Consider the following 144,179-nt stretch of genomic DNA (forward strand, 5'->3'; position numbering starts at 1 on the left):
ATCCCCCAAGTGCTTCACGAAAGTTTATAACGCCCGGGCGTGAAAAAAAAAATTCCTATTTTTTCCACAAACATGATCGTTTAGTATCCAATTTTTTATTTTCTCAAGGGTAAAAGGAGAAATTGGACCCCAAAAGTTGTTGTCCAATTTGTCCTGAGTACGCTGATACCCCATATGTGGGGGGGGACCACTGTTTGGGCGCATGGCAGGGCTCAGAAGGAAAGGAGCGCCGTTTGACTTTTTCAAGCTAAATTTGGCTGGAATTGAGATTGGACGCCATGTCGCGTTTGGCGACCCCCTGATGTGCCTAAACAGTGGAAACCCCCCACAAGTGACCCCATTTTGGAAACTAGACCCCCTAAGGAACTTATCTAGATGTGTCATGAGCACTTTTATCCCCCAAGTGCTTCACGAAAGTTTATAACGCCCGGGCGTGAAAAAAAAATTCCTATTTTTTCCACAAACATGATCGTTTAGTCCCCAATTTTTTTATTTTCTCAATGGTAAAAGGAGAAATTGGACCCCAAAAGTTGTTGTCCAATTTGTCCTGAGTACGCTGATACCCCATATGTGGGGAGGAACTACTGTTTGGGCACACGTTGGGGCTCGAAAGGGAAGTAGTGACGTTTTGGAATGCAGACTTTGATGGAATGTTCTGCTGGCATCATGTTCCATTTGCAGAGCCCCTGATGTGACTAAACAGTAGAAATCCCCCACAAGTGACCCCATTTTGGAAACTGTACCCCCTAAGGAACTTATCTAGGTGTGTGGTGAGAATTTTGAACCCCCATGTGCTTCACTAAAGTTTATAATGCCCAGGCGTGAAAATAAAAAATCCAATTTTTTTCCACAAAAATTATATTTTAGTCCCCAATTTTTAATTTTCCCAAAGGTAACAGGAGAAATTGGACATCAAAAGTTGTTGTCCAAATTGTCCTGATTACGCTGGTACGCCATATGTGGGGAAAAAACTGTTTAGGCACACGTTGGGGCTCGAAAGGGAAGTAGTGACGTTTTGGAATGCAGACTTTGATGAAATGGTCTGCGGTCGTCATGTTCCGTTTGCAGAGCCCCTGATGTGCCTAAACAGTAAAAAAACCCCACAAGTGACATCATTTTGGTACCTAGACCCCCCCCCCCAAGGAACTTATCTAGATGTGCCCCCTTTTTGGAACTAATGTATGCTTTCTTGTAAAGTAAATTAGTAGTGCATGGAGGTGTGGTACAATCTGAAGCAATCCTTCATACACAGGCCAGGTTTTTCGGGGCAGGTGTCGCATTGATAAATGGTGTCCTTGCGTATTCCCCTTTTGTAACACACTCGGCACCTTTTTTGCGGCTTACCTTTTCTGCCGGTTGGCGGGACCACCCCCGGAAAATGCTGGCCTGGTACGATACGAGCACCTTCAGTTCCAGAAGTACTGGGGCCCTCTCCTTCCGGAGTACCAAATATCAGGGCCTTAACCACTACCTCCTGGAACTGAAGGTACGACGTATCGGTGTGGCGTGCACATCGTAACAGCAGGAAAGCGTTGAGCATTGCCATTTGTACAATGTGCACGGCCAGCTTTTTGTACCACACCTTGGCCTTTCTCAAAGCACTGTATGGTTGGAGGAGTTGATCAGAGAGATCAACCCCCCTCATGCTTTTGTTGTAGCCCAGTACACAGTCCGGTTTGCAGACCTGTGTAGAGGTACCCCGTACAATGCTGAGGGCTCTGCCATCACCATGTATGGTGGTCAAGAGAAGGACATCCCTCTTGTCCTTGTACTTGACCACCAGCAGGTGGTCGCTACATTGGGCCTTGCTCTCACCTTTTCTGAGCATCTGCCCAAGTAGCGTCTTTGGGAGGCCTCTCTGATTTTTGCGGACAGTACCGCAGGCTGCGGTACCTCGCGCAGAGAGGGATTTGTAGAGTGGGATGCTGGTATAAAAGTTATCAGTATAGAGGGGATAACCTTTATCCAGCAGTGGGTGCACCAAATCCCACACGATCTTCCCACTCACTCCCAGGTCAGGAGGACACTCAGGGGGTTCAATCCTGGTGTCCTTCCCTTCATACACTCTAAACCTGTGGATGTACCCTGAGGCACTCTCACACAGCTTGTAGAGTTTGATTCCATACCTTGCCCTTTTGTTGGGCAGGTATTGACGGAATCCGAGCCACCCCTTAAAATGGACCAAGGACTCATCCACGCAGATGTCCCTTTTGGGCACGTACACTTCAGAAAACTTTTTGTTGAAGTGTTTGATGACCGGCCGAACTTTGAACAGACGGTCAAAGTTGGGGTCATCTCGTGCGGGACACTGTGCATTATCGGAATAATGTAGGAGTTTATGGATGGCCTCAAAACGTCTCCGAACCAAGGTTAATAAAATCCTCAGAGAAAAAGACTTTGAAAAAGTCTGTTTCTGTGAGGCCCGTGGTGTCAAACTTGATTCCTGATTCTGCCACAAAATCAGGAATCAGTGGCTCGTAATTTTCGGGGGGTGAGGTCCATGTGGGTTCCGCAGTGGGGAGCGCTGGTTCAGGAGTGGTGGGGGCTGCCTCATCTTCTGTCCTGGGGCGTCTGCGTGGCGGTTCCGCAGGGCCCGAGGAGGAAGATGAGGAGGAAGAGGAAGAGGAGGAGGAGGAGGAAGAAGAGGATGAAGAATCAGAAAAGTAAAGAAAAGTGGGATCCTCTCCCTCGCTATCAGTGTCGGAGGCAAGGAAAGCATATGCCTCCTCCAATGAATAGCGCTGTTGGGACGAACGGGACGAGCGGGACATTTTTGTGTGAATATGGTGATTGGGTGCACTTTATTGATAACTGTATGTGTATGTGTGGGGGGATAGTGAATTGTGCAAACTTATCTGAAAAGAAAATGCTAAAAGGAGAAGAAAAACCTGTAAAAAGAAAAGTCTAAAACAGCAGGCCCAGCTCTGATCAGTGAACTGTTTCACTTATCAAAATTTGGCCGCTGCTTGATGTGCGCACGAGGGTCGGGCAAGGGGAAAAAAAAAAACAAAACGGCAGGCACAAACTCTGATAAGAGAACTGCGTCACTTATCAAACTTTGGCGGCTGCGTGATGTGTGTACAGAGTTGGCGCAACGGGGGTGAGGGAAAAAAAGCGAGCGCGAGCGTTGATCGGTGAACTGCGTCACCAATCAACGCTCGGCGGCTGTTAAATGGGCGCACGGAAGGAGGTGCAAAGGGGGGTAAAAAGAGGGGGAAGGGAGATGGGGGTGGAAGTGAGGATTGGGCAGGGATAAGTGATCAAAATGTACGGTTGTAGTCAGGTGGCACAAAGGGGGGGTGAAAAAAAAAAAAAAAAAAGGAAAACGGCAGGCACAAACTCTGATAAGTGAACTGCGTCACTTATCAAACTTTGGCGGCTGCGGGATGTGTGTACGGAGTTGGCGCAACGGGGGTGAGGGAAAAAAAGCGAGCGCGAGCGTTGATCGATGAACTGCGTCACCAATCAACGCTCGGCGGCTACTAAATGTGCGCACGGAGGCGGCACAAATGGGGGTGGAGGGGGTAAAAAGAGGGGGAAGGGGAGATTGGGGTGGATGAACAGGGATTGGGCACGGATGAACGGGGATTGGGCACGGATGAACGGGGATTGGGCACGGATGAATGGGGATTGGGCACGGATGAATGGGGATTGGGCACGGATAAAACTTACGTTTAGTTGTCTTCTTCTTTAGCAGGGATTGTGGTGCTACAGGCTGCTGTGGCACCACAATACCCAGCACGGCAGGGAGATCCAGGCACAAAATCCAGCAGGGAGATCCAGCAGTATGACCGCTCTGTAGGAATCCTCAGCTAGAATGAGGACCCTGCAGAGTGGTCATACACAGGTCAGGCAGGTGACACAGACAGGTCACAGAGCGGTCATGCTGCTGCTGTGATCTGTCACCAGGAAAGCTCTGATTGGTGGGATCGATGTTATGGTCGATCCCACCAATCAGAGCTTTCCTGGTGACCTGGCTGTGACCTGCCTAGGATCGAGCTGTTCGCGCCGTTCCTAGGCAGGTCACAGCCAGGTCACCTGCAGGGCACAGAGCGGTCACAGCGTGATCGCCGCTGCGCCCTGTGATTGGCGCGATCGACGATGACATCGATCGCGCCAATCGGCTCCTGCAGGCCCTGCTGGGCCTGCACTGTGTCCTATCCTAGGATCTGTGCTATTAGAGCACCGATCCACGCAGGTTCCGGCAGGGCACAGCGCGGTAATACCGCGCGGTGCCCTGCGATTGGCGCGATCGATGCGATCGCGCCAATCCGGGGTGTTCTTGCCGGTGCCTGGTGTTGCCAGGCACCGGACCTAGGATCGAGTACATCGGTACTCGATCCTAGCCTGTCACCTCATTGTTTCAGCCGCTCCGATTGGCTGAAACAATGAGAATGGCTGTGATTGGCTGTTCAGAATTGAACAGCCAATCACAGCGATCGAGAGGGCGGGTGGGCGGCGACAATGCCCTGGATGCCGAGGCCATCTTCCCCCAGGTAAGATGGCGTCGGAATTTTAATGCGATCACCGCGACTTAAGTCGCGGTATCGCATTAAAGGGCATGACGTACTATCCCGTCGAGGGTCAGATAGGCCCAGGGCACCTCGACGGGATAGTGCGTCGAAGGTCAGAGAGGGGTTAAATTATTACCCTCGAAATCTGTGCTTCGAAAAAAAAAAATTCTAACATTTTTAGAAATGTGTGTAACACAGAAACAGAATTAGCAATAAACATTTACTCCAAAATAACAATATTTGTAGCACAATTTACAGTCATACATCCATATTATTAGTAATTTTGAGCATTATTACCATTAAAAGGTTTGCATTGATGACATAACTTTCCTATTATTTGAAGAAAAAGGATGTTTTTTTTTCTCCATGGGGATAGTATTATTGCTCACCCTCCTTCAATTAAATGAAGCTGAAAAGCAAACGTAGCCCATGAAATAGAATGGCGCTGTATGTGTGATAAAAAACCCTTTATAATCTTGTGCAATATCTTCAATGAAGATACTGAAAGTTTTAAAGGGAATCTGCCAGCAGATGTTTGCTATGTAATCCGAGAGCAGCAAGATGTATGACCATAGACCCTGATTTCAGGGATGTGTCACTTGTTCGGCAGCTTTCTGTGTTTTTTTAATAGGAGATTATCACTGCTGGACTAGATCTACTGGTACTCCTGAACCAGACACTATGCAGTACCATTGTGTGAACAACGCCCTATGTGGGCCTTTATCGTGCAATTGTATACTGGGCAGTCACCCCCTCCGGCAGTGGGTATGTGGAGAGTGGCTGTTGATCTGGTATTTTGCACCTGTGTTGCTAACATCTTGCTTTATGAGCTGGCTGCACCCTTTGTTCCAAGATCTGGGCAGGTAAGTGTTGCTGCCTTTTTTTCTGCTGTTGAAAATTGGACTAGATCTCACATGCAAGCCAGTCCAGCTAATCTGTTTAACCCAGCTCCCACCATTGACTATGAACAGTTTTACACAGCTCAAAATTCATAGCACTGCTACCTCTACGGCAGAGAAAACAGGGATTTTATGAAAATTGCACCAAGCAGTCCAGTAAGTGTTATATCACTAGAATCAGGTTCTCTGCCCCTACATCATGCAGTTCTCAGATGCAATAGGAAAAAAACCTGCTAATTGATTCCTTTAAGGCCCCCAAACACATTAGATAGCGGTCAGCCAAACAACCACTTGTTTGAAAGGCATCTTCTCCGACTCCCTTATACAGAAATGGTCGGCTGGGCTGATCACGCTTCTCCCAGACTCATCTGTCAAAGGCTTATCACCACAGAGGCCAAAACAATTCCCATTGGCAATCCAATAGGCCAGCTCCTTCTCTTGCCGACATCTGGGGTAAGAGTCAGGAAGCCGCCATACACATTAGATTGTCAGCTGATCACACCCTATCGGTGGGTTCATCCGACTTTAGACAAATTTGTACAGTGACTTTAAGATAATGTCACATTCTTTAAGTAACTGGTGATCATATATGTAAACACATCGTGGTCTTTTCATTCTTCAGTAAGGCTTTTCACATTTCCGTCAGTACGCGGCCGTCGCTAAGCGTCGGCGCGACATACCGACGGACATTGTGCAAATTCTGCACAACGTGGGCAGCGGATGCAGTGTTTCAACGAGTAAAGTCCCAGGGAGGAGGGGGTGGAGTTCCGGCCGCGCCTGCGCACTTAAAATTGCAGGACCCGACGTATGAAAAAACGTTCCATTGAACGTTTTTTCGCTACGACGGCCCGCCAAAAACCCACGCATCCAGTGCACGACGTATGGAACGTGTGTCCATACTTCGCGAAGTGTCGGTAATACAAGTCTATGGGGAAAAAACGCATCCTGCGGGCAACTTTGCAGAATGCGTTTTTTCAACAGAACGACACATTGCAACACTTGGCAACACTTGGCAATTCATAGAGTTATACAAAAATAGTCATTTGTTTACAAAGAGTGTTTGAAGAAGTCCAGATGTTGCTTAGTCAATGAGATCTGAATTCAAGGCTGGGATTCCTGATCATGTTCCCTCCGGCGCTTGCGTGGGTTTATTTCAGACTTTGATGAACTTGTCTCTGGCTCAACAGTTTGTACATCTCGAAAACCTTTGTGCTATAAAAGGCAAAAAAAAAAATCATGAAAAGATTAAATTTAACTAAAGGGTACTTTCCCATAGGGCAAACATGCAGATTTTTCAATGCGGATTCTCTATTGTTTATGGAAAATTCTCTATGTATCAGAGTAGCAGCTTATATAAGCGACTTCATGAAAATTGTAATTCTGGACTATATGAATTTATAATGCAACAGATTTCACAATGGCATTTCTGCAACGAGATTTATTGCAAATTATGGAACGTACCCTAAGAGAAACTTGTTTTTGGTTACACCATTAAACATTTCGACTTTAAAGGACATATAAGCAAGTGAAATGAAAATAAATAAAAAGACAGATTTCTATTTGATGCAAATATTACCATAATACTAATAAAAATGCACAGTGTATGTCTAAAGAAAACAACACTATCTGGCTATGGCAGGAAGAATGAAAGAAAAGTTCGCGTTGGGACTGCCAAACCTTTTTGGCACCTGTGTGTTCCCAAACAGACTTGTTGCTAGGGGTGCACTTCCTTTCAACCCCATATAAAAGGCTGTAGCTAATTGGCAGTGCATTGATAGCAACCAGCCTCAAATGGTGCAAAACGAGATCTGCACTATGGCGACAGGGTGGGAGGCAGAAAGCGTCTCAGGGCATTCCCGGCTCTTTCACTACCTCTTGATGTTCAATTTGTCTGAACATTCTGACATAGTAATCTAAAAATACACTCAGGAGGAGAAGCGATTTTATTATCTGAAATGGCCGGAAGCTTTCATTCTGGACCCCTCTACTAGACCTGAATGAAGGCCATGTGAGGGCGCTGCCATGTACTCGGAGATGGATTCTTCATTGCATTTTTGCAAGATTTTGTGCTTGAACATCTCTCAATTAGTGACTTTCTGATTTCCAACAAATTCATCCAAGGATTTAAAGTTGTCTTTTGTTATTCATCTCATTTTCCTGATGTTTTAGACTAATACATCAAGTGCGACTTTTTAAAAGATCGCAACATTTTTGAACAAATGTTCTCCAGCCCCCCGTCACCCAGAATTATTATTTTTTTTCTCAAGTTTTACGACTTTCTGCTTAACAAGCACATTTTTGTGCTGAAAAGGGGTACAAACTAAAACAAATGCCAGTTTTTTGTCAAAAATTCTTGAGTCGAGTGTATCTTTTTGAATAATCTGGCTCAAAAAATCGAAATAAATATTACAAAAAAAAGGATCTTGAAATATACAAATGATGAATATAGCACTTTGAATGTAATGTAATGTACTATGAGCTCATATATTAAAGAGAATACAGGGCATGCAGCTCTGGCCGGCAGGACACGGCATCAGCAGCCAGGAAAGCACACAAACAGGCTTCGCATGCTGATAATGACGCGTCCCTGCAGCCGAACATGCATGGTCCTCATTGATGGTCTGAGGAGATGATGTACCGTATATAGTCTCATGGGATTTTGCACACATCACGTGATATCGTGATAGAGCATGAAAATATCACATCCAGTTGACACTCATGGCCAATTTACCCGTATATACTCGAGTATAAGCCGACCCGAGTATAAGCCGACCCCCCTAATTTTGCCACAAAAAACTGGGAAAACTTATTGACTCGAGTATAAGCCTAGGGTGGAAAATGCAGCAGCTACCGGTGAATTTCAAAAATAAAAAAAGATGCTCCATACCGTTCATTATGGCCCCAAAGCTGTGCCATATAGTGCTCTGCACCATTCATTATTGCCCCATAGCTGTGCCATATAGTGCTCTGCACCGTTCATTATTGCCCTATAGCTGTGCCATATAGTGCTCTGCACCGTTCATTATTGCCCCATAGATGTACCATAGAAAGCTGTGCCATATAGTGCTCTGCACAGTTCATTATTGCCCCATAGCTGTGCCATATAGTGCTCTGCACCGTTCATTATTGCCCCATAGCTGTGCCATATAGTACTCTGCGCCGTTCGCCGTTCATTATTGCCCCATACCTGTGCCATATAGTGCTCTGCACCGTTCATTATTGCCCCATAGCTGTGCCATATAGTGCTCTGCACCGTTCATTATTGCCCCATAGCTGTGCCATATAGTGCTCTGCACCGTTCATTATTGCCCCATAGATGTACCACAGAAAGCTGTGCCATTGCTGCTGCTGTAATAATAAAAAAAAAAAAAAAAGCCATACTCACCTCTCTTGCTTGCAGCTCCTCAGCGTCCCGTCCCGGCGTCTCTCCGCACTGACTGTTCAGGCAGAGGGCGCCGCGCACACTATACGTCATCGCGCCCTCTGACCTGAACAGTCACTGCAAGAGGACGCGAAGACAGAGCGGCGCCTGGCGGGTGGAACGCGGACAGGTGTATATGAAATACTTACCTGCTCCCGGCGTCCCGCTCCTTCCCCCGGACAGCTGGTCTTCGGTGGCACAGCCTCTTCCTCTATCAGCGGTCACCGTTACTGCTCATTAGAGAAATTAATATGCAGCTCCACCCCTATGGGAGTGGAGTCCATATTTATTTCTCTAATGAGCGGTCCCACGTGACCGCTGAACAGGGGAAGAGCTGCGGCACCCGGAGACCATGGGACTGCAAGGACAGCGCCAGGAGCCCCGTAAGCAGGTAAGTATGCCTCAGCGCCCTCTCCCCCCCACCCGCCGACCCTGCCGCCGACCGTGACTCGAGTATAAGCCGAGAGGGGCACTTTCAGCCCAAAAATTTGGGCTGAAAATCTCGGCTTATACTCAAGTATATACGGTACTTATTATTAATTAGTATAGGCGCAGCCTGTTTTTATATACACGGCACCAAAATTAAAGGGAACCTGGCATGTGAAAACCACTATTAACCCCTTACTGACATCGGACGTATTAGTATGCCGATGTCAGTATCCATCCTTTGATGTGGGCTCCGGCGGTGAGCCCACATCTTTTCTGGGACATGTCAGCTATTTTGACAGCTGACATGTGCCCGCAATACGCGTGGGTGGAATCGCGATCCACCCGCGGCTATTAATTTGGTACGGGTGGAATTGTGATCCACCCGCAGCTATTAACTAGGTAAATACCACTGTCAAACTCTGACAGCGCCATTTAACAAGCGCTTCCGGCCATGAGGCCAGAAATACACACACCGGTGACCACCGTCACATGATCGGGGATCATCGGTATGATAACCAGAGAGCTCCTTGAGACCTCTATAGTTGTCAGTGCCGGACTGCTATGAGCGCCACCCAGTACTTCAGTTACATAGAGGCAATCTGAACATCGCGTCTACGTAGCAGAGTCGATCGAGTTGTGCCAGCTTCAAGTCTGCTATGGAGGCTATTGAAGCATGGCAAAAGTAAAAAAAATATTTGTAAAAATATAAAAAATATATAAAAGATTAAATCACCCCCCTTTTGCCCCATTCAAGATTAAAAAAATAAAAAACCCAAACCTACACATATTTGGTATTACCACGTTCAGAATCGCCCGATCTATCAATAAAAAAAGGTTTAACCTGATCGCTAAACAGCGTAGCGATAAAAAAAAAGTCAAAACCCCAGAATTACGCTTTTTTGGTCGCCGCAACATTGCATTAAAATGCAATAGCGGGCGATTATAAGAACGTATCTGCACCAAAATGGTATCATTAAAAAGGTCAGCTCGGCACGCAAAAAATAAGCCCTCACCTGACCCAATAAATGGAGATGCTACAGGTATCGGAAAATTGCGCATTTTTTTTTTCTTTTTAGCAAAGTTTGGAATTTGTTTTCACCACCACTAAAAGGGAGTACCTTTGGTAAATGTCACTTTTTTGGGGTCTTACCAGGGGCGGTGTCATGTTTCTAACACCGCTTATTCTCTGCGGTGCTTGACCTGCTCCTTCAAGGTATTATCCACCTGTGGTTCCTAGGTGGGTGTCGATTTGGTACTGTAGCCAGGTCATTTTTCACCTCTTTGTGATGTGTTGCCATTAGCCTGGCGGCTACAGCCAGTCTATTTAGGCTGTTGTCATAGTCCCATTAGCCAGGGGGTAGGTTTATATTTTTGTGCAGGCATATAATGTAAATGTTATATGTTATTATATGTACATGGACCAAAGTTTTCTTATGGTGTATTGTTTTAATTATGTTTTAAAAATCTTGTTTGTGGTGTGCCAATAAATTTCTTGTTTTCATATGTGACTCACTTTTTGTCTTATATGCCCGTGGTGTGCATGCATATGGTGGCTCTCTTTTGCACCCCGGGTGGGATATATTTATACAGTATAGTAGTGCGCTCGGTGTGTTTTTTGTTTTCTGCACCCGAGCGTGCTCGGGAAAACCCGAGCAACGAGTACACTCACTCATCACTACAAGAAGAGTCAATTCTTTAGACAACAGTTTATGATTCAGGGCCTACTCAATTTACGTCTGGCATTATTAAGAAGAAATGCTGTGTCATCACACCATAGACTTCCCTGCAGATTTCCTGCTGGCTTGAAAATGCCATTCAGTACAATTTAAAATTTGCATAATACAGTATGCTTTAATGCTTTATTTTATTAATGGAGTCAAATAGTTACATGTAAAATTCAGCACTTCTATCTCTGCTTCTATCTTTTGATTTAAATGAAACTTATGACATAATTTTCAGGTAATATGATTTATAGAGAGTACCTTACCGTTATTTCAAATTGTACAGTGCTAGCTTTCTGATTTGGAGACTTGCATAATGCTGCAAACCTGAAATCACAAAAAAGGTTCAATTTTAAAATATAAAAAGCTATTGTAGAGTATTTGACTTTAGAAGTTGTACCATTAGGCCCTGCTATAAATGATTCGTCGGCAAAGGCAAAAAATACACTTTGCAAGCATTTGCTTCTATCAATTCAGTTTAAAAAAAATACATTTTGATAAGTTATCCCATGGGTGTTCATTATGGCAGCTTTCCTATCTAAGGCTACTTTCACACATCAGGTTTTCGCTGTCAGGCTCAATCCGGCTAAATTAAAAAAAAAACGGATCTGGCGAATGTTGCCGCCGGATCCCGTTTTATTCTCACAGACTTGTATTAGTGCCAGATTGCACCGGATGACATTGAGTTTCGTTTGTTTTTCGCCGGATCCGGAAAATCTGCCGTTTCCGGTTTCTGGAAAAAACGTCCATAGCAACGTTTTTTGTCTCTGGCTGTTTGCTAGAATGGAAGCCTATGGGAGCCGGAAGGTGCCGGATCCAGAAAATGACGTATTCCGGCGCCGGATTCCGTTTTTTTAAACTGAGCATGCTCCAAATTTTTTTTTTTATCCTATAATCTAGATATGCTAGCCAGAGCCATCGAAAAAATGGATCCATCGCAACAGTTTTTCACAATCTGCGCCGGATCCGGTTTTTCCAACATTCCCCGGATTGTGCATGATGCAAAAAACCTGATGTGTGAAAGTAGCCTAAGTCGATAGTAGTTAAAGGGGTTCTCTGGTCCAAAATGATAAGTCTGCAGACGTTCTGTGACTGTAGACTTAGGAATCCCCCAGGGTTCGCATTGTGCGCAGTGGGGATTCACCGGTTTCTGAGCCGGGATAATCGGTGATATATGTGTTTTGCATACTCCCGGCCAGAACCGGACAAGTGGACGCGGCCTCACTTCATACACTAGTATTGAGCGAGGCCATGCCCACTAGTCGACCACGCCCACTGGACAGCCGCATCACTAGACGCCGCATGGCCTTGCTCCATACAAGTGTATGGAGCACAATGCGTGCGTTGATGGAATTCATAAGTCTGCAGTCACACAGAGTGACTGCAGACTTATTGACTTTGACGAACAACCCTTTTAAGAAAACACTGCATGTTTGTGTGGCCAGCTTTCCACTTAGTCTCCTTTAGCATATGGCTATCAAAGGCTTGTAGAACAGGAGTCAATGTACAATAATCTTCTAGCGCAGGGGTCCCCAACTCCAGTCCTCAAGGCCCACCAACATGTCATGTTTTCAGGATTTCCTTAGTCTTGCCCAGGTAATAATTGCATCACCTGTGCAATGCAAAGGAAATCCTGAAAACATGACCTGTTGGTGGGCCTTGAGGACTGGAGTTGGGGACCCCTGTTCTAGCGGGCTGAAGACGCAGATGTCGGACCCCCACCTATTAAACATTTATGGCATTTACCTTCTCACTTCTTTGAAGTCATTACAGCACATTTTATAAAATGAAACAAAACATAAAAGACTAATATATATACACTATTTCTTTTTAACTACAGCGATTAATAAGGTGGGTATTCATGACTACAGCAAATTACATAAAAGATAGTTATGTACTGCAGATTTTATTAATGAGAATTTAGAAACATTTTTTACAAGCATTTCAGATTCAGATACTCCCAGGACCTACACTATGAAAGCTTTGGAGTCTGTAGAAATGCTTCCCAAGATAATAAATACACAAATTACCAACCAGAGTCAATTTTTCACTAATTGTCCCCAAGTGTGAAAAGTTGGTAGTGAATAATAAGATCATGCAGCAATTTTTAAGATTGGTATAGATCATCTAAATAACACCTCTCATCAAGATTGCTGAGCCAGTATTTATCCAATTAGCTTATGCATAAGGGGCATTTATCCCTGAAATCCCACAGTGGAGTTAAACATAGGAAAATAAAATGTACACCGATGGTGGTCTGAACTTCTAAGTATGAAAGGAAATATCTGTATAAAGATTTCCCATATTAGCTCATTTCTATAAATGGCAGCAAAGAACAACAATACATCTCTTTCTTCATACAGGGAAATCATTAGCCTTGATGCTCTTGTGCCCAGGACCCTGAGCATCGCTATGTGATGTAAATCAGTTAGAGGGACCACGCATGGGGAGAACACATTACAGTTTTGTGTAGCAGAGCTGCATAATCTGCTTTAAGGGTATGTGCACATGTCAGGATTTCTTGCAGAAATTTCCTGAAGAAAACCAGAAATTTTCTGCAAGAAATCCGCATTTTTTTTTTTGCGTTTTTTTCCCGTTTTTTTCGCGTTTTTTTTTTTTAGCATTTTGCAAGTGAAATTAGCTTGCAGAATGCTAATGTTTTCCAAGCGATCTGTAGCATCGCTTGGAAAACTGACTGACAGGTTGGTCACACTTGTCAAACATAGTGTTTGACAAGTGTGACCAACTTTTTACTATAGATGCAGCATATGCAACATCAATAGTAAAAGATAGAATGTTTAAAAATAATAAAAAAAATTAAAAAAATGGTTATACTCACCTGCAGACAGCCGATCTCCTCAGCGGCGTCCGTTCCTATAGATGGTATGTGTGTGCAGGACCTTCGATGACGTCGCGGTCACGCGACCAATCACAAGACGGCAACGTCATCGCAGGTCCTTCACACAGAGCATCTATAGGAATGGAAGAGAGAGCATGCACCCATGAGAGGCGGGAGGACTCCGAGGCCATCAGAGGGTGAGTATATGACTATTTTTTATTTTAATTCTTTTTTTTTTTTTACCAATTATATGGTGCCCAGTCCGTGGAGGAGAGTCTCCTCTCCTCCACCCTGGGTACCAACCGCACATAATCTGCTTACTTCCCACATGGTGTGCACAGCCCCATGCGGAAAGTAAGCAGATCAATGCATTCCTAGGTGTGCGGAATCCCCGCAATTCCACAAATTTAATGAACATGTTGATTTTTTTTCCGCAATGCAATTTTTTCGCGGAAAAAAAAAGCAACATTTGCACAAGAAATGCGGAATACACTTTAAATAATAGGATGCATATGTAAGCGTTTTTTTCGCGTTTTTATAGCGAAAAAAACTCGAAAAATGCTGAACGTGTGCACATGGCCTAAGAACCTGTCAGTTGAGTCATGCTGCCCAAACCACAGGCAGCATGAATCATAGCCAGGCTGCACGTTGCGGATGGGTATGTTTTCTATGAATCGTTAAGAATTTCAGAGAAAACTTAGTTTAAAAGAAGTCTATAATCCTAAAAATGCAAATTAAACAGTTATATTAAAGGACGTAGCCCTTATAACAATCGTATAAGCAGCATACATTGGGGAAAAAAAATATTTAGTCAGCCACCAATTGTGCAAGTTCTCATACTTAAAAAGATGAGAGAGGCCTGTAATTAATAACATAGGTAGACCACAACTATGAGAGTCAGGCCGGGATCACACAAGCGAGAAACACGTCCGTGTCTCGCATGTGAAATCCAAGCTCTGGCGCAGAGACTTGGGAGCGGAGCGTGCGGCTCCATGTATTGCTATGCGGCCGCACGCTCCGCTCCCAAGTGCCGGCGCCAGAGCTTGGATTTCACATGCGAGACACGGACGTGTTTCTCGCATGTGTGATCCCGGCCTCAAAATGAGAAAACAAATCCAGAAATTCACCTTGTTGTATTTGGCAAGATTTATTTTGCAAATTATGGTGGAAAATAAGTATTTGGTCACCTAAAAACATTGAATAAAACAACCAACCCAAAACCAATGGATCAATCAGTGGAGTCCAAACAAGGATCAGGTGAAAAAATTATATAACTCTTTATTAGTTAGTGACAGACATAAATGACATTAGAGTAAAATATAAAGTATACATATTATAAAACCTTTGTGCACATGTGCAGGACCAGATTAGATTTATAATCCCTAAACTGTAATATGGTACATAAAATAGCCCAGAAAAATAAATAATAAAAATAATAAATCCTAGTGACAAAAAATAGTGACAATAGCGTGTGAAAAAAATCATCAATAACAATAATTTTTGAAGGATATTTATTAAAAAACCTCATATAGTGCATAATAGCTATATAGTGAATCCATAGTGTAACCAGTGCCAAATAGTAACCATAGAACACATAGAGACGATTGCAGCTCTCAATGTGTATAAAAAGAAATAAAGTGAGTAAAAAATATATATAATTGGCCAGACAAAAATTGTTATCCATAATAGACCAAAAATCTAAATGCCTCAGAGAAAGACTCAAGAGCCGCTTTTACCAGCTAGGCAATAAAAGTGGTAGACTCTTGGCCAGAGCCCTTAATCAACGTAATCCCAATACCTACATTCCTTTTATTAAAAACAAAGAGGGGAAGAAAGTGTTTAATACCAGAGATATTCTTTCCAACTTCAGTGAATATTACAAATCTCTATACAACATAACGGGACACTATAAAGAGGCTCCACTACATTTTCTTCGTAATAAAATCAAATCATATTTACAGGAACATAAACTACCCACTCTGCCTGAAGGGGATCTACTTGATCTTGAAAAGGAATTCTCAGTGGAGGAGGTGTCTGAAACCATTAGCGCTTTGAAACAGGGCAAGAGCCCGGGCCCTGATGGGTTCTCGGCAGGCTTCTACAAGTCGTTCAACACATTGCTTAGTCCAATACTTCTGAAGGCCTGTAATTTTGTCTCTCTTGGGGGTTCATTCCCTACACAGGCACTCATCGCTCACATAACAGTTCTCCCTAAGCCTGGCAAGGACCCTTCTACGTGTGATAATTACCGCCCGATCTCTTTAATAAATCTGGATATTAAAATATATGCAAAAATGTTAGCCAATAGACTATGCCCCCTTTTACCAAAACTAATAAACCAGGACCAGGTGGGCTTTGTTCCAGGGCGAGAGGCGAGGGACAACACAATCCGAACTATTTCTCTAATTGACAGAGCGGGCAGAGAGGGGGACCCCCTGTGTATCATGTCAATAGATGCTGAAAAGGCTTTTGACCGGGTCCATTGGGAATTTATTTCCCAGACTTTAGAGGAAATTGGCCTAAAAGAGAACATGCTGCGTAGGATCTCCGCCCTGTATTCTTCTCCTAGTGCTCAGGTCAAGGTAAACGGCTCACTATCGGAAATGTTCCCGATCAGAAATGGTACAAGGCAGGGGTGCCCTCTCTCTCCCCTCTTATATATCCTAACAATGGAGCATCTAGCCGTGGCCCTGAGAAATAACCCATCAATTAATGGTATAAAATTACGTTCTGAAGAACATAAGCTAGCACTTTTTGCAGATGACATCCTGCTATATATTACGTCCCCCTCTACGAGCCTACCAAACATTATTTCAGAGCTACATAAATTTGGCCACCTAAGTAACTTCAAAATGAATTCCCATAAATCCGAAATCCTAAACATATCACTCCAACTTCCCCTGGTGGATCAATTAAGGAGGGCTTTCCCATTTAAATGGAGCTTTGATTCCCTTACATATTTAGGTATCAAAATTACAAACAAAACGTCTAAACTGTTTGAAACCAACCTTGCGCCAATCCTACAGAAAACAAACTCAGACTTGGAGAAGTGGCACAGGCTACAATTGTCCTGGCTGGGTAGGATCAATGCAGTGAAGATGGACCTCCTGCCTCGCCTCTTATATTTTTTTCAAACAATTCCCCTATACCTACCAGCTTCCTTCTTTTCCCGCCTCAAACAAATAATTACTCGTTTTATTTGGTCTCATAATCGGGCACGAATTTCATATACAACATTGAGTAGATCTAAATCGACAGGTGGACTGGGTCTCCCGGACCTCGCGATTTATAGTTATGCATCAATGGGAACTTGTATCCTAGACCTTTATCATAGTAAAAACAACAAAAAGTGGGTTAACTTAGAAAATGATCTTAATGGACGCGACTCCCAAATTGTACTTTGGAAAGGAGGCAAGGGGCTAGGGCCGGACATCTACATGCCCTTCCTTACGAGAAACCTATTGCTTCTTATCAAAAATCGAAATAAAGACTTTCAGATCACAACCCTCCCGGGCCCCTTAATTCCAATTTACGATAATTCTGCTTTTCCGGCAGGGCAGAATAGAGAGACATTTCTAAATAAGAGAAAAGAGTCAAAACCCATCATCCACGACTATTTAAATGAGACAGGGATGAAGTCCCTCAGGGAACTATTCCCAGAGGAGGAATCATGCTCTGTTGACTGGTTCTTCTATGAACAACTTAAAAGTTATATCCACTCAATCTCTAAACAAGCCAACATCAACAGGCCGCTAACTCCCTTTGAGAAGCTTTGCATATCAGCAAACCCCCCAGATCATACTGTCTCGCTGCTTTCTAGGTTCAAGAGGGGCATCCTAAGACACTTTCTTACCGCAGTCAGAAATTTGATCCCTCGGTTTTGGAAACAAGAAAAATTTCCTTCCCGTACAGATTTTGTGGCAGAACTTAATAACATCTATAGAATGGAGCAGTTGATAAATCAGTCACCAGGTAACACAGAGAAAACTTACAACATATGGGCCCCTTGGATCGCTTTTAGGGAAACTCCTGAACTAGATCTCTGGGTTTCCAGAACCCGACACACTACATAGCTTATTCTCGTATGCTTCCGAGCCGTTCCTCGGCATGCGTTCTGTCCGCTGGGATATGGGGGCAGCCACACTCCTTCCCTGAACCCCCCACACCTTCATCCATCCTTCTTTTCTTCTTCCCACCCTCTTTTCTTTCCCCTTCCTTACTTTCTATGTTTGTCCTCCTCATAACTAGTTCAATTATACATATCGTATTTTGAATATTCACAAAGAAATCTAACAATTGGTACCAATTATCCCGGCTGTTTTTATTGTTTTTATTGTTATCAGCTCATGATTTCGTGATAGCCAGGAGCATTGTTGATCAGAAAAGTCAAATCATAAGACATAAATGCTGTAACTATGCTCCCCTTGTTCGACTTAAAATTACTGCCTATCATTGCACAGATTTACCAGTTTGTAACGTTTGCCTTTGTTCTTTATTGCTGTGACCAATAAAAATGATTTATACAAAAAAAATATATATAATTAATGGGCTCAAATAAGAGTAATGTACCTTTAGGGGTTAACAGGTCCTGGATCACCGTGCACCCCAACGCGCGTTTCGGAAATAAATTCCTTTGTCAGGGTAACGAAGGAGTGGCTTCGTAAGAAGCATATGAAGGTTCTGGAGTGGCCTAGCCAGTCTCCAGATCTTAACCCCATGGAAAACCTTTGGAGGGAGTTGAAAGTTTGTGTTGCCCAGAGACAGGCCAAAAACATCACTGTTCAAGAGGAGATTTGCATGGAGGAATGGGCCAACATACCACCAACAGTGTGTGCCAACCTTGTGAAGACTTAAAGAAAACGTTTGACCTCTGTCATTGCCAACAAAGGATATATAACAAAATATTGAGATGAACTTTTGTTAATGACCAAATACTTATTTTCCACCATAGTTTGCAAAATAAATTTTGCCAAATCAAACAAGGTGATTTTCTGGATTTGTTTTCTAATTTTTACTCTCACAGTTGTGGGCTACCTATGATGTCAATTACATGCCTCTCTCATCTTTTTAAGTGGGAGAACTTGCACAATTGGTGGCTGACTAAATACTTTCTTTCCCCGCTGTATATTTCATTGCTGTAATGACTTATAACTCATTTTACTCCATATGCAAATGAGGCTTCGGTGCACCCTTAGCATGGCCAAAGGCTTGAAGCTTAGTGCACCTGCCACCTCAATTTGCATACTAAGCAGTTCCCAGATTCTGATGGACAGCATATGCCTGGGTAGACTCAGCGCTGCCTGAACCGTAACTGCGTATGCACACGGACTATGAAGGAGTCAACGACACGCACACAGCATGAGTGCAGGTTCCTCTCTACATCCAGAAGTGTAGCTAGGGGCTTTAGATAGGAGATGATCAGTTACGTGTGCCTCCGGTCTTCAGGGCATCACAGAATGGATCAATATCACTGTCAGGACCCGTTGAAGCAATCAGCGGGAAACGGCCATTGTCCACAGAAACTTTTCACTATTCTCATGCTGTAACCATTTTTACAAGATTGAATAAAGGATTCTTTTAATTTGGAGGGTGAGTGCCACCTTTTTTTCTTTATGGATATTGGATACACATTTTTTTTTGGTGTGCACCTGTACTCCGCAATTTGACCGATGCATGCACACAGGCTCTAGAGGTACAACCCAGCTGCACATCATCAAGGATTTGGTGCCGGTAATTCATCTATATTTTTTGCAGATCAATATCACCGCTGGCCATTTCTGTCATGCATGGAAGACAGTAGGAGCACTGCTCCTCTCTTCTTCTTTGAAGCTGCTCATTACATTTCTGGTAACAGAAGGCAAGATGTGCTCCTGAAAATTAGAATAATGGTTTAACCCTTGCTCACACAAGTGTATAACTCGAAAGAGTGCTATCCGATTGCACTGAGCTCAATGTTATACTATGGGGCAGTACAGATTTGCGTTATTCAGCTGCGGTGATGAAAACTAAATCTCCGAACACTAAAAAATACTCGGAGGACCCCCGAGCATGCTCGGGAAATCTCGAGTAACGAGTATATTCGCTCATCACTAATGTTAATCCATATTATTCCAGACTATCCATGGATAGTCTGGAACAATTTATTTTAGACAGTTTCATATTCTCCAAAGTATATTACTTGAAACTATGGTTTCCAGTCAAAACACGCTGTTTCTACACATGTCCCACAGTACATTTCTCCATTTTTTAGTACAAGTTCTGCACAACGTCTTTCCTTGTCCTGTTTATGGTTATCCATCCATATATTCATGCTTTTTCAATGTTATTTTTCCCCTAAATTCACCTCTGATAAACAAATGGCGCTGCAGTTCCATAAATAATCCTACGTTTCTGAATATTTTAGACATGCTGACACAATTTTACAGCATGACAGTATGCATTGTGAAAAGTGCAAAGAAAAAATCTCAGCTAAGAGAATCGTGTTAAGAATGCAAAGCATTCCTGTAAATTCAATCTCGGACAGCGGCATTCTACTCTTCTGCACAAATTATGTATTGTAAAAGCATTTTCACGGCTTTCCTCTTCTACGGACTCCAAGGCAACTTATTGCAGACAAAGACGTACTAATCCAGAACCAAGTCAGGATGAAAGATGTTTTGTACATTTCAAAGCTGATGCATTAGAAACAAACAAATAAAGGGCCAATTGTTAGGCTGCCAGTGTAGCAATATAGAATCGCTGGATTTCTTAATCGTGGCCTCCAAGGAGCACGAATGTGGTTAGTAAATCTAGTTCAAAGGTTCAGATTTTAGAGTTTTCTGTCTATATCTTATATACAGGTCCTTCTCAAAAAATTAGCATATAGTGTTAAATTTCATTATTTACCATAATGTAATGATTACAATTAAACTTTCATATATTATAGATTCATTATCCACCAACTGAAATTTGTCAGGTCTTTTATTGTTTTAATACTGATGATTTTGGCATACAACTCCTGATAACCCAAAAAACCTGTCTCAATAAATTAGCATATCAAGAAAAGGTTCTCTAAACCAGAGGTCCCCAACTCCAGTCCTCAAGGCCCACCAACAGGTCATGTTTTCAGGATTTCCTTTGCATTGCACAGGTGATGCAATTATTACCTGGGCAAGACTAAGGAAATCCTGAAAACATGACATGTTGGTGGGCCTTGAGGACTGGAGTTGGGGACCTCTGCTCTAAACGACCTATTATCCTAATCTTCTGAATCAACTAATTAACTCTAAACACATGCAAAAGATACCTGAGGCTTTTATAAACTCCCTGCCTGGTTCATTACTCAAAACCCCCATCATGGGTAAGACTGGCGACCTGACAGATGTCAAGAAGGCCATCATTGACACCCTCAAGCAAGAGGGTAAGACCCAGAAAGAAATTTCTCAACAAATAGGCTGTTCCCAGAGTGCTGTATCAAGGCACCTCAATGGTAAAGGTACCGTCACACTTAGCGACGCTGCAGCGATACCGACAACGATCCGGATCGCTGCAGCGTCGCTGTTTGGTCGCTGGAGAGCTGTCACACAGACAGCTCTCCAGCGACCAACGATCCCGAGGTCCCCGGTAACCAGGGTAAACATCGGGTAACTAAGCGCAGGGCCGCGCTTAGTAACCCGATGTTTACCCTGGTTACCAGCGTAAAAAAACAAACACTACATACTTACATTCAGCTGTCTGTCCCTTGCCGTCTGGTTCCTGCACTGACTGCTGGCCGTAAGGTGAAAGTGAAAGCACAGCACAGCGGTGAGTCACACAGCGGTGACTCACCGCTGTGGCTGTGCTCTGCTTTCACTTTACGGCCAGCAGTCAGTGCAGGAACCAGACGGCAAGGGACAGACAGCTGAATGTAAGTATGTACTGTTTGTTTTTTTACGCTGGTAACCAGGGTAAACAGCGGGTTACTAAGCGCGGCCCTGCGCTTAGTTACCCGATGTTTACCCTGGTTACCAGTGAAGACATCGCTGAATCGGTGTCACACACGCCGATTCAGCGATGTCTACGGGGAGTCCAGCGACGAAATAAAGTTCTGGACTTTCTTCCCCGACCAGCGATCTCCCAGCAGGGGCCTGATCGCTGCTGCCTGTCACACTGGACGATATCGCTAGCGAGGACGCTGCAACGTCACGGATCGCTAGCGATATCGTCTAGTGTGACAGTACCTTAAGTCTGTTGGAAGGAAACAATGTGGCAGAAAACGCTGTACAACGAGAAGAGGAGACCGGACCCTGAGGAAGATTGTGGAGAAGGACCGATTCCAGACCTTGGGGAACCTGAGGAAGCAGTGGACTGAGTCTGGTGTGGAAACATCCAGAGCCACCGTGCACAGGCGTGTGCAGGAAATGGGCTACAGGTGCCGCATTCCCCAGGTAAAGCCACTTTTGAACCATAAACAGCGGCAGAGGCGCCTGACCTGGGCTACAGAGAAGCAGCACTGGACTGTTGCTAAGTGGTCCCAAGTACTTTTTTCTGATGAAAGCAAATTTTGCATGTCATTCGGAAATCAAGGTGCCAGAGTCTGGAGGAAGACTGGGGAGAAGGAAATGCCAAAATGCCTGAAGTCCAGTGTCAAGTACCCACAGTCAGTGATGGTGTGGGGTGCCATGTCAGCTGCTGGTGTTGGTCCACTGTGTTTCATCAAGGGCAGGGTCAATGCAGCTAGCTATCAGGAGATTTTGGAGCACTTCATGCTTCCATCGGCTGAAATGCTTTATGGAGATGAAGATTTCATTTTTCAGCACGACCTGGCACCTGCTCACAGTGCCAAAACCACTGGTAAATGGTTTACTGACCATGGTATTACTGTGCTCAATTGGCCTGCCAACTCTTCTGACCTGAACCCCATAGAGAATCTGTGGGATATTGTGAAGAGAAAGTTGAGAGACGCAAGACCCAACACTCTGGATGAGCTTACGGCCGCTATTGAAGCATCCTGGGCCTCCATAACATCTCAGCAGTGTCACAGGCTGATTGCCTCCATGCCACGCCGCATTGAAGCAGTCATTTCTGCCAAAGGATTCCCGACCAAGTATTGAGTGCATAACTGAACATTATTATTTGTAGTTTTTTTTGTTTGTTATTAAAAAACACTTTTATTTGATTGGATGGGTGAAATATGCTAATTTATTGAGACAGGTTTTTTGGGTTATCAGGAGTTGTATGCCAAAATCATCAGTATTAAAACAATAAAAGACCTGACAAATTTCAGTTGGTGGATAATTAATCTATAATATATGAAAGTTTAATTGTAATCATTACATTATGGTAAATAATGAAATTTAACACTATATGCTAATTTTTTGAGAAGGACCTGTACTGCCATTTTTGTTTTGCAAAAAGTGACAGAATTAAAGGTAGTAGTAAAAACGTTGTGTTTGAATTAAAGATAGCAAACAGGACACACTTTTCGGCCACACCGTTGATGTAGGCTGTAGTAATAAACTTAAGCAACTGTAAAGGTATTTTCCTGAATGGAATAATATTGCTAAAAAAATCTGAATTTCTGAGAGTACCTTGTTCCCATTGACTATATATATACCAGGTGTTCCTGTGTATTCCCTGGCTAATCAAGTAGTAGTCCTTGATTATGTGCTTAGTCAACTATTTTCACATGACATAATTACAAAGGCAGTGAAGTTATGCCAAGCTGGCTATAAATATAGGATTAAATTCTTCCAATTCTCTAATGTGTATGGGGCGTCCAACCTTTCAACAATGATAGTTGCTGGGGGGGAAGATAAATTATATAGAACTGAAAAATAGAGCTGGAATTTAAAAAAAATATATAGAAAGAATAATAGACAGTTATGTCTAGAAATTCGTTTTGTCATTTTAGCTGTTTAGTTTACCAAAACATATGCAAGATATAGTTATATAACCAATATAGGATTAAAGTGCAGCTTTAATTTGAGGTTATTCGCATACTCTGGGAAGTAAGGGGTTAGGGATTACAGCTCGTAAATAAGTAGCTGCCTCTTTATAAAGGGACCAAAAGTAATTAAAGGGAACCTGTCAGCAGGATTGTGCACAGTAACCTACACACAGTGTCAGGTCGGCGCTGTTATACTGAATCAAATGATACCTTGGTTGATGAAATCCGTCTTGTTGTTGTTGTTTAATCTATATTTTCAGTTTTGTGTTAATGAGATTCTCGTGCCCTAAGGCGGGGATGGGGTATGTGGTGCTCTGATTATATATTCATTATGCAGACTGCTGACAGGTCACTGATCCCTCACTGACCTGCCCCTAGTTTACATAATGAATACCATCACATACCTAATCAGAGCACCACATACCCCATCCCTGCCTTAGGGCACGAGAATCTCATTAACACAAAACTGAAAATAAAGATTAAGAAACAACCACAAGACGGATTTCATCAACCAAGGTATCAGTTTATTCATTACTAGATGGTGCCCCGATTCTAACGCATCGGGTATTCTAGAATATGCATGTCCACGTAGTATATTGCACAGCCCACATAGTATATTGCCCAGCCACGTAGTATATTGCCCAGCCACGTAGTATATAGCAGACACGTAGTATATTGCACAGACACGTAGTATATTGCCCAGACACGTAGTGTATTGCCCAGTTACGTAGTATATTGCCCAGTGACGTAGTATATTGCCCAGCCACGTAGTATATTGCCCAGTGACGTAGTATATTGCCCAGCCACGTAATATATTGTCCAGCCACGTAGTATATTGCCCAGCCACGTAGTATATTGCCCAGCGACGTAGTATATTGCCCAGCAACGTAGTATATTGCCCAGCGACGTAGTATATTGCCCAGTCACGTAGTATATTGCCCAGTTACGTAGTATATTGCCTAGTGACGTAGTATATTGCCTAGTGATGTAGTATATTGCGCAGCGATGTAATATATTGCGCAGCCACGTAGTATATTGCCCAGTCACGTAGTATATTGCCTAGTGACGTAGTATATTGCCTAGTGACGTAGTATATTGCGCAGCCACGTAGTATATTGCCCAGTTACGTAGTATATTGCTCAGTGACGTAGTATATTGCGCAGCCACGTAGTATATTGCCCAGTTACGTAGTATATTGCCCAGCGACGTAATATATTGCCCACCACGTAGTATATTGCCCAGTGACGTAGTATATTGCCCAGCGACGTAATATATTGCCCAGCCATGTAGTATATTGCCCAGTGACGTAGTATATTGCCCAGCCACGTAGTATATTGCCCAGCGACGTAGTATATTGTCCAGCCATGTAGTATATTGCCTAGTGACGTAGTATATTGCCTAGTGACGTAGTATATTGCCCAGTCACGTAGTATATTGCCTAGTGATGTAGTATATTGCCTAGTGACATAGTATATTGCCTAGTGACGTAGTATATTGCCTAGTGACGTAGTATATTGCACAGCCACGTAGTATATTGCCCAGTTACATACTATATTGCCCAGTGACATAGTATATTGCGCAGCCACGTAGTAAATTGCCCAGTTACGTAGTATATTGCCCAGTGATGTAATATATTGCCCAGCCACGTAGTATAGTGCCCAGTGACGTAGTATATTGCCCAGCCACGTAGTATATTGCCTAGTGATGTAGTATATTGCCCAGCGACGTAATATATTGCCCAGCCACGTAGTATATTGCCCAGCTACGTAGTATATTGCCCAGTGACGTAGTATACAGCACAGAGCCACATAGTATATTGCACAGCAAAGTAGTATACAGCACAGAGTCACGTAGTATATTGGCCAGTCACGTAGTATATTGCCCAGCCAGGTTTGTCACAGGTGGAAAAATAAAAATAAACATATACTCACCTTTCCGAGGGAGCCCTTGTAGTCCATGGCAGCTTCCGGTCCCAGGGTTGGTATTAGCGCAGGACCTGTGATGACGTTGCAGTCACATGACCGTGACGTCATGGCAGGTCTTTGTAGCGCAGGCGCGCAGGGCCTGTGATGACGTCGCGGTCACATGACCGGGACGTCATGGCAGGTCCTTGTCGCGCAGGGCCTGTGATGACATCGCGGTCACATGACCACATGAGTATATTGCCCAGCGACGTAATATATTGCCCAGCCATGTAGTATATTGCCCAGTAACGTAGTATATTGCCCAGTGACGTAGTATATTGCCTAGTGACGTAGTATATTGCCTAGTGACGTAGTATATTGCCTAGTGACGTAGTATATTGCGCAGCTACGTAGTATATTGCCCAGTTACATAGTATATTGCCCAGTGACGTAGTATATTGCGCAGCCACGTAGTAAATTGCCCAGTTACGTAGTATATTGCCCAGTGATGTAATATATTGCCCAGCCACGTAGTATAGTGCCCAGTGACGTAGTATATTGCCCAGCCACGTAGTATATTGCCTAGTGATGTAGTATATTGCCCAGCGACGTAATATATTGCCCAGCCACGTAGTATATTGCCCAGCTACGTAGTATATTGCCCAGTGACGTAGTATACAGCACATAGCCATATAGCATATTGCTCAGTGATGTAGTATATTGCACAGCAAAGTAGTATATAGCACAGAGTCACGTAGTATATTGGCCAGTCACGTAGTATATTGCCCAGTCACGTAGTATATTGCCCAGCTACGTATGGTATATTGGCCAGTCACGTAGTATATTGCCCACCTACGTAGTATATTGCCCAGCCAGGTTTGTCACAGGTGGAAAAATAAAAATAAACATATACTCACCTTTCCGAGGGAGCCCTTGTAGTCCACGGCAGCTTCCGGTCCCAGGGTTGGTATTAGCGCAGGACCTGTGATGACGTTGCGGTCACATGACCGTGACGTCATGGCAGGTCTTTGTAGCGCAGGCGCGCAGGGCCTGTGATGACGTCGCGGTCACATGACCGGGACGTCATGGCAGGTCCTTGTCGCGCAGGGCCTGTGATGCCGTCGCGGTCACATGACCATGACGTCATGGCAGGTCCTTCTGCTACCGGAACCTGCAACGGAAGATGGCGGCTGGCGCGAGCTGCTACGGAGGGTGAGTATAGCAGGTTTTATTTTAATTATTTTTAACATTACATTTTTCACTATTGATGCCGCATAGGCAGCGTCAATAGTAAAAAGTTGGGGACACACAGGGTTAATAGCGGCGGTAACGGAGTGCGTTACCCGCGGCATAACGCGGTCCATTACCTCCAGCATTAACCCTGTGTTAGCGGTGACCAGAGGGGAGTATGCGGGCGACAGGCACTGACTGCGGGGTGTAAGGAGCGGCCATTTTCTTCCGGACTGTGCCTGTCGCTGATTAGTCGCGGCAGCCATGACAGGCAGATGGCGAGACCAATCAGCGAATGAATAACCGTGACAGACAGAAGGACAGACGGAAGTGACCCTTAGACAATTATATAGTAGATAACGGCGCCGACCTGACACTATGTGTAGGTTACTATGCACAATCCTGCTGACAGGTTCCCTTAAAACAATTATTTCAAAAGTTCTTTAATGGGCTACTTTGGGATATTCCTGCATTAATCCCTCATCAGTTAAGCATGTGGAATGTTTGCACCTGATTCCAGGTGTGACATTTGCATTTGAAAAGGTACCGTTACACTAAACGACTTACCAACGATCACGACCAGCGATACGACCTGGCCGTGATCGTTGTTAAGTCGTTGTGTGGTCGCTGGGGAGCTGTCACACAGACAGCTCTCTCCAGCGACCAACGATCAGGGGAACGACTTCGGCATCGTTGAAACTGTCTTCAACGATGCCGAAGTCCCCGGGTAACCAGGGTAAACATCGGGTTACTAAGTGCAGGGCCAAGCTTAGTAACCCGATATTTATCCTGGTTACCATTGTAAAAGTTAAAAAAAAAAAAACCCAGTACATACTCACATTCCGATGTCTGTCACGTCCCCCGGCGTCCACAGGGTTAAAACTGCTTTCGGCAGGAGCGCTGCTAATGCACGCGCTGCTGCCGAGAGCTTTCCTGCACTGACTGTCAGCGCCGGCCGTAAAGCAGAGCACAGTGGTGATGTCACCGCTGTGCTCTGCTTTACGGCCGGCGCTGACAGTCAGTGTAGGGAAGCTGACGGCGGGGGACGTGACAGACATCAGAATGTGAGTATGTACTGTTTTTTTTTTTTTTTTACTTTTACAATGGCAACCAGGGTAAATATCGGGTTACTAAGCGCGGCCCTGCGGGAAGGGCAGCATGCAATAAAGGAAAACATCCAATAAAGGAAAACCACCTATGCCAAGCATGGTATCCATCCACAGACAGCTGTTTCGGGGTTTTTGCCCCTCATCAGCGTTGAGTAGGAAACTGGCTATTAGGAGCAGTGCCTAGTAAAAGGCTGTGAAGGTACAGATGAATAACCCCATGGTTGTTCCTTCCCAGGGAAAGGCCTGGCTATTCATTGCTTGCGTTGAGAAACACGTGATGGTGTCTCCGCAGCTTACTTTACATGCATTTGCATATTTCCTATAAGGGATGGGGGCAGTGTTCTGGATCACTGCGTTGAGAAACACGTGATGGTGTCTCCGCGGTGTTGGATGTTTTGGTCTCCCCGAGGTCATTCATCTGTACCTTCACAGCCTTTTACTAGGCACTGCTCCTAATAGCCAGTTTCCTACTCCACACTGATGAGGGGCAAAAACCCCGAAACAGCTGTCTGTGAATGGATACCATGCTTGGCATAGGTGGTTTTCCTTTATTGGATGTTTTCCTTTATTGGATGCTGCCCTTCCCGTGGTTGTTCCTTCCCGGGGAAAGGCCTGGCTATTCATTGCTTGCGTTGAGAAACACGTGATGGTGTCTCCGCAGCTTACTTTACATGTCACGTGATCCTGACATCACTGCAGGTCCTCAAACACCTGAACTTCCCGCAGGAAAAAAGGGTACCGTGAGCATCCTCACCCAGTGGTGAGGTATGTGGGTAGCCAGACCCTCCCATCTCTCATAGCTACCCGCAACCCGGACCCAGATGCACTAAACAACATCTTAGTGCTCATGTGCACCAAAGACAAAATACTCTGGGTTGCATTGCAGGGAGAAGCTCCCCATATCTAGGAAGGCTTACAGCACAGTAGACCTCCTCCTCTGCGACACATACCGGCCATTCACCACAATGCCGGACACTGTTTCACTATCCCTATTACGCCTCCATGCGTGTCCTGGGGAGCACATACAGCGCCCCCTAGCTGTAACAGGGGTCACTGCATCCTATGTGATAGAAGACAGAAACAGACAGATTAATTCTGAAGTGTACAGAGCTATACTTTCTGTTCAGATTCATCCAAATGCACCAAGGTTGATTGGACGGCGCGTCACAGGACAGATGGACAATGACCCAAAATATACTGAGAAAGCAAACCAAGAGTTTAAGGCAAAGAAGTGGAATAGTCTGTAATGGCAGAGTCAATCACCAGATCTCAACCCCATCGAGCATGCATTTGACATGCTGAAGACAAAACTTAAAGCATAAAAACCCACAAACAAGCAGCAACTGAAATCAGCCGTAGTAAAAGAGGCAAAGCTTCACAAAGGAGGAAACCCAGTGTTTGGCGATGTCCATGGCTTCCAGACTTCAGACTTAATTTGTTCAAATACTTTTGAGGAGGCTTTGTAGAGAAATGGTTGCAATTCCTAAACGTTTCACAGGATATTTTTGTTCAACCCCTTTAATTAAACCTGGAAGTCTACACTTCAATTACAGCTCAGTTGTTTCATTGTAAATAACAAAAATAGTGTCACGCAGACCCCAAATCACAAAGATTCTGTCACTGTCCAAGTATTTCTGGACCTAACTGTAAATACTGAATGAAGCGACATGAGAGGAGTATGAAATACCAATGTTCTAGATCATGTTACAAAAAAGCAGTGAAAAACTTGCTTTCTATGGCCCAGAATTCTTTTCGTTTTTTTTTTTTAGGAACAAGCAAATGGAATTTATGTCCAAAAAAGAGCAGCTGCATAACGGATGAAAACGGAAGCAGATGGGCCCCCACAGACTAATATGTAGTTCATCTGTGTCTGTTATGGGTCAGGTTTTTGGTACAGAACAAAAATCATGCAGAACATTTTGTTCTAAAAACTGACACAAAGAAAAGAGTCTCCATAATAATCAAGAGGATCCATCTGCTTCTGGTTGCAACTGATTCGTTTTGGACATAAATTCTATTTGTCTTTTAATGTACAGGAACAAACTAAAGAAATTCCCAAATGCAGACGTGTACCCTGCCTTAGGCTGGGTTCACACTGCGTTAGTGTGACCCGTTTAACGGACTACGTTACACCGCGGCATGACGCGGTGTAATGTAGTCCGTTAACGCCGCCATTACTTTCAATGGCGGACGCATCGCTAGCGCACGCCCACAATGGGCGTGCGCTAGCGATGTGCCGTCATTGAGTGACGGACTCGAGACATGGGCTGCAGCGTTTCCGGGTCCGTCACTGTTAGCGCAGATGGAGCTAGCAGATGCTCCATCTGCGCTAGCGCTGTGCAAACGTCGGCATTTGCGTTAGTGCAGTCCGTTTAACGGATGTGTTGAACGGACTGCACAACGCAAGTGTGAACTTAGCCTTACCTTACTCTCGCACTATGTATAGCAGTGTTCCCCAACTCCGGTCCTCAAGAGCCACCAACAGGTCATGTTTTCAGGATTTCCTTAGTATTGCACAGGTGATGGAATTATTGCCTGTGCAGGTGATGCAATTATCACCTGTGCAATACTAAGGAAATCCTGAAAACATGACCTGTTGGTGGCTCTTGAGGACCGGAGTTGGGGAACACTGATGTATAGAATCATGTGCACCAGCCTATTATTATAATATTTCTTCAGTTCTGTGTTTTCATTTACTAATCACTACGGATCTTTGTATATATACAGTCATGGACCTATGTAAAATCTTGTATTTGCTCTTTGTACAAACAGTTCACAACCAACCATCTCTCCGTTGCTGTGGACTGGGTGTTGCAACCATCATCTGGTCCATCACCCGATAAGGATAGTGTTCTTACTATGAATATCCTTGTCAGAATGGCTCTATAATCCTTTTTGAAAGGTTTCCCTACTTGATATGAACTGATTTATGGCAAGTGACATACATGTACATCCCATGTTAGGTACGTATGTAGGGTAGGGGCTCAGGAGCTGATTTTGCTCCATACATGGCAGGTTCAAAGATGTGTTCCACAGCCAAAACCTGCCTCTAAGGCTACTTTCACACAAGCGTTGGTTTCAATACGTCGCAATGCGTCGTTTAGGGGAAAAAACGCATCCTGCAAAGTTGTTTGCAGGATGCGTTTTTGCCCCATAGAGTAACATTACCGACGCACTGCGACGTATTGACACACGTCGCAACCGTCGTGCGACGGTTGAGCCGTGTTGTGGCGGACCGCCAGGAGCAAAAAACGTTAAATGTAACGTTTTTTGCTGCCGACGGACTGCTTTTTCCGACCGCGCAAGCGCGGCCGGAACTCCGCCCCCGCCTCCCCGCACCTCACAATGGGGCAGCGGATGCGCTGGTGAAATGCATCCGCTGCACCCGTTGTGCGGAGCTACAAACGATAGCGTCGGAATCTTGGCCTGACGCAATGCGACAGGCCGAATCCGACGCTAGTGTGAAAGTAGCCTAACAGCAGCGATTGGCACCAGCTCTGGTTGCAGCTGTTGAGCCACTTAGATGCCACTGTCAAAATTTGACAGAGACATTTAATTATTTAAACGATTCATTGCTGAGGTGGGGCTCTCTTAAAATGAACCTTTCAGCATGATTGTGCCGACAAAACTACAGACTGTATCAGATCGGCACCGTTATTAAAATGATACCTGGGGTGATCTGTCTTGTGGTTGTTGCTTAATCTTCATTTGTAGTTTTCAGTTAATAAGATTCTTGTGCCACGGGGCGGCTTTATGTGGTGCTCTACTTATATATTCATCTGTATGGCTTATGACATATCACTGATCCCTCAGTGACCTGCCCCTATTTTAAATACTGAATATAATATGGTTTGAAAAAAAAAAAAAAATGGAAGCGACAGCACCTGCGCTAAAGCAAGATACGGGGGATAATATGCATATTTTCATTTTATTCAGACATAGTTTTGTTCAAGAACTTTTTTTTTCAAACAAAATAGAGCCTGCACAGTAGCATCTATAGCATTCCGATGGATACTACTGCGCAAGCGCCATTTTTGCAGAGAAAGAAAAAAAAAACATTTTCTTTAACAAAACTATATGGGTAAGCTCACACTAGGCGTTTTTTTTTCTGCAGCAAAACCTGAACTCTTGGCAAGAAGAAGCTGCAGAGAAAAAAACAGGTTTTCCTTGATTTTCTTGCAATTTTTGCTGCATTTTTTGTGTGGTTTTGGCATGCTGTTCTAAAGAATCAGGTTTTGGCACAAAAACCGCAGCATTTTTGGTGCGTTTTTTCAGTGTTTTTTCACCACCAATTCATTTCAATGGGTGAAAAATGCTGAAAAAACGCTGAAAGAAGTGACATGCTCCATTGTGCAAAAAAACAAGCAAAGCACAAAATACTGATGAGAAAAAAAAACCAAGCTGCATGAGATTTCTGAAAGCACAAGAGCACGGAGCACAAGAATCTCATTAACTGAAAACTACAAGTACAGAGTAAACAACAACCACAAGACGGATTTCATCACCAGGTATCATTGTAATCAGCATAACAGCGCCAACCTGACACTGTCTGTAGGTTACTGAGCACAATCCTACTGACAGGTTCCCTTAAAAGATACCCATTGGCACCTCAAGGTGTAATTGCAAATCTCTGAAATGTTTCCATGACAGACAGGGGCCTGCGGGAGGGCCCTTGTCAACGCCATTTTGCTACTAGTATGAAGACCAGTCAATGACTGGGCATCAAAGGAGATGGCTAATTTCACTATATGCAAGAATGCTTTTGTTCTGCATGAGAATCCACACAGAATGGGGTAAGTACTTACAGTAAGTCTACACAATAGTGTTTGCACCCTTTTATATCCGACACAGTGTTGGCCATTTCCATACTGCTGCATTTTAGTCCCATTCAGTAAAGACATTATGTCTTCACTATATACTGCAAAATCCCTATAAAATACGTAATTTATGAAAAAAATACACTGTATGACTAATACCTCAAAAACCTAGTAGATATATACACCAGGCTACAGAATGTTTATGTTCAAAAGTAGAAAATTTTATTAACATAAATAAAATATGCATACACAATAATAAAAACAGGATGCCTCCAATCCAAAACACCGGCACCATGGGTGCTTGACAGGTATGTAGCCCATAAAGATATCACTTTGGAACAAAATATACAAGGATCATTTCCATTATAATCATTATGACTGATATTTTGTGGCTACATAACGATATGTCTATGATCTAGTAGAGTGCTGGGGGGGGGAGATTACTATACTCCGGTACTGTAGCTGTATAGAATTGCTAAATAAGCCTATAAAATGTGTATATGTTGTATGAAAATAATACTAACAATAATGCCTTGTATATATATATATTGCCAGAGCATATACACCTCACAACCAGGTTATAAATATATATAGATACATAAAGTGCAACATCATGAAAATAGATAGTCAAAATACCATAACCAAAGTGGTCTCAATATCTAACCCTGGTATGTGAAGGCAATATGCACTCCAAAGCCCCAGCAGCAACCTAATCAAAAGACATAGTTACCTCCAAACACTCACTGGGCCGGGAAATACCCCTACGCGCGTTTCGATAAGCTTCTTCTTCCGGGGGCGTGTGTAAATAGGAGGAGAATGAGGGCCAATTTAAATACGATCCCGGCCAATCACCATAGATGAATCAAACCATGTGAGCCATCCCTATAAGTGCGGCACCCAGCGTAATATCCTGTGCGCCCACAGTAGGTCATAATAAAGCACCAAGTTGCTAGGCAACCCCACGCCACAAAGCTGCACTGTGCGCAGGAGCGGAAATGGAAGAGCACTATGCTCAGAGTGCGCAGCTGCCAACCGCGACATTGGCCGGCAATCACAGCGTCAGGTTGCTAGGTAACCCTAAGCTCATAGGCTGCACAGTGCGCAAAAGCGGCAGTGAGAGAGCACTATGATCCAAATGCGCAACTGCCAACCGCAATCTTAACCGGCAATCATAGCGCCAGGTTGCTAAGCAACCAACACTATACTAATATACTGTGCGCAGGAGCGGAAGTGAGAGACTCCAATGCGCAACCACCAACCATAATGCTGCCCAGTAATCAAAGCGCCAGGTTGCTGGGCAACCAAACACATCAGCACACCGCACAGATATGCTACCAAAAGCGCAACTATTACCCAGCAATGATAGCGCCAGGCCTCAAGGACGCCTAACGCACCTATATGGAGGGGGAATCATGACAACTAAAAAGGTCACATCTATATAACAGTGTATGGCAAACCGCCACACTCACTACTTACATGTATTGAGGAATACATGGGATAAAATACACTACCATAAATAACTATATAAAATATTAACCTCAGAGGCTCTGGGGAAAAAACCTAACATACTGTGACTAAACAGGACAATATAAGCCTCAAAAACTCTGAGGGAAGTCCTAACATACTGTGACTTAATATAGTGAAATAATGACTCAAAACCGAGCCTAAACAAAAGTGTAAGAGCAGAAGAAAGTGGGTAAGTGGCGCATGGAAGCACAGTAAGGCCACAGCTATATGGAACCACACATCACCGGAGGTGGACGCAGCCACACCCCAACCCTAAAGAGGGTGGGATGCAGCGACAGTCCTGTGCCAGGGATAGGAGGGTCCAGCATGTGGTCCTGTGCCGCCATGCGCACACACACCTCCCTCTGCGGTGTACTACTAACAAAATACTACTGAATGAATCAAAGCATTGTAATAAACAATTATACTTAAGTGAACAACAATATGCATGAGATGAATGGTACTCAAGTGTGATAAGTGTGAACCTAATACACAACAAAAGATCCCATGAAGTAAACCTCTAACAAATAATGAATAAATATCGATAAGACCTATGAATGATCAGAGATATATTATAAAAATATATTATAAAAATATACTGTATTATAACAATAAGAGAGAAAGTCCCAGATCATCAGCCATGTTGTTCTTCAGATGTAGAATTCAGAGACGCAGCATAAGTATCTTCAGCCGAATCAGGAAATAGTGCCGCACAGATAAGAAGTCCATTATCTCGTATTGTACCAGGGATACATCACAGGTCAGAATATGGAAGGGCCGGAATACAATCGATAATCATGCCACAACTTGTGAATAAATGAGAAAAAAATAAATTAAAACCAATGCAACAATGCAACAACATAAACCCACAAATCCCCTAAAAAGTATCAGACAAGAGAAAGGACCACAGGAAAACAAGACTATAAAAATGCTCCGAACCCTAGAGTCTCATTGAGGCCCTGCGGGGCCATAGCACCTAGTCGGTAGATCCACCGACTCTCAATTTGAGCCAAAGTCCTACCAATGTCGCCTCCACGTATACCCATGTTGACAGAATCTATGCCTCTCACCACTAAACCCACCGAGCTACATGCATGATGTTGCCTAAAATGCCTAGGCAGGGTTTTCAGACTAGTTTCATCCGTTATTGTCCTTGCTTTTTCTATGTCCCTGCAATGCTCTCTTATCCGGATTTTCAGTTCTCGGGTGGTGAGGCCGATGTAGATCCTGCCACACGGGCAGGTGGCATGATAAATAACTCCTCGGGATGAACAGGATATATATTTCCTGATATCATATGTTTTTGTTCCATCGAAATTAACGAAACTTTTGGCCTTTACCGTATTGGCACAGGCCTTGCATAGTCCACATGGATAAAATCCGGCATTAGCACTCTTAGATCCTTTATTTGGTCTTATTGGATCATAGAAACTATGAACCAGGGTGTCTGCAAGGTTCTTGGATCTCCTAGCCGTAATTTGTGGTTTCGTTGGTAGGACTCTTTTGAGAATAGGGTCAGTGAACAGGACATTCCAATGTTTCCCTATGATTTCACGAAAATGATGCCATTTATTGTGATATGCGGTAATTAGTCTAACCTGATCTAAATCTGTTTTGGTGGTCTCTTTTGCAGCCAGTTTATTCGACCCATATAACAGTTCAGCCCTAGTGTTTTTATTGGCCCTAATATACCCTCTCCTAATGACTCTTTTGCTGTACCCTCTTTGTTGAAAACGGTCAGCAAGGTCCCGTGATTGTTCCAGGAAGTCTTCCGAGTTAGTGCATATTCTTTTTGCCCTCAGGAACTGCCCTACTGGAATGCCACGAATCGTGGCTTGCGGGTGAGAAGATGTTGCATGCAAAAGCGAATTCGTAGCCGTAGGCTTCCTATACAAACTAGTGTACAGATAACCGTTAGGGTCAGTCCCAACCATAAGGTCCAAAAATTCAACTTGGCGGCCAAATTTAAACGTAAGCTTAACATTAATCTCATTACTGTTCAAATTATCAATAAATGCAGTGAGATCACCTAAGGGGCCGTCCCATATAAACCAAATATCATCTATATACCTCATCCAGCCAGAAACCTGGCTGGATAGAGGTATTGGTTCGCTGACAAAGATCTCTCGCTCCCAGGCGCCTAGAAATAAATTGGCGTAGGAGGGGGCACAACTGGCCCCCATTGCCGTACCCTGCAATTGTAAGTACGTATTGTTCTTAAAAACAAAGATGTTGTGTGTTAATGCGTACTCAAGCAGTTGCATAAGAAGTTGGATCATGTCTCTATCCATGTTGCTGGACTCCAAAAACCAGCGGACTGCTCGAAGACCATCTTTATGCCGGATGGAGGTGTAGAGCGCCTCTACATCTGCAATTACCATTACCGCACCCTCATTTAAATAAATACCATCAATCCTGCGGAGCGCCGAGTTTGTATCTTGTATGTAAGACGGTAATTCACTTACCAACGGTTTTAAATAGTGGTCGATAATTTTAGTAACCATCTCACACAAACTCCCGTTGCCGGAAATTATCGGTCTCCCAGGCGGGTCTATGGGATCCTTGTGGATCTTCGGAGTCAGATATAGAGTCGGGAGCCGTGGATGCATATCTCTAATGACTTCAACGAATTTTTTTGGGATGATTCCACTAATAAAAGCATCTTCCAATATCTGAACTAGTTCTTGCTGAAAAAAGTGCATGGGGTTAGTAGACAATTTCCGGTAACAATCTTTCTCATTTAGTAGTTTCATAGCCTGTCTTTCATACATGGCATTGGGCCAGATTACTATATTGCCGCCCTTGTCCGAGGGTTTAAACACCACATCGGTAAGATTAGCCAAACTATCAATGGCCTCTCTCTCAGCCTTGGTACAATTTGACTGTCCATAGCCAGATTGACTTAAGTTCTCAATTTCAGTAGTCACTAATTTGGTGAAAACTTCTACCGCTGGACAGAGGCTGAGAGAGGGAAATTTTTTAGATTTGCCCAGAAGAGATACTGGAAATCTTCTGGGCAAATCTAAAAAATTTCCCTCTCTCAGCCTCTGTCCAGCGGTAGAAGTTTTCACCAAATTAGTGACTACTGAAATTGAGAACTTAAGTCAATCTGGCTATGGACAGTCAAATTGTACCAAGGCTGAGAGAGAGGCCATTGATAGTTTGGCTAATCTTACCGATGTGGTGTTTAAACCCTCGGACAAGGGCGGCAATATAGTAATCTGGCCCAATGCCATGTATGAAAGACAGGCTATGAAACTACTAAATGAGAAAGATTGTTACCGGAAATTGTCTACTAACCCCATGCACTTTTTTCAGCAAGAACTAGTTCAGATATTGGAAGATGCTTTTATTAGTGGAATCATCCCAAAAAAATTCGTTGAAGTCATTAGAGATATGCATCCACGGCTCCCGACTCTATATCTGACTCCGAAGATCCACAAGGATCCCATAGACCCGCCTGGGAGACCGATAATTTCCGGCAACGGGAGTTTGTGTGAGATGGTTACTAAAATTATCGACCACTATTTAAAACCGTTGGTAAGTGAATTACCGTCTTACATACAAGATACAAACTCGGCGCTCCGCAGGATTGATGGTATTTATTTAAATGAGGGTGCGGTAATGGTAATTGCAGATGTAGAGGCGCTCTACACCTCCATCCGGCATAAAGATGGTCTTCGAGCAGTCCGCTGGTTTTTGGAGTCCAGCAACATGGATAGAGACATGATCCAACTTCTTATGCAACTGCTTGAGTACGCATTAACACACAACATCTTTGTTTTTAAGAACAATACGTACTTACAATTGCAGGGTACGGCAATGGGGGCCAGTTGTGCCCCCTCCTACGCCAATTTATTTCTAGGCGCCTGGGAGCGAGAGATCTTTGTCAGCGAACCAATACCTCTATCCAGCCAGGTTTCTGGCTGGATGAGGTATATAGATGATATTTGGTTTATATGGGACGGCCCCTTAGGTGATCTCACTGCATTTATTGATAATTTGAACAGTAATGAGATTAATGTTAAGCTTACGTTTAAATTTGGCCGCCAAGTTGAATTTTTGGACCTTATGGTTGGGACTGACCCTAACGGTTATCTGTACACTAGTTTGTATAGGAAGCCTACGGCTACGAATTCGCTTTTGCATGCAACATCTTCTCACCCGCAAGCCACGATTCGTGGCATTCCAGTAGGGCAGTTCCTGAGGGCAAAAAGAATATGCACTAACTCGGAAGACTTCCTGGAACAATCACGGGACCTTGCTGACCGTTTTCAACAAAGAGGGTACAGCAAAAGAGTCATTAGGAGAGGGTATATTAGGGCCAATAAAAACACTAGGGCTGAACTGTTATATGGGTCGAATAAACTGGCTGCAAAAGAGACCACCAAAACAGATTTAGATCAGGTTAGACTAATTACCGCATATCACAATAAATGGCATCATTTTCGTGAAATCATAGGGAAACATTGGAATGTCCTGTTCACTGACCCTATTCTCAAAAGAGTCCTACCAACGAAACCACAAATTACGGCTAGGAGATCCAAGAACCTTGCAGACACCCTGGTTCATAGTTTCTATGATCCAATAAGACCAAATAAAGGATCTAAGAGTGCTAATGCCGGATTTTATCCATGTGGACTATGCAAGGCCTGTGCCAATACGGTAAAGGCCAAAAGTTTCGTTAATTTCGATGGAACAAAAACATATGATATCAGGAAATATATATCCTGTTCATCCCGAGGAGTTATTTATCATGCCACCTGCCCGTGTGGCAGGATCTACATCGGCCTCACCACCCGAGAACTGAAAATCCGGATAAGAGAGCATTGCAGGGACATAGAAAAAGCAAGGACAATAACGGATGAAACTAGTCTGAAAACCCTGCCTAGGCATTTTAGGCAACATCATGCATGTAGCTCGGTGGGTTTAGTGGTGAGAGGCATAGATTCTGTCAACATGGGTATACGTGGAGGCGACATTGGTAGGACTTTGGCTCAAATTGAGAGTCGGTGGATCTACCGACTAGGTGCTATGGCCCCGCAGGGCCTCAATGAGACTCTAGGGTTCGGAGCATTTTTATAGTCTTGTTTTCCTGTGGTCCTTTCTCTTGTCTGATACTTTTTAGGGGATTTGTGGGTTTATGTTGTTGCATTGTTGCATTGGTTTTAATTTATTTTTTTCTCATTTATTCACAAGTTGTGGCATGATTATCGATTGTATTCCGGCCCTTCCATATTCTGACCTGTGATGTATCCCTGGTACAATACGAGATAATGGACTTCTTATCTGTGCGGCACTATTTCCTGATTCGGCTGAAGATACTTATGCTGCGTCTCTGAATTCTACATCTGAAGAACAACATGGCTGATGATCTGGGACTTTCTCTCTTATTGTTATAATACAGTATATTTTTATAATATATTTTTATAATATATCTCTGATCATTCATAGGTCTTATCGATATTTATTCATTATTTGTTAGAGGTTTACTTCATGGGATCTTTTGTTGTGTATTAGGTTCACACTTATCACACTTGAGTACCATTCATCTCATGCATATTGTTGTTCACTTAAGTATAATTGTTTATTACAATGCTTTGATTCATTCAGTAGTATTTTGTTAGTAGTACACCGCAGAGGGAGGTGTGTGTGCGCATGGCGGCACAGGACCACATGCTGGACCCTCCTATCCCTGGCACAGGACTGTCGCTGCATCCCACCCTCTTTAGGGTTGGGGTGTGGCTGCGTCCACCTCCGGTGATGTGTGGTTCCATATAGCTGTGGCCTTACTGTGCTTCCATGCGCCACTTACCCACTTTCTTCTGCTCTTACACTTTTGTTTAGGCTCGGTTTTGAGTCATTATTTCACTATATTAAGTCACCGTATGTTAGGACTTCCCTCAGAGTTTTTGAGGCTTATATTGTCCTGTTTAGTCACAGTATGTTAGGTTTTTTCCCCAGAGCCTCTGAGGTTAATATTTTATATAGTTATTTATGGTAGTGTATTTTATCCCATGTATTCCTCAATACATGTAAGTAGTGAGTGTGGCGGTTTGCCATACACTGTTATATAGATGTGACCTTTTTAGTTGTCATGATTCCCCCTCCATATAGGTGCGTTAGGCGTCCTTGAGGCCTGGCGCTATCATTGCTGGGTAATAGTTGCGCTTTTGGTAGCATATCTGTGCGGTGTGCTGATGTGTTTGGTTGCCCAGCAACCTGGCGCTTTGATTACTGGGCAGCATTATGGTTGGTGGTTGCGCATTGGAGTCTCTCACTTCCGCTCCTGCGCACAGTATATTAGTATAGTGTTGGTTGCTTAGCAACCTGGCGCTATGATTGCCGGTTAAGATTGCGGTTGGCAGTTGCGCATTTGGATCATAGTGCTCTCTCACTGCCGCTTTTGCGCACTGTGCAGCCTATGAGCTTAGGGTTACCTAGCAACCTGACGCTGTGATTGCCGGCCAATGTCGCGGTTGGCAGCTGCGCACTCTGAGCATAGTGCTCTTCCATTTCCGCTCCTGCGCACAGTGCAGCTTTGTGGCGTGGGGTTGCCTAGCAACTTGGTGCTTTATTATGACCTACTGTGGGCGCACAGGATATTACGCTGGGTGCCGCACTTATAGGGATGGCTCACATGGTTTGATTCATCTATGGTGATTGGCCGGGATCGTATTTAAATTGGCCCTCATTCTCCTCCTATTTACACACGCCCCCGGAAGAAGAAGCTTATCGAAACGCGCGTAGGGGTATTTCCCGGCCCAGTGAGTGTTTGGAGGTAACTATGTCTTTTGATTAGGTTGCTGCTGGGGCTTTGGAGTGCATATTGCCTTCACATACCAGGGTTAGATATTGAGACCACTTTGGTTATGGTATTTTGACTATCTATTTTCATGATGTTGCACTTTATGTATCTATATATATTTATAACCTGGTTGTGAGGTGTATATGCTCTGGCAATATATATATATACAAGGCATTATTGTTAGTATTATTTTCATACAACATATACACATTTTATAGGCTTATTTAGCAATTCTATACAGCTACAGTACCGGAGTATAGTAATCTCCCCCCCCCAGCACTCTACTAGATCATAGACATATCGTTATGTAGCCACAAAATATCAGTCATAATGATTATAATGGAAATGATCCTTGTATATTTTGTTCCAAAGTGATATCTTTATGGGCTACATACCTGTCAAGCACCCATGGTGCCGGTGTTTTGGATTGGAGGCATCCTGTTTTTATTATTGTGTATGCATATTTTATTTATGTTAATAAAATTTTCTACTTTTGAACATAAACATTCTGTAGCCTGGTGTATATATCTACTAGGTTTTTGAGGTATTGCTACTGTGAATGTGTTCTATATTCACTTCTTTGGACTAATATGTATAACTGTATGACTAATGCAGCCTGAACCTTAGCTCCATAAATCTGATCTCCACTGAGGAGTAATGGTTAGCACATATAATGTACGTCAAAGTCTAACCTCTGCAATCTCTCCCAGTGAAGAATGATACGGTTGTTAGCTGCATGACCCCAGCTCTCACCTGTAAAAGAAGCATATTGCAAAAGAAAAACATCATAAAAAAGACTGATCAAAAGTTGCCATGAATGTTAGTTATTTAATGGTTGTTATAAAGGAAAGTACAGTAATCCCCCTTTCTTCTGGACTACAAGATGCACGGTACTTTTTAGAAAGTATAGCGAATTGGTGAGACCGAACCTTTAGGGTATGTGCACACGTCAGAATTTCTGGCAGAAATTTTCCTGACAAAAACCTGACATTTCTGCCAGAAATCTGCATGTGATTTTTTTTCATGGTTTTGATGCGTTTTTTGCGTGTTTTTGATGCGTTTTTTCCAAATGCATAGAATAGCGGGAAAAACGCAGAAAATCCGCAAAATTAATGAACATGCTGCTTTTTTTTACCGCAATGCGTTTTTTTTGCGGAAAAAAATGCATCATGTGCACAAAAATTGCAGAATGCATTCTAAATGATAGGATGCATACAGTCATGGCCAAAATTATTGAGACCCATGCAATTCTGTCAGATAATACTCAGTTTCTTCCTGAAAATGATTGCAAACACAAATTCTTTGGTATTATTATCTTCTTTTTTTAATTCAAATAAATTTTTATTAAGAATAACAAGATAAATGATATGTTACATTCTCATTTTCAATACAAAGCTTCCCCCCCCCCCCCCTTCAAACATTCCCCTTCAATCTGGTATTATCTTCATTTAATTTGTCTTAAATAAAAAAACACAAAAAGAATTGTTCTAAAGCCAAATAGGATATAATTCCACACCAAACATAAAAAAGGGGGTGGACAAAAGTATTGACACTGTTCGAAAAATCATATGATGCTTCTCTAATTTGTGTAATTAACAGCACCTGTAACTTACCTGTGGCACCTAACAGGTGTTGGCAATAACTAAATCACACTTGCAGCCAGTTGACATGGATTAAAGTTCACTCAACCTCTGTCCTGTGTCCTTGTGTGTACCACATTGAGCATGGAGAAAAGAAAGAAGGCCAAAGAACTGTCTGAGGATTTGAGAAACCAAATTGTGAGGAAGCATGAGCTTCAAGGCTACAAGTCCATCTCCAAAGACCTGAATGTTCCTGTGTCTACCGTACACAGTGTCATCAAGTAGTTTAAAATCCATGGCACTGTGGCTAACCTCCCTAGATGTGGACGGAAAAGTGAAATTGACAAGAGATTTCAACGCAAGATTGTGCGGATGTTGGATAAAGAACCTCGACTAACATCCAAACAAGTTCAAGCTGTCCTGCAGTCCGAGGGTACAACAGTGTCAACCTGTACTATCCGTCGGCATCTGAATGAAAAGGGACTGTATGGTAGGAGACCCAGGAAGACCCCACTTCTTACCCCGAGACATAAAAAAGCCAGGCTGGAGTTTGCCAAAACTTACCTGAAAAAGCCTAAAATGTTTTGGAAGAATGTTCTCTGGTCAGATGAGACAAAAGTAGAGCTTTTTGGGCAAAGGCATCAACATAGAGTTTACAGGAGAAAAAAAGAGGCATTCAAAGAAAAGAACACGGTCCCTACAGTCAAACATGGCGGAGGTTCCCTGATGTTTTGGGGTTGCTTTGCTGCCTCTGGCACTGGACTGCTTGACCGTGTCCATGGCATTATGAAGTCTGAAGAGTACCAACAAATTTTACAGCATAATGTAGGACCCAGTGTGAGAAAGCTGGGTCTCCCTCAGAGGTCATGGGTCTTCCAGCAGGACAATGACCCAATACACACTTCAAAAAGCACTAGAAAATGGTTTGAGAGAAAGCACTGGAGACTTGTAAGGTGGCCAGCAATGAGTCCAGACCTGAATCCCATAGAACACCTGTGGAGAGATCTAAAAATGGCAGTTTGGAGAAGGCACCCTTCAAATATCAGGGACCTGGAGCAGTTTGCCAAAGAAGAATGGTCTAAAATTCCAGCAGAGCATTGTAAGAAACTCATTGATGGTTACCGGAAGCGGTTGGTCGCAGTTATTTTGGCTAAAGGTTCTGCAACCAAGTATTAGGCTGAGGGTGCCAATACTTTTGTCTGGCCCATTTTTGGAGTTTTGTGTGAAATGATCAAAGTTTTGCTTTTTGCTTCATTCTCTTTTGTGTTTTTTCATTTAAGACAAATTAAATGAAGATTAGAATACCAAAGAATTTGTGTTTGCAATCACTTTCAGGAAGAAACTGAGTATTATCTGACAGAACTGCAGGGGTGTCAATACTTTTGGCCATGACTGTATGTAGGCGTTTTCTAATGTGTTTTTATCGCGAAAAAAACTGAATGTGTGCACATACCCTTAGTATCCTGCACTGCCACCCTACTGCACCCTATCAGCATATATGGTCCCATTTTAATAACAGTCATTTATGCATTTGTGTAGGTTTGCCTTTGTCTGAGCAAAGCTCTTTTACTCTGATTATTGTTAAAAGTTAGGTGCTCTAGCATTGGTATAGCACTTAACAAGCCTCTGCCTCCTAAATTGTTTCCCAAACCAGTACCAGTGTCTTTAGCTTGATTGATAGCTCACGGTTTGGGTAATGGTAGGTGCCAGGCAAAGAAATCAGACAGTGAGCTGTCAATAAAACTAAAGAGGCACAGAAACAAGAAGGGATGACAATGGCTCCATAAATGCTCTGTCACTCCCATAGCACTTAGCATTTTCATTTGCATGCAAATTAGGTGCTAAGTAGTCAGGAAGGCAGCAACAGATAGAAGATATAAAGGTGTCAAGGGATTTACATTTCAAAGATGGCTGATAATCATTTGCATAAGAAAAGCACTAAGACAAAGAAAAAAATGTCACCAGTCCTGGAGTGGTCTGAGTCCTTTATTGAAACATATAAAACATCTTCACGGCTCGGGGGGGGGGGGGGGGGGGGGGTGTAGATGAAAAGGAGGTGTGCAGGGGGTAGACGATGGCCGTTTCGCGCTAATGGTGGCTTCCACGGGTCAAACTGTTTGACCCGTGGAAGCGCTGCCGTTAGAGCGAAACGGCCGTCGTCTACCCCTGCACACCTCCTTTTTATCTACACACCCCGGAGCCGTGAAGATGTTTTATATGTTTCAATAAAGGACTCAGACCACTCCAGGACTGGTGAGTGCTGCCGCATTTTTTTCTTTGTCTTAGTGCTGGTCTCATCTTATTTTTCATGCGAGCACCTCTGTCATGCTATCAGGTTATCCATTGCACCGCATATGGGCTACGGCCGGCTTACAGCTGTGCGGCTCTACTTTTTTCTTTGTTGGTTCATTTGCATAAGAAAGACATACACATAAAAAGAAGTGGAAATCAGTCAAAATTAGTTTAGAAGAGTAATATTCTATTTTTCTTATTGCATATTGGTGTAGTCAGCTCAAGGCAACCAGTGCTTTTATAATTAAAGGATTTCCACTCTTGGCAAGTTAAATAAGAGACTCAAGATTAATGGTTCCTGTGGGGATTGTGCCTTCTACCTAGTCAATAAAGTGTCATTCAGTGAGTAAGTAAGGAAACCCCTGAGGCCAACGCGACTGTGAATGTACTGTGAATAACTATGTTCTGCAGAGACTTGCCTATCTGTCGAAAATATATTGGCAAATGTAAGCACTTTACAAAGAAGGTCACATGCAGGACAATGTCAGTATCTACTATATAATTGTCTAAGGGTCACTTCCGTCTTTCTGTCTGTCCTTCTGTCTGTCTGTCACGGATATTCATTGGTCGCGGCCTCTGTCTGTCATGGAAATCCAAGTCGCTGATTGGTCGTGGCAAAACAGCCACGACCAATCAGCGAAGGGCACAGTCCGGCGGCAACATGGCCGCTCCTTCCTCCCCGCAGTCAGTGCTCGCTCTGTACTCCCTTCCAGTCAGCGCTCACACAGGGTTAATGGCAGCGTTGACCGTGGTGTAACGCACTCGGTTAACGCTGCTATTAACCCTGTGTGACCAACTTTTTACTATTCATGCTGCCTATGCAGCATCAATAGTAAAAAGATCTAATGTTAAAAATAATAAAAAAAATTAAAAATAGTTATATACTCACCGTCCGTAGGCCCCCCTTATCAGGAACAGGCCTTTCCCGCTCCTCGCGACGTCCCGATGACCGCTCCATGCATTGCGGTCTCGCGAGATGATGACGTAGCGGTCTTGGGAGACCGCAACGTCATCATCTTGCGAGACCGCAATACACTCTTCAGGCCGGAGCACACAAGGAGCGTTGGTAACCGCTTCAATCCGGGAGCCAACGGAGGGTGAGTATATCACTATTTTTTATTTTAATTCTTTTTTTTAAAACAGGGATATGGTGCCCACATTGCTATATACTGCGTGGGCTGTGCAATATATTACGTGGGCTGGGCAATATACTACGTGGGCTGTGCAATATACTACGCGGGCTGTGCAATATACTACGCGGGCTGTGCTATATACTCCGTGGCCTGTGCTATATACTCTGTGGGCTGTGCTATATACTACATGGCTGTGCAATATACTACGTGGCTGTGCTATTTACTACGTGGGCTGTTATATACTACGTGGCTGTGCTATATACTACGTGGCTGGGCGCGAACAATCAGCGATAGGCGCAGTCCGGCCGCGAATTGGCGCGGGATTTGAACAACGCTTCGCTAATAGGTCGCATCCGGCCGAATCCTGTGTATTCAATGTATTATTCTAAAATCTTCATAAATAAACTACATACATATTCTAGAATACCCGATGTGTTAGAATTGGGCCACCATCTAGTCATGAATAAGCAAGCTTTATGAAAGGTGGTTTAGATGGATGTACTTACAGTCAGTGTGCTGCTGTGTGCGCAAGACACAGCATATGGATCCAATAATAACTGGAGCATATGCACACACTAGTATACTGATGGGCCATGTGAAAATACACGGAGAGCATGGGCCAGGCTAGTGCATGTAAATGCAGACCGCTCCTAGAACCTGCACTATGCGGACAAACACACAGAACTGCACACAGAGCCAGCCATAGCTGCAATTTGCAGTTTTTCTTTATTATTTTTTGTCTGTATTATTTTAAACAAGACTATGGATTCTACATTATTGCTCTGAAAAAGAGGTAATTAGCAATCATGCATTAAACAACACCTGTCACCGGGTCAAAACTGGCCAGTTTTAGCTCTTATTTTATTCCTGCTGCTCCGCTGAGCATTCCGGATGTTTTTCTTTCCTAAGGGGGTGTTACTCAAAGGATTCTCTGTGGGATGGTGTTTACGCTTTACACTGGTAAAGACCATAAAAATTAGTACTAAATAAAAATGCCCATATCTCTAGGTTTAAAAAACAAACACAAAATAGAACAAGAGTATAAAATAAGAGTAAAAACTGGCAACTTTTGACCTGGTGACAGGTCCACTTTAAAGGGAACCCGTCAGCAGGATTGTGCAGAGTAACCTACAGACAGTGTCAGGTCGGCACCGTTATACTGATTACAATGATACCTGGTGATGAAATCCGTCGTGTGGTTGCTGTTTAATGTTTATTTTCAGTTTTGAATTAGTGATATGCTCGTGCCCCGGGGCGGCCTGTGGGGTCTTCACGTGGAGCTCTAATTAGGCATTCATCAGTATGGGCTTCTGACAGGTCACTGACCCCTCACTGACCTGCCCCCTAGTTTATTGACAGCCAGCTTCCAGCAGTTATATAGCGGGGAGCCAGCTGTCAATCAGCACTACATTGGCATTAATTCCCTGTCCACAGAGCAGCCTGGAAGAGGAAGAGCTGCTCTGTTGATGTGAAGCAGCAGAACAGAGGGCAGGAGCTTACTTTCACCGCTTTGAGCCAGCGCTGCTGAGGGTAGGCAGGCAGTTAGTAATTACCTATCTGTTAGATCTTAGGTCAATAGTGAAAAAGAATAAAATAATCCCCCTTTAAAGTCTGATTTTTGGGATTCAATTGACAAGGCTCTGGAAACCAGGAACCGGATTCTGCAGGGCCCGGACTTGAAAGGTATGTAGGTGAGCATTCTCGACCTGTTCATAGGACTATTCGAGGAAGATGAAAATAAGGCATTGCTAATTTGCTGCTAGTAAATTAAACCGTACCAGGGTTCTGATAAATGGAACTGCAGTGGTTTTCTGTTGCTGCTATGCTCCATGTCTAAAATGATCCCCACTTTTGAAAGCATTGCTCTTAGTAATAAATATATATAACCTGTGTTTTCATTATTTACACCTCTACTTTCTGGGAATTTCAGCTCAGTGGGCGGTCCGATCAGTGACCGACAGTTGTCTTTGTATAAGCGTGCACACAGAGTCAATCGCTAACGGACTAATCCAGTGGGCAAAAAAAATCCCAGAAAAAGGAGAGGGTTAAATTACTAAAACATAAGTTATATCGAATCTGTTCTCACAAAACTATACCTCAATCTACCCTGCTCTATAACATGATGCCTGCCGACTGGACTGAATTTTCATGGTGAAAAGTTCCCTTTAAGAAGGTTCATGACAGATCAACGGTTTATTTCTCTTTTTACAAGGAAATACAAAATGGTGTTATAATTTTGTAGGATGTCAAACAAGGGTGAAGTGTGTTTACGATGAGAAAGCATGATTGATATTGATGTTCCAAAAATCCGGCCATGTTCTGTGTTGAGGACAATGTGAAATACTGCAGGAGAGAAGTGATTCTCACGCCTACACAGTGTCCTTGGCTTCCTCTTAAAGAATTCGGATTTGAGTGCCATTCTATCTGTCCTTTACCAGGTCTATGAGAGGCTCTGTGGCTTATGATAGGCAAGTGTCCAGGTACGTCACCATGCACCACTATGACTATGTCATATGTACATACAGATACATACAGATATATAGTTGTGGAAAAAATTAAGTAACACTTTGGAATTACCTAAGCACAAATAACACTGCCCTTCCCAATCTGTCTCGTGGATTCAGATCTCAGCTATCAAAAAGCTAACTCTTTACCGGCCATACGCTTAAGGATACATTGGATTGATGCATACCCTCAGAGAGGAACATTGGGTTTATATTGTGCCGTCTTCCAAGTATCTTTATTGTTGCATATGAATAATAATGCATGTAAATAGTTTATATAGAGACAAATAGGCAACGTGTTGCCCTTGTGGCATTTAGTAATCTAATTGGAAACGTTGCCTAATATCCACATTAGATTACAATTTTGAACATAGGCATTACAGAACCTTAAAGAGGACTTGTCACTGGATCATGTCACTATGCTGCTCTTTTTTTATCCTGGTTCCAAAGATATAAGCCTTTTTATCTAGTGCTAATTTTGATGGTGTTACGAGGACTGATCTGCATTATTACCCTGCGAGCAATGCCCCCTTCATAAAAAAACAACATAAAAACTAGCACCAAATTGAAAGGCACAACATATCAGGAACTGTTTGGGAGTCTTTAAAAAAAAAAAAAAAAAAAGGGAATCGATGAGCACTCTGTAATCTGACAGCAGCACTATGTAAGAGCTGAGACCCGGATTTCAATGATATATCACTTAGTTTATTAGGTGCAGCAATGTATATCGACAGAGAGCTGATAATGAGTGGTGGGGGCATGGTTGGACTTGCAAGCACAAGGCAGCAAGCGATAATCTCCTGTTGATTAAACAGTGAATTTATTGAAATGGGAACACACAGCCTGGTAAGTAACACATCACTGGAATCAGGGTCTCAGCTCCTACACCTTGCTACTCTCAGAACACAAAGCAAAACCCTGCTGATATTCTCTTTACAGTATTAAGAAGAACAGTAGGAATAATATCACTGTCTCCTTCTGATCTAATGTATGAACCATTCTCTTCCACAAGCTGTTTCTAGGGAAGAATGCCTGGCCTCACAGAGGGGCCATATGGACCTGGTGCTGCGGGCTAGGCCCTGTACACACACCATTATGTGTCAGTCCTTAAGCTGAGCATACGCAAATCTATTTGGCTTTGATTGGTTAAGAACAATATTCTGTGCTATCGGGACACCAATATTACTATATACTACTAATAAGTTATGCTGTAAAATAGAGCTGCAGATGAAAATGCTATCATACCCAAGGCTGGTACCAGCAGAGATTCACTCGATCCAATTCTTGTGGTCATTTGATTTGTCAAGACTACCTAGAAAAGTAAAGCAAACTACATTTTAGCAGTCAAAATGTCTGTCATATGGTTCACGGATGCAGACTTGGGTTCTTACACTAGTACACTGTGAATTCAGACATGCACTTCATCATCATAAATCACAGTCAGATATCACTATACCAAATTGTGCGCCATAACACCACTCAATAGACTCTACCGAACGAATGGTATAAGTAACAAAAACAGCAATATAATGAAGCAATATTAAGCTCTTCAAGACAGGACCTAAGGAATGCAGAAATGGCTTTACTCTTCATGGCAATGTAGCTGAATAATGATCAAATTTGCAGAAATTGGTCGTTTTCATAAATGTAGCCACTTTGGGATCAATATACGGTAAATTATTGATTACCGTAATTTATTTTTTTGGGAGGGTGGAGTTAGTAGGTGGAATGGGCATCATCATATACTGCAAAAATGCAGCAAAGTATAAATGCTTTCAAAACTAGAAGTACGGTATTTTAATCAATGAAAAATAGAAATTGAATGAACAAAAGAGAAATCTAAATCAAATCGATATTTGGTGTGATCACTCTTTGGCTTCCAAACAGCATCAATTCTTCTACAGTATGTGCAGATCAGATAAATACTATATCTGCCATGATAAATTTAGTATAAACCAACAAGCTGAGATTTTCAATTATTTTGTTTGGGCTTGTCCCACTTGTGCTGCACCGGTGTCTAGTAGCCTTTAGGATGGACATTGAGAGGCCGCTCACACCAGTGATAATTCTCTCTTCCAAGAGAATAGGATTGATTATGGTAATGACACTCGGCTCAATCACTGATCAAAGTTTGAGATGAGTATGAGTTTACCGTGATCCGATTCTCCCGCATGAGCGAATTGTATCACAGGTGCGGAGAAGACGGAATACTGAATTTCTCCATTGTCTGAGTCTGCGTGAACCGGACTGCACTCGGATAATATCTGAGTGCAGTCCAATGTTTTCCAAGCACCCAAAGACTTCAATGCTGAATCGGCATGAGAAAAAAAACAGATCTGCACTGCCCCATGGTATAACATTGGACCGAGTTATACGTTCGTGTGAGAGAGCCTCAAAACTGATAGCAACACACGCTATTGCTGCATCAGTGCAGTTTATTCTTTTGATGTGTTGGTACCCATCATTGCACTGTTTTAACAGAATATTATATAGTATTGGCATTTTTTCAGGCTGATTATGCAAATGACACTCTGATCAGAGTTTGACGACAGTGTAACCGGATTCTCTCACCTGAGAAGATGGAGAAAAAAAATGTCTCCATTGTGTCAGACCGTGGAAATTGGACTGCACTCAGATGTCATCCGTGTGCAGTCTGAAGGTTTCCATGGACTCACTGATTTGCATGACCATGTGTGAACCGAATATCGAATCCTAAATTGGCCATGCAGCATTTTTTTTTTCTGCAGACAGACTCTGTCAGAGTAAAAACATTAGAAGTGTGAGTGACCCCTTAGAATAACATTGGTCCAAGTGCAATCTGATGTTTTGTCGGATCAAACTCGGACCAATAACACGTTTGTCTGCACCAGCCGTAAGTTCAAAGGCATATTCAGCGCCTATGAACCTCAGCGTACACACCTCATTTTCATACTATTTTCTATCATGTAGATAGTATTTGTGTGACAGTTGATACTTATTAAATGGATATCAAGATGACCTGGTGATGGATAGGGCAGGTGACAGGTAACATCTCTATGTTTATGTCCCCGAATTCTGTTTTTTTATGTACCGTATTTATTTGGTAGGCGGGGTGGAACTAGATTCAATGATGTACATAAAAGGTCACTTGACTTTACCATCTTACTTGACGAAGCTTTTTGGCATGGCGAAACACGTGAGATAGCATTCCTCACTTGGTATTATATACATACAGACACCATACTTTGCTTTCTCCAGCTAGCTTCATTATGGATTTGTAACCTGCTGATATCGTAATGCTTCTTTTTAACTTTTGGTGTTATTCATAGATGTAGGTATAGTACAACTAGGGTAATAACCATTAAATATGTTATTTATGGCTTTTTTCTTGCATGTATGTGCGCCCATTCTTGTGCAATTTGGGTCCGGGACCAGGACACTTTTTACCTTTGGACAGTTTTTTTTTTTTATTTAGTTGGTCATATAATCAAAGTACTAATTGGCTTATATTGGACATACAGTGATTTGTGTGTTTTTGTGGAATTTTTCACCGTGTGTTCATACATCTGCTGGCACTCAGATTTATCAATTGAGCAGTGCCCATTTACTCTTCTACAGGTTCCCGATAAATATTCTTGTCTTTTGTAGCCTTAGCAAAGTGTCCGATGACAATGGTATGTATGACAATAAATCTCCACAGTTCCATGCAGACATTTATCAAGATGTATCATAGGCACCAAGCAGAGGGTACACAGACCCCGATACGAAGCCATTAGCCGTGCTTTCTTACAGTGATCATACTGATGATTTAATGCTAACACTGTGTGAGTAAGTGTCTCCAAGCATCATGTCAATCACACAAACCTTTTCTTATGTGCACCTAACGCACCGCTTCAACCTCTCACTCACAATAGGTGTCTTCCCCTCATCCTTCAAGCATGCCAAGATCACACCCATCCTCAAAAAGCCCTCCCTCGACCCATCCTCTGTGTCTAGCTATCGCCCGATATCTCTTCTCCCTTATGCCTCCAAATTGCTGGAGCAACACGTCCATCTTGAACTGTCCTCCCACCTCTCCTCCTGCTCCCTCTTTGATCGGTTACAATCTCCTGCTCCCTCTTTGATCGGTTACAATCTGGCTTCCGTTCCCATCACTCAACTGGAACTGCCCTAACTAAAGCCACCAATGACCTACTAACTGCCAGGAGCAAGCGACACTTCTCTGTCCTCCTTCTCCTGGACCTGTCTTCTGCCTTCGACACTGTGGACCACTCCCTTCTGATACAGATCCTCTCATCTCTTGGCATTACAGACTTGGCCCTTTCCTGGAGCTTGTCATATCAGACAGATCGAACATTCAGTGTCTCCCTCCCCCACACCACCTCCTCACTTCGCCCCTTGTCAGTCGGTGTTCCTCAAGGCTCTGTTCTAGGACCCCTACTCTTCTCCATCTACACTTTCGGCCTGGGACAGCTCATAGAATCCCACGGTATGCAGTACCATCTCTACGCTGAGGACACGCAGATCTACCTATCCGGACCTGACCTCACCTCCTTACTTACCAAAATCCCACACTGTCTGTCTGCTATTTCAGCCTTCTTTTCTGCTCGCTTTCTACAACCGAACATGGACAAAACAGAATTCATCATCTTTCCCCCATCTCACTCTACCCCTCCACCAGCGCTATCCATCAATGTCAATGGCTACTCACTTTCCCCAGTCCCACACGCCCGGTGCCTCGGGGTGATCCTTGACTCTGCCCTCTCTTTCAAGCCACATATCCAAGCCCTTGCCTCCTCCTGCCGTCTCAAACTCAAAAATATTTCCCGGATCCGTGCTTTCCTTGACCGCGACATCGCAAAAACGCTAGTGCATGCCCTTATCATCTCCCGCCTCGACTACTGCAACCTCCTACTCTCTGGACTCCCCTCTAGCACTTTGGCACCACTCCAATCCATCCTACACTCTGCTGCCCGACTAATCTACCTGTCTCCCCGCTATTCCCCAGCCTCTCCCCTATGTCAAGCCCTTCATTGGCTTCCTATCGCCCAGAGACTCCAGTTCAAAACCCTCACAATGACATACAAAGCCATCCACAACCTGTCTCCTCCATACATCTGTGACATGGTCTCCCAGTACCTACCTACACGCAACCTCTGATCATCTCAAGACCTCCTTCTCTACTCCCCTCTCATCTCTTCTTCCCACAACCGCATCCAAGACTTCTCCCGTGCTTCCCCCATACTCTGGAACTCTCTACCCCAACACATCAGACTCTCGCCTACCACAGAAACCTTGAAGACTCACCTCTTCCAACAAGCCTGCAGTGATCCTGAACTTACTGAACCACCGCACAACCAGCTCTACCCTCTCCTAGTGTTTCATCACCCATCCCCTGCAGACTGTGAGCCCTCGCGGGCAGGGTCCTCTCTCCTTATGTACCTGTGTGCCTTGTTATTTGCTCATGTTTAATTTATTTGTCTATATTTGCCCCGTATTTACATGTAAAGCGCCATGGAATAAATGGATCTATAATAATAATAATGTGCAAATAACATGCACGATATTGAGGCAATTGGGTGTGCGGTTTCTTTCAGCAGACGGCATTATGAGGATGCAATTTTGCATTATTTCTACGAGTTGCAGCTAAAACAGCTAAGACCTCAGCACTATTCAATTGAAAACCTGCCAGGTTATTATCTTTGGAACAATAAATATAATATACAAATAAAATAGAATCTGAGCGTCGAAGAGTAATGGAATAAAGCAGGCATCTGCTGAATCCAAAAAGCCCAATCAGCCGAGGCGACTTGCGTGTTGTTCCCAGCTAAAATGTATTTGAACTGGCGCAATGACAGAAGCTATGCATAAGCATGGCCCTTTTTATATCTTCCACATTAGCTAGCTAATCAGGCGTATCATGCTGTTAACTCCTCCAGCTCTGAAGCCATTACGCTGCCTGCTGGTATAGCTTGGCTATATTTAGGAGCTGTTAGAACAGCAATTCAGAGTGGAAGAGCTTAGGAGGCTCTGACGAGGGCAGAAAGTACATTTATTTATACTGCTACAATGCTGCAACGGGGACACACAGGAGAGCTTTATTTTATGCAATGTGCTTCAAAGAAGGGATTCCTAATTTCATGGTACAAACCCCACACTATTTTATTAGGTCAAATCCACTTGCTAATTTTAAAGTGGTTCCAAGAGAAAAGTAGAAACGTTCTTCCATCAGAAAATGCTCAGCGTGAAAAATAAAGGCATGAGATCGTGATATTTCAGAACTCATCCTGTAGAACCTGTACCAGCACCAGCTGTATCCTTGGTTCCCCAACCTCCGCTTATGTAACCCAGCAATAAAAAGTGCTTCAGTTATGTAATATATTTATGCTGGGAAATCAAATTTCAGGAACAGTGGTTTTATAGGGGTGCTGTGTCTATTTAATAAGAGGTCCACGGATGGATGTGTACGGATGTGAGTGTATGAGCAAACATATGGGGCGGATTTACTGAGCAACATGTATTGGAACTTTGCCTTAAATTGAGCCCAAGAAATTATCTTACATGCCTTGTCCCAAATGTACTATGTGCTTTATACAAGGTTTTCCAGTTGTGGAAGTGATGAAGAAAGGGGAATACCGGTAGTCTAAATTGCCTTCCTTTGCCCCAACATTGCACCACGATTTAGCATACTAGTGGACTAACATACCATAACCCAATTCATAGATGTGCAATATTTATCTAATAGAATGAGCCAATTTAATAACCTTTTCACATTTTAAGATTGTATAGTATAATTTTGCACCCTCTAAAAGATAGACAGCTTTAGGAAATCAGTCCTATTATGCTCATACAACTGAGGTCTCAAGAATTTAGCTCATAGACGGAACAGCAATAAAGTTCTAAACATCTGCAATAATTTGTAACAGAGAACCTATGGGACAGAAACACAAAGGTGTGATCCAAAACTGACATTTTAATCCTAAATGTCTGTCACAATCAGTGACATCTGTTTCATGGGACAGGCTGGTCCCTATCTGCTGAGCATGCATCGGTTGTAAATTCTGATGTATGCACAGTACGATCCTGTCACTGAACAAAATTATTTTTATGCACAGTGACAGTTCACTCACTTGCTGGCTCTGATCAGAAGTGACGAGCCAGCAACAAGAGAGCGCACTGTCAGTGTGCATTGTAAGGAGGAAACCCAGCAGAGAACAGCATGACCCCAGCTCATCACTTCTCATCAGGGCCAGTGAGGGAGCGAACTGTAACTGCACACTAAGAAGAATATTGCACAGTTACAGGATAAAAGAAGAGAATGTCCAGCTTCACCGAATCCGTAAAAAAGAGTTTTCTTTATTCACAAACTTTAAGCATAGAGGATACAGACTTCAGCACGAACCATATGGTTAAGAATCTCAACACGTTTCTGGAGACTGAGCTCCCTTAATCATGACAAGGGATTGGACTTTATACGCCTGGACACAGCGGGTCCGTGCTCCTGAAGTTTGGTTTATGCATCACGGGTGAGATGGCTTATATTTTTCTTCTTTCACAGTTACAGGATCCCATTGATCATCTGTCGGAATTGACAACTAATGCATGCTCAGTAGAGCAGGGACTAGCCCAGCCCACGAAACGGACATCACTGACGACGCTATATTTTAGGGTGGGGGCAGAAGCTGCGGCAATGACGACTCATTAAAGCATTCCAGCATCATCAAACAGGAAAAAGGTTAAAAAACAAAACAAAATAAAACAGTACTGAGGGAACGATAGGGAATTTTATATTAAAGTATATTAGAAAAGAGATTAGATTATGACTTTAAATAGACATTTTGGATTAAAATAAATGTATATTTCGGACCACCCCTTTAATGGTTATCATATAGAATACTTTATAATATTTAGTACTGGCCTATATAATCAGGGTACAAAGTTTTTCCATACAATTAGCATACATTAAGAACTGTGCACATTTTGTAACTATGCAACAAAAAAACCTCTCGAGTTAGGCTTCTTTCACATTTACGTCAGTATGGGGCCGTCACAAAGCGTCGGCGCGATGTACCGACGTACGTTTGTGAGATTGTGCATAACGTGAGCAGCAGACGCAGTATTTCAAGGCGTCTGCTGCCCATTCTAAAGTCCCGGGGAGGAGAGAGAGATCACCGCCTGGGCATGCGCAGTTAAAAATGCAGGATGCAACGCACGAAAAAATGGTACCTTTATTGTTTTTTCAAAACGACGGGCCGCCAAAACCCGCCGCATCCAGTGGACGACGCATGCAATGTATGGCCATACGTCGCTAATGCAAGTCTATGGTGCAAAAAGGCATCCTGCGGGCAACTTTGCAGGATGCGTTTTTTTCTCCAAAACGACGCATTGTGACGGTTCCAAAACAACAGAAATGTGAAAGAAGCCTTACCCAATGCAATTTCCACAGCGTAGGCCCTGGCGTCCTTGTAATATGTGTTGTGGGCAGTTCTTTACTAGTAAATCCACAATAATGTATTGGGATACCTTCGCGGTGCAATATGAAGAGGGAGGAGGGGAGACAATCCTATACATACACAAATCTATATATGCTACTGGCATAAAAAAATGTTTTTTATATCAAACATTTTTAAACGGCCACTGTCAATTGATTAAAGTTTGAGATATCAAGTGTTGGTGGGGTAGCAGGCGCTAAAATTCTCCCCCCAATTACTCTTGATTTTCATCCCTATTCTAATTGACGAAATGATGTCACCGCTGTGCTCTGCTTTACGGCCGGCGCTGACACAGTCAGTGCGGGAAGCTGACGGCGGGTGACGTAACAGACATCGGAATGTGAGTATGTACTGTTTTGTTTTTTTTTTACTTTTACGCTGGTAACCAGGGTAAATATCGGGTTACTAAGCGTGGCCCTGCACTTAGTAACCCGATGTTCACCCTGGTTACCCGGGGACTTCGGCATCGTTGAAGACAGTTTCAACGATGCCGAAGTCTTTCCCCTGATCGTTGGTCGCTGGAGAGAGCTGTCTGTGTGACAGCTCCCCAGCGACCACACAACGACTTACCAACGATCACAGCCAGGTCGTATCACTGGTCGTGATCGTTGGTAAGTCGTTTAGTGTAACGGTACCTTAAGGCTAAGGCCAGAGGGAGTGGCAAGCAGCTGCTGCATTTTTTAAAAAATTTGATTATACATGTGGGTGGTTATTCATAAACTGTCTTCATATAACAGAACAGTCCCCTCTTTTTTTTTTTCTTTTACAATTTGAGCCTGTAAGTCCTGATTTTCCTCAGCCCATTTCCTGATGATTGAAGAAACCACTGTATTTTCGGCAAATGCCATGCCTTCTCTACCTTTAAGTTGGAGATCTAATGATGACAAACTGCATATTCTGTGCCTGGCCCACCAATATTAACTCAGAGAGCGAAAAATAAGAATAAGCTCACCACTGCCATTCCAATATATTCCCTCACTATATGAAGTTTAAATCCACAGGTGATTTGTCAGCTTCGGCAAGTAGTTCTAAGTGAAGGAGGTACTGCTGGATTTTCTTAAAATCATTGCAATTGTGGCACCCCTAGGGGTATTTGCCACAAAAATAGTTACTGACAGTAAGTACAAATACTAAAATAGCAAGACTGCACTACCACCTCCGGCCAGAAGGGGGAGCTCCAGAGACTCCCCTTGATCCATTCTGGTCTGAGAAGAAATGGCAGTTGGGCCAAGGAGCTGATGGTGAGAGGTCATACAGTTGAATCTCTAACAGCCCTGTGACTGTTACCAGGCCTAAATCACCGGCCTGAGGAGAAGAGGGATAGAGAAAAAGGACATTGTGAGAACCGGGTAGCATTAATCACTACCCAGAACAGGCGCAAAGACGGATACCGGATCCGTGGCTGTATTCATTATATAGAATACAGCAACCGGAAAAACGTGAGGTGATATCAGCTTCACTAGGGTCGGATGCAGCAACAGACACAGAGTTCAGCGGTACTCCCAGAGGGGGTAAACCGATAAAAGGACTCGGGTTGCCCGTCGAACCAGAACCCGGAGGGGACAGATTGGGCCGGCAGCCAGTTCACATACAGCAGCAGGGCCACACAGAAATTGCGCACAATAAGAGGCGAAGACCCCGGCAGGGTCAAAGTAACTCAGAGTTCCCATACAGACTCCGGTGACAGGACTGGTTGTAAATCCTTTTATGTTAAAGTAAACTGGTTAAACGTTTCAGTGCCTCAGTCTTTCATTTGGACAATAGCCATCTATCCAGGATCAGGATCGTCACCGCTGGGAGAACCTGCTGCTGATCAAGTAAGTGCCTGTCCCCTCATGATACCCCTTACACTGTGCATTGCCTGAGGCCACAGCACCGGGTCAAGCCACCCGTGACATCCCCCTCAAGAGACAGACTCCATTGGTCCGGTGCTGGGTATCCCGGTCTCCTGGGCGTCACAATTGGCGTCACGAACAGGATCTAGCCAGCCCGTATACCGGGTATTGTGTGCCGTGATTGGAGCCCAAAACTGTGAAAACTGGGATGAAAAATCTTGAAAATTGACTTTATTAAAGAAAAATCCATTCCCCATTGAAAACTATTGAAAGTGACTTTTCCCCATTGGTTATAATGGAGTAAAGATGGCCGCCATCCCCTGAGGTAATCACTTCATAACCGTTAGGCACGAGACTGTTAATTGAGCTACGCCATCACCTGAGCCCCAGTCTAACTGAAAAACTTCAGAATCTGCCATTACAGAGCGCGGTGGGTGGGAGCAGCAGGGGGCGTGTCATTGTGGGCGGCACCAAGCTGAGCGCTCTGACATCAGAGCAAGGGGAAAATCGATCCTGCTGCACAGCGGAACGAATCTACACTATCCCGACGGAAGCGGAGGACCGGAAGGGTCCGGATTAACTAAGGGGGCACAGTATGTCGCAGCACGGAGACGCCGCAGCACTCGGCAACGCTAATGCAGCTGAAAGACAGAGTGTCAATAGAGAGTCCGGCAGCGCAGCGGTGCAAGGAGTGGCGCCCATCATGCCGGTGCTGATGCCATATACCCCGGGTGGCCCATGGCTTCCAATGTATGAAGGTGAGCCTAATACCCTTGACGATTTCAGAGAAAAGATGCTGGCCCATTTTGACATGTTCCCTGTGGGTGAAGTTCAGCGTGTTAGTCTCCTGATGATGCAGTTAAGTGGCCATGCTAAGCGAGAAGTCACAGCATGGGCAGCTGATCTAAAAGGCACTGTTGAACGCATATTTGCTGGATTAAAAGCTACATTTGAAACCACGGCCAGCAGCAAAGCTAAAATACGATTCTTTAGTTGCAAACAAAAAGCTAATGAGGGCGTGAGAGACTTTGCCTTAAACCTGCAGGAAGCCCTTAAATCACTTACACTGGCTGAACCCATTTTTAACACCGGAGCGGATAAACTGCTAAGAGATCAATTTATTGAGGGACTCTACACCCCTTCTCACCGGGGGCATGTGAGCATGCTTGTTTTTAAGAACCCTGAATTGACATTTGCCCAATTAAAGGAGAGCGCTATACGTCTCCAGCTGGCAGAGGCACCTCGGGATCAGGATCCTGCGCAACCCATGGCAGAGGCACCTCAACAACAGGGAGTGCCAGTGACATCAGCTATGTCTGGGGCCATTGCTAAGCCCCTGGGGCCCAGTACTAATGAGGCTCTTCAACAAAAGCTTGACTCTTTAGCTGATGTTGTTGCTTCAATGGCTAAAACCATGCAGGAGATGAGAGGACACAAGATGGAGTTGGCAAACTGTAGAGAGGATGTTCCATGGATGAGACCCCGGAGATACCCGACATGGAGAGGACGACCCCGCGACCGCTACCAACCGGATGGACAGCCCATTTGCCGCCGTTGCCAGCAGCCGGGCCACTTTGCACGAGATTGTGATTTAAACGGGAATCCCCTGGGAATGCGGGCCGCTTCGCAGGAATGAACTTTCAAGGCCCAACACCCTGGCACGACAGGTACATCGGAGGACGACCCATTATCCCTATCGTGCTGGACGGAATTCCCCTCAACGCTTTGCTGGACACAGGTTCCCAGATTTCATCTATACCGTATATCCTTTATAAGAGGTACTGGGCTGATGCAGATATTGATAAAGGGCCCTCTGATGTTGAACTAGATATATGGGCCAGTAATGGTAAGTTGGTACCGAAACTAGGATTCAGGGAGATGACCATAAAGATTGGTAAAGTAGAACTGAAGAAACAGGGTATAATTGTTGTTGATGTTGACCGGCGGAACTGTGAACCAACTGTATTGATAGGAATGAATGTGTTAGAGAACTGCTTTTCCGAAGTCATTTCTGTCTTACAGCAAATTGCTGAAACTGCCCAATCCTGCCAGCAGAGAGTTCTCCGGAGGGAAATAAAAGTATTGATGTTAAGGCAACAGGTAGAAGTTGCAGGTGGAGAAATCGGCAGTGTGAGGGTAAGTGATCCAACGTCTATTGTAATCCCACCAAAAACAGAAATGCTGGTATGGTGTAGAGCAGCCATTGGTACTAAGGGACGAGATTATCAAGCCTTAATAGAACCAGTGTACACCAACAGCAGGCCCACTATACTCACAGCACGAGGGATAGTCGAGGTACACCGGGGACGAGTGCCGGTACGACTTTTGAACTGTGGAGAGGAAGAGGTCACTTTGCCAAGGTATGCTACAATGGCAAAGCTATATACTGTTGACAACAATGCCATCACAACCATTGAGCCCTTAGAACCAACCTGTCAGGTGGAAGGCAATGGCTCAGATGGAGAAATGGAGGATTGGTGCCAACAGCTACACGTGGGCATAAATTCAACACCTACCCATCAAAAACAAGGGGTGTATAGGCTAGTGACGGAATATGAACAAGTCTTCAGTAAACACCCATTGGACTTCGGACAGATAGAAGGGGTAGAACACACAATCCCCACTGGTGACCATCCCCCAATAAAAGAAAGATATAGACCCATACCGCCCGCTCACTATCAATGTGCAAAAGATATGCTGAGGGAAATGAAACAGGCCGGGGTAATAAGAGACAGCTGTAGCCCCTGGGCGGCCCCTCTAGTGATTGTCAAAAAAAAGGACGGAACCATGAGAATGTGCGTAGACTACCGGAAGATTAATAACATCACCCATAAAGACGCCTACCCCTTGCCTAGGATAGAAGAGTCCTTAACTGCTTTGAAATCTGCTAATTATTTTTCCACCTTAGACTTAACAAGCGGGTATTGGCAAGTCCCTGTGGCTGAGAGAGATAAGGAAAAGACGGCATTCACCACACCAATGGGTCTATGTGAATTTAATCGCATGCCGTTCGGACTCTGCAACGCATCCGGTACCTTCCAGCGGCTGATGGAATGCTGCCTCGGACACAAGAACTTCGAGACCGTCCTCCTGTACCTAGATGATGTGATCGTCTACTCAAAGACTTACGAACAACACTTAATAGACCTGGCAGAAGTGTTCGAAGCCTTATCCAGGTATGGCATGAAAGTCAAGCCATCCAAATGTCACCTTCTCAAGCCAAAGGTACAGTACCTGGGACACATCGTGAGTTCGGAGGGTGTAGCACCAGATCCCGAGAAAATAAGCGCCATAAGGGATTGGCCAAGACCTACCAGCGCAAAAGAAGTGAGACAATTCCTGGGATTGGTGGGTTACTATCGCAGATTTATAAAAGGATTTACCAAGTTGGCAGCACCCTTGCAAGACACCTTGGTAGGGCAGACGAAGAAACCTTCAAACCGAAACCCTCCTTTTCAGTGGAACGACGAAAGGGAAGACTCCTTTGAACAACTAAAGAAGGCACTAACCGGAGAAGAGGTTCTGGCATACCCAGATTACCATAAACCTTTCATCCTCTACACCGATGCCAGTAATGTGGGACTAGGAGCGGTGCTGTCACAAAAGCAAGAAGGTCGGGAGAAAGTCATCGCCTTTGCAAGTAGAAAGCTCCGGCCTACTGAAAGAAATTCAGAAAATTACAGCTCCTTCAAATTGGAACTACTGGCAGTAGTTTGGGCTGTGACGGAGCGTTTCAAACACTATCTGGCCGCTGCAGAATTTATTGTCTATACTGACAACAATCCGTTGACCCACCTGGACACAGCCAAATTAGGTGCGTTAGAACAGCGATGGATAGCCCGGTTATCTAATTACAACTTCATAATCAAGTATCGAGCAGGTCGCAAGAATGGAAATGCCGATGCCCTATCCCGGATGCCACACTTGAGAGATGTAGAAGAGGAAACGGGGGAGCTTGAAGAAATTGAACTACCAGCCTTCCATCGTCCCAAGGCAAAACATCATCAGTCAAGTACCTATCAGAAACAACAAGAGGTGAATTTTAATCCGTTAGCACACCATAGATAGGCTGACACCCAAGACAGCAATCCGGCTGTGAAGTTGGTGAAGGAACTGTTGACTGAGCAAAGTGCATATCCCTATGAGGATGCCCCAGAAGAGACGCATCAACTCTGGAAAGAGAGAGGCAAAATGTTCCTGTATCAAGGGAAGCTCTGTAAAAGATACACCAATCCGAAAACACATGAATTGGTTTGGCAGATTATTGTGCCTAAACAAGATGTGAAGATGGTCCTCGAAGCTTACCATAATGGTGCTGGTCACTTCGGTTGGAAAAAGTTAGAAGTACTTCTAAGAGAAAGATTTTATTGGGTCGGGATGAGAAAATCAATCGAACAGTGGTGCAGAAATTGTGGCCCGTGTAACCTCAGAAGAAACGATCAAAAGAACCAAAGAGCACCACTGCAGCCCATAATCACCAAACAACCACTTGAACTTGTAGCCATGGACCACGTGAAGTTGACACCAAGCCGGTCCGGCTATGTCTATGCCTTGACCATCGTGGACCATTATTCACGTTTCTTGGTAGTAGTACCCGTAAAAGATCTGACAGCAAAAACAGCAGCCAAAGCATTCCAAACGTACTTTTGTAGACCCCATGGATATCCGGAACAGGTTCTCACCGACCAAGGTACAGCCTTTGAATCAGAGATCTTCAGAGAATTCTGTAATATGTATGGTTGCAAAAAGATCCGGACGACGGCCTATCATCCACAAACAAACGGCTTATGCGAGAAGATGAACCATATTGTAATAGACCTACTAAAGACTTTACCTGAGACAGAAAGGAATCAATGGCCAGAGAAATTGCCTGACTTGGTGGATCTGTATAATCATGTCCCGGTGAGCTCCACCAACTGCACTCCAGCTTACCTTATGCGTGCAAGACCCGGCCAATTACCAATCGATCTAGAAATGGGAATTCTGAAACCAGACGCAGAAGTTCAAGACTCCAATTGGGATATCATACGGCAAAAGCAGTATCGCCAAGTGCAAGAGAGTGTGGAAAGAAGCCTTCAGCAAACTAGAGAAAGACAAGAGCGAACTTTCAACCAGAATGCTCTAGCGACCCCATTAAGACCGGGTGACCAAGTGCTCAAGAGAAATCGTCGAACCAATAAACTGGACAATCAGTGGGAAGCCGTACCCTACACAGTTTTACCAACAAGAGTGGATAATCCTAAAATGTGTCTCATTAGCAAAAACGGAGGCTTAACATCTGTACTAGTGTCACGAGACAATCTTAAATTATGTCCGGAAGCATTGAAAGAGCCAGACGTTGTCCAGCCAGAACCAGAAGTTATTCAACCCATACAGGTTCAACCAGTAAAGGAAAAAGAAGAGGAAGTGTATCACACCTGTATAGGAGACTTTCCCAAAACCCTACTAACATACCATGGTGCAGTAGTGGTTCCCATGGTGGCCTTTTACCCAACACCGAACCCAATACCAGAAGTCCCAAGACAGGAAGAGGCTGACCCCGTACTACAGGAGGTTCCAGGCCAGGAAGAACAGATTCCTGGTCAGAGTAATCCCATTCACGGTGGACTTGCCAACTCCATAGTCGTGGAATTATCTTTAGCAGAGCGGGCAGATACTACATCCGCAGTAGACAGTAGTACACCACATGAAGAGACACCGCTATTACGTAGATCACATCGTAGTACCCAGGGTCAATTACCGGCCAGGTATGCAGATTACCAACTATAAAGCTCATAATGTGAATTGTATATATGTTATGCCGTATATAGTTAAACAGAAAATGTAGTATAGTCATTGTTATCAGTCTGCAACGTTTAAGCCCAGTGCCTACAGAGACTTGTCTGTATGAACTTCTTGCATATTCTTGAACTTGTTATCAGCCCGGAGGCACTAAATCAAAGCTCCGTAAAGACTGCTTTTTGAACTTTGCTTTTTGCTCTTTTTGAACTTTCTTTAGACTTTATATTGATAACTCCGTTGGAAAAATGGAACTAAATTCCTGGACACAAAGTGCAGTGCCTTTCCTAGTACCTTCAAGGATAGGACTGTATTAATAGACGCTATTTGAAGTGACTTTTTACAGAACTCTATTTTTGTTTCCTTGAGTGGTTTTTGTAACTTTTCATTTTTAAGACTCTGTACATATTAATTGTTATTTCAAAATGTTATTGTCCCACAGTCCCGGAGTACTGTTCTTAACTAAGGGGGAATGTGGCACCCCTAGGGGTATTTGCCACAAAAATAGTTACTGACAGTAAGTACAAATACTAAAATAGCAAGACTGCACTACCACCTCCGGCCAGAAGGGGGAGCTCCAGAGACTCCCCTTGATCCATTCTGGTCTGAGAGAAGAAATGGCAGTTGGGCCAAGGAGCTGATGGTGAGAGGTCATACAGTTGAATCTCTAACAGCCCTGTGACTGTTACCAGGCCTAAATCACTGGCCTGAGGAGAAGAGGGATAGAGAAAAAGGACATTGTGAGAACCGGGTAGCATTAATCACTACCCAGAACAGGCGCAAAGACGGATACCGGATCCGTGGCTGTATTCATTATATATAATACAGCAACCGGAAAAACGTGAGGTGATATCAGCTTCACTAGGGTCAGATGCAGCAACAGACACAGAGTTCAGCGGTACTCCCAGAGGGGGTAAACCGATAAAAGGACTCGGGTTGCCCGTCGAACCAGGACCCGGAGGGGACAGATTGGGCCGGCAGCCAGTTCACATACAGCAGCAGGGCCACACAGAAATTGCGCACAATAAGAGGCGAAGACCCCGGCAGGGTCAAAGTAACTCAGAGTTCCCATACAGACTCCGGTGACAGGACTGGTTGTAAATCCTTTTATGTTAAAGTAAACTGGTTAAACGTTTCAGTGCCTCAGTCTTTCATTTGGACAATAGCCATCTATCCAGGATCAGGATCGTCACCGCTGGGAGAACCTGCTGCTGATCAAGTAAGTGCCTGTCCCCTCATGATACCCCTTACACTGTGCATTGCCTGAGGCCACAGCACCGGGTCAAGCCACCCGTGACATCCCCCTCAAGAGACAGACTCCATTGGTCCGGTGCTGGGTATCCCGGTCTCCTGGGCGTCACAATCCTCAGTTAAATCTTCAATACAATTCCATGTACATATCAAAGAGACATAGTAGCATAATGTTGACGCGTTTCGACCGCTCTTCAATGTTTGTATCATTCATGTTTTGACTAACAGGAAATTCAATATACGAGCATAAACCATTACCTCCTGAAGTGATGTAAGAAATATTTACAGATAAACAAAAAATAATTCTATATACATTAATAAGTATAAGTAAAATTATACATTTAAAATAATACCGTAATTAGTGTAAATATATCTCAGGCTGTTTCCACAAATGTATCCATAATAAATATGCGGAAAAAGCCAGAGATAATTTGAACTAATAAATCTATAACAAATTGCCGCAGAAATTCAGTCCGTTAGGAGAACGGATATTGAGTTGCAAAACCCAAAATACTTCTCTATTGTGAAGGGCCTTACACCAGTTTCCGCCACATCTGATGTTGTTGACCCATAGTTAACCTTAACCTGATAATCCGCAAAATACCTGCTTTTCTCAAAGATAGTTGAGATGTCTTAGGCTAGGTTCACATTGCTTTAGTGGGTGTCCGCTGACTGAATCCGTTACATAGCGCCACTAACGCAATGTAACGGATCCGTTCGCGCACCCATTGACCGAAATGTATCTAACGCATCGCTAACGTATGCCATTTTTGGCATGCGTTAGCGATGTCCCGTTATTTTCTGACGGACCTCGAACGCTGCTTGCAGCGTTTTTGGGTCCGTTCTGGCTAGCGCAGATCGGGCATCTGCGCTAGCGGGATCGCTAAACGCAATCCCTTTTTGTACATTGCGTTAGCGCATTCCGTTAGCATATGCGCTAAACGGATTGCACTAACGCAATGTGAACCTAGCCTTACTGGCTTTAAATGATTTCACATGGATAAAAGAACTCATCATATCTTTTGTGTGCTATTGTTTATTTATATTCTTGCGTCCCCCATGAGCTTGCTCTTACGTCAGTTGAGCACCATTTTGCCACCTGTAGGATGTACAGCTTAAAACACAACAGTATCTTCTAATTGCAGTTGAATTCTTACTTCATGATAATTATTTTGATGACACATATTTACAGATCAAGGGCACCATAATGGGGTCAAAATTTTCTTTTTCTCAGTGCTGCACGTGGCATGGTGGGAACATTTTTTTTTTTTCTCCTGATAATCCATTTTACGATTGTATACTCTGGTACAGTCGTTTCATTGATGATATCCTTCTGGTGTGGACCGGCGAAGAAGCAGTCATACCAAATTTTTGTAAATACGTGAATAGAAAAAACAACAAAAAAAAACAGCTGAAAAAGGGGCAGCACCACTTACCTGCCCAGGTCTCTGAACAAATGCTCTACAGGATGCATCCAACCCATATAGCAAAGATGGCAACACAGGTGAAAAATACCAAATAGACAGCCACTCACAGCCTACCAGTTCATGGAGGGGGAGACTGCTTAGTATACGTGTACACAATAGAGGCCTGTATAGGGAATGCATAGTGTCTGGTTCTCAGCCTATTAGTCACGCCCATACTATTCGATTAGGCGGGCTGTCCAGCACTCGCTCAATGCATCCCATGTGAACATCCCTGTATACAAGACCAAACCTGCTGGGCTGGCTGCATCCTGAAAAATAAAGTGCACAAAATACATATAAAGTATGTGGGGTATTGGTCGATATTTTGGCCAAAATATGCAAGCTCGCAACCCAATGTCAAGGGTCCTCACGCTTGCGAGTCCTATCACTAAACTAGTAGCAAAACCACAAAATAGGTCTAAAAACCCTCCAAAAATTAAAAAGTGCCTTAGTGCATTTGTTCGGAGACCTGGGCAGGTAAGCAGTGCTGCTCCTTTTTTAGCTGTTTTTTTTTTTAATTTTTGGAGGATTTAAAAAACAAAACAAAAAACAAACTCGTGTTTTTTTTAAGGTTCGCTTACACAAGCGTATAACATGGCCGATTCGGCATAAGAAAACAATTGCAGCATGCTGCGGGCGCATCCGATGATCGGATCATGCGCACCCATACATGTCTATGGATGCGTGTGAAACATCGGACTGCACTCAGGTGTCATCCGAGTGCAGTCCAACATCCGCAGACACAGAGAATGGAGAAGATGGAGAAACTAAGTTCGAGCGAGAGAATCGGATAACTCACATGACAGTCAGATCAAACTCTGGCATAATCAGCCCAATTCTCACACATGAGAGAATCTACGTCAGTGTGAGTGAACCCTAAAAGGGTGGGTTCCATAGGTGATGCATTGTCTCAAAACTATTTTGTTCCCAATACAACAATACTTGGCTTACATTACGTGTTATTTTTTAGATCAATAGTCATATATCCAGCTTTAGAAATCTGGTCCCCGGGTTGGGGAGATGATAGGCAGATGCGTTTCAGACCCTCAGGTCTCAGGTCTTTTTTCGACTATTGATTGATCTTCCAAGTTCTGGTCTCCGCTATGGGTGAGCTGACATAATCCATTATCTTGTCTTTATATTTTAGATGAGGTGGCAATAAACATAACACTTGCCAATATGCTAACAAAACAAATATATTTTCTGCTAATAAAGGCATTACAAATGGAATCTGCTCCTTTATTGTGACACCACACACACGTGTTCATATCCTGGAATGCATTTGTTGCAGACTGCAATGTTGGCTGTACAATACGAAAAACTAATGCTGACTATATAGCTGATGTACATAAAATGAAAGCTGAACATCTCAGGTGCCGCTAAACATTTTTTAGATAAACATACTGGCAATTTCCAATTTTTGGGGGGTATTTTTTGGAATTGAAAGGGTTGACAAACCCAGACAGGGTGACAATTGGCGTAAACCCCTGCTCAATGGAGAAGCACTTTGGATTTTGCAACTCAATACCTACTCTCCTAAAAGGTCGAAAAACGTCAACATTATCCTACTATCTTCCTTCCTTTCATATGCACATGAAATTTTAATGAAAATTTAATAAAGGATTCCAATGATTTTCAGAAAATCCAACAGTACTTTCTTCACTTTGAACAATTAACTTAGAGACCCACAGATAATAGCGACTGAAGCTCACTGACTCCTATAGATGAAAACTTGAAATATTTCATACATTTAAAAAATAAATAAAAAAAATTAGAGGTCCTCTTAAAAAAAGATCCAAATATTTTTTTACTTTATAGCACGAATGCTGTTATGGATGCACTTACTGCTAGTTTGTGTTGATTAGCAATGTTTAGTAACTGCTGTGCCAACATATTTAGGAGTCGCGTCCGTAAGGAGAGGTCATCAAAGGAATGTCGAAAAGGAAATGCAATGCTATCAATGATAACCAGTTTGATCTGTACAAAAGAAAAAAAAGGTATAAAACAGTTACATAGAATAACAACTTTATTCTATTATGGATAGTAAAACAACGGTATGTATTAGAGGATAGGCAGGATGCCCCTTAAACAATAAATCGTCAGACACACAATCTTGTCGGTATTGGCGTATTTGACAAATTTTGTATAAAAACCTTTTGAAAATATGCGTTTTGCAGTTTTCAGACTGGTTCCAAAGCATAAATATTATATTTTCTAGAAAAAAAAACACCAAAAAAACACTGCCCCATTCACTACCATTCGCTCATGTGAACCTAGCCAAAAATGGACAGCACTAGAATGTCATCAGCGTGCTGTCCCGTTTACTTGTATTGGTGAGATGTGCCTGCTAAAGAGCCCAAAGTAAGATATGTCTCCTTTTTCTGTTCTGGGTTATGATTTGTAAGCAATAGTAATGAGCGGATATACTCGTTACTCGAGATTTCTCGAGCACGCTTGGGGTCCTCCAAGTATTTTTTAGTGATCGGAGATTTAGCTTTTTTTGCCGCAGCTGAATGATTTACATCTGATAGCCAGCATAAGTACATGTGGGGGTTGCCTGGTTGCTAGGGAATCCCCACATGTACTTATGCTGGCTAACAGATGTAAATCATTCAGCTGCGGCAATAAAAGCTAAATCTCCGATCACTAAAAAATACTCGGAGGACACCCGAGCATGCTCGAGAAATCTCGAGTAACGAGTATATTCGCTCATCACTAGTAAGCAAAATAAAAAAAGAATACGTAATGACCGATACATTATTTTCCATCAGCTAGCTCTCTTTGAAAGACACTGACACATGTACGACAAACAATGGCCAACGAAAAAAGTCTAAAAAGAAGGGGGTAGATGAGAGGAGGGTTGAATGTAGAATCAGACTACGCAGGGTTTGTTTGTAGTCTATTGCCATGGAGACACACAAGTTTGTCTTGAAGCTGTGAACACAAAACAATAGGGGCTTAACGGGGTTCGCCAGTCTTAAACACAAGTCTGCAGTCACTCTGAGTCTGCAGATTTGTGAATCATCACACTGTGTACACTGCATGCTGTGAGGCTTCTCCAGTGACAGGAGGAGGCAGTCATGTGACCACAAATATGTGATATGCATACTCTAGGCCACATTCCAACTAGATGGGCACAGCCTTGATCAATGCAAGTGTATTGAGCAAGGCTGGAAAGTTTAGTCAGGATGTGACCGGGAGTATGTATATTGTATACTTGTGGTCACATGACTGCCTCCTCCAGTCACTGGAGAAGCCTCACAGAATGACTGCAGGCTTACAGTTTATCACCAGACAACCCCTTTAATAATTTGGGACTTTAGCCAGGCTGCTTCATTCTTTCATTCTAAATACAGTGCAATAATAAAATGTCTACAAAATTGTACTTAAGGTAGCCATTATGGTTTATTATAAGACTGTCAGCAGTCACCAAATTCACATTTGCAGAATACCCTAGGCTAATCTATATGTTAATATATTTCTTAGTCCTGTACTGCTTAATCCAAATCTGGGAACTACTGGACCCAACTTGACATAAGGACATAACCCCTAAAAACACATGTCATTGCTGTGCTGGTTGAAGTCACCGGCCTACTTTTATTGTCCCATGGTGCAGAATTTGGGCAACCACCGTTTAATCACAATATGGCTTGAGGACGTATGCTAGCGCTTTGAAAATCAGCCTTCTGAGAGTGAATTTCCAGCTGTTTGCTGCCGTCACTGACAGTGCTGAAGACTGCAGATTTGGAGGCAGCGATTCGGAATTACAGTGCACAATAAGAAATCATGAATTACATTACGTAAACTGTAAGAAGATCTCCAGAAATGTGGCTGCAACACGGAATAGAAGAGGCTTTCTCAGCATATGTGTATGGCTACTTACCGACAGTTACACGTCTCTACCAACACCTAGGAATTAGCGAGCATTAGTACATATTAGAACCAGTTAGGAGGGGTGTCAACATTTATGAGAATAAGGGTCACATGAGTTTCTACTAAACTTTGTTTATCAATTATTCCCGATTTTCAATATCTGTGCTTGTAGTCTCTGAACTGGAGCCTTCACTTTCTACTGGTCATGTGAAGATCCCACAAATGAAGCGTATGGCAGAGTCGGAATAGGTCTTATACATATGAGAGCTGCATACGTTTCATAATCAATACACTATATGCAGAAACCAGAATCATTGTGTAACAGTGATAGCAGGCATGTAAAGGGTTTGTCTAGGACAGGGGTCTCACGCTCAGCCAGCTAAACTGACAGCACATAGAAACAATTTCAATACGAAGGGCCGCGTTCTTTGCGAGAGAACATTACTTTTTCAGTGATACCTTTATTTTTCAATATGACTTTATGATCGGTCTTTTTTTACTTCAGTTTTGACATAGAACAGCATTTTTAGTGGCCAAATATTTTCCATACTTTATTTTTAATATTTTTTAAAAAGAGGTTTTCATTTTTTTGTCCCACAATTGGCCCCATACAGTTTTATTGTTTTACAATTAGTCCCTTACAGCAATAACGTCCTCAATCCTATAACAAATGTCCCCAATCTTGTAACAATGTCCCTTGTCCTGTAATAATGTCCTCAATCTTGTAACAATGTCCCTTGTCCTGTAATAATGTCCTCAATCTTGTAACAATGTCCCCTGCCCTGTAATAATGTCCCCAATCATGTAACAATGTCCCCTGCCCTGTAATAATGTCCCCAATCATGTAACAATGTCCCCTGCCCTGTAATAATGTCCCCAATCATGTAACAATGCCCCCAATCATGTAACAATGTCTGTTGTGAGTTCTGTTTTTGGGCTCCCTCTGGTGGTTACTGGTGGTACTGGGTGACTTGTGTTCTCTGCGGTCTCTGGTGTCCACCTGTTCCATCAGGATATGGGAGTTTCCTATTTAGCCTGGCTTTCTTGTCATTTCCTCGCCGGCTATCAATGTAATCAGTGTGTCTTTTTACCTCTGCTACCCGCTTCTGTAATCTTCAGGACAAGCTAAGTTTTGATTTTCCTGTTCCACGTTTTGCTTTATTTTTGTCTTGTCCAGCTTGCAGATATGTGATTTCTTGTTGCTGGTTGCTCTTGTGGGCTGAAATTACTCCTCATGTTCCATGAGTTGGCACATGAGTTCAAGTAATTTCAGGATGGTTTTTTGAAGGGTTTTTCGCTGACCGCGCAGTTCACTTTTGTATCCTCTGCTATCTAGCTTTAGCGGGCCTCATTTTGCTGAATCTGTTTTCAGAACTACGTATGTACTTTCCTCTCATTTCACTTGTGTATATACTGTCATGAACCCAATGGCAGGGGATCACAAAAGGACAAGCACAAAAGCAGAACAAGCTCTAGGGTGATGGAACCTGAGCTGACCGCGATACTGAACCTAACACACAACTAGCTGTAGCCGGGGAACGTGCCTACGATGATTCTAGACGTCTCGCGCCAGCCGAAGAACTAACTTTCCCTATTAGAAGAAACACAGACCTCTCTTGCCTCCAGAGAAACACCCCACAGAAATAGCAGCCCCCCACAGGTAATAACGGTGAAATGAGAGGAAAGTACATACGTAGTTCTGAAAACAGATTCAGCAAAATGAGGCCCGCTAAAGCTAGATAGCAGAGGATACAAAAGTGAACTGCGCGGTCAGCGAAAAACCCTTCAAAAAACCATCCTGAAATTACTTGAACTCATGTGCCAACTCATGGAACATGAGGAGTAATTTCAGCCCACAAGAGCAACCAGCAACAAGAAATCACATATCTGCAAGCTGGACAAGACAAAAATAAAGCAAAACGTGGAACAGGAAAATCAAAACTTAGCTTGTCCTGAAGATTACAGAAGCGGGTAGCAGAGGTAAAAAGACACACTGATTACATTGATAGCCGGCGAGGAAATGACAAGAAAGCCAGGCTAAATAGGAAACTCCCATATCCTGATGGAACAGGTGGACACCAGAGACCGCAGAGAACACAAGTCACCCAGTACCACCAGTAACCACCAGAGGGAGCCCAAAAACAGAACTCACAACAAATGTCCCCTGCCCTGTAATAATGTCCCCAATCATGTAACAACATCCTCTGTCCTGTAATAATGTCCCCAATCATGTAACAATGTCCCCTGCCCTGTAATAATGTCCCCAATCATGTAACAATGTCCCCTGCCCTGTAATAATGTCCCCAATCATGTAACAATGCCCCCTGTCCTGTAATAATATTCCAAATCATGTAACAATGTCCCCAGTCCTTTAACAATGTCCCCAATCATGTAACAATGCCCCCTGTCCTGTGATAATGTCCCAAATCATGTAAAAATGTCCCCTGTCCTGTAATAATGGCCCTAATCTTGTAACAATGTTCTCTGTCCTGTAATAATGTTCCCAAGCCTGTAATAATGTCCCCAGTCCTTTGACAATGCCCTCAATCATGTAACAACATCCTCTGTCATGTAATAATGTCCCCAATCATGTAACAATGCCCCGTCCTGTAATAATGTTCCCAAGCATGTAATAATGTCCCCAATCATGTAACAATGCCCCCTGTCCTGTAATAATGTTCCCAAGCATGTAATAATGTCTCCAATCATGTAATAATGTCCCCTGTCCTGTAATAATGTCCCAAATCATGTAATAATGTCCCCTGTCCTGTAATAATGTCCCAAATCATGTAACAATGCCCCCTGTCCTGTAATAATGTTCCCAAGCATGTAATAATGTCCCCAATCATGTAATAATGTCCCCTGTCCTGTAATAATGTCCCAAGGCATGTAACAATGTCCCCTGTCCTGTAATAATGTCCACAATCATTTAACAATGTCCCCTGTCCTGTAATAATGTCCCAAATCATGTAACAATGTCCCCTGTCCTGTAATAATGTCCCCAATCATGTAACAATGCCCCCTGTCCTGTAATAATGTCCCAAATCATGTAACAATGTCCCCTGTCCTGTAATAATGTCCCAAATCATGTAACAATGTCCCCTGTCCTGTAATAATGTCCCCAATCATGTAAATGCCCCCTGTCCTGTAATAATGTCCCAGATCATGTAACAATGTCCCCTGTCCTGTAATAATGTCCCCAATCATGTAACAATGTCCCCTGTCCTGTAATAATGTCCCCAATCATGTAACAATGCCCCCTGTCCTGTAATAATGTCCCAAATCATGTAACAATGTCCCCTGTCCTGTAATAATGTCCACAATCATGTAACAATGTCCCCTGACCTGTAATAATGTCCCAAATCATGTAACAATGTCCCCTGTCCTGTAATAATGTCCACAATCATGTAACAATGTCCCCTGTCCTGTAATAATGTCCCAAATCATGTAACAATGCCCCCTGTCCTGTAATAATGTCCCAAGGCATGTAACAATGTCCCCTGTCCTGTAATAATGTCCCCAATCATGTAACAATGCCCCATGTCCTGTAATAATGTCCCAAATCATGTAACAATGTCCCCTGTCCTGTAATAATGTCCCCAATCATGTAACAATGTCCCCTGTCCTGTAATAATGTCCCCAATCATGTAACAATGCCCCCTGTCCTGTAATAATGTCCCAAATCATGTAACAATGTCCCCTGTCCTGTAATAATGTCCCAAATCATGTAACAATGTCCCCTGTCCTGTAATAATGTCCCCAATCATGTAACAATGCCCCCTGTCCTGTAATAATGTCCCAAATCATGTAACAATGTCCCCTGTCCTGTAATAATGTCCCCAATCATGTAACAATGCCCCCTGTCCTGTAATAATGTCCCAAATCATGTAACAATGTCCCCTGTCCTGTAATAATGTCCCAAATCATGTAACAATGTCCCCTGTCCTGTAATAATGTCCCCAATCATGTAACAATGCCCCCTGTCCTGTAATAATGTCCCAAATCATGTAACAATGTCCCCTGACCTGTAATAATGTCCCAAATCATGTAACAATGTCCCCTGTCCTGTAATAATGTCCCCAATCATGTAACAATGCCCCCTGTCCTGTAATAATGTCCCAAATCATGTAACAATGTCCCCTGTCCTGTAATAATGTCCCCAATCATGTAACAATGTCCCCTGTCCTGTAATAATGTCCCCAATCATGTAACAAGGCCCCCTGTCCTGTAATAATGTCCCAAATCATGTAACAATGTCCCCTGTCCTGTAATAATGTCCCAAATCATGTAACAATGTCCCCTGTCCTGTAATAATGTCCCCAATCATGTAACAATGCCCCCTGTCCTGTAATAATGTCCCAAATCATGTAACAATGTCCCCTGTCCTGTAATAATGTCCCCAATCATGTAACAATGCCCCCTGTCCTGTAATAATGTCCACAATCATGTAACAATGTCCCCTGTCCTGTAATAATGTCCCAAATCATGTAACAATGTCCCCTGTCCTGTAATAATGTCCCCAATCATGTAACAATGCCCCCTGTCCTGCAATAATGTCCCAAATCATGTAACAATGTCCCCTGTCCTGTAATAATGTCCACAATCATGTAACAATGTCCCCTGTCCTGTAATAATGTCCCCAATCATGTAACAATGCCCCCTGTCCTGTAATATTGTCCCAAATCATGTAACAATGTCCCCTGTCCTGTAATAATGTCCCAAATCATGTAACAATGTCCCCTGACCTGTAATGTCAATGTGTTCTATCTGTGAATAATATGTATCTACCTCACCGATGTTCGAATGCGGCTTTACCTAAAGGTTGGAGTATCCCTCTGTTTTGCAGACCTGCCCATGAACTGTATTGCGTCTCCAATAACAGCAGATCGCCAGGTATTAACCCCTTAATGACCGCCGATATGTCTTTTTTACTGACCAGACATCCAAGAGAATAGTATCCCCATACAGGTGACAATCCAGCAGCTGGCGGCTGTCCACTAAAGCTGACAATTTGCTGTATCAGCCACCATCAGTGTTTGCACTGTCCATATCTGTTTAACCCCTTAGATGCTGCTGTCAATAGTGACTACATCATATAAATGGTTAACAGAATGCGGGGGCTTCCTCTTTAACCATATTGGCACCCTGAGATCATGATCGCATGGTCCTGATATTTGTCATGGCAATCCACTGCCAAATAGCGGCCTTAGGCCATGTGCACACGTTGCGGATTTCCTGCGGATCTGCAGCGTTTTTTACCATGCAGAAACGCTGCAGATCCGCAAGTGATGTACAGTACAATGTAAAACAATGGAAAAATTAATGCTGTGCTAGTGGTGCAGAAAACTTTGCACTGAAAACGCTGCGGGTTAAAAGAAGGAGCATGTCATTTATTTGTGCGGATCTGCAGCGTTTCTGCACCCATTGACTTGCATTAAGTCGGGCACATCCGCAGCAAAACCGCAGATCTAAAAAAGATCTACAGTTTTGCTGTGAAAAACGCTGCAGATCGGGAGGGGGGAAGAGTGTATGGGCGGAGACTGTTTGTGGGCGGAGAATGTGTGTGTGCGGGGAAGATGTGTGTGTCTGTGTGCGGCGATCTCGAGGGTCTGCGGGGATCGCAGGGCTGTCGGGCGTCTGTGCGGGGCTGCTGGGGGTCTGCGGCGGGCTGTCGGGGGGTCTGCGGCGGGCTTTATTTTTTTTTTAACGCTTTCACAACTCTAGTATTAATAATGGATAGGCATCTTATTGACGCCTCTCTATTATTAACCCGGCTTAATGTCACCTTACAATAGCAAGGTGACATTAACCCCTTATTACCCCATATCCCACCGCTACTCGGGAGTGGGAAGAGAGGGGCTAAGTGCCGGAATTGGCGCATCTTACAGATGCTCCATTTCTGGGGCGGCTGCTGGCTGGTATTTGTAGCCGGGGGGGCCAATATCCATGGTCCCTCTCTAGGCTATGAATATGAGCCCGCAGCTGTCTGCGTAGCCTTTCCGGCTATAAACTATAGGGGGACCCCACGTCATTTTTTGGGGGGGTCCCCCTATTTTAATAGCCAGTAAAGGCTACACAGACAGCTGCGGGCTGATATTCATAGCCCAGGAGGGGCCATGGGTATTATCCCCTTCCCAGGCTACAAATATTGGCCGTCAGCTTTCCCCCTCTGGCGCAGAAAATTGCGCGAGAGCCCACACCATTTTTTTTCCCGTTTTTTTTTTTTATGTTCATTAACCCCTAAGCCCTGAGGGTGGTTTGCACGTTAATGACCGGGCCAATTTTTACAATTCTGACCACTGTCCCTTTATGAGGTTATAACTCTGGAACGCTTCAACGGATCCCAGTGATTCTGACATTGTTTTCTCGTGACATATTGTACTTCATGATAGTGGTAAAATTTCTTTGATATTACCTGCGTTTATTTGTGAAAAAAATGGAAATTTGGTGAAAATTTTGAAAATATCGCAATTTTCCAACTTTGAATTTTTATGCAATTAAATCACAGAGATATGTCACACAAAATACTTAATAAGTAACATTTCCCACATGTCTACTTTACATCAGCACAATTTTGGAACCAACATTTTCATTTTTTTTGTTAGGGAGTTATAAGGGTTAAAAGTTGACCAGCAATTTCTCATTTTTACAACACCATTTTTTTTAGGGACCACATCTCATTTGAAGTCATTTTGAGGGGTCTATATGATAGAAAATAATGAAGTGTGACACCATTCTAAGAACTGCACCCCTCAACGTGCTCAAAACCACATTCAAGAAGTTTATTAACCCTTCAGGTGATTCACAGGAATTTTTGGAATGTTTACCGTATATACTCGAGTATAAGCCGAGATTTTCAGCCCAAATTTTTGGGCTGAAAGTGCCCCTCTCGGCTTATACTCGAGTCAAGGTGGGTGGCAGGGTCGGTGGGTGAGGGCGCTGAGGCATACTTACCTGCTTCCAGCGATCCTGGCGCTCCCCGCCTGTCCCATGGTCTTCGGTGCTGCAGCTCTTCCCCTCTTCAGCGGTCACGTGGGACCGCTCATTAGAGAAATGAATAAGCGGCTCCACCTCCCATAGGGGTGGAGCCGCCTATTCATTTCTCTAATCAGTGGTGACAGTGACCGCTGATAGAGGAAGAAGCTGCGGCACCGAAGACAGCTGTACGGGGGAAGGAGCCGGACGCCGGGACCAGGTAAGTATCGCATATTTACCTGTCCACGTTCCAGCCGCCGGGCACCGCTCCATCTTCCCGGCGTCTCTCCGCTCTGACTGTGCAGGTCAGAGGGCGCAATGACGCATATAGTGTGCGCGGCGCCCTCTGCCTGATCAGTCAGTGCAGAGAGACGCCGGGACCGGACGCTGGGAGCTGCAAGCAAGAAAGGTGAGTATGGCATTTTTTTTTTATTGCAGCAGCAGCAGCAATGGCACAGATATATGTGGAGCATCTATGGGGAAATATGAACGGTGCAGAGCACTATATGGGGCACAGCTATGGGGAAATATGAACGTGCAGAGCACTATATGGCACAGCTATGGGGAAATATCAACGGTGCAGAGCACTATATGGGGCACAGCTATGGGGAAATATCAACGGTGCAGAGCACTATATGGGGCACAGCTATGGGGAAATATGAACGGTGCAGAGCACTATATGGCACAGCTATGGGGAAATATGAACGGTGCAGAGCACTATATGGCACAGCTATGGGGAAATATGAACGGTGCAGAGCACTATATGGCACAGCTATGGGGAAATATGAACGGTGCAGAGCACTATATGGCAGAGCTATGGGGAAATATGAACGGTGCAGAGCACTATATGGCAGAGCTATGGGGAAATATGAACGGTGCAGAGCACTATATTGCAGAGCTATGGGGAAATATGAACGGTGCAGAGCACTATATGGCACAGCTATGGGGCAAGAATGAACGGTGCAGAGCACTATATGGCACAGCTATGGGGCAATAATGAACGGTGCAGAGCACTATATGGCACAGCTATGGGGCAAGAATGATCTATTTTTATTTTTGAAATTCACCGGTAAATGCTGCATTTCCACCCTAGGCTTATACTCGAGTCAATAAGTTTTCCCAGATTTTTGTGGCAAAATTAGGGGGGTCGGCTTATACTCGGGTCGGCTTATACTCGAGTATATACGGTATTTAAAAATGAACATTTAACTTTTTTTTCACAAAAAATTTACTTCAGCTCCAAATTGTTTTATTTTACCAAGGGTAACAGGAGAAAATGGACCCCAAAAGTTGTTTGTACAATTTGTCCTGAGTACAGAACCGTTAAAATAAAAAATCATATTTTTTCACAAAAAAATATCTTTTCGCCCTCAATTTTTTATTTTCCCAAGGGTAAGAGAAGGAATTTCACCCCAAAAGTTGTTGTGCAATTTGTCCTGAGTACGCTGATACCCGATATGTGGGGGTAAACGACTGTTTGGGCGCATGGCAGAGCTCGGAAGGGAAGGAGCGCCATTTGACTTTTCAATGCAAAATTGACTGGAATTGAGATGGGACACCATGTCGCGTTTGGAGAGCCCCTGATGTGCCTAAACATTAAAAATCCCCACAAGTGACACCATTTTGGAAAGTAGGCCCCCTAAGGAACTTATCTAGATGTGTTTTGAGAGCTTTGAACCTCCAAGTGTTTCACTACAGTTTATAACGCAGAGCCGTGAAAATATATGTTGCGTTTGGAGAGCCCCTGATGTACCTAAACAGTGGAAACCCCCAATTCTAACTGAAACCCAAATCCAAACATACCCCTAACCCTAATCCCAACAGTAACCCTAACCACACCCCTAACCCTGACACACCCCTAACTCTAATCCAAACCGTAAATGTAATCCAAACCCTAACTTTAGCCCCAACCCTAACTTTAGCCCCAACTCTAACCCTAACTTTAGTTCCAACCCTAGCCCCAACCCTAACCCTAGCCCTAACCTTAACCCTAGCCCTAACCCTAACGGGAAAATGGAAATAAATACATTTTTTTAATTTTATTATGTTTCCCTAACTAAGGGGGTGATGAAGGGGGGTTTGATTTACTTTTATAACATTTTTTATAGCGGATTTTTATGATTGGCAGCTGTCACACACTAAAAGACGCTTTTTATAGCAAATTTTTCCATATTTTGGTCCACAGAGTCATGTGAGGGCTTGTTTTTTTGCAGGACGAGTTGACGTTTTTATTGGTATCATTTTCGGGCATGTGACATTTTTTGATCGCTTTTTATTCTGATTTTTGTGAGGCAGAATGATCAAAAACTAGCTATTCATGAATTTCTTTTGGGGAGGCGTTTATACCGTTCCGCGTTTGGTAAAATTGATAAAGCAGTTTTATTCTTTGGGTCAGTACGATTACAGCGACACCTCATTTATATCATTTTTTTTATGTTTTGGCGCTTTTATACGATAAAAACTATTTTATAGAAAAAATAATTATTTTGGCATCGCTTTATTCTCAGGACTATAACTTTTTTATTTTTTTGCTGATGATGCTGTATGGCAGCTCATTTTTTGCGGGACAAGATGACGTTTTCAGCGGTACCATGGTTATTTATTCCATTTTTTGTTCGGCGGTATGATAATAAAGCGTTGTTTTTTGCCTCGTTTTTTTTTTTTTTTTCTTACGGTGTTTACTGAAGGGGTTAACTAGTGGGACAGTTTTATAGGTTGGGTCGTTACAGACGCGGCGATACTAAATATGTGTACTTTTATTTTTATTTTTTTTTATTTAGATAAAGAAACTTATTTATGGGAATAATATATATATATATATATTTTCTTTATTTAGGATTTTTTTTTTTTTTACATATGTGGAAATTTTTTTAAAAACTTTTTTACTTTGTCCCGGGGGGGACATCACAGATCGCTGATCTGACAGTTTGCACAGCACTCTTTCAGATCAGGGATCTTACTTACAGGGCTGCAGGCTTACCAAGTTTCCAAGTTCATGTTTGGTCGCGGTGTGCCGGTGGTTAATGTGCCGGGAGCAGTCCGTGACCGCTCCTGGCACATGCTGCCGGATGTCAGCAGCGATAGGCAGCTGACACCCGGCCGCGATCCCCCCGTGAGCACGGCTGATCGCGTATGATGTACTATCCCGTCACTGGGAATTAAGTCCCAGGTCACCTTGACGGGATAGTACGTCATATGGGATTAAGGGGTTAATCAACATCGGCCTATCTATGGATATATCTATCTATAGATATATCTATAGATACATAGATGTTTCTATCCATATATCTATCTTGCTAATTTCACACATCAGGTTTTTGCCGTTTTTTGAAAAAAACTGATCCGTTTTTTTTTCTGCTGGATCCATTTTGTCTCATAGAGTTGTATTAGCGCCGGATTGCGCCTGATGACCACATGTTTCATCCGTTTTTTGCCGGATCCGTCAAAAAGCTGTTTCTGTCGGAAGGAAAACACATACAGAGGAACGGTTTTTCTGCTCGGCGAAAAAACGCACAGCAACGGATCCAGCAGAAAAAATGTATGAAACTGAGATGTTAAATGATGAATCCGGCCTCCGAATCCTTTTTTTCATGCATTTTTCCATTCAAATCAAGCACATTTTCCGTTCGCTCTGTCTTTTTAAAAAAAAATAAAATCATCAGTTTTTCACTATTTGCAACGGATCCGTTTTTTCAAAAATTCACCGGATCCTGCCTGACGGAAACAAACTGATGTGTGAAAAAAGCCTAAATATCCATATATCTATCTAACATAGTAACATAGTAACATAGTTAGTAAGGCCGAAAAAAGACATTTGTCCATCCAGTTCAGCCTATATTCCATCATAATAAATCCCCAGATCTACGTCCTTCTACAGAACCTAATAATTGTATGATACAATATTGTTCTGCTCCAGGAAGACATCCAGGCCTCTCTTGAACCCCTCGACTGAGTTCGCCATCACCACCTCCTCAGGCAAGCAATTCCAGATTCTCACTGCCCTAACAGTAAAGAATCCTCTTCTATGTTGGTGGAAAAACCTTCTCTCCTCCAGACGCAAAGAATGCCCCCTTGTGCCCGTCACCTTCCTTGGTATAAACAGATCCTCAGCGAGATATTTGTATTGTCCCCTTATATACTTATACATGGTTATTAGATCGCCCCTCAGTCGTCTTTTTTCTAGACTAAATAATCCTAATTTCGCTAATCTATCTGGGTATTGTAGTTCTCCCATCCCCTTTATTAATTTTGTTGCCCTCCTTTGTACTCTCTCTAGTTCCATTATATCCTTCCTGAGCACCGGTGCCCAAAACTGGACACAGTACTCCATGTGCGGTCTAACTAGGGATTTGTACAGAGGCAGTATAATGCTCTCATCATGTGTATCTACATCTATGCATTTCATTCCTTCTATCTATCTATCTATCTATCTATCTATCTATCTATCTCATGCTAGCGTCACACTTGGCGTAGGAAAATACGGTCCGTTTTTTACATGCAGTGTTCTGTATGTAATCCGTTGGCAAGACTTTCATTGGTGGAATTTTTGCGCAATACGCTGACAAACGCAGCATGCTGCGATTTTCTACGCCTGTAAAATGCGGCTGCGAAATATACGGTAGATAGGAGCTGCCCCATAGAGAATCATTGGTCCGTGTGCAATGCGTAGTTTTTGCGCCTCTCATACGTCCGTAAAACTCTAGTGTGACGCCGGCCTCATTCCTCCTATCTATCTCATTCTTTCTTTCTATCTATCTGTCTGTCTACCTGTGTGTAATGGAGTGTGGGTTGGACAAGAAATGACATTACAAATCTTTTTTTTTGTTTTTGTCAGTAATAGATCTTTATTTAGCTTTCAAAAACGCATACAAATCTGCATGGAAAAAACGCATCAAAAAACGCATCAAAAACGCAACAAAAACGCACCTGCGTTTTCTGGGAAGAGAGGAAAGAATCTGTAGCAGAAATTCCTAAAGGCCCCTTCACATTAAGCGACGCTGCAGCGATACAGACAACGATCCGGATCGCTGCAGCATCGCTGTTTGGTCGCTGGAGAGCTGTCACACAGACCGCTCTCCAGTGACCAACGATGCCGGTAACCAGGGTAAACATCGGGTAACTAAGCGCAGGGCCGCGCTTAGTAACCCGATGTTTACCCTGGTTACCATGCTAAAAGTTAAAAAAAACAAACACTAGATACTTACCTACCGCTGTCTGTCCTCCAGCGCTGCGCTCTGCTTCTCTGCTCTCCTCCTGTACTGTCTGGGAGCCGGAAAGCAGAGCGGTGACGTCACCGCTCTGCTTTCCGGCTCACAGCCAGTGCAGGAGGAGAGCAGAGCACAGCGCTGGAGGACAGACGGCTGTAGGTAAGTATCTAGTGTTTGTTTTTTTTTACTTTTAGCATGGTAACCAGGGTAAACATCGGGTTACTAAGCGCGGCCCTGCGCTTAGTTACCCGATGTTTACCCTGGTTACCAGTGAAGACATCGCTGGATCGGTGTCACACACGCCGATCCAGCGATGTCTCCAGGGAGTCCAGCGACGAAATAAAGTTCTGGACTTTGTTCAGCGACCAACGAACTCCCAGCAGGGGCCTGATCGTTGGTCGCTGTCACACAGAACGATTTCATTAACGATATCGTTGCTACGTCACAAATAGCAACGATATCGTTAACAATATCGTTATGTGTGAAGGTACCTTTAGGCTAATCCGCAACGTGTGCACATACCCTTAGGCTATGTGCCCACATATATGTGAGTCCTGCAGATTTTTCCGCAGCGGCTTTGATAAATCTGCAGTGCAAAACGCGCTATGGTTTTTACTGCGGATTTATCGCGGTTACTTTTGCGGTTTCCGCTGCGGGTTTACACCTGCAGTTTCCTATTGGAGCAGGTGTAAAACCGCTGCGGATTCCGCACAAGGAAGTGACATGCTGCGGAATGTAAACCGCTGCGTTTCTGCACGTTTTTTTCCGCAGCATGTGCACAGCGTTGTTTCCCATAGGTTTACATTGAACTGTAAACGCATGGGAAACTGCTGCGGATCCGCAGCAAAATCCGCATCGTGTGCACATAGCTTTAGAGTCTGACGGCTGTTGTAACCTGTTCACAAGTTAGCGACGTTTAGGTGGTAAAAATCAATTTTTTCATTCCCATTATGCCACTTTACATTAATTCCTGAAAATCAACTGAAGTGTAAATAAACTACCTGACAGCAGTTTTCAATATGTCAGCAGGTGCTGTTTTTAAAATGTTAGCACTTTTGGGGTTTTTCCAATATATATAGGACCGAAAGTCACTTCAAACCTGGATAGGTCCCTAAAAAAATAATTTTGTAAATTTCCTTGGAAAAACTAAAAATTACTGCTACATTTTTAAACCTCCTGAAATGCTAACAAAATAAAATAACATTTTACTAATGGTGCTGATGTAAAGCAGACATGAGGAAAATGTTATGGATTAACATTTTCTATAGTATATCTGGATTAAAGGGATAATCATTCAAAGTTTGAAAATTGCAAATATTTTTAAATTTTAAAAATTTGGCCCAGTCACTAAAGGGTTAAAGAAGCCAGACCCAAAGTGATCTGCTGATCTGTGAGTCAGATTCTCTATATTAAAAAGGATTGTCTTCCTTTAGAATCCTCAAAGTTATTATTATTTACATATCCACTAAAGAATACATCCACATTAGCTTACAGAGGACCTATCACCGTTTTAAATATTAATCTAAATATTAATGACTAGGAAAAATGAAATATTTCCGCTCTAAATTTGGTGAGTAGATTAGAGTCGACAGAAGTTGGGCTCTCCACTGTCTCACTATTTTGACAGTTTTGGGAGGCTTCCAGTTTGTGAGCTAGCAGATATCACTCTGCAAGCTTGTAAACATTGCGAACATGTGTGCTGCTGCCGTCATGATGGATGTATTGATAAGTGAAGCAATGTAAGAATACCTCCTATATATTATTGAGCAGCAGGAGTAAACTAGAGGAAACAGCTATAGAAGTAAATCCCATCAGTTTACTCTTCATTATAGCTTTTGAGAGCTGTGTGCTTGTGTATGTAGTCAGATGAACCCTTATCAAGCAGCTATTTCCTCTTTGAGTAGATTAACCCCTTACAAGCAGTATCTGCCTCATTTATTTGAGCAATATAATACAAATGGACACCTTATTACATGGCTGATAACTAACAGAATAGTATTTATTTTCAGAAACGTTCTAGCTCCTGGCTAGGGGTGAACAAAACTATTGTCCGATTTGGCTACTTAATGGGGATTCATTGATGATTTAAAGGGAATCTGTCAGCAGGCTTTTGCTATGTAATCTGAAGACACAGGAGATAGAGGCTGAGACACAGAATTCAGGGATGTGTCACTTGTCCAAGTGTGTACTGTGTACTAACTGTGAAGGATTTATCACTAACAGATTAACATTACCGAGTAGACCGGCAACACCCCCTCCCCCTGTAATAAGCAGCTCACTGTCTATGGACTTTGTACACAGGGAGCTTGATGTTGGCGGGGTTAGCTTTCTCAGCTCTGCTTCATTGCTAAATCTAAAAGTTCTGATTGTGCCAGAACCATTGCACCCAGTAATCTTAGTGATACATCCTTGGATTCAGATTCCCTTTGCCCACATCAGGCTGCTCTCAGATGAGGTAGCAAAAACCTGCTGACAGATTTTTATACGAACAAGTGAATAAGTTGTCACATTTATTGTCTAAGGACTAGCAACTCTACAAAACATCAAAACAAACAAATTGGTAAGTCCACCTTGAATCCTGACCAGATCAGAACACAAAAACCTTTCTAGAATTCAGATGCTTTAGGAAGTCATCCTCTACCCTCACGGTTGGTATCTTCCAGCAAACAGAATCTCACCAAACTGTGAGATTACTTGGTAAATATAAGTACAATCTATATTCCTCTAATATTGAGGAAAAAACTGGTAAGGATACGTATTTGGTAAACATCTTATACATTTCATTTACTGGTGGTTTTTCAGAAATGATAGGTACTCTAGAATTACTGTAAGTGTCACATTTTTAGATGACGCATTACATTTGTGAATACAATGGCCAGAAAAGTCAGAAAAATAGTGGAAAATGCCTGTTGCATTAGCGCCCTCTGCTGGCGAATATAAAAAGTTCAGTAGAAGAATAGGGGAATCCTATATACCTGCCCATCATAGTGAACTCATTACTGTTGTAAGTAAAATATTAGCCTGCTTTGTGTGTATAAGTTGGGCAAGAGAGCATGCTTAAGGAGATGACACTACTATAAAACGACATTAACATACTATGTAGAAATCGAACAGTACAATATGTGATTTTAAGAAATCCCCATCGACTCAATGATTGACTATGAATGACAGTACTGTATACACTTGGACACCTTACCTTGGAATGCTGGGCTATAAAGTCTGGCAGGACAAGTATCTGTGCAAGAAGCTCAGTACAGTTGTGGCAGCTGAAGTAATGTATGTTGGACAGTATGTTGCTGAGAGTGAACGTCTGCATAGCTATTTTCTGATCTAACAAAACAGAAATAAAAAAAATAAATTGTTCATTATAGGCATGCTGAGTGTCTTCATGGAGCAGAATAGGATGCACTTCTATCTGTAAAGGCTCAAATTAGGTGAAGATCCGATGGGTTACTGAAGGGAGTTTTTACATGCAAGGAAATAAGCTTTATTAGCTCAAGCAGCTTAATGCTATTTTTCATGTTGCTGAGATTTTTCTTTTTTTGTGACATCTTGTTTCGTTTTTCCATGCACTTATTATTTTTTCTATAGTACACCTTATGGAAAAAAAATGCCTTAAAATGACTATCTGTCCTATTATAAGAGGTATTTGGACCCTACTAGAGAACATTGAAAGAAGTTCTGGTCTGCACATTGTGTGCTCGATTCAGTCCTTTGAAGTAGCAACTCCACGTGTACCACTTGTGAGTGTATAAAAATACAGCAGTTATGAAATTAAAAGTATTTTATAATTACCATGCCACAAACATTCCATGCAATATTCATTTTTTAATGGGAATCTGTGGCCAGGTTTTTTCCAAGTAGGGGCAGAGACCCTGATTCCAGTGCTGTATTACATACTACCGTGATACTTTCTATATTAAAAAACAAAAAAACAAAACACACTATTTTATCTGCTGCAGATCTACCAGCAGTTCTCTGAATTCTGAGCTCTGAACAATCCAATCCACACCAGTGATTGGAAGATTTCTGTGTACACTGTGCATATGTAAGGGGGTGGGGATCTGAATATGTGGTTCATCAATGCTTCTATGGCACATGTGACCAAATGTCACCATCTCCTCAGCGAACCAAATAAGGTAGAACCAGGAGGTGAAGGAAGCGTTTCTGGAGGGATGAGCCTGAAGAGAGCACGGGGTCAAGTGGTAGCTGTGGCACAGGTATCAAATATGAAAGGCCGAAATACCAAGGCGGGAAGCCAGTTGGCGCCAACCAGTGACACTGGGAGGGCTTATGAACGTAGAGGTAGAGCGACCGAAGAATGGTTGAAGACCAAGGCAAGCGGAACATCAGGGGCCAAGCACCGAAGCCCACACTGCGCTGGTCAAGACCCAAAGTCCAGTCTTCGCAAGTCAAGAACTGATACCTGGACGCTGCAGGTCAAACACTGAAGGCCAAACACTGATCATCACCAGGGGTCGGAGGTCTGTCATGGTGACCAGTGGACGTGAGTGAGCCGGGCAGTTAGTTCCAGAGTAGACGTATGGTACAGAGCGCAGGCTGGGTTGCAGGAGGGACTGGGGACGGCCTGATTAAGCAACACTCATAGGGCATGGAGTGACTTGTTACTAAGGAATTGCGGCCTAGCGAGAAATATCGGAGACCTCTGTTAGTGCCAGTATAATAACTAGAAGCGCCTGAAGGACTCATTGCACTGATGGAACCAATGTTGCGAGAGACGTTCGTGTAGTTACAGCAGAAGAACATAAAACGCTGTCCACACTAAGATAGCAAGATAGAAGATAGTATGGATACTGAAATCGTTGCATTGTTGTTATCTCCGTTATTGTGTGCTTTCTTACCCTGTACTCAAACAACTGACTGATTCCATAATGAACACTTTCATTTCTGTGGTAGAAAAATAAATAGCTTTAGTTGGTCATTTCTGCGTCATCCTTATCCGCGTGCTGCATCTCAGTAACCTGTTCACACATAGGCAGGAACTGACAATCAGTGGTGGGCGAAGTTATAAAGAGCTCATGAATAAGCTTGATCTCCCGGCTTCAGGTTTAGGCTACGTTCACATTTGTGTTCTGCCGGGCTGCGTCGGGCGCAGCCGCGGTGACGCATGCGCCATGCGCCCCTATATTTAACATGGAGGCGCATGGACATGCGTTTGCATGCGTTTTGCGATGCATGCGTCTTTTGTGCCGCAAGCATTAGGGCGCAGAGGACGCAGCTTTTTTTTTTTGCGTCCAAAATCCGGCAAAAAAAGGACGCATGCGTCGCAAAACTATGCATTTTGCATGCGTTCTTGTTTGCGTTGTGCGTTGCGTCGTTGACGCAGCCCCGCACAACGCAAATGTGAACGTAGCCTTACTGGTCCTTCAGAGATAAAACAGCACAGGCTAAAGCACTATCTACCTGCAGATTATCACTATATCTGGAAGTGACAGGCTTCCTTCAATGAGAAACTAGTTATTTGTACGACTATTCTGTGCAAAGCTAGTTTTTATTCCAATGGTATACATAACTACTGTATAATTACCCAGAGATCCTAGAAGTTCTAGTGTAGCACTGACGTTATTGTGTATCTCTATGTCACCACGTTTCAAATAGAACAGGCCTTAAAAATAAAACAACTATACTACAATAAAGAAAAAAAAATATTAAAATGTGTGAGTAAACCATTCACTTCTTACTAGCATAGTGCTGCACAAGTAACAAAAAAAGAATTCATAGAACGTTCTTCCTTGATTTGCCCTTCCATGTTTTGTTTCTTCCACACCTACCATCTTGCTGATGAGCCTGTGTAATAAGGCTGCAGTGCAGAACACAAGCATTGGCGATGTCCACCATCCTCTCCACCACGAAGCAGCCCTCTGTGTCAATGTACACCGTTTCACCATCAACCCCTCCAAAGCACTCGGGGATCTGTACATCCACGGCAAGCTGCATGCTGAAAAAGACCAGTGATTAGGACAGGAAGAGAAACTCCAAGTGGCACAAACAATATACATTTTTTCATTTTTCTGTCTATGGAGCCTTTTTGTACAGGACGAGTTGTAGTTTTGAATGATGCCATTCATTTTACTATTCAATGGATTTTATTTTTCCCATTTTTCAGACCAATTGTGGTGAAATTAGAAAGAAAATGCAATTCCACCATGGTTTCCTGTTTTTTTGTTCTTCTTGGCTAAATTTGGTGGTTAACAGTTACGGTACTTTGAATCACGATTCTCCAAATAAGTACAATACCAAATTTCTATAGATTTTTTTTTCATTTAACTGGAGAGAAAAACCTAGAAATTTGTAAAAAAATAAAAAAAAAAACGGTCTGTGACATCATATTTTGAGATTCCCGGTCATTTTTGTTCTTCCATCAATTGAACTGAGGGCTTGTTGGTTTTTTTTTTTGCGTGGCGCGCTAATGGTTTTATAGATATAGCTATGTAGAGAAGAAGCGGGCACCGCATTAAAAACATCTAAAATCACATAAAATGTGAAACATAGTGAAGACTCACAGTAAGGCATGATAGTAAATACGTAACAATAAGAAAAACCCTCTGGGCCTAAGTTGGCAATGCTGCAATGAACCAAGTGTATCAGCTGGAAAAATATGATAGAGTATAACTGACAAAGCATATGCCAACAATGGGATGATTTCAAGCGCTTAGGTATAATTTCTCAGCAAGTATATAGAATGGCTTAAACATTGCCTCAGGGTATGTGCACACATTGCAAATTTGCCTGTGGATTTTTCTGCACTAAATCCGCACCTTTTGGCAGAAAACGCAGGTGCGTTTTTTGCACGGTTTTGATGCGGTTTTTTTATGCAGATTTGTATGAGTTTTTGAAAGCTTAATAAAGATCTCTTATTGAATAAAAAAAAAAAAGATTTGTGATGTTATTTCTGTCCAACCTCCTCTTTTACATTTGTCCAACCCACACTCCATTACACACAGACAGACAGATAGATAGACAGACGGGTAGATAGATAGAAGGAATGAGATAGATACAGTAGATACATAGATAGAAGGAATTAGATATAGATAGATAGAATAGATAGAAGAAATGAGAGATAGATACATAGAAGGAGTATGATAGAATAGATAGAAGGAATGAGATAGATAGATAGATAGATAGATAGATAGATAGATAGATAGATAGATCTATGGATAGATGTAGATAGATATATGGATAGATATATCTATAGATAGATAGACGGATAGATATATCTAAAGATAGATATATGCATATCTATCTCTATATATCCATAGATATATAATAGTAAGGCTGATGTTTATTAATGAACAATATGTTTAATTTTTGGAAAAAAATGGCGTGGGCTCCCGCGCAATTTTCTGCACCAGAGGGGGAAAGCCGACAGCCAGGGGCATTATATTTGTAGCCTGGGAATGGGGTAATACCCATGGCCCCTTCCCAGGCTATGAATATCAGCCCGCAGCTGTCTGCGTAGCCTTTATTGGCTACTAAAATAAGGGGACCCACCCAAAAAAAATTACGTGGGGTCCCTCTATATTTTATAGCCAGAAGGCCAGACAGCTGCGGGCTGATATTCATAGCCTAGAGAGGGGCCATGGATATTGCCCCACCCGCCGGCTACAAATACCAGCACCCAGCCGCCCCTGAAATGGTGCATCTGTAAGATGCGCCAATTCCGGCACTTAGCCTGTCTCTTCCCACTGCCGTGTAGCGGTGAGATATGCTGTAATAAGGGGTTAATGTCACCTTTGTATTGTAAGGTGACATTAAGCCCGGTTAATAATGGAGAGGCGTCAATACGACACCTATCCATTATTAATCCTATAGTAGTGAAAGATTAAAAAAAAAAAGACACAGCCAGAATAAAGTATTTTAATATTCTTAATTTCACCACACTTACCATACTCGATCGCCTGCAAAAAATAAAAAATAATAAACTAACCGTGTACTCCCTGTCCGACACAGTCCAATTAATAACGAGTGTCCCACGACGATCTCCCCTATAGAACAGTGACATCGGGTGATGTCACTGCTCTATAGGGCCTCCAGTGACACACTGACCGGAGACAATGGCTCCTGCAATGCATCACTGAAGAGGTTACTGTAGTTCAGGCTCTCACTTTATAACAAAGCTGTGTGGGAATTTTCCCACACAGCACTGCCACAAGTGAGAGTAGGAACTATTTCTCACAGCGGCGGAGGGATACAATGTGGAAGGATACCTTCCGTCATTGTATCCCGGAGCCCCTGGAGAGCGGTCGCATCATCTGATGTGGCAGGTCTCCAAGAGAGATCGTCATGGGACACTCGTATTAATTGGATTTCTGAGGATCAGGGAGTATATTGTTTGTTTATTATTTTTAATATTTTTTTTTTTTTTACAGGTGATCAATGGCTTCGGGGATCAAGGTGATGGTGAGTATGTACTCTATGTTGTATGTACTGTATGTATGTTGTATGTTCTGTATGTTGTATGTACTGTATGTTGTATGCACTGTATGTATTGTATGTTGTATGTTCTGTATGTTCTATGTTCTGTATATGTGTGTATTTGTTATTTTTTCTAAACTTGAACACCATAGCCAGATGAAGGGACTATACTGTCACATCATCTGGCTATCTGTCACTGTAGCAGGCATAGCCGGATGGGACTAGTACATACAGCCCCGCACACACCCACGCACAGACACACACAGCCCCGCGATCCCCGCAGACCCCCACGATCGCCGCACAGCCCGCGATCACCGCACAGCCCTGCGATCCCCGCACAGCCCCGCGATACCTGCAGACCCCCGCACAGCCCTGCGATCCCTGCAGACCCCCGCACACAGACACACACATCCCGCAGACCACTGCAGACACATACAAACACCGGCACACAGACCCGAACATCTTCTCCGCACACAGTCTCCGCCCACACTCCATCCACACACTCTTCCCCCTCCCGATCTGCAGCGTTTCTCGCACCCAACTCCGCAGCAAAACTGCAGATCTTTTTTAAACCTGCAGTTTTGCTGCGGATTTGCCTGACACAATAGAAGTCAATGGGTGCAGAAACGCTGCAGATCCGCACAAAGAATTGACATGATGCGGAAAATACAAGGCTACGTTTCTGCGCGTTTTTTCCGCAGCATGTGCACAGCGGATTTGGTTTTCCATAGGTTTACATGGTACTGTAAATCGCATGGAAAACTGCTGCAGATCCGCAGCGTCAAAAACCCTGCGGATCCGCGACAAAATCCGCAAAAGTGTGAAATTGGCCTCAGGGTATATGAAATAAGCAATTATATGAACACATGCATAAACAATGCTATTTAATCATGCCAGGTATCATTTACCAGGATGAAAGTGAAGACCCTAAAAATATATCCGTCTTATAATGCTAATTAGTAAAGGTAATGCCTGTCAAATTTCTTAAGGACTAAAGAAATACCATGTTTCTACAATAAGACCATGATAACCTATATGTCCTAAAAGTGATAACATATACATCAAAACAAACTACGGTATATTTGCCCATGCCTGTAAAGGGTAGAAAATATGCCACGTCACTGTAATAGGTCATTAAATAGTCACATGCATAGAAAAAAAATATATTTAATCATCCCAGATGACAGTTTGCCAAGATAAGGATAAAAGCAGTAAAAGTATAGCGGTCTTATAATGCTAATTGGTAGAAATAATGCATATTTAAATTCTGAGGACTAAAGAGATACCATGTTTCTATAATAAGAACTTGATGCCCTGTATGTCCTAAGACAGATAATAGTAGCCGATATATCAAAGCAAGTTATACTTACTCAGGCCAATGGGGAATAGAAAATATGCCAAAAATATGGTCTTATTTATAACATTTTTATATGTTTTTATTGCATTTTTTAGGGAGAAGTAGTGGCTAGTGATGAGTGAACGTGCTCGGATAAGGTGTTATCTGAGCATGCTTGGGTGCTAACTGAGTGTCTTCGGTGTGCTCAAAAAAATATGTTCGAGTCCCCGCAGCTGCATGTCTTGCAGCTGTTAGATAGACGCTACACATGTAGGGATTACCTGTTTGTCAAGCAGGGGTGTGATTTAACCCCTTAGTGATGGAGCCAAACTTTTGAAATCTGACCAGTGTCACTTTATGTGGTAATGACTCTGCTACGCTTCAACAAATTCCAGTGATTTTGAGATTATTTTTTCGTGACACATTATACTTTATGACAATAGTAAATTTAGGTCAATATGTCGGCTTTAGATCAGGACCATTTGTAAAATGTTCTTTTATTTTTTTAGCATTTTAGGAGGTTTAAAAATGTAGCAGCAATTTTTCATTTTTTCCAAGGAAATGTACAACATTAATTTTTTTAGGGAACTATCCATGTTTGAAGTGACTTTAGGGGTCCCATATATTGGGAAACCCCCAAACGTGATACCATTATAAAAAAAGCACCCCCAGACATATTGAAAACTGCTTTCAGGTAGTTTATTAACTATTCAGGTGCTTTACAGGAATTAATGCAAAGTGGTATGACAGAAATTAAAATGTGTATTTTTACCACCTAAATGCCGGTAACTTCTGAACAGGTTACAACAGCCGTCAGACTAAGGCCGCCATTTGGTCGTGAACTACCATCGCAAACATCAGGACCACACAATCATGATCTGAGGGCACCAATTGGGATGAAGAGGGAGCCCCCACACTGTTAACCATTTATAATGATGTAGTCACTATTGACAGCAGCATCTAATGGGTTAAACAGATATGGACGGTGCCAACATTGATCGTGGCTGATACAGCAAGTTGTCAGTATAGTGAACAGCTGACAGCTGCTGGATTGTCACCTGTATGGGGACACTATTCTCTTATATCTCAAGTCAGTTAAAAGACGTATTGGCTGTCATTAATGGGTTAAACTTCTACTGTATAATTTTTTCCTTCGGGTTTACAAACCTTTTTTTTTCTTCTTTTAGTCTCCTCATGGGACCTACAATCTACAGGGTGGGCCATATTTGCCTCATCACTGAACATAATATTCTGTGTAAACTGAGGGTCCTGTTCAAATTTTTGTTTTGCCCATTCTGCAAATTCAGAGCGCCGATCTGGCATCAGTTGAACATCCCTTCGGTGGATATTAGCTACTCACAAATGGCACCCTTACAAAATCCAGCTGCTGCAGCATCTCAACGAGGATGACCCAGATCGGTGCGCTGAATTTGCAGAATGGGCAAAACAAAAATTGGAACAGGACCCTCAGTTTACACAGAACATTATGTTCAGTGATGAGGCAAACCTTTTTGGGTGGGTCATTTATATGGATACACCTAAATAACATGGGTGTATCCATGCATGTCTCTGGAGAACGAGTCCTACTCACCAGCTTTTACTACTGCCTTTGTGAGAGCATCCCGTGCAGCCGAGCTAGATGATCGTTGTACTTATAGACTCTCATCCACAATGAAATTGCAGCACCAAGAAGGGGAAATTGTGGAATTTTGGAAGTCACAGGATCCATAGATATTGCCATATGTGAGAAGAAAGAGAAGGCACTCACCGATCTAAAATTCCCAACTTTATTTCATCTTCATATTAAAAATTCCATGGCCGGGGTGTAAGAAAACGGAGCCCTTGTGAGCAGGGATAGACGATGGCCGTTTCGCGCTGTGCTTGCGCTTCCATGGGTCAGCATATGTGAGGATGTGACGAAGGAAGAGATATGCCGGCCACAACACACTCCCCTCTGCCAAACTCCTCCCACTTACCACGAAATACAAAACATTAAAAAGCACAAATTAAAACAAATTACACATAATCCTGAATACTCAAAATGAAAGATGCCATCTTTTGTGAATATCAAAGCTCATTAGTAGTTCCAACATTTCAAATTGATTCCTACATTCTATTACCAAGATGTATTTACCCAAGCATAAACCGAGATCATCTCTTACAAAAATACCGACATATCCACCCTGTCATTGAAGCCCAACGGACCCATAGCGCCAGTGCGCATGATCCATTCCGCTTCACATCTGAGTAACAGAATAACCAAATTACCTCCTTGCACTGATAAGCTGACCTTTTCAACCCCTGCAAACGTTAGTACCCCAAGGTTCCCGTCATGTTTATCATTAATATGGGAAATTAATCTAGGACTCCCTTTCCAGATGAAATAGATTTAAAATGGTCCCGAAACCTAACGTACAGGGGGCGTATCGTTTTCCCTATATAAAAATACTTACACGGGCAGAAGATGACATACACTACATGATCCGTCTTACATGTTATAAACCCAGTAACCAAATGATCTGTTGCTCCCATACGCAAAAGATCATTTGGTTACTGGGTTTATAACATGCAAGACGGATCATGTAGTGTATGTCATCTTCTGGCCGTGTAAGTATTTTTATATAGGGAAAACGATACGCCCCCTGTACGTTAGGTTTCGGGAACATAGAATGTAGGAATCAATTTGAAATGTTGGAACTACTAATGAGCTTTGATATTTACAAAAGATGACATCTTTCATTTTGAGTATTTAGGTGTGTACGCAATGCTCTCGCTGGAAAGGTATCTTAGATATTCAGGATTGTGTGTAATTTGTGCTTTTTAATGTTTTCCCCTGAGAGAATGCAGCCCCACCACAGAATATAATGCAGCCCCCCCATAGACACTATCACAATAGTCCACTTCAATCAATAATTTATGGCACTTCCAAGACTATTACTACCAAGTTGCGGACTTACATACCACTGCCGCATGAAGAGATCCATACATTTGTATTAAAATCAAGTTATACTTTATTAACATTCATTTAAAATTATCCACAGAAAAATGAAACATAAATAAACAAAAAGTGTCCAACGGAATGGAACAGAATGGAGCTCTAATTATATATATTGTATATCCTAATGTTAATAGTCAGCCTACTTAGCTGTCACAGTCCCATAGGGGTTGAAATGCAGTGCATAGAATCACCTAATGGAAATCCTGATGGTGAAAATTCACCTGCCCTGGTTAATCGTGCATTATAAACAGCCTATGTCAATGCAAATAGCCTATATAGCAACATTATTCCCAGACCATAATAGTCCTACATACAGATCGCTAACATGTAGAGAATCTTATATGGCACTTACTCAGGACACCGATATTCCCAGGAGACCGTGATAGGAAATCAGAGCCCACCGAACCCTCCAGGTGCGCCCCGACGCGCGTTTCGCCCACAAGCTTACGCCCCCGGAAGAAGCTTGTGGGCGAAACGCGCGTCGGGGCGCACCTGGAGGGTTCGGTGGGCTCTGATTTCCTATCACGGTCTCCTGGGAATATCGGTGTCCTGAGTAAGTGCCATATAAGATTCTCTACATGTTAGCGATCTGTATGTAGGACTATTATGGTCTGGGAATAATGTTGCTATATAGGCTATTTGCATTGACATAGGCTGTTTATAATGCACGATTAACCAGGGCAGGTGAATTTTCACCATCAGGATTTCCATTAGGTGATTCTATGCACTGCATTTCAACCCCTATGGGACTGTGACAGCTAAGTAGGCTGACTATTAACATTAGGATATACAATATATATAATTAGAGCTCCATTCTGTTCCATTCCGTTGGACACTTTTTGTTTATTTATGTTTCATTTTTCTGTGGATAATTTTAAATGAATGTTAATAAAGTATAACTTGATTTTAATACAAATGTATGGATCTCTTCATGCGGCAGTGGTATGTAAGTCCGCAACTTGGTAGTAATAGCCCCCCCATAGAGTATACTGTAGCCCCCCTCACATAGTATGATGTAGCCCCCCATAATATAATGTAGTCCTCTGAGAATAATGCAGTCCCCTGTTATGACCTGGTGGTTAGGAGCACCCGACCTGATAGTTAAACTCATACAGGACGAGCTCTGGGATGTGGGAGCTCTGCTGACCGCAAGCCCTAATCCTATCGCACACACTAAAAATAGCCGTGGAGCGCTCCTGACGCTCCCTAGGCGCCTCGTCACAGCCTCAGAGCTAGCTAGCCCTAGAGATAGAAAATAAAGCCTACCTTGCCTCAGAGAAATTCCCCAAAGGAATAGGCAGCCCCCCACATATAATGACTGTGAGAAAAGATGAAAGTCACAAACGCAGAAATGAAATAGGTTTCAGCAAAGAGAGGCCAGACTTACTAAATAGACAGAGGATAGGAAAGGAATCTTTGCGGTCAGCACAAAAACCTACAAAAGACCACGCAGAGTGTGCAAAAGGGTCCTCCGCACCAACTCACGGTGCGGGGTGCCACTCTGCATCCCAGAGCTTCCAGCTAGCAAGACAAAATCAGGATAACCAGCTGGACAAAGAAACAATGAGCAAAAATAACAATAAGGAACTTAGCTTCTGCAGGAGAAGACAGGTCACCAGGCAGATCCAGGAGCGAACTGAACCAATGCTAAAACATTGACAGCTGGCATGGAGTAACGATCTGAGTGGAGTTAAATAGAGAAGCCAACCAAAGGATAAATCACGTCACCTGTGTAAGGAACCTCAGAAGCAGCAGCTTCACTCATAGCCACCAGAGGGAGCCCATAGACAGAACTCGCCGAAGTACCATTCACGACCACAGGAGGGAGTTCGACAACAGAATTCACAACAGTCCCCCCACAAAGTATAATGCAGCCCCTCTCCACCCCCATCATTGCCCTCATCTCCACCCCCATCATTGCCCTCATCACCACCTCCATCATTGCCTTCTTCCCACGACCCCTATCATTCTCCCCCACCACCTCCATCACTGCCCATCCCACCCATCCTACATCATTGCCTCCTTCTCCACCATCATTGTCCATTTCATCACCTCCATCATTGCCTCCCACCTCCATCATTGCCTCCCATACCATCATTACCTATCACCCCCCACCATCATTGCCCATCACTTCCATCATTGCCCATCACTTCCATCATTGCCTCCCCTCACCCTCATTGCCCATCACCTCCATCATTGCCTCCCCTCACCATGATTGCCCATCACCTCCATCATTGTCTCCCCCACCATCATTGCCCATCACTTCCATCATTGCCTCTCCTCACCTCCAGCATTGCCTCCCCACCATCATTGCCCATCACCTTCATCATTGTCTTCCCCCCACTATCATTGCCCATCACCTCCATCATTGTCTCCCCCCACCACCTTCATTGCCCATCACCTCCATCATTGTCTCCCCCCACCAATTTCATTGTCCTTCACCACACACACACACACAGCTCACCGCAGCAGCAGCTCATCATCAAACACACACCCACACACACACGCAGGCACACACACAGGCAGGCACACACACGCAGTCACACAGCAAGGCTCACCTCCTTGCAGCAGCTCATCCCAGCAGCCTCTTCCTCGCTGGATTCCTGGAAGCTTTCTGACTGAGACAGCAGCATGCTGGATGATGACGTCATCCAGCTGGGCTGTCTCAGACAGGAAGCAGGACTCCGGGAGTTGAGCTGCTCTGTGAGTCTGTGTGCCTGCGTGTGTGCATGTGTGCGGCACGGTGCTGTGTGTGTGTGGGTGTGTGTGTGTGTGTGTGTGTGTGTGTGGTGGGGCTTTACATGCGGGCAGTGTTAGCTGCATCCTGCGGCTAACACTGCCCGCTATTAAAGAAAAATGGTATTCACGCCTCTCCACGCCCATAGGGGCATGGGGAAGCGTGCATATTAATTTTGCTTTAGAAGCGGGGACAGGATCCTGTCTCCAGCTGCTGCTACTGGCACAGGGCGGGCCCCCTTGAGTCAGGGGCCCCATAGCCACTGGCTGGGGGCCCCTGGAGCAGTGGGGGCCCTAGGCAGCTGCTGGCCAGTATGCCAGCAGGTTTCAGTGCCAGGGCCCACCGGAGAATCCTCCGGTTCTCCAGTGGGCCAGTCCGAGCCTGTCACAAGGGCTCCGCTTTCTTACTCCCCCGGCCATGGAATTTTTAGTATGAAGATGAAATAAAGTTGGGAATTTTAGATTGGCGAGTGCCTTCTCTTTCTTTTCACATATGGCAATGGATTTTCGTGTATTTTCAGAAGAGCACCCGTGATCATGATGTGTGGCTGATACCAAGATGATTATTGATTAACACCTGGGCCCTATTTCAGGACTACCTCGATTTCACAGACAGTGCAGTTTGTCTTTTTGGTCTCTGACTTTTTTCAGGATCCATAGATATGTTAATGATTTGCAAATGATGAAAAAAATAGAAAATTTTTTTAAAACAACTCAATTTATTTAGTATCAAGTATAAGTGCCATTTGCAGACAGTCACTTATGTGGTCTACAGACTGATTCGTATGTCCAAGTGCATTCAGCAAGGCAGAACATCCCTTAGACAACCATTAATAATGTCATTCACTGCATGCTGAGGTGTGTAACGTGGCGTGCTCAGTATGGAATACATTGAGATGTTTTGTACATTTTGTTTACAATTTGTCATCATTTGCAGATTAACATGTCTATTGATCCGGTGATTTCCATAATTCTTTTCCTTCTTGGGGGTTGCAAATTCAATGTTGCGGAGCGTATTTACACACATACAGTAAACTCGCTGTACAGTAATTTCATTGGGAAAGATATGCTAACAAAAAAGTCTCAAATTGAGACAGAATTCTGATTTACACATCAGATGCCACATTTATTAAAGGCTTTACACATTTTAGCACCTCACTAGTCACTTTTAAAAAGTGTATATTAAATAAAGGCATGCAAGGAAGCTGCAGTAAACTTAAACTAGGCTGGCTAAAAATGCACTAGATGTAAAAACTATTATGAAACCCTTTGATACATTCTAGTCTAGGCTTACACTATCTACCTACTAGACAGGATTAGTAAATCTGCCCTATTGATCTATTGGGTGATTTCAGATATTCTCACCACATTTCAACAGACAGAAGCAATGTTATCAGTATCACTAGGTAGTGCGGCCCAATGCTGTGGGCTGCAAACTTCAGATAATCCTAGCTTATTATGGAACATTTTAAGATAAAAAGTTGAATGTTTTATTTTTATTACATTTTGCTGTAAGGTCACTTTTAAAGAGGACGCAGTTTTATTGCCATTTGATTACTGCTGCTCACCTGAATATATTCTTTATTTTAATCCACCGTGTGGTCATAGAAATATGGGTCATTTTATTTATTACTGATTTTGTGGTCTTTTTCAAGAGGGTATTGGTCACAAATTAATAATGCAGAACAGCCTAAAGATGCATCCCCGGAGAATTATGTGCACAACACGCCTTTGGAAAATACAATAAAAAGTTGCACTAAATAAAGGGCCCATCTCTCTGGATTTACGGTATGTGGCAGAGTTAAAATATATACATATAAGTAGACAATACTGATTTATACAATTTCCTCTCAACTCACCATAATTGTGTTTTTCCTATACCAGGAGGCCCACAAATTTCGGTGACTTTAGTCAATGGCACACCGCCTCCGAGAAGGTCATCCAATGCTGAGCAGAATGTTATAATGGACGCTTGCGCTTGTTCCTGTTCCAGTAGCGCCAAAGCTGTATGTTTCAGGGATGTGGATGTGTCTTTTTGGTTCTCTCTCCGCAGAATCTGCAGGACTTTCACAGCATTGTCCTCAGATAATCCAGCCTCTGCAGCAATGGAAAAGTACATATCAAACATCCGCCTGCAGTTTCTAAAAACTGATATGGAGCAGAGAACAGCACAAGTATGTAAACCATGTTCATTAAAGAGGATGGCCACTGCTTTTCTTTTTGATGGTCTACTCTTAGGATAGAAGTGGGGGTGCGACACCTGGCACCCCACCGGTCAGTTGCCAGCCAGAAGTTCTCAAACTCTGAACTCTGCCGAAACACAACAGCTACTAAAAAACTATAGTGGCTGCAGACAGGTACTACAGATCCATCCCCTATTCATTTTAATGGGGGTAGATCTGTAGTACCCGGACCAGGCACTATGGAAATGACAGAGCTGCTGTGTTCTGGCAGAATCCAAGAGTTTCCTTATGGACCTCTCTAAAATTAGGAAACACATGGGCTCTGATTCATCAGAAAACTGCTGCAAAACACTTTGAAAAATGTTGTGACGTTTGGGGTTTACATACCAGTTTGGGGCAGCATTACCCCACATTGAGCAGTAGTTGCGGTGTTTCTTATGCTAGAAATGCTACGCCAGTCCATGACTGGAGTAACTCGTCTGGTGATGGGCACATCACTTATAAGATGTGCCTCTTAATGAGTTTGATGCATCTTAATCCTACACGCCCAACAGGAGTATGAAATGCATGTCTTAATGAATTGGTGTCAGGATGACTATAGAAAAGAATCACACACCCACAATGATGAACACGTTTTAAGGGTGGCATGGGAAAATGGTCTTGGCTGATTTGCCATACCACAGAATATAACTGGAGAATCGTTTGCCCATTTCGGAATATTAACAAGGGAGCTTTGTAACAAAAAGTTCTGAGGCTGAAAATCCATCCATATGGCATAATAGGGTTTTCTTCAGCAATAGCAGGAATTTGATGTGAAAAAAGGAAATCTCAAACCTGGGGTCTGACATGGGCACAGTGTTACTGAATGGAGCTAGTCCTCATGCAGAGCCTGGGCACTGTAGACCTCAATCAGATGTCCATGAATCAAATTCATGGTTTTCATGCATAGAACATGTACCCATTATAGTTTGTAGATTGTGAGCCCTCGCGGTCAGGGTCCTCTCTCCTCCTGTACCAGTTATGACTTGTATTGTTCAAGATTATTGTACCTGTTTTTATTATGTATACCCCTCCTCACATGTAAAGTGCCATGGACTAAATGGCGCTATAATAAATAATAATAATAATAGTCTATGGAGCTGTCCAGACCGTGTGTCCTCAAGAAAAATCACATAGACATCTGTTTTTTATTATCCGTGTCACAGATAAGAATAACCCATACAAGTCTAGAATCACTGACCGCACACAGACAGAATTAATGTGCAGTCTGATTTTATCGCAGATAGAGAGAAAAAAAAAAGGTTCTCCATTAATTCTGGCAATGAAAAATCAGATTGCACATGGATGTAATCAGAGTGTGGACCGATTTTTTTTGACAGACCCATAGACATGAATGAGCGAGTGCAAAAACCAAGGATCGCACTCGCCCAAGATATACATTCGTCTGCACAAGCCCTAAGGAAAGGTCATCAATATAAAAGTAGTGTCCAACCATCTTAAAGGAAATCTGTCACCAGGTTTGACCGATATGATATGCCACATTGTATAATGCTGTATATCTGCCCCTGATCTTGACCGCAACAAAAGAAAAACACTTTATTTTACTCACGGGGTGGTCAGGTCCAAGGGGTGTATATATATATATATATATATATATATATATATATATATATATATATATATATATATATATATATATATATATATATATATATATATATAAATATATATATATATATAATCAGTTGTGGCCAAAAGTATTGACACCCCTGCAATTCTGTCAGATAATACTCATTTTCTTCCTGAAAATGATTGCAAACACAAATTCTTTGCTATTATTATCTTCATTTAATTTGTCTTAAAAGAAAAAACACAAAAAGAATTGTCCTAAAGCCAAATTGGATATAATTCCACACCAAACATAAAAAAGGGGGTGGACAAAAGTATTGGCACTGTTCGAAAAATCATGTGATGCTTCTCTAATTTGTGTAATTAACAGCACCTGTAACTTACCTGTGGCACCTAACAGGTGTTGGCAATAACTAAATCACACTTGCAGCCAGTTGACATGGATTAAAGTTGACTCAACCTCTGTCCTGTGTCCTTGTGTGTACCACATTGAGCATGGAGAAAAGAAATAAGACCAAAGAACTGTCTGAGGACTTGAGAAACCAAATTGTGAGGAAGCATGAGCAATCTCAAGGCTACAAGTCCATCTCCAAAGACCTGAATGTTCCTGTGTCTACCGTGCGCAGTTTCATCAAGAATTTTAAAGCCCATGGCACTGTGGCTAACCTCCTATAGATGTGGACGGAAAAGAAAAATTGACAAGAGATTTCAACGCAAGATTGTGCGGATGTTGGATAAAGAACCTGGACTAACATGCAAACAAGTTCAAGCTGCCCTGCAGTCCGAGGGTACAACAGTGTCAACCTGTACTATCCGTCGGCGTCTGAATGAAAAGGGACTGTATGGTAGGAGACCCAGGAAGACCACACTTCTTACCCCGAGACATAAAAAAGCCAGGCTGGAGTTTGACAAAACTTACCTGAAAAAGCCTAAAACGTATTGGAGGAATGTTCTCTGGTCAGATGAGACAAAAGTAGAGCTTTTTGGGCAAAGGCATCAACATAGAGTTTACAGGAGAAAAAAGAGGCATTCAAAGAAAAGAACACGGTCCCTACAGTCAAATATGGCGGAGGTTCCCTGATGTTTTGGGGTTGCTTTGCTGCCTCTGGCACTGGACTGCTTGACCGTGTCCATGGCATTATGAAGTCTGAAGACTACCAACAAATTTTGCAGCATAATGTAGGGCCCAGTGTGAGAAAGCTGGGTCTCCCTCAGAGGTCATGGGTCTTCCAGCAGGACAATGACCCAAAACACACTTCAAAAAGCACTAGAAAATGGTTTGAGAGAAAGCACTGGAGACTTCTAAGGTGGCCAGCAATGAGTCCAGACCGGAATCCCATAGAACACCTGTGGAGAGAACTAAAAATGGCAGTTTGGAGAAGGCACCCTTCAAATATCAGGGACCTGGAGCAGTTTGCCAAAGAAGAATGGTCTAAAATTCCAGCAGAGCATTGTAAGAAACTCATTGATGGTTACCGGAAGCGGTTGGTCGCAGTTATTTTGGCTAAAGGTTGTGCAACCAGGTATTAGGCTGAGGGTGCCAATACTTTTGTCTGGTCCATTTTTGGAGTTTTGTGTGAAATGGTCAATGTTTTGCTTTTTGCTTCATTCTCTTTTGTGTTTTTTTCATTTAAGACAAATTAAATTAAAATAATAATACCAAAGCATTTGTGTTTGCAATCATTTTCAGGAAGAAACTGAGTATTATCTGACAGAATTGCAGGGGTGTCAATACTTTTGGCCACAACTGATGTGTGTGTGTATATGTATATATATATATATATATATATATATATATATATATATATATATATATATATATATATATATATATATATATATATATATATATATATATATATATATATATATATATATATATACACACATATACACCCCTTGGACCTGACCACCCCGTGAGTAAAATAAAGTGTTTTTCTTTTGTTGCGGTCAAGATCAGGGGCAGATATACAGTATATATATATATATATATATATCTCAAAAAAATAAAGGGAACACTTAAACAACAAAATATAACTCCAAATAAATCAAACTACTGTGAAATCAAACTGTCCACTTAGGAAGTAACACTGACAATCAACTTCACATGCTGTACCACTCAGTACCAATGCTTTTTTTGGCTGATGTTTTGGTCACTTTTGAATGTTGGTTGTGCTTTCACATTCGTGGCAACATGAGACGGACTCTACAACCCACACAAGTGGCTCAGGTAGTGCAGCTCATCCAGGATGGCACATCAATGCGAGCTGTGGCAAGAAGGTTTACTGTGTCTGTCAGCGTAGTGTCCAGAGGCTGGAGGCGCTACCAGGAGACAGGCCAGTACACCAGGAGATGTGGAGGGGGCCGTAGGAGGGCAACAACCCAGCAGCAGGACCGCTACCTCAGCCTTTGTGCAAGGAGGAACAGGAGGAGCACTGCAAGAGCCCAGCAAAATGACCTCCAGCAGGCCATAAATGTGCATGTGTCTGCACAAAGCACCAGGATTGGCAAATTCGCCACTGGCGCCCTGTGCTCTTCACAGATGACAGCAGGTTCACACTGAGCACGTGACAGATGTGACAGAGTCTGGAGACGACGTGTAGAGCGATCTGCTGCCTGCAGTATCCTTCAGCATGACCGATTTGGCAGTGGGTCAGTAATGGTGTGGGGTGCCATTTCTTTGGAGGGCCGCACAGCCCTCCATGTGCTCGCAAGAGGTAGCCTGACTGCCATTAGGTACCGAGATGACATCCTCAGACCCCTTGTGAGACCATATGCTGGTGCGGTTGGCCCTGGGTTCCTCCTAATGCATGACAATGCCAGACCTCATGTGGCTGAAGTGTGTCAGCAGTTCCTGCAAGATGAAGGTATTGAAGCTATGGACTGGCCCACCCGTTCCCCAGACCTGAATCCAATTTCCAATTAGCACATCTGGGACATCATGTCTCGCTCCATCCACCAAAGTCACGTTGCACCACAGACTGTCCAGGAGTTGGCGGATGCTTTAGTCCAGGTCTTTGAGGAGATCTCTCAGGAGACCATCCGCCCGCTCATCAGGAACATGCCCAGGTTTTCTAATTGCAGCTCTTCCGTGGAATCCACATTTGTGCAGCTCCTGACGAACAGTTTTCGTGGAAACTGGGTTCTGTAAGTGTTCATTGAGTTCAGCAGTGATTTTCGGAGCCGTGGTCTTGCGATCCTCTCTCACAATTCGCTTTAGAGTCTGACGGTCTCTCTCAGTCAACTTTGATTTTCGGCCGGACCTGTGCTTTGCTGCGGACTTTTTTTCCCTTTTCTTTCAAACGCAGTCATTACTTTGGAGACAGTGCCTCTTGACACGCCAAGCATTCGGGCACTTTGTGTTACACTAGCGCCTGCCATACAAGCACCAACAATTTGGCCTCTTTGAAAATCCGAGAAGTCTGCCATTGGTATCAGGTTCTCATCAATGTTCTTTCAATTCGGCAAAACAAATAGTTAATTTACATACACATATCACATAACACAAATAATCAACTACAAAACATTACCATATGTCACCGTTTGCATGTATATAACATGTTCGAAGATTATGATGCCAAAACGTTAGGTGTTTCCATTATTTTGTCCAAACCCTGTATATACCAGGATAAGGGACATATATACCAGGATGGGGGGAGGACATATATACCAGGATGGGGGGAGGACATATATACCAGGATGAGGGGAGGACATATATACCAGGATGGGGGGAGGACATATACCAGGATGGGGGGAGGACATATACCAGGATGGGAGGGAGGACATATATACCAGGATGGGGGGAGGACATATATACCAGGATGAGGGGAGGACATATATACCAGGATGAGGGGAGGATATGTATAACAGGATGGGGGGAGGACATATATACCAGGATGGGGGGGGAGGACATATATACCAGGATGAGGGGAGGATATGTATAACAGGATGGGGGGAGGACATATACCAGGATGGGGGGAGGACATATATACCAGGATGAGGGGAGAACATATATACCAGGATGAGGGGAGAACATACAGTGGGGCAAAAAAGTATTTAGTCAGTCAGCAATAGTGCAAGTTCCACCACTTAAAAAGATGAGAGGCGTCTGTAATTTACATCATAGGTAGACCTCAACTATGGGAGACAAACTGAGAAAAAAAAATCCAGAAAATCACATTGTCTGTTTTTTTAACATTTTATTTGCATATTATGGTGGAAAATAAGTATTTGGTCAGAAACAAAATTTCATCTCAATACTTTGTAATATATCCTTTGTTGGCAATGACAGAGGTCAAACGTTTTCTGTAAGTCTTCACAAGGTTGCCACACACTGTTGTTGGTATGTTGGCCCATTCCTCCATGCAGATCTCCTCTAAAGCAGTGATGTTTTTGGCTTTTCGCTTGGCAACACGGACTTTCAACTCCCTCCAAAGGTTTTCTATAGGGTTGAGATCTGGAGACTGGCTAGGCCACTCCAGGACCTTGAAATGCTTCTTACGAAGCCACTCCTTCGTTGCCCTGGCGGTGTGCTTTGGATCATTGTCATGTTGAAAGACCCAGCCACATTTCATCTTCAATGCCCTTGCTGATGGAAGGAGGTTTGCACTCAAAATCTCACGATACATGGCCCCATTCATTCTTTCATGTACCCGGATCAGTCGTCCTGGCCCCTTTGCAGAGAAACAGCCCCAAAGCATGATGTTTCCACCACCATGCTTTACAGTAGGTATGGTGTTTGATGGATGCAACTCAGTATTCTTTTTCCTCCAAACACGACAAGTTGTGTTTCTACCAAACAGTTCCAGTTTGGTTTCATCAGACCATAGGACATTCTCCCAAAACTCCTCTGGATCATCCAAATGCTCTCTAGCAAACTTCAGACGGGCCCGGACATATACTGGCTTAAGCAGTGGGACACGTCTGGCACTGCAGGATCTGAGTCCATGGTGGCGTAGTGTGTTGCTTATGGTAGGCCTTGTTACATTGGTCCCAGCTCTCTGCAGTTCATTCACTAGGTCCCCCCGCGTGGTTCTGGGATTTTTGCTCACCGTTCTTGTGATCATTCTGACCCCACGGGGTGGGATTTTGTGTGGAGCCCCAGATCGAAGGAGATTATCAGTGGTCTTGTATGTCTTCCATTTTCTAATTATTGCTCCCACTGTTGATTTCTTCACTCCAAGCTGGTTGCCTATTGCAGATTCAGTCTTCCCAGCCTGGTGCAGGGCTACAATTTTGTTTCTGGTGTCCTTTGACAGCTCTTTGGTCTTCACCATAGTGGAGTTTGGAGTCAGACTGTTTGAGGGTGTGCACAGGTGTCTTTTTATACTGATAACAAGTTTAAACAGGTGCCATTACTACAGGTAATGAGTGGAGGAAAGAGGAGACTCTTAAAGAAGAAGTTACAGGTCTGTGAGAGCCAGAAATCTTGATTGTTTGTTTCTGACCAAATACTTATTTTCCACCATAATATGCAAATAAAATGTTAAAAAAACAGACAATGTGATTTTCTGGATTTTTTTTTCTCAGTTTGTCTCCCATAGTTGAGGTCTACCTATGATGTAAATTACAGACGCCTCTCATCTTTTTAAGTGGTGGAACTTGCACTATTGCTGACTGACTAAATACTTTTTTGCCCCACTGTATATACCAGGATGGGGGGAGGACATATATACCAGGATGGGGGGGAGGACATATATACCAGGATGAGGGGAGGATATGTATAACAGGATGGGGGGAGGACATATATACCAGGATGGGGGGGAGGACATATATACCAGGATGAGGGGAGGATATGTATAACAGGATGGGGGGAGGACATATACCAGGATGGGGGGAGGACATATATACCAGGATGAGGGGAGAACATATATACCAGGATGGGGGGAGGACATATATACCAGGATGGGGGGAGGACATATATACCAGGATGGGGGGAGGACATATATACCAGGATGGGGGGAGGACATATATACCAGGATGGGGGGAGGACATATATACCAGGATGGGGGGAGGACATATATACCAGGATGGGGGGAGGACATATATACCAGGATGAGGGGAGGACATATATACCAGGATGAGGGGAGGACATGTATACCAGGATGAGGGGAGGACATGTATACCAGGATGGGGGGAGGACATATACCAGGATGGGGGGAGGACATATATACCAGGATGGGAGGAGGACATATATACCAGGATGGGGGGAGGACATATATACCAGGATGAGGGGAGGACATATATACCAGGATGGGGGGAGGACATATATACCAGGATGGGGGGAGGACATATATACCAGGATGGGGGGAGGACATATATACCAGGATGAGGGGAGGACATATATACCAGGATAAGGGACATATATACCAGGATGGGGGGAGGACATATATACCAGGATAAGGGACATATATACCAGGATGGGGGGAGGACATATATACCAGGATGGGGGGAGGACATATATACCAGGATGAGGGGAGGACATATATACCAGGATGGGGGGAGGACATATATACCAGGATGGGGGGAGGACATATATACCAGGATGGGGGGAGGACATATATACCAGGATGAGGGGAGGACATATATACCAGGATAAGGGACATATATACCAGGATGGGGGGAGGACATATATACCAGGATAAGGGACATATATACCAGGATGGGGGGAGGACATATATACCAGGATGGGGGGAGGACACATATACCAGGATGAGGGGAGGACATATATACCAGGATGGGGGGAGGACATATATACCAGGATAAGGGACATATATACCAGGATGGGGGGAGGACATATATACCAGGATAAGGGACATATATACCAGGATGGGGGGAGGACATATATACCAGGATGGGGGGAGGACATATATACCAGGATGAGGGGAGGACATATATACCAGGATAAGGGACATATATACCAGGATGAGGGGAGGACATATACCAGGATAAGGGACACATATACCAGGATGGGGGGAGGACATATATACCAGGATAAGGGACATATATACCAGGATGAGGGGAGGACATATATACCAGGATAAGGGACATATATACCAGGATGAGGGGAGGACATATATACCAGGATAAGGGACATATATACCAGGATGGGGGGAGGACATATATACCAGGATGGGGGGAGGACATATATACCAGGATGGGGGGAGGACATATATACCAGGATGAGGGGAGGACATATATACCAGGATGGGGGGAGGACATATATACCAGGATGAGGGGAGGACATATATACCAGGATGAGGGGAGGACATATATACCAGGATGGGGGGAGGACATATATACCAGGATGAGGGGAGGACATATATACCAGGATAAGGGACACATATACCAGGATGAGGGGAGGACATATATACCAGGATAAGGGACATATATACCAGGATGAGGGGAGGACATATATACCAGGATAAGGGACATATATACCAGGATGAGGGGAGGACATATATACCAGGATGGGGGGAGGACATATATACCAGGATGAGGGGAGGACATATATACCAGGATAAGGGACATATATACCAGGATGAGGGGAGGACATATATACCAGGATAAGGGACATATATACCAGGATGAGGGGAGGACATATATACCAGGATAAGGGACATATATACCAGGATGGGGGGAGGACATATATACCAGGATAAGGGACATATATACCAGGATGGGGGGAGGACATATATACCAGGATAAGGGACATATATACCAGGATGGGGGGAGGACATATATACCAGGATGGGGGGAGGACATATATACCAGGATGGGGGGAGGACATATATACCAGGATGGGGGGAGGACATATATACCAGGATGAGGGGAGGACATATATACCAGGATGAGGGGAGGACATATATACCAGGATGGGGGGAGGACATATATACCAGGATGAGGGGAGGACATATATACCAGGATAAGGGACACATATACCAGGATGAGGGGAGGACATATATACCAGGATAAGGGACATATATACCAGGATGAGGGGAGGACATATATACCAGGATAAGGGACATATATACCAGGATGAGGGGAGGACATATATACCAGGATGGGGGGAGGACATATATACCAGGATGAGGGGAGGACATATATACCAGGATAAGGGACATATATACCAGGATGAGGGGAGGACATATATACCAGGATAAGGGACATATATACCAGGATGAGGGGAGGACATATATACCAGGATAAGGGACATATATACCAGGATGGGGGGGGAGGACATGTATACCAGGATAAGGGACATATATACCAGGATGAGGGGAGGACATATATACCAGGATAAGGGACATATATACCAGGATGAGGGGAGGACATATATACCAGGATGGGGGGAGGACATATATACCAGGATGGGGGGAGGACATATATACCAGGATGAGGGGAGGACATATATACCAGGATGGGGGGAGGACATATATACCAGGATGAGGGGAGGACATATATACCAGGATGAGGGGAGGACATATATACCAGGATGGGGGGAGGACATATATACCAGGATGAGGGGAGGACATATATACCAGGATGAGGGGAGGACATATATACCAGGATAAGGGACACATATACCAGGATGAGGGGAGGACATATATACCAGGATAAGGGACATATATACCAGGATGAGGGGAGGACATATACCAGGATAAGGGACACATATACCAGGATGGGGGGAGGACATATATACCAGGATAAGGGACATATATACCAGGATGAGGGGAGGACATATATACCAGGATAAGGGACATATATACCAGGATGAGGGGAGGACATATATACCAGGATAAGGGACATATATACCAGGATGGGGGGAGGACATATATACCAGGATGGGGGGAGGACATATATACCAGGATGGGGGGAGGACATATATACCAGGATGAGGGGAGGACATATATACCAGGATGGGGGGAGGACATATATACCAGGATGAGGGGAGGACATATATACCAGGATGAGGGGAGGACATATATACCAGGATGGGGGGAGGACATATATACCAGGATGAGGGGAGGACATATATACCAGGATAAGGGACACATATACCAGGATGAGGGGAGGACATATATACCAGGATAAGGGACATATATACCAGGATGAGGGGAGGACATATATACCAGGATAAGGGACATATATACCAGGATGAGGGGAGGACATATATACCAGGATGGGGGGAGGACATATATACCAGGATGAGGGGAGGACATATATACCAGGATAAGGGACATATATACCAGGATGAGGGGAGGACATATATACCAGGATAAGGGACATATATACCAGGATGAGGGGAGGACATATATACCAGGATAAGGGACATATATACCAGGATGGGGGGAGGACATATATACCAGGATAAGGGACATATATACCAGGATGGGGGGAGGACATATATACCAGGATAAGGGACATATATACCAGGATGGGGGGAGGACATATATACCAGGATGGGGGGAGGACATATATACCAGGATGGGGGGAGGACATATATACCAGGATGAGGGGAGGACATATATACCAGGATGGGGGGAGGACATATATACCAGGATGAGGGGAGGACATATATACCAGGATGAGGGGAGGACATATATACCAGGATGGGGGGAGGACATATATACCAGGATGAGGGGAGGACATATATACCAGGATAAGGGACACATATACCAGGATGAGGGGAGGACATATATACCAGGATAAGGGACATATATACCAGGATGAGGGGAGGACATATATACCAGGATAAGGGACATATATACCAGGATGAGGGGAGGACATATATACCAGGATGGGGGGAGGACATATATACCAGGATGAGGGGAGGACATATATACCAGGATAAGGGACATATATACCAGGATGAGGGGAGGACATATATACCAGGATAAGGGACATATATACCAGGATGAGGGGAGGACATATATACCAGGATAAGGGACATATATACCAGGATGGGGGGGAGGACATATATACCAGGATAAGGGACATATATACCAGGATGAGGGGAGGACATATATACCAGGATAAGGGACATATATACCAGGATGAGGGGAGGACATATATACCAGGATGGGGGGAGGACATATATACCAGGATGGGGGGAGGACATATATACCAGGATGAGGGGAGGACATACAGTGGGGCAAAAAAGTATTTAGTCAGTCAGCAATAGTGCAAGTTCCACCACTTAAAAAGATGAGAGGTGTCTGTAATTTACATCATAGGTAGACCTCAACTATGGGAGACAAACTGAGAAAAAAAAATCCAGAAAATCACATTGTCTGTTTTTTTAACATTTTATTTGCATATTATGGTGGAAAATAAGTATTTGGTCAGAAACAAAATTTCATCTCAATACTTTGTAATATATCCTTTGTTGGCAATGACAGAGGTCAAACGTTTTCTGTAAGTCTTCACAAGGTTGCTACACACTGTTGTTGGTATGTTGGCCCATTCCTCCATGCAGATCTCCTCTAGAGCAGTGATGTTTTTGGCTTTTCGCTTGGCAACACGGACTTTCAACTCCCTCCAAAGGTTTTCTATAGGGTTGAGATCTGGAGACTGGCTAGGCCACTCCAGGACCTTGAAATGCTTCTTACGAAGCCACTCCTTCGTTGCCCTGGCGGTGTGCTTTGGATCATTGTCATGTTGAAAGACCCAGCCACGTTTCATCTTCAATGCCCTTGCTGATGGAAGGAGGTTTGCACTCAAAATCTCATGATACATGGCCCCATTCATTCTTTCATGTACCCGGATCAGTCGTCCTGGCCCCTTTGCAGAGAAACAGCCCCAAAGCATGATGTTTCCACCACCATGCTTTACAGTAGGTATGGTGTCTGATGGATGCAACTCAGTATTCTTTTTCCTCCAAACACGACAAGTTGTGTTTCTACCAAACAGTTCCAGTTTGGTTTCATCAGACCATAGGACATTCTCACAAAACTCCTCTGGATCATACAAATGCTCTCTAGCAAACTTCAGACGGGCCCGGACATGTACTGGCTTAAGCAGTGGGACACGTCTGGCACTGCAGGATCTGAGTCCATGGTGGCGTAGTGTGTTACTTATGGTAGGCCTTGTTACATTAGTCCCAGCTCTCTGCAGTTCATTCACTAGGTCCCCCCGCGTGGTTCTGGGATTTTTGCTCACCGTTTTTGTGATCATTCTGACCCCACGGGGTGGGATTTTGCGTGGAGCCCCAGATCGAGGGAGATTATCAGTGGTCTTGTATGTCTTCCATTTTCTAATTATTGCTCCCACTGTTGATTTCTTCACTCCAAGCTGGTTGGCTATTGCAGATTCAGTCTTCCCAGCCTGGTGCAGGGCTAGAATTTGGTTTCTGGTGTCCTTTGACAGCTCTTTGGTCTTCACCATAGTGGAGTTTGGAGTCAGACTGTTTGAGGGTGTGCACAGGTGTCTTTTTATACTGATAGCAAGTTTAAACAGGTGCCATTACTACAGGTAATGAGTGGAGGAAAGAGGAGACTCTTAAAGAAGAAGTTACAGGTCTGTGAGAGCCAGAAATCTTGATTGTTTGTTTCTGACCAAATACTTATTTTCCACCATAATATGCAAAAAAAATGATAAAAAAACAGACAATGTGATTTTCTGGATTTTTTTTTCTCAGTTTGTCTCCCATAGTTGAGGTCTACCTATGATGTAAATTACAGACGCCTCTCATCTTTTTAAGTGGTGGAACTTGCACTATTGCTGACTGACTAAATACTTTTTTGCCCCACTGTATATACCAGGATGGGGGGAGGACATATATACCAGGATGAGGGGAGGACATATATACCAGGATGAGGGGAGGACATATATACCAGGATGGGGGGAGGACATATATACCAGGATGAGGGGAGGACATATATACCAGGATGAGGGGAGGACATATATACCAGGATAAGGGACACATATACCAGGATGAGGGGAGGACATATATACCAGGATAAGGGACATATATACCAGGATGAGGGGAGGACATATACCAGGATAAGGGACACATATACCAGGATGGGGGGAGGACATATATACCAGGATAAGGGACATATATACCAGGATGAGGGGAGGACATATATACCAGGATAAGGGACATATATACCAGGATGAGGGGAGGACATATATACCAGGATAAGGGACATATATACCAGGATGGGGGGAGGACATATATACCAGGATGGGGGGAGGACATATATACCAGGATGGGGGGAGGACATATATACCAGGATGAGGGGAGGACATATATACCAGGATGGGGGGAGGACATATATACCAGGATGAGGGGAGGACATATATACCAGGATGAGGGGAGGACATATATACCAGGATGGGGGGAGGACATATATACCAGGATGAGGGGAGGACATATATACCAGGATAAGGGACACATATACCAGGATGAGGGGAGGACATATATACCAGGATAAGGGACATATATACCAGGATGAGGGGAGGACATATATACCAGGATAAGGGACATATATACCAGGATGAGGGGAGGACATATATACCAGGATGGGGGGAGGACATATATACCAGGATGAGGGGAGGACATATATACCAGGATAAGGGACATATATACCAGGATGAGGGGAGGACATATATACCAGGATAAGGGACATATATACCAGGATGAGGGGAGGACATATATACCAGGATAAGGGACATATATACCAGGATGGGGGGAGGACATATATACCAGGATAAGGGACATATATACCAGGATGGGGGGAGGACATATATACCAGGATAAGGGACATATATACCAGGATGGGGGGAGGACATATATACCAGGATGGGGGGAGGACATATATACCAGGATGGGGGGAGGACATATATACCAGGATGAGGGGAGGACATATATACCAGGATGGGGGGAGGACATATATACCAGGATGAGGGGAGGACATATATACCAGGATGAGGGGAGGACATATATACCAGGATGGGGGGAGGACATATATACCAGGATGAGGGGAGGACATATATACCAGGATAAGGGACACATATACCAGGATGAGGGGAGGACATATATACCAGGATAAGGGACATATATACCAGGATGAGGGGAGGACATATATACCAGGATAAGGGACATATATACCAGGATGAGGGGAGGACATATATACCAGGATGGGGGGAGGACATATATACCAGGATGAGGGGAGGACATATATACCAGGATAAGGGACATATATACCAGGATGAGGGGAGGACATATATACCAGGATAAGGGACATATATACCAGGATGAGGGGAGGACATATATACCAGGATAAGGGACATATATACCAGGATGGGGGGGGAGGACATATATACCAGGATAAGGGACATATATACCAGGATGAGGGGAGGACATATATACCAGGATAAGGGACATATATACCAGGATGGGGGGAGGACATGTATAACAGGACTGGTGGTAGGAGAACCCATTGGCCGCCAGTTCCGCCACTGCAGAGTTGCCTTCTACTGTATGTGGATCCCGCCTAACTGTACACAGTACAATACAGTGCCGTGGATACAAGCGCCTGACAGCCAAGTTATGTAGTAATCTTCTATGCAGGGTGCCGCCGGCCTTTATGAGAGCGAGTACCTTTGGTGGGCGGTCTTGTTCGTGCTCGCCTCCAATAGCGGCCTGTGTGGGCGTGGCTACAAGAGAAACAAGGCGGCTGCGGTCCCACCGCTCCACGTACAGCTCTGGTAGCGCTGTGCAGATAGCGGCGCACTCACCTCTAGCGAGCTCACCGGCATTCACGTCCACTACGTCCTGCAGAGTATGGAAGCCGGAAGCGACCAGTCTCGTCCTTACAGATGGCGCCAATGGAAAGCTCCCGACCTCACGCTGCATACTACAGGCTGTCACTCTGTTACCCGTCCTCTGGCGGGAAGAAAACTATCCGTGCACGCCGCCGGGAAGCCGCCTGAGCGCTGACTGCAAGAGAGCGGACTCCTCGGGCTATCGGCGAGCCCCACCTGCTGGCTCCTCGCTTGTAGTGCAGCAGCTTTACTATCGGATCGATGTGATCCGTGCAGCTGCATCAGCCACAGCCCGTCCCCTACTCACAGCGCCCCCGTGTGCTCTCAGTAGGCATTGCAGCATCTGTCGCCCGTATCAGTTGCCCTTAAAGGGAAGGTGACCTGAGCAGCAGCCCCCCCATGTCACCTCCAGTGTTTGCTGGCATGTCCTGTTATAGTTGGAGCATGCGCTTCTTCTGTCTGATGTTTTTCAAGAAATCTGCTGCATTTTGTATAACGCCACAGAGAAGCCCCCCAGCTCCCACCCACCACAGAGGTGACGGGAGTAATAATAATAATCTTTATTTACATAGCGCCAACATATTCCGCAGCCCTTTAATACTCTACATGTTATTACATTATCTCACTGCACTATTTCTGGCTCTATTAGACAAAAACACATTTTTTCTAGAAACTTAGTTGGAGATTCTAGTGGCATCTTCTGGTCGCAGCAATGTTACCGCAGCCGTTATTGTGCCGTGTAGCAGGGACGTGGCACAATTTGTGGCCGAATTCTTTCTAGTCCAAGTTTCCGCTGCTATTGTAAAACATGGCGGCTGTGTCAGTGCTCCACGCTGGTTACAGCTCTGGAATTGTAGGACGGTCTGGTCTACGTTCTCACCACCTACACACCAGCTTTGTGCCACTATTTCGGCAGCTTGGCCTCGTGTTAAGTTATACCGCCACATACCCTTTCACGTTTCAACAAGGCCACATTTATATTCGGACAAGACTTAACCCCTTCTCCTTCCTGACCGGGCCAATTTTTACAATTCTGACCAGTGTCCCTTTATGTGGTAATAACTCTGGAACGCTTCAACGGATCCTGGTGATTCCGACACTGTTTTTTTCATACAGGAAAGAAATATATCTTGGTACCGTGTTAGCCAGTAGATAGAAAAATATTTAGAATTGAGAGTCCTTAGTCTTTGCCTGATGAGGAGACCTGTGTAGTCTCGAAATCTTGCAATTTACCATCTTTTCAGTTGGCCATTAAAAGGTATCAACCACTGAGGACTCTCAATTCTAAATATTGTTTTTTCGTGACATATTGTACTTCATGATAGTGGTAACATTTATTCAATATGACTTGTGTTTATCTGTAACCATATCGTAAATTTGGCAATTTTCAAACTTATATAACACAAAATAGTTAATAAACAACATTTCCCTCATATCTACATCACAACTTTTGAAACGTAATAATTTTTTTTTTGTTAGGACATTATAAGAGTTAAAATTTGACCAGCAATTTCTCATTTTTACAACAAAATTTACAAAACCATTTATTTAGGGACCACGTCACATTTGAAGTGCGTTTGGGGGGTCAATATGACAGAAAATACCCCAAAGTGACACCATTTTTAAAACTGCACCCCTCACGGAGCGCAAAACCACATTCAAGACGTTTATTAACCCTTCAGGTGTTTGACAGGAATTGATGGAACGTGAAAGGAAAAAATGAACATATAACTTTTTTTCAGTAAAATGTAACTAATATTTTTTTTTTTTTTTTTTTCACAAAGGTAACAGGAAAAAAACAGACCACAAAATTTGTTGTGCAATTTCTTCTGAGTACGCTGATACCCTATATGTGGGGGGAAACCACTGTTTGGGTGTATGACAGAATTCGGAAGGGAAGGAGCGCCATTTGACTTTTTTAACCCCTTTCTGACATCGGACGTTATAATCCGTCCCAGGGCCTATTTGACAAGGGCCGGAATTTTACGTCATGTGTTTAATGCGATACTACGACCAAAGTCACGGTGATCAAATTAAAATCCCGGAGCCATCTTACCTCTGGGTAGATGGTGTCATCCTATTGGGGGGTGTCGCCGCGATCACTGTGATTGGCTGTTCAATTCTGAACAGACAATCGCAGCATTTGTCAGTGTTTTAGGCAATCAGATTTCCTGAAACACTGATGTCCCAGCCTATGATCAGTGCTCCAAGAGCACCGTTCATAGGCTACTGCCTGGCATCACCAGGCATGACCTTTACCCACTGATTGGCGTGATCAACGATTACATCGATCGCGCCAATCACGGCACAGCTGCGGTGTGACCGTGCTGCGATCTGCCTAGGATCGGAGCTGTAAGATCAGAACTGTCATCATCGATCGCACCAATGACAGGGCACAAAAGCGGTGTGACCGCGCTGCACGTCCTCACAGCTGAGGATTTGTGCAGAGCGGTCACGCTATCAGATCACTGTGCTGGGCATCCCTCACTGCTGAAAAAAAAGAGAGAAGACAACAGTAAGTGTTTTGATCACTACCCAATCTCTCCTCATCCACCCCAATTCCCCTCTTCTAACCCCCTCCACCCCCTTTGCCCCACCTCCGTGCGCACATCCAGAAGTTGGCAAGCGTTGATTAATGACGCAGCTCACTGATCAGCACTCGTGTGCGCTGTTTTTCACTTTTCTCCCCCCTTTGCACCACCTCCATGCGCACATCCAGCAGCTGCTGAGTTTTGATTAGTGACACAGTTCACTCATCAGAGCTCATGCCTTCTGTTTAACACACTTTTCTTTTTCACCCCCCTTTGCGCCACTTCCGTGCGAACATCCAGCAGCTGCCGAGCATTGAGTAGTGACGCAGTTCACTCATCAGCACTTGTGCACGCTGTTTACACTTTTCTTTTCACTGACTTTTTTTTTTCTCCCCGGTTACTGCTTTTTTTCTTTTAGCTTTTTCTTTTCAAACAAAAAAAGTTTGCACCAAGCACTATCTCTCACATACAACTAAATAAAGTACTGACACAATCACCACATACATTAAAAAAAATGTCCCAAAAACGCTATTCAGTGGAGGAGGCATTTGCTTTCCTTGTCTTTTTTGGGAACTTTTCTGAATATTTTCCCACGCTCGAGTTCATATGAGGACATCCAGCAGAGGGCGCCTCACCGCAACTGAAGGTAAATACAGGTCATTGACCTACATTCCATTAATTTGCTGGGGTTTTACAGACAGAACCACAGCTGCATTAGCAGAGCTTCTGCTTGTAAAAATAGTTAACCCCTTCAGATGGATTTACATCATGGGCTGTTACAGAACGACGGAAGGTATGGGATATTGTTGTTTTTTTATTTTAACTTTGTTACAGGACGAGAGTCTTCAGGTGGATTACCAGAATAATAAAATATTCCAACAACCTGTCTATTTATTTCATTAAAAGACTTTGTAATAATGTGTGTGTTTTTTAACCATTTCCTACTATTGGATTAATAATGGATAGGTGTCATAATTGACGCCTCTCCATTATTAATCTGGCTTAATGTCACCTTACAATAGCAAGGTGAAATTAACCCTTCATTACCCCATATCCCACAACTACACGGGAATGGGAAGAGAGTGGCCAAGTGCCAGAATAGGCGCATCTTCCAGATGTGCCTTTTCTGGGGTGGCTTGGGGCAGATGTTTTTAGCCAGGGGGGGGCAATAACCATGGACCCTCTCCAGGCTATTAATATCTACCCTCAGTCACTGGCTTTACCATTCTGGTGGAGAAAATTGCGCGGAAGCCCACGCCAATTTTTTCCGCGATTTAACCCTTTAATTCAATAGCTACAGATCCCACATTTTGCACATACACACTACTAACATTAGTAGTGTGGAATATGCAAAAAAAAAAAAAGGGATATGAGATGGTTTACTATATGTAAACCATGTCTCATATCATGTCGGGTTTAGGAAGGAGATAGCAAAAGCCGGCAATTGAATTACCGGCCTTTAAGCTATCTAGCGCTGTATGAAACATTAATATATATATATATATATATATATATATATATACAGTGGGGCAAAAAAGTATTTAGTCAGTCAGCAATAGTGCAAGTTCCACCACTTAAAAAGATGAGAGGCGTCTGTAATTTACATCATAGGTAGACCTCAACTATGGGAGACAAACTGAGAAAAAAAAATCCAGAAAATCACATTGTCTGTTTTTTTATCATTTTTTTTGCATATTATGGTGGAAAATAAGTATTTGGTCAGAAACAAACAATCAAGATTTCTGGCTCTCACAGACCTGTAACTTCTTCTTTAAGAGTCTCCTCTTTCCTCCACTCATTACCTGTAGTAATGGCACCTGTTTAAACTTGTTATCAGTATAAAAAGACACCTGTGCACACCCTCAAACAGTCTGACTCCAAACTCCACTATGGTGAAGACCAAAGAGCTGTCAAAGGACACCAGAAACAAAATTGTAGCCCTGCACCAGGCTGGGAAGACTGAATCTGCAATAGCCAACCAGCTTGGAGTGAAGAAATCAACAGTGGGAGCAATAATTAGAAAATGGAAGACATACAAGACCACTGATAATCTCCCTCGATCTGGGGCTCCACGCAAAATCCCACCCCGTGGGGTCAGAATGATCACAAGAACGGTGAGCAAAAATCCCAGAACCACGCGGGGGGACCTAGTGAATGAACTGCAGAGAGCTGGGACCAATGTAACAAGGCCTACCATAAGTAACACACTACGCCACCATGGACTCAGATCCTGCAGTGCCAGACGTGTCCCGCTGCTTAAGCCAGTACATGTCCGGGCCCGTCTGAAGTTTGCTAGAGAGCATTTGGATGATCCAGAGGAGTTTTGGGAGAATGTCCTATGGTCTGATGAAACCAAACTGGAACTGTTTGGTAGAAACACAACTTGTCGTGTTTGGAGGAAAAAGAATACTGAGTTGCATCCATCAAACACCATACCTACTGTAAAGCATGGTGGTGGAAACATCATGCTTTGGGGCTGTTTCTCTGCAAAGGGGCCAGGACGACTGATCCGGGTACATGAAAGAATGAATGGGGCCATGTATCGTGAGATTTTGAGTGCAAACCTCCTTCCATCAGCAAGGGCATTGAAGATGAAACGTGGCTGGTTCTTTCAACATGACAATGATCCAAAGCACACTGCCAGGGCAACGAAGGAGTGGCTTCGTAAGAAGCATTTCAAGGTCCTGGAGTGGCCTAGCCAGTCTCCAGATCTCAACCCTATAGAAAACCTTTGGAGGGAGTTGAAAGTCCGCGTTGCCAAGCAAAAAGCCCAAAACATCACTGCTCTAGAGGAGATCTGCATGGAGGAATGGGCCAACATACCAACAACAGTGTGTGGCAACCTTGTGAAGACTTACAGAAAACGTTTGACCTCTGTCATTGCCAACAAAGGATATATTACAAAGTATTGAGATGAAATTTTGTTTCTGACCAAATACTTATTTTCCACCATAATATGCAAATAAAATGTTAAAAAAACAGACAATGTGATTTTCTGGATTTTTTTTTCTCAGTTTGTCTCCCATAGTTGAGGTCTACCTATGATGTAAATTACAGACGCCTCTCATCTTTTTAAGTGGTGGAACTTGCACTATTGCTGACTGACTAAATACTTTTTTGCCCCACTGTATGTCTTACTGACATATATATATATATAGACAGTATATATATTTTTATGATTTTTTGAGCACATGGATCCATTGTATGTCCGTATGTCGGTTTTGCAAGCCTGCGAGAAAATCTCGCAGTACGGATGCCATACGGATTACATACGGAGGATGCCATGCGCAAAATACGCTGACACACCCTGCCTACGGAGTACTTACGGATCACCATTTTTTGACTTTTCTGGCGTATTACGGCCGTAAAATACGGACCGTATTTTTATACACTGAGTGTGATGCCGGCCTAAGCCGATACCCTAAATGTAATCGGGAACTACTTTTGAGGCACAGTGCAAAACTCAGAAGGGAAGGAGCGCCAGATTATAGTGCAGATTTTACTGGAATGGTTTGACTGTGCCATGTCACATTGGCAAAGCCCCTGAGATGCCAGAACAGCAGAACCCCCCATATGTGACATTTTACAAACTACACCTCTCAGCAGGGCCGTATTTGCCACTAGGCACTTGAGGGAACGTGCCTAGGGCGGGGACGATGCCGGGGGCGGCACCTGAGCAAGGTTTTTTTTTTTTAAAGTCCTGGGTCACCTCCCGACCGACCAGTCCCCCTGTCCATGCCCCCGCACCCCGCCTACCTGCCTGCCTCCCACCCACCCTCCTTGATGACGATACTCACCTTGCTCCAGCGATGCCTGGTCTCAGCGTCTGTAGCGTCCTGAGTGAGCGGTCACGTGGTACCGCTCATTAAGGTCATGAATATGAGCATATTCATGACCTTAATGAGCGGTACCACATGACCGCTCACTCAGGAAGAAGGTGCTGCGCCGGGAGTCGGGACAGAGCCAGAGGGATGTCGGCGCGGCCGCGCGGTGTGGGACAGGTGAGTATGAGGAACAGGGGACAGGGGGATGAAGGAGGACGGTAAGCCGAGCCATGCAAGATGGCAGAAGGAGCGGGAGCGGAGGGTGGAGAGATGAGCCATGTATACGAGGGCCGAGGGGGAATATGAGCCATGCATACAAGAGGTGGGGGGGGGGGGGGAACTATGAGCCATGCATACAGGAGGAGAGGGAATATGAGCCATGCATACAGGGGGGAATTATGAGCCATGCATACAGGAGGGGGGGGGGATATGAGCCATGCATACAGGGGGGGAATTATGAGGCATGCATACAGGAGGGGGGATATGAGCCATGCATACAGGAGGGGGGATATGAGCCATGCATACAGGGGGGAATTATGAGCCATGCATACAGAAGGGGGGATATGAGCCATGCATACAGGAGGGGTGGTGGTGGAATATGAGCCATGCATACAGGAGGTGGGGGGGGATTATGAGCCATGCATACAGGAGGGTGGAATATGAGCCATGCATACAGGAGGTGGGGGGGAATTATGAGCCATGCATACAGGGGGAGATTATGAGCCATGCATACAGGAGGGGGGAATATGAGCCATGCATACAGGAGGAGTGGGGAATATGAGCCATGCATATGGGATGGGAGGGAGATGAGCTATGCATACAAGATGGGAGGGGGCATTAAACGGTATTGAGCATCATGTGGGGTCATTATACAGTATGGAGCATCATGTGGGGTCGTTATACGGTATGGAGCATCATGTGGGGCCATTATACAGTATTGAGCATCATGTGTGGCCATTATACAGTATGGAGCATCATGTGTGGCTATTATACAGTATTGAGCATCATGTGTGGCTATTATACAGTATTGAGCATCATGTGTGGCCATTATTCAGTATGGAGCATCATGTGTGGCCATTATACAGTATGGAGCATCGTGTGTGGCCATTATACAGTATGGAGCATTATGTGTGGCCAATGGCCATTATACAGTATTGAGCATTATGTGTGGCCATTATACAGTATGGTGCATCATGTGTGGCCATTATACAGTATGGAGCATCATTTGTGGCCATTATACAGTATGGAGCATCATGTGTGGCCATTATACAGCATTGAGCATCATGTCATGTGTGGCCATTATACAGGATGGAGCATCATGTGAGGCCATTATACAGTATGGAGCATCATGTGTGGCCATTATACAGTATGGAGCATCATGTGTGGCCATTATACAGTATGGAGCATCATGTGGGGCCATTATACAGTATTGAGCATCATGTGTAGCCATTATACAGTATGGAGCATCATGTGTGGCTATTATACAGTATTGAGCATCATGTGTGGCTATTATACAGTATTGAGCATCATGTGTGGCCATTATTCAGTATGGAGCATCATGTGTGGCCATTATACAGTATGGAGCATCATGTGGGGCCATTATACAGTATTGAATATCATGTGGGGTCATTATACAGTATGGAACATCATGTGTGGCCATTATACAGTATGGAGCATTATGTGTGGCCAATGGCCATTATACAGTATTGAGCATCATGTGTGGCCATTATACAGTATGGAGCATCATGTGTGGCCATTATACAGTATGGAGCATCATGTGTGGCCATTATACAGCATTGAGCATCATGTCATGTGTGGCCATTATACAGGATGGAGCATCATGTGTGGCCATTATACAGTATGGAGCACTGTGTAGCCATATTTATTTTTGTTTATAATTATTGTATACTAGACTGTGGCCCGATTCTAACGCATCGGGTATTCTAGAATATGCATGTCCCCGTAGTATATGGACAATGATGATTCCAGAATTCGCGGCAGACTGTTCCCGTCGCTGATTGGTCGAGGCAACCTTCATGACATCATCGTCGCCATGGCAACCATTATGACATCATCGTCGCTGTGCCCGTCTCTGATTGGTCGAGGCCTGGTGGCCTCGACCAATCAGAGACGCGGGATGTCTACGTCCTTTATGACATCATCGTCGCTGTGCCCGTCGCTGATTGGTCGAGGCCTGGCGGCCTCGACCAATCAGAAGCGCGGGATTTCTACGTCGATGCTGTGCCGGTCTCTGATTGGTCGAGGCCTGGGATTTCCAGGACAGACAGACAGACAGACAGACGGAAAAACCCTTAGACAATTATATATATAGATGAAACAGTGTGATCAGCAGTGCTAAATGGGTGTGATTGGGACGTGGATATGGGTGTGACTAGTTGTGAAATGGGTGTGGTCAGAGGCATGGCCTAAAATTTGCCAAGGCGCACTACGTGGTACCACATTTGCCAGATCACAGCAAGTGCCACAAATCCCATGGGGAATGAATGAGGCTGAACGCAGTGTTGCTGTAAGTGATCCATTACACGGCAGATGCAGAAAAACTGCCCGATCTGCTGCAAAAGGCGACTTTCACATCAGCGATTCTTGCCAAAGTCTATGCCGATAGTGTCATACTCGCAGCAGCAAACAAGAGCAAGCGTATGCATGAAAATAGGGATCACCACAATATGACTAAGAGTAAAAAAAAGTCTTTATTCAGAGAACAACATACACAAAGACATTTAAAAACATCTAAAAACATAGATAGGAATAATGGATCCACCATAATAACAGATAAATGCTGACAAAAATATGCACCTTACACAACTAATTCGAATACTCTATCACCATTAAGCATAAACAACAACTGATCCTGATAGCCTATATAATGCAAATGTGCGCACTGTATAAATCACTGCTCCAAAGTACCGGGCAGTCGGATTGGTACACATGGGCCACTGAGTAGCGTGGTCCCACAAACACACGGTCTCTAGGTGGGGATATGGTAAAGAAACATCAGTCCCCAATGGTTACCACCAATTCACCCTCCTCATCAATCCTAGGGTGTCTCTTACCCAGCCCAGTGCAAACACCTATAAAGATGGTCCTAAACCGGCAGGCATATCAGGTCAGTGGAGCTGTGTGGGTGCCAAGACCCACGCGTATCGACGCTCAAGGCGTCTTTCTCAAGGTCAGTGTGATAATACGTTGTTCCCAGGTATTTATAATCACAGATAATATCAGAAGCACCTACCGGCTGTGCATGGCGGCGCCAGTGATTCAGCCCGGCGTGGTAGTAGGTTCACTGCGCAGGCGCTGGGAAAAGTCCCAAGGGGCTATTCGTGGTAGTCAGGGCATGCGCAGAGCGGCTACGTCTTAGGTCTGGTAACCATAGGAACCGCCAGCATTAATCATGTTAGTGGCGTCCATAGGTAATAATACAAAGGTCCGACAGCGCCGGAGCGGCACACGGACATAAGAGCAACTAAGTCCAACAAGCCTAGGGGGATTTTTACATATCCCTCGTCGCCGTGAACCGCGCATGCGCCCGATAGGGGAGCTTCCACCCCCATTCACAGGGTACACTCTGGCTAGGAAATGTCCCAAGGGGCTGTACACAGACTAGCGCGCATGCGCCAAGCAAGTGTGTGGTTACTCTGGTAACCATGGGAGCCACCGGTGCTAGCCATATTTGTGGCGCCCATGGATACCAATACAACATCTGCCAGGTGCGCACAGGTCCGGTAACATAAGTACGGCACTCAGGCGTGGTGGCAGCTTAACCCCACAAACGTATGGGGACTTTCACCTATTCCACGTCGCAGCAGTAGCAAGGATGATGCAGAATACAGAAGCATGATAACACATACACGCATCCATCCAACAACCCTGGCCAGGGTACAAGCTCCAACACATACATGATCGCACTCCTGGAATACATATGACGCAACAAGTTGTTAGATGCACCCACTACATCCACCCAATAAATGAGCAAGGGGCTGCAGCAAAGTTGTCCCCACAAAAATATCCTGCCATGTAGCAGTAGCGTCATACAGGGAACCCTGCTCACCCACAACTGAAGGTATGCTAAAATCCCCCATGCAGAGTGTATAAGGGGGTCAAGCGAAATTTGCCCAGTATCACGAACGCAGCCAGACCAACCCTTAGTCCAAGTAGTGTCTATAATGACATTTTAATAGGCCCCAATAGGGGGAAATATATGCAATGTAACCATTGGGCAGAAATATTTTAGCTAGTATGGTTTCAAATTGTGTTAAAGAACATCAAAAACCTCTAATGTCCAAAATCCTCCCATAGTGTATCACTGTGATCATGACACCCAGGGGGAGGGAGAAATGCTTTTTTCCGGGGAGAGAGAGGGCATACGTGGACAGGGGACAAACCCAACCCCCCATCATTGTCTTAGAATGGGGCACAACGGAGACCCCCCATCCAACAACAATAGACCAGTCTACAGTCAACCATAATGGTTAGAGGGTATCTATTATAGGAGAACTGTTGGCTGCTTTCCTTATTCACAGATCAAAAGACAGTTAGTGTTATACATGTTGATAAGCGAGGGAGGACAAAAGATAGGTTATTAGAGCAGTGCGAGCACCACTTATAAATGTCCCTCAAATCAGGCGATTAAGAGCTTTCATTCCTCCATAGTTCTTCTCCGCCTGCAGAGTTTCTTCTCCAAAGGGTCTCAGTTCAAATCGGGGCTAAAGATCCGTAAAGCCCAGTCAGGCAGCTGATAGCCAATTGGACCACCTACATCACCTAAAATAAAGCCAGGGATCAGTTAAACATATAATGGTACCCACGACCAGCCCGCACCAGCAGACCAAAGTACACGGAAAACCACAAGACGGCCATAAGTCACAGGGTCTAAATCCTTTTGTAGAAACCCGTGTACAATAGCTCTTCATTCAATCCGCCCGGTGCCAGGCTCTTTAGTTAAAAAATTAAACGGGATTCCTTTCTCAACAGTTCATCCGTAAGCCTACCACACCTAATACTGGAGGTCACCCCCTCAAGGCCCATAACACGAAGGGTCCTGTGGCTGCCATTATGAAGTTCTAAAAAGTGGGTTGCCACCGAGGTAATCTGTTTCCCTTTCTCCCTGTCACTTTTAGCCATAGTGATGTTCAAAATGTGCTGTTGCACCCTACGGCGCAACTCTTGGGTGGTTTGGCCAACATAGATTTTTTTGACACCCACAAATCAGGGCATATAACAGATTCTTCGTACGGCAGTTAAAATATGATTTTGATTTAACCCGGAAAGGCAGAGACGGGATATGGATCCCCACCTCGGCCAGCATGAGAGGGCAAATCGAACAGCTACCACACGGGTAAGACCCAATAATGGTTTTACCTGCACACGTTCTGGTCGTCGGTCGCTTGTAGTGGCTCCTAGTCAGGCAGTCCTTCAGGCTAGATGCTCTTCTCGCCACCATTCTTGCTCTATTCGGGATAATGGTCTTCAGTCTCATATCACTGAGTGAGATCCCCCAGTTGGACTCCATTATATGGTATACATCTTTCCACTGGTTATTGAACCTTGTGATCAGACTAAGTTGGTTCTTGTTGTTTCTCTGCTGTGTCCTGAGGACCTCCTCCCTTGGTTTTTGCTGAGAGAACTCGAATGCTCTCGAGACCACTCTCCGTGGGTACCCCCGTTCCTGGAAGCGTTTAGTAAACAGTTTCGATTCTTCCTGAAAACTTGCCATGGTACTACAGTTCCTCCTGACATGCAGGAACTGACACTTTGGGATACTATTTCGTAGATGTTTTGGGTGGAAGCTGGAGTAGTGCAAGATGTTATTGGTGGCCGTCTTCTTCCGGAAGAGGGTCGTGGTGATCCGATGGTCCTTGGTCATGATCCTCAGGTCCAGAAAAACCACCATCCTGTTGGAATAACACGACGTCAACCGGATACCACATTGATTGATGTTCAACTCCTTAACGAAGTCTTCTAGGGCTTCCGCTGTACCTGTCCATAAGACAATAATGTCATCAATGAAGCGGTACCACTTTAAGACGTGCTCCCGGTAGTCACGATTCTTATATACCTGGGTCTCCTCCCACCACCCCATAAAGAGGTTTGCGTAAGGGGGCGCACACCTCGCCCCCATGGCTGTACCAGACACCTGTTTGTAATAGACCCTGTCAAAAATAAAATAGTTCTTTTCTAAAATGATTTTGAGGAGGTCTAAGACAAACGAGTCATGGCCCCTATTCCCCGTTGAAAATTTGTCCAGAAAGTATCCCAAGGCTGCAATACCTAGGTCATGGTTGATGTTAGTATATAACGCCTCCACATCAAATAGTGTCATACTCACCAATGGGGGAGTCAGCACTAATAGTGCCTAGGGCAGCAGAAACTCTAAATACGGCCCTGTATCCAGCCACTTATTGGGGTATGACTATGTTTGGAGAAATTACATAATAAAAATGTAGGCTCCTCTTTCACCTATTACTTCTAATGAAAATGAAAAATGTGAGGCTAAAACAAAATATTAGTGGGAAAAACTTTTCATTTTTAATTTCCATGGCCCAATCTTCTAACATTTTGTAATTAACCTGTGGGTTAAAAATGCTCACCACGCCAAAGATCAATTTGTTGAGGGGTTTGGTATCCAAAATGCGATTACTTGTGAGGGATATCTGCAGTTTTGGCACCCCAGTGGCTCTGCAAATGCGACATGGTGTCCGTAGTCTGATCCTGCAAATTTGTACTCCTTCCCTTCCGAGCCCTGCTGTGCGCTTAGGCCAGTCTCACACGTCCAGATAATTCCGGTACCGGAGAGAACGGTACCGGAGTTATCCGTGTCCGTGTGTCCGTGTGCTCACGTAGGCCATCCATGTGGGATCCGTGTGATGTCCGTGAGTACGTTTTTAGGGTCCGTGTGCTGTCCATGTGCTGTACGTGTGTCTGTGTCCGTGTATTGCAATAATTTTTACAATTTTAACCCTATAACAGGAAAAACGCACACGGACAGCACATGGATGGCGCACGGACAGCATCCGTGCGCGGTACGTGTTTACACGGACCCACTGACTTTAATGGGTCCGTGTGAACCGTGCGCTCTCACGAACACTGACATGTCTCCGTGTTTTGCAAACGGACACACGGTCCGTGAAAACACGCTGACATGTGCAGAGACACATTTACTTTAATATGTCTACGTGAGTCAGTGTCTCCGGTACGTGAAGAAACTGTCACCTCACGTACCGGAGCCACTGACGTGTGAAACCGGCCTTACACAAACTTTTTTTTTACCCCATATAGGATATTGCCACGTTCTGTAAAAATTGGGTAACATATTATGTGATCTATCTTCTCCTATTACCTTTGTGAGAATGAAATTTTTTTGGCTAAAGCAACATTTTTGTGAAATGTTACCCAGGGAGGCTATGTTTATCATGGGCACCACGAAGTAGGTTCATACTCGGGTACTGTCCTTGTGAGGGCGGTACTTTTTTTGCAGAGGGCACGACAGGGAAAGTCAGATCCCAAGCTGCCCCCCCCCCCCCCCCTCCTCCTCTCTTCATCTCGGGCTCACCTACCCAGGTCCTATATGGAACCTTGGAGAATCAGGAGATAACAACCGGGTGAGATTTACCATTTTATTAAGCGCACTGGTATTTATGAGCACCTTATTTTTGACTGTCATTGGTTTTTATGTATATGTGTATTAAATGTTAAGTTTTATTAAGTTTAGGAGCTGGCTATGCTAGATAATGTATATTCATACTAGTCAGATTAATCCAGAGCAGATTGTTCGGATTTGGCTTGCTGAGTAAACATTATCAAAGGTCCCCTGATCTCACAATGTGCTGTTGCTACCAGGCAGTTTCATTTCCAGCTTGTGCTCAGAGTTTCCTGTGCTGACACGTCACCTGTGTGAGGCATAAACTAAGAGGAGTGTGGGCAGCGCAATGCCAATGTGTACCCGGATATTTCAGTGTGGTGACATGCCTTATGTGCTTGCCCACCTCAGTCACGGGGTCATAGGAGACCAGATTGTGCCTACAATGTAAGCCGCACAAGGCAGGGTACAAGATTCTGGTATTTGGAGCAGAGCACGGCTTATGGCTAACGTTTGTGGAGCCTGTTTACAAATTAATTTAGTGATGTGGGATGATAGGTAAATGAATCCAGGACCCAAGCAAGAGCTGATCACCTTAGTGATGTGTGACCTACATATGATGGGGGCTGAGACCATCCCATACAAGACAGCAGCTGATACCCTCCTGCTGGCATCGAGGATAAGCGTAGGTGCCCACGGTCAGTAATCGGCAGCGCTTTGGACGCAGCACATGTCCACTCTGTCCAAAGCGCTGCCGTCTATTGAACACAGGTGAATCCGCATGCATACCTCCCAACTTTTGAGGAAGGGAAAGAGGGACCAAGTTAGCGGCGTGCGCAGCGGCGAATTTTAGGCCACACCTCTAACCACACCCATTTCACAAGTAGTCATGCCCCAACCACACCAATTTAGCACTGCTGATCACAATGTTTCATAAACAATAATTATAAACAAAAAAATATGGCCACACAGTGCTCCATACTGTATAATGGCCACATATCATGATGCACCATACTGTATAATGGCCACACATGATGCTCCATACTGTGTAATGGCCACATATCATGATGCTCCATACTGTATAATGGCCCCACATGATGCTCCATACTGTATAATGGCCACAAATGATGGTCCATACTGTATAATGGCCACACAAGATGCTCCATACTGTATAATGGCCGCATCTTACAGATGTGCCTTTTCTGGGGTGGCTGGGGGCAGATGTTTTTAGCCAGGGGGGCCAATATCCATGGTCCCTCTCTAGGCTATTAATATCTGCCCTCAGTCACTGTCTTTCCCACTCTGGCGGATAAAATTGCGCGGGAGCCCACACCATTTTTTCCCGTGATTTAACCCTTTATTTTAACAGCTAGAGTGCCCAAATTTTACACAAAGACACTTCTTACATTATTAGTCAGGAATATGTAATAAAAGAAGGGATACAAAATGGTTTACTGTATGTAAACTAAGTCTCATATCCTGTCGGGTTTGATAAGGAGATAGCAAAAGCCGGCAATTGAATTACCGGCTTTTTTGCTATCTATCGCTGCATTAAATATAAATATATATAGTTGTCTCACTGACACATATCTACTATATAATTGTCTAAGGGTCACTTCCGTCTTTCTGTCTGTCTGTCACAGATATTCATTGGTCGCGGCCTCTGTCTGTCATGGAATCCAAGTCGCTGATTGGTCTAGCCAGCTGCCTGTCATGGCTGCCGCGACCAATCAGCGATGGCCACAGTCCGATTAGTCCCTCCCTACTCCCCTGCAGTCAGGTGCCCGGCGCCCGCTCCATACTCCCCACAGTCACCGCTCACACAGGGTTAATGCCAGCGATAACGGACCGCGTTATGCCGTGGGTAACTCACTCCGTTACCGCCACCATTAACCCTGTGTGACCAAGTTTTTACTATTAATGCTGCCTATGCAGCGTCAATAGTAAAAAGATCTAATGTTAAAAATAATAAAAAAAATAAAAAATCATCATATACTTTCCCTCCGGCGACTTTCCCGCTCTTCGCGACGTTCCGGTACTAAGGATGGTATGCGACAAAGACCTTCCATGACATCACGGTCATGTGACCGCGTCGTCATCACAGGTCCTGCGCACCTGCGCGAGAAAGACCTTCCATAACGTCACGTCATGTGACCACGACGTCATCACAGGTTCTGCACGCCTGCTCGAGAAGGACCTTCCATAACGTCACGGTCATGTGACCGCAATGTCATCACAGGTCCTGCGCGCCTACGCGAGAAGGACCTGCCATGACGTGACGGTCATGTGACCGTGACGTCATCACACCCTGGGACTGGAAGCTGGCGACAGAACTACAAGGGGGCCTCGGATTGGAAGGTGAGTATATGTTTATTTTATTTTTTAACCTGTGACATATGTGGCTGGGCAATATACTACGTAGCTGGGCAATATACTACATGGCTCTGTGCTGTATACTACATCGCTGGGCAATATACTACATAACTGGGCAATATACTACGTAACTGGGCAATATACTACGTGGCTGGGCAATATGCTCTGTGCTGTATACTACGTCGCTGGGCAATATACTACGTGACTGGGCAATATACTATGTGGCTGGGCAATATACTATGTGGCTGGGCAATATACTACGTGACTGGGCAATATACTATGTGACTGGGCAATATACTACATAGCTGGGCAATATAGTACATGACTGGGCAATATACTACGTAGCTGGGCAATATAGTACGTGACTGGGCAATATACTACGTGGGCTGTGCAATATACTACGTGGCTCTGTGCTGTATACTACGTCGCTGGGCAATATACTACGTAACTGGGCAATATACTACGTGACTGGGCAATATACTACGTAACTGGGCAATATACTACGTGGCTGGGCATTTTGCTCTGTGCTGTACAGTCATGGACAAAAATTTTGAGAATGAGACAAATATTAATTTTTCCAAAGTCTACTGCTTCATTTTTTCTAATGGCAATTTGCATATACTCCTGAATGTCAGAGTGATCAGCTTAACAGCAATTACTGGACTTGCAAAGTCAATATTTGCCCAGAAAATGAACTTTAACCCCCAAAACACATTTCAACATCATTGCAGTCCTGCCTTAAAAGGAGCAGCTAACATCATTTTAGTGATTGATAAATTAACACAGGTGTGGGTGTTGATGAGGACAGGGCTGGCGATCAATCAGTCATGATTAAGTAAGAATGACATCACTGGACACTTTAAAAGGAGGCTGGTGCTTGGTATCATTGTTTCTCTTCAGTTAACCATGGTTATCTCTAAAGAAACACGTGCAGCCATCATTGCACTGCACAAAAATGGCCTAACAGGGAAGAGTATCACAGCTACAAAGATTGCACCTCAGTCAACAATCTATCGCTTCATCAAGAACTTCAAGGAGAGAGCTTCCATTGTTGTCAAAAAGGCTCCAGGGCGCCCAAGAAAGACCAGCAAGCGCCAGGACCGTATCTTAAAACTGTTTCAGCTGCGGGATCGGACTACCAGCAGTGCCGAGCTTGCTCAGGAATGGCAGCAGGCTGGTGTGAGTGCTTCTGCACGCACTGTGAGGCGGAGACTCTTTGAGCAAGGCTTGGTTTCAAGGAGGGCAGCAAAGAAGCCACTTCTCTCCAGAAAAAACATCAGGGACCGACTGATATTCTGCAAAAGGTACAGGGAGTGGACTGCTGAGGACTAGGGCAAAGTCATTTTCTCTGATGAATCCCCTTTTCGATTGTTTGGGACATCTGGAAAACAGCTTATTCGGAGAAGAAGAGGTGAGCGCTACCACCAGTCTTGTCTCATGCCAACTGTAAAGCATCCTGAAACCATTCATGTGTGGGGTTGCTTCTCAGCCAAGGGAATCGGCTCACTCACAGTCTTGCCTAAAAACACAGCCATGAATAAAGAATGGTACCAGAATGTCCTCCAAGAGCAACTTCTCCCAACCGTCCAAGAGCAGTTTGGCGCCCAACAATGCCTTTTCCAGCATGATGGAGCACCTTGCCATAAAGCAAAGGTGATAACTAAATGGCTCATGGAACAAAACATAGAGATTTTGGGTCCATGGCCTGGAAACTCCCCAGATCTTAATCCCATTGAGAACTTGTGGTCAATCATCAAGAGACGGGTGGACAAACAAAAACCAACAAATTCTGGCAAAATGCAAGCATTGATTATGCAAGAATGGACTGCTATCAGTCAGGATTTGGTCCAGAAGTTGATTGAGAGCATGCCAGGGAGAATTGCAGAGGTCTTGAAGAAGAAGGGTCAACACTGCAAATATTGACTTGCTGCATTAACTCATTCTGTCAATATAACCTATTGGTACTCATAATATGATTGCAATTATATTTCTGTATGTGATGTAAACATCAGACAAACACTAATAAAAACCAGAGGGCAGCAGATCATGTGAAAATATAATTTTGGTGTCATTCTCAAAAATGTTGGCCATGACTGTATACTACGTCGCTGGACAATATACTACGTGACTGGGCAATATACTACATGGCAGTGGAAATTTACTACAAGGACATGCATATTCTAGAAAACCCGATGCGTTACAATCAGGCCACCATCAAGTATATGTATATATACCGATTCTATGTGTATATATCTGTTCTATTCTAACCTGTCAGTGTGATTTTACTGTACACCGCGCTGAATTGCCGGCTATTCAAAGGACACCGGTGTGTAAAAATCGGACAGAACTCGCATGGTGCGAGTGCTGTGTGATTTTTTTCTTGCACCCATTGACTTACATTGGCGAGTCTTGTCAGAGAATCGCAGCAATACGCAGCATGCTAAGATTTTTTTCTCAGTCCGATTTCAGCTGAGAAAAAAATAGCAAATGAGATGTCACCCATTGAATAACATTGATCCGAGTGCAATCTGATTTTTTATCAGAACACTGACACAGAGGTATTGTACTAGTGATCGACCACTGGTTCTAGTCTCCTAGTGGGACTAAAAAAATGAAGCATAATTAGTATCGTTATAAATGAAAATGTAAGAACATGTAAAATATGCTGTAAAAAAAAAGCATAACCCCCAACAACCTAAAAGTGCCAAGGTTGCTGGTTTTGGTCACCTTCCAATGAATGGAATAGAAAGTCATATATACCCCAAAGTACCAATATAATCTATGCTGTAATAGTGGAAGCCAAGCAACAATGGTGGCCATGCTTTTTTTTTCATTCCTTTCCGCAGGGAAATGTTCTGTTTTTCAGTACATTATGTGGTGAATTAAATTGTAGCATTTAACTTGTCTTCCCCAAAAAAGCTTGACCTCTAATATAGCTTTGCTGTCAGAAAAACAAAAAAGATTAAAGGGCTATTCGGTAGCATGGTACTTCTGACAGGCCTATAGAGAATGAATTGTGCAGAGCACTGCAGATCCTTTGGAATGGAATAAGAGGCTCAGTATTGGGGCTATAAGGCAGGGATGAATGGAGAGGTGGAATGGACAAAGGGGGAGGGGGAAGGGATGAATGGGGAGTGGGAGGGGATGAATGGGTAGCAGGAAGGGACAAAGGGGGAGGGGATGAATGGGGAGTGGCAAGGGACAAAAGGGAAGGATGAATGGGGAGCAGCAAGGGACAAAAGGGAAGGGATGAATGGGGAGTGAGAAGGGACAAAGGGGGAGGGGATAAATGGGGGAGCAGGAAGGGACAAAGGGGGAGGGGATGAATGGGGAGCAGGAAGGGACAAAGGGGGGATGAATGGGGAGCAAGAAGGGACAAAGGGGAGGGGATGAATGGGGAGCGGGAAGGGACAAGAGGGAAGGGATGAATGGGGAGTGGGAAGGGACAAAGGGGAGGGGATGAATGGGGAGCGGGAAGGGACAAAGGGGGAAGGGATGAATGGGGAGCAGGAAGGGACAAAGGGGAGGGGATGAATGTGGAGCAGGAAGGGACAAAGGGGGAGGGGATGAATGGGGAGCGGGAAAGGACAAAGGGGAGATGAATGGGGAGCGGGAAGAGACAATGAGGGAAGGGATGAATAGGGAGCGGGAAGGGACAAAGGGGAGGGGATGAATGGGGAGCAGGAAGGGACAAAGGGGAGGGGATGAATGGGGAGCAGGAAGGGACAAAGGGGAGGGGATGAATGGGGAGCGGGAAGGGACAAAGGGGAGGGAATGAATGGGGAGTGGGAAGGGACAAAGGGGGAGGGGATGAATGGGGAGTGGGAAGGGACAAAAGGGGGAGGGGATGAATGGGGAGCAGGAAGGGACAAAGGGGAGGGGATGAATGGGGAGCAGGAAGGGACAAAGGGAGGGGATGAATGGGGAGCAGGAATGGACAAAGGGGGAGGGGATGAATGGGGAGCGGGAAGGGACAAAGGGGGAAGGGATGAATGGGGAGCAGGAAGGGACAAAGGGGAGGGGATGAATGGGGAGCAGGAAGGGACAAAGGGGGAGGGGATGAATGGGGAGCGGGAAAGGACAAAGGGGAGGAGATGAATGGGGAGCGGGAAGAGACAAAGAGGGAAGGGATGAATAGGGAGCGGGAAGGGACAAAGGGGATGGGATGAAGGGGGGTGAAGAAAACCAGTTATCACCCGCACACGGGATGGGTGATAATGTGCTGATTGGCAGAACTGGGCACTTTTATCCCTAATAGAAAGCTGGAACAGATCGCACGTGTGACTACAGCTCCATTCATTCCCTACGGAACTGTGGAGTGCTGCCCATAGAGAATGGAATTATTCAACCAAATGTCCGAAAGATACTAATTGGCACTTCAAAATCAATTAATCAACATATAAGGAGCTCAGTACGCATTAACCCGAGTCCAAAAGAAGAGAACCAATGAATTCCCATAAAATGTCATATTTTATTATCAAAGATTAAAATTCAACAGGTATGATACAAATACAAAAAACACCTAGGGGACCAGAAATACACCCTTACTAATATATCATGATGGTATATCACCACCTATGACTGAAGAGAAAGGATTCCACACTTTCTAAAAGATGATCAATATTATAGACCATTCAGATATAGCCCAATCTGCCCAACGCATGGAATGAAACATTATACAGTGCCCCACACGGGCATACTTGATACATCATACAAATGTAGGCACAGATGTAGAGCATATATTACCTCACAGTAGAATAGGAGAATAAAATAGAGGGTCCGATGTCTGGTAGTTACATGGAACAGTGGATCCGATCTGGGTGATTCCGGGTGATTCCGTGCTCCCCTGCCGCCCCGACGCGCGTTTCGCCAAGGGCCCTTGGCCAAGACCCCAGCAATGCGATGCACCGTTCAGCCAGGACCACACTACGTTGAATGTTGTTCAGTTAGCGTATACACTAGAGCGCCCTCTGCCGGTTCCCAGCGTGTGTCACATATGCCAGAACTCATAACTTCGCAGTAGCTTTGGTCTTCTACAAAATGGCGGCCTCTGCGGCTCGTGCCATAGCCTGCCCGTCACACGACAGAGCTCCTCCCCCTGCAGGAGGACGTTGACACGCAGTGGCGGTGGCGCAGTAGTTATAGAGAGGTCGCCATTTGCGGTAGAGAAATACAGGTGCGGATGACGTCCAAGAACTCTTCCCTTCCCGCGCTTGTTACACGTGTAATGGGGTCAGTGATGCTCCCCATGTTCGCCGACCATGAGGATAAGGTTAAGTCGTCAGTTATATCGCGACACACTTTCTTCCCCTGGGGCAGAGCCTTTCTGCGTGCAGTGATGAGCTGTTCTGCATCCTGATGGCATGGGAGGACCCCCGATCTATCTCCACAAAGCTTATTATCGCGATAATCATAGATCTTGATGCGTCACTAGTGACATTTACATGATCGGTTGCTAAGCACATTGTTCTCCGAGATTTGTTGCTAGGCAACAGTATTGGTGTTATTATGGAGGGTCGTCTATACAACACTGCCCATCAGATCTTCGCTACTAATTCCTCAGACACGACATCTGCCATGTAGGAGTCCGGAATGTGGATTTTTTATTAAAAAGATGTTTTCCATCATAAGGCGTTAAAGAGACCCTGTCATCACGGTTTAACCTGTTACAGTAAGGCTGGTTTTACACTTGCCGTGTTTTTTCGGCCCATTTTTGCGGCCTCAATGCATTTCTATGGGGCAGAAAAAACGGGCCGCAATAATTTCATGGTGATCGGTGAGCCGTATAGCCGTTAGGGCCATATTTAGGGCTGTGAGAAAAGATCAAGCCTGCTCAATCTTTTTCTCAGCTTACGGACACAGCCACCATTGTAAATCACTGGGGCCGCAAAAAACAGCAGAAGGTTGTTTTTTGCGGTGCTCCGTGACTTTTTTTCCCAATACTTTTGCTGTTCGATATTATGGCAGACCTTGCAAATTGCGGTGATACGGCATGCAAAAAAGGCCCGCAATAACGGGCTGCAAAAAGGGTAAAGGTAAAACAAGCCTTAAGGTGTGGCCATAATGGCGCTGTTATACTGTTATAATGGATACATGTAGTGAAAAAAACGCTCATGCAGGATGAGCTGCGACGCTGAGAGGATGTAAGCGCCGAGGGAGCTGGGTAAGTATTTTAATGCCAGCGGGCGGGCGCACAGGGGGAGGGAGGGGGTAGATTACCGGGAACTGTATTTTAACAACAAAAAACAAAAAGATTTTTCATTCCTTCTCTCCAGCGAACGCTGCTGGGAAGAAGGAATGAATTCTGGATTCAGCACCCAAAGCAGGGGACAGCGCTTAGCTGTAGGGCTGTCTCCTGCACGGTGCGTGTGGTACACAGTCGGCACACGGCTGCCGCACGTGTGCCACACTGATGTGCCACACTGATGTGCCACGTTAGCACACGAACACGGATAACTCCGGTACCGATTTTTCCGGTACCGGAATTATCTGGACGTGTGGGACAGGCCTAATGCTGTAGATAAGCCCCCGTTGTATCCTGAAAGATGAGAAAAAGAGGTTAGATTATACTCACCCAGGGGCGGTCCTGCTGCGGTCCGGTCCGGCGCCTCCTATCTTCATGCGATGACGTCCTCTGCCTTGCTTCTGTCGCAAATCCTGCAGAGGTGTAATACTCTGCCCTGTTGAGGGCAGAGCAAAGTATTGCAGTGCGCAGGCTCCGGGAAAGGTCAGAGAGGCCCGGGTCACTGCAGTTTGCTCTGCCCTCAACAGGACAGACAAAGTACGCCTGCGCCAGAGCCGCAATGTGAAGACAAGAAGAGGACATCATCTGATGAAGATGGGAGGCCCCGGACCGCACCGCGACACCCATCGGACCGTACTGGGACCGCCCCTGGGTGAGTATAATCTAACCTCTTTTTCTCATCTTTCAGGATACATCGGGGGCTTATCTACAGCATTACAGAATGCTGTAGATAAGCCCGATGCTGGTGGGCTTAGCTCACCCTCGATTTTGGGGCTGACCGGTTCCCTTTAACAGGTTGAATTGTGACGACAGGTTCTCTTTAATGTCTTATGAGTGAGGGTCTGATCAGACCCTTGGATTTCTGCCACAGATGTGCAGATTAGTATGTTTCAGATTGGCCTTAATAATAATAATAATAATTTTATTTATATAGCGCCAACATATTCCGCAGCGCTTTACAAATTATAGAGGGGACTTGTACAGACAATAGACATTACAGCATAACAGAAATACAGTTCAAAACAGATACCAGGAGGAGTGAGGGCCCTGCTCGCAAGCTTACAAACTATGGGGAAAAGGGGAGACACGAGAGGTGGATGGTAACAATTGCTTTAGTTATTCGGACCAGCTATAGTGTAAGGCTCAGGTGTTCATGTAAAGCTGCATGAACCAGTTACCTGCCTAAGTATGTAGCAGTACAGACACAGAGGGCTAATACTGCATAAAGTGTATGAGAACATGATGCGAGGAACCTTTTTTTTTTTTTATTATAAATAGGCCACACAGGGATCGTTAGGTTAATGCATTGAGGCGGTAGGCCAGTCTGAACAAATGAGTTTTTAGGGCACGCTTAAAACTGTGGGGATTGGGGATTAATCGTATTAACCTAGGTAGTGCATTCCAAAGAATCGGCGCAGCACGTGTAAAGTCTTGGAGACGGGAGTGGGAGGTTCTGATTATTGAGGATGCTAACCTGAGGTCATTAGCGGAGCGGAGGGCACGGGTAGGGTGGTAGACTGATACCAGGGAGGAGATGTAGGGTGGTGCTGAGCCATGGAGTGCTTTGTGGATGAGGGTAGTAGTTTTGTGCTGGATTCTGGAGTGGATGGGTAGCCAGTGTAATGACTGGCACAGGGTAGAGGCATCGGTGTAACGGTTGGTGAGGAATATGATCCTGGCTGCAGCATTCAGGACAGATTGGAGCGGGGAGAGTTTTGCAAGAGGGAGACCGATTAGTAGAGAGTTACAATAGTCCAGACGAGAATGAATAAGTGAAACAGTCAGAGTTTTTGCAGAGTCGAAATTAAGAAAAGGGCGAATTCTAGAAATGTTTTTGAGATGCAGGTAAGAAGAGCGAGCCAGTGATCGGATGTAGGGGGTGAATGAAAGGTCAGAATCAAGGATGACCCCAAGGCAGCGGGCATGTTGCTTTGGAGTAATGGTGGAACCGCACACGGAGATGGCAATGTCAGGCAAAGGTAGGTTAGTAGAGGGAGAGAACACGAGGAGTTCAGTTTTTGACAGGTTCAGTTTCAGATAGAGGGAGGACATGATGTTAGAGACAGCGGTAAGACAATCACTGGTGTTTTCTAAAAAGGTCGGTGTGATATCGGGAGCAGAAGTGTATAATTGGGTGTCGTCAGCATAGAGATGGTACTGGAAACCAAAGGGCCTTAAAGGGGTTGTCTCAAGTTCATAAAGGGATAAAATTGCAGTGTTTATAAAAACAAGAAAACAAGCAACTTTGCTTCTTACCTCTTATTAAAAAATCCTTTCCATTTTTAATTTTATAGTGCACAACCCATTGCCTAGGTTACCGGCCACCCTACAGTCCTACAATGGCTGTTTACCTAGCTACGAGGAGGCTGTATGCTTTACAGCCTGATCGCTGGATCTGACCAATCTGACTTCCCCCGGCGTCTCCCATGCTGCAGAGGCTCTGTTGTCTGCCAGCACACAGGAGAGCACCCTGGTCAGACCAGTAGTGTGGCCATGCTGTGGTCTGGGCTGTCAATCTTCAGGAGTCAGGGACCAGACGCAGTGCGCTCCTACAGATTCATGTTGAGAAAACTCCTTTAATATAGCCATTCTGTGTAAGGTATCCACCAGCTTTACTGCACAGAATCTTTTTTTTTTTAATTTACATTTGAGAAAAATCCCCAAATCTTACATTTTTCACACTGATCAATAGGTATCATAATTAATCGGTTCACATTCCTAGTTTTACAGAGATAACTTCCTATCACAGCGGCACTGGTGCTGGTCAGGTCACCCTCTTGTGTATAGAGCACAGCGGCCCTGACTGACAGCTCAGCGTTAGGGCTGGCTGTCAGTCAGTGCCGGGATGGTTAGAGTCTTATTATTTAGTTATTATGCATTGCTTAGATAGCATTATCATATTCCACAGCGCTTTACCAACATTACTATTATTGCTGTCCCCGTTGGGGCTCACAATCTAAATGCCCTCTCCGTACGTCTTTGGAGTGTGGGAGGAAACCAACACAAACACGGGGAGAACATTCAAACCTCTTGCAGATGTTGTCCTTGGTATTTTAGCCCCGGACCCCAGTGCTGCAAAGCAACATTGCTAACCACTGAGCCACCATGCTGCCCAATAGTCACTGCTCTCTATGCACAGAGCGGTGACGGAAATCGTGTCGGCATCACACCTGTGACTGAAAGACTGAGCCGCACGGTGTTAGAACGCTATTAAAGGGGCTCACATGTCATAACAACCTCGCATGAGCTCCGGGAACACGAGTGCCTACACCACTGGAATGGCGCCTACATCAGAGGTGAGTGTAGGGTGTTGTTATTTCTCCTACGCCTCATTAGGGGACACAGGACCATGGGTGTTATGCTGCTTGCCACTAGGAGGACACTAAGTAAACACAAAGAGTTAAATCCTCTTCTGCAGTATACACCCCTTGACTGGCCAGTAACGACTCAGTTCTTGCTTAGTGTCTGTAGGAGGCACTTGGGTCTGTTTTCAGACTCCACCGTTTTTTTGTTTTATTTTTATTTTCTGCAAATTTTTATTTTTTAATTAACGGAGTGAAGGGGGCGACGGATTCCTCTCTAGGGTCCACTCTCCCCCGAACCATCAACAGGCGAGCACGGCGAGTATACCTCCCCGTACCTCTCCTGCGATGACTGGGGCATGCCTAAGCTACACCAAGGCGACGGTCCCGATCTCCCCCCTGTAAGAGGGCGAGCACATAGAGTATACCTCTTATGTGCATCTCCCGGGTTCATCCGAAAATTAAGCCCTCACCTTGGCGTCACTTAGACCCCACAGTAGCCGTAAGTGCCCTGCGGCAGGCACAGCCATAAGTCCCCTGCGGCAGGCATATCTCAGGACGCAGACGCTCTCCATCCCCCGGCATAGGGAGGATCGATTGAGCTGCAGGCTCCCCTCCTTGGTGAGTACTACCCTTCCTCACTATGCCTGCGTGGGAAGGTGCGGTCCGGGTCCCTGGGGAGAGATACTAGCTGCCAACGGCAGTCATCAGGCACGGTGGCGCGGCCGCCAGTGCATCCCGCCTGCCGGCTCCTTAAATTTAGTCCCCGGCTTCTACTGCCGGACTAAGCCGCAACTTAAAATTCCCGCCCACCGTCAAAGCCCCGCCCACTACTCAGGCGCTTCTCGCTCTGAACGAGAAGTGCCCTGCAAATCTCGGGCGCCATCTTGGGACTCCACTTCTGCAGGAAAAATTCAGCCGAAAACGCTACCTTCCCTCTCTACCTCCCCGGGGACACCAGCACAGGACCGTGGGTAAGCTGCTCCACTCCATAGGGAAAAGCTTAACCCCTTCTCTGCTCCCATAGCCCTGCTATCGCAGTTTAATTGGAGTACAGACGTACACTATGTCTCAATCTAAGGAGGCTAAAAGGGGCAATAAAAAGCACACTGTTTTTTTTACTTCATGTGCCACTTGCAATTCTGCGTTGCCACTGCCCACAATACCCCTTTGTGCCAGAACTGTGACCCGGCCTGTGCACAGCCGCCTTCTGCCGCCACATCCAATGACTCCACAGACCCCGCCAAGCCTAACCCTCCTGAGTGGGCTGCAACCTTGTCACGTTCAATGGATTCATTGGTCAAGGCATTGGACTCTTTCCGGGGGTCCTCCTTAAGCCAGAACTCGCCTCTGTCGGCTACAACGGAATCTGGCAATGTTGCAGGGCCTTCCGACCACAGGGGGCGTACCATACTACGGGACTCTCGGGGTGCCAGAAAAAGAACCCTTCCCTCATCTCCCATCCATTCTCGAGCTTCAGCATCTGTGAGCTCATCTCGCTCCCCCTCCCCCGAGGGTCGCAGCGTACATGACTCAGTATACGAGTTGGAGGAATCTTTAACCCAAGACTCCTCTATCGGTCAGGAGACACTTGACTCCCTTATTGAGGCAGTCAACAGAACACTAATGGTGGACGAGGAATCGGTATCCACTCAGGAACACGTCTCTTAAAAAGACTAAACGCGTTCAAAACATATTTGCTAATTACCCTGAGTTTCAAGACATTGTCCAAAAACACAGGGAACTCCCGG

The 144,179-nt window shown here is 44.1% G+C and overlaps 1 protein-coding gene across 1 annotated transcript; it reads right to left on the reverse strand.

Annotated features, from left to right (window-relative positions):
- Positions 1–4,715: 4,715 nt before the first annotated feature.
- RAD51C (RAD51 paralog C) lies at positions 4,716–116,862 on the reverse strand. Its single transcript, XM_069757346.1, has 9 exons — positions 116,531–116,862; positions 100,835–101,072; positions 89,262–89,428; positions 86,666–86,799; positions 69,260–69,391; positions 49,859–49,925; positions 41,797–41,857; positions 11,251–11,311; positions 4,716–6,625 (listed from the first exon to the last, which is right to left on the reverse strand). The coding sequence occupies exons 1-9, from the start codon at positions 116,646–116,648 to the stop codon at positions 6,515–6,517; spliced, it is 1,089 nt and encodes a 362-aa protein (XP_069613447.1). The 5' UTR covers positions 116,649–116,862; the 3' UTR covers positions 4,716–6,514.
- Between the last annotated feature and the right edge of the window lie 27,317 nt (positions 116,863–144,179).

Source organism: Ranitomeya imitator, chromosome 3, assembly GCF_032444005.1.
Source record: "Ranitomeya imitator isolate aRanImi1 chromosome 3, aRanImi1.pri, whole genome shotgun sequence".
NCBI lineage: Eukaryota > Metazoa > Chordata > Amphibia > Anura > Dendrobatidae > Ranitomeya > Ranitomeya imitator.

Bases quoted from the DNA above. Each gene is read 5' to 3' on its own strand.
- RAD51C (XM_069757346.1), bottom strand. From the start codon at position 116,648: ATGCAGCGTGAGGTCGGGAGCTTTCCATTGGCGCCATCTGTAAGGACG. The intron at 69,392-86,665 runs GTAAGGTGTCCA...TCTTTTGTACAG, and splicing joins TTATAGCCCAGCATTCCAAG to ATCAAACTGGTTATCATTGA. The intron at 6,626-11,250 runs GTAAGGTACTCT...TGCCTTTTATAG, and splicing joins CTGTACAATTTGAAATAACG to CACAAAGGTTTTCGAGATGT.